The following is a 144,179-nucleotide window of genomic DNA, read 5'->3' on the forward strand; positions in this document are numbered from 1 at the left end:
TAATGCCATTCGCAGAGGAGAAATACTTAACATCTTAAAAGACATAATAAACAAAGACGAAATGCGAATTGTAAGATAATAATTCAAACAAAATTGGGCCGTAATTAAAATAAAAGGAGCGACAGAGAATCTAATATTCGAAAGCATTCCACAAGGAGACAGTTTGAGCCCACTGCACTACTATTCACAGTCTATCTTCTTCGCGGGCTTAGGAATAATAAATGGTAAAATATAAGATTTGACATCCCCTTGGGAATGATATTTTTCTCGAGGGACTATATATTTCCCGAAGCAAAGTTCTGAGATTTCACCTCTAAGCAGGTAATAACTGTATATTGTTGAAGCAAATTGGATATATAGCAAAACAATTTAATACCAAAATAAACTAGATTCTAGAATAGAATAGAGGGTCATTTTTCTACATAAATATATAGTCTAGATGAGAAAAAAGATAGACAGAAAAGGCACTCTACCTTCCTCCAAACACATGCATTCCGTGAGAGCTTCGGATATTAATATTTCGCCTTGCCCTCGTCAATTGCCTTCCAATGTATTCTGGCTGTAGCATACATATAAGTTAATATACTGATACGTTTCCACATTATTAAAAGACATATATTAAAAATTCCTCTAATATGTGGTAATGTATCCTCTTTGTATTTCTATCTTTCTTAGTGCTTCAAACATATTATCTTTGTCTTCTATTGAGTTAAATTCTTTCTGATATCCAGACACGTTATATTCGGTCCGTTCACTTCCATTGGCCTGTTCCATACAACGGCCTGACAGACACTAACCGTATGCAAACACATTCCATCCTATTTAAACATATCAACATGTGAGCAAATATGCTAATTAATAATTGTGCGTCACACAAAAGATCAAATGTCACAACTTCTATACAACCTATGCAAAGATGGAGTTGATTTTCATTGGATTTTTAGTATAATCTGAAAACTTTCTTCTGAAATCTGTCTTCTCGGTTGATACATTTCTAGTTGGTCTTTGATTCTATTGCCCATACATTCCAATAATTCTTTTATCTATATAGTTTCCTCTATTTTTCATAATTTGAGTGGGATTTGGTTGTGTTACACGATTTTGTTTGTATACACTAAACGCTGTTTGAAAAATGGCAGACGTTTCGCCGCATTCATGCCTATACCAATATTCACATCTGGTTATATTCATTAATATTTCTACCCGTTTTCCCACTCACCTTCTTCCAAATAATGCAGGGCTTTTCCGCGCCATCCAAAATCAGTGACACGCAATAAAGTAAAATGGTGCTCCTCCTCAGTTTAGGCTGAACTCAAGAATTCCTCCGCGTTTAAAACTATCACGTGTAGAAGAAAGCTAGTTGATACTTACCACCGATCACCCTTAATGCAGTAGACTAAACAACACCACGTATTGGTGTTAAATTAAGCAAGCGATATGTAGCGAGTAATAAAATTAATGTGGGAAAAATATAATATTAACAAATATTTCAAAAAATCAATTGTACATTTGTTATTTAAAGGTTTTGCATAGTAACTACAGCTGGATTGGAATAACCGAAAACAAACCATAAACAACACGATACAATTATTTAGAGGACTTTTATAAATGGGCTTTAAAGTAAACGATCATGTTTTGATGTTTATTATTGTTGTCAACATAAGTATGGTATTATTTACTCATGGTTCAAACCATTTTTATACACCCATATTCAAACTAAGTATGTATGTATATAAACATTATCAATATTATCATTTTACAAAGCGCCCTCAGTAGACAATAAAATTAGAAAGCTGTCACTTGGACCGAGAAAGTTTTCTTAAGTGTTCATTTGTGATCGAGAGGATATTCTAATAGTGTGGCCTACATAAAGTAACTTGGAACATGTCAATTAAATCGATTGCTATGCTACTTTTTGTGGCGTCTTTCGCTAGCGCGTCATCTCGTGGATCAAGTACGCACTCAGACTTTGGTGGTATGTGATATTCTTTTTTAATAGTGTTTATTTGTTACTACCGAATAATTTATTTAGAATAGAATTTATAAAGAAACAAAGAAAGAGATAAGATGTCAGGTAAGACCAAACAAGTGCTACTTGGTCATCTTGTTCAATTATGGAGTTGCCTACCGTACCTAGTATAGAAAGTTTGTTTTGGATTATCAGATTTCCATTCGTAAATAAGTATGTTAGTGATTGTCCCAATACAGTAATAATGCTGACGTTTTCATTGTAAAATACAGATAAATAAGTTCAATGGAGAATAAATAAATTAGAAAAAGAATATAGGTCTACACATATCATACAGTATATCATGTACGGTGTAAATTACCGGTACTTTATTAAGAAAAGTTACATTAATATGTTTATTAATAGGAAATGCCACGGTACAAACAAGCAATAAAAGTGAAGAGAGGAGGAAAGAGAATAATAGCAGATTGTATTCTTTTATGAAAGAAATCCTGAAAATATTTACATAAACCATTAATGTAAAAACACGAATGACAAACTACGTGGACTTATTTGTGTTTGATTTGAACACATAAATAAGACAGTTTCCTAATACCGAAGCTCTCCTATAATACCGGTACTATATTATTCTTAGGCAATTATAGGCTATCGTGAATTTAACGCATGTGCAGTATTTTACGTGAGTCAACAAAGTATCTTTAGCGTCCAACATTGTTACAGTAAGCATACCGCCGGTAGGCCTACAGATGCGGATATTACATATTTCAACAGCAAAGATTCTTGCCTCGATAATGTTTAAACCATGTTTCAGAAACTAGAGGTGATATGTACCTATTTCAGATAACGTGTGGACAGGACAGACATGATGCTTCCTTACATTACATTGGTTTGAAAGGGCCTTCGATTCGAAAAGGTTTTTCTTTTCAAAATTAGCTAAAGATGATTCTTTTAAAATTAATAATAATTAAGGACAGGTTTACTTAAATTTTAGTTATCACCAAGGCAATCTAACAACAGGACACTGAGCTCGCCTTGCCAAGACAGATCTTATTTCTGCGACAAATACCTACAGTACTGTTAAGGGGCGTGGAACATGTCGCAGCCACAGATAAACCATTTGATCTCCAGAGATCAGCACCCTGTTGTTAGATTCCACATTGTCGGAACTCTGTAAAATGTGTGTAGTCAGTTCCATGCATTACGCGCTATAAAATAGACTAAAAACTTAAACCTAAAACAGGCAGATTTGCTAATTAAGAACTTGATAAATCCTTAAATTACAATTTAGCGCTATAAAATAGACTGCTAAATAACGTAGGCCCAAAGCATTAAACAGGCAGTTCTAAATAACTTGAAAATACTAAATACACGTACTATAACGAAAGTGAAGGCCAAGAAGTTCACGTGATGATGTAAGGGATGTAATGACGCTAAATGTCACCGCATTTATTATTGTCGGACAAAATTCATTGTGATGACAACCAGTATTGAAAGTGTCTGATGGTTGGGCTTCTTTTGAGTTCATAGATATTTGTAACTTCTTTCCGAGATAGGTCTAATTTGTGTTTGATGTTTTGTGTTGGGTTTTTTCCAAGATGAGTTGGGGTTCTTCCGAGATGCGGTTAAGTTTCTATCCAAAATTGAAATGAGAAGTTTTCAAATTATAGTAATGCCAATGCACAACTTGTTTTAATATCAGAATGATGCATCAGATTTTATCGACACACAACAGGCCTACGTGCATACATACGAAAACAACTCATAAAATTGATACGCTAAAAAGTACCTACGGGCATATATCAATAGTGCATACAAAAAAAAACAACCGAAAGGGTATCCGTGGCATGATATGTAGTGGTACATATTGTAATACTACAAAATTAAATAAAGCAAGCTAGCGGTAGAAAATAATGTACCTCACAACCTCCCATCTGTCACCCCATTCCATTCGTCACCCTCTGCTCACCTTCTTAAAGGCCGTCAATAAAGGTATTTCATTTTAGTCAGGCCTATGTGTGGACAGAAACGTATTACCATTAATACACGTATGTGGACAGATCTGATAACGCTCAATTAGTAAGTAATTAGTCATTAATTTAATTGAATTATTATTGTCTTTAGTGACGTTGAATGCTTGTCAGACGTCTCCATATGTGACGTCACTTCCAGACCTTTTAAATATCAACTACAAATATCAGCTTATTAAGACATAACTCGTAAGCTAGGACGTGCAATGCAAGCAATTTGACCAATCACAAGGCACAATTCGGATCAAATGCTGCTTGTTATTGGTAAAATTATTTGCGCTGAGTATGTCCTGCATTGTGTCTTGTGGTGTTGCACGCATAAAACAGAATAATAGCGTAATCGTCCTAATGTTAACAATAAATGTTGGATATATTAGAGACTATTATTTCCTTTCATGAACTTTCACCACGCGTCTGCTGATCGGCTTATTCAATTTCCAGGTGGGGTTAATAACCTTACATAATGACGCCTACTAATATAAGTCAAGTTCAAAACTGAACACAACTCTTATTTTTCACAAATTTCATCGGGATGTACGATATTGTCCAGTAAAACTTTCTTGTTACAACGTGGTATATGTAAATACCACGTTCCACCGCTTTCCATGATGTACAACCTGGAGTGGACCACCAAAATAGGTTACAAGCTTGGGTCTGAAAATACTTTAATATGTCATTTAGTAAGTAATAAACTAGGCCTAGTACATAGTCCGATTTTGAGATCCAGGGTGTTTTAGCAAAAATTATCATTGTAACGAAATTAAATGTCATTTTGTTGGCACTTATTAGTTTAGCTATTAGTGTTTTTCTTCACTTTGTCGTTCTCATTTCCATGACATAAAATAACCACACAATCGTAAGAATCACCTTGGTTTTGCACATGACATTTTATCCGGAAATTAATAAAATTACATTGGCAAAAGACAACATGACCATAAACCTCAAGCGCTCTTGTGGTTCTATTTCAATTTCTTCCCTGATTCATTTAAACAAAATACTAGACAATCAGTACAGTAGTAAACTAAATATACTGTATATGCGATCAATAGCAATGTTGAAAGGAAAGTTCTGGATTTAACAAAAAACGTTATATAGACCAAACCAGAACCTAATGACATATATTATGGTTCCTCAAATGAGCATCTTTGCAAGCTAGTCTGCACTAGAAAAGTATTCACAAACCTCATAAAAATATTGTTCAAAATGTTTGCCAAAGTTTGTCAAAAACTCATGGTCTACACTAGTAAATTTAGGAAAACCTTTCTTTCTAAACTCAGAGTTTGCAACTACTCTCAAGCAAACTCTGAGATTTCCAAGACAAGATTTCCAAAGTGTACTAGACCAGTTGACAAACAAACTTTAACAAGTTTACAGAAGTCTACATAAGCACACTTTAGTTTGCAAACTTGAGCAAACTCTCGAGTTTTTTCCTAGTATAGACTAGGCTTAATGTACACTATGCTTAGATTTTTTTAATGTGAAAAATAGAAAATATTCTTCTATATTATTTACAGATAAATATGAAAACGCTGGTGAAATAAAGATGTCATTAAGAAGATGTTCACAGAGAAATCTAGGTTGTTCACACGGCTGTGCGCTGACGTCAAAAGGGTCAGTCTGCGTCTGTCCATACGGGTTCTCAATGAGTGTCGACAGAAGGACTTGCCTAGGTAAGTAAACAAGATCCATTTGGGGTTTGAGGTTCAGTAGTTGTGTACTGACGTCAAAGGGATCAGTCGTTGTCTGTCCATACGGGTTATCAATGAGTATCAACAAAAGGACTTTCCTAGGTATGTAAACAAGATCCCCTTGGGTTTTAGGTTCAGTAGTTGTGCACTGACGTCAAAGGGATCAGTCTTTGTCTGTCCATACGGGTTATCAATGAGTATCAACAGAAGGACTTTCCTAGGTAAGTAAACAAGATCCCTCTTGGGTTTGAGGTTCAGTAGTTGTGCACTGACGTCAAAGGGATCAGTCTGTGTCTGGCCATACGGGTTATCAATGAGTATCAACAAAAGGACTTGCCTAGGTATGTAAACAAGATCCTCTTGGGTTTGAGGTTAAGTAGTTGTGCACTGACGTCAAAGGGATCAGTCTGTGTCTGGCCATGAGGGTTCTCAATGAGTGTTAACAGGACTTGCCTAGGTAAGTAAACAAGATCCCTCTGGGGTTTGAGGTTCAGTAGTTGTGCACTGACGTCAAAGGGATCAGTCTGTGTCTGGCCATAAGGGTTCTCAATGAGTGTTAACAGGACTTGCCTAGGTAAGTAAACAAGACCTCTCTGGGGTTTGAGGTTCAGTCAAAAGTATCAGTCTGTGTCTGTCCATAAGGTTTCCGATGATTGCAAACATACTTGCCAAGCTAGGCAAGTAAACAAGATCTCTGGAGTCCGAGGTTCAGTAGTTGTGGACTGACGTCAAAGTGATCAGTATTTTTTCTATCCATACTAAGTGTTCTCTATGAGTGCCAACAGACGCACGCATTTTTCTTGATAAGTAAACACGATTCCTCTGAAGTCTGAGGTTCACTACATAGTCGCTCAACAAGCTCAATTCCCGCTATGACGCAACTCAAGGACGTATGCAAAATAGGTTTTACCAGGGACAACTCCCTGGTTTGATCAATCACAAGCAACATTTTGAATGAAATAACCAATATTGTTCGCTTTTACTTATACATTGGCACTTTCTATCAAATTGGGTTTTGTTGGCATTTTGGTTTTAAATGTTTTAACTTTAGTGTTCCTTCTCAAGTTGTGACCTTCTGGACAATGAATCCATTGTTTTACACTCCCTTTCTATCTTTTTCAATTATGTAGAAGTAAGCAAGACCTGTTTAGTGCCAACTGAAAGTTTTGTGCTTGGTTCTGAAGGCTCAGATCATAGCAAAGAGAAACAAAAGAGGCGATGCCGAAACAAAAAGAGGTGTAGAGCTACAACAGCAAGGCCAACACTATCACCAACAACGCAGCCACTACCAGTAACCATGCATAATGATGAACCTCAACCAGGGATACCTACAAACACTCCATCTCAGTCATATGGTATGAGAAATAAAGTTATTTAATAATTCATTTTCATAATTATACTTTACAATTACATATCATATATTGTTTATGGAAGATGCATACTTTATCTATAATTACCTATAAATCCCAAAGTTGTTCTACAAAATAAATAACATTCTCTTTAAATACACTGCAGATATATACTCAATAAATAAATAATAATATGAAATAATTAATAATTTGAAATTTAAACAAATTAAGAATTGTATTGTAATTGTATATATAACATATAATACAACAAACACTTAAAGATATATTGTCCCCCTAAAAAAATAAATGTCACATAATAGTTATTCACTCTCACAAAAAATTGGGTCTGAAAAAAATTTATTTACCTGAGAAAAATATAATTTAAAGCAAAAAATGGTCAAATTGTCTGGAAGACAATGAGTTTTTGGGTAATTTAACTGTTTATTTTGTCTTTTTATAGGTGAAATAATTATTTTCCCCCGTTTTTTTTTTGAAGTGAACAACTTCATTAAAACTGCAAAATGGCCTATTCAAAGTCCGATTTTAAAAATCTTTATTTTCATGATTTTGGGGGACAATACATCTTTAAATATGTAATACATAAACAATTAAAATAACAAATATCAAAACCAAAATTTGATAATGACATTAATTTATTATTATTAAACAACCCTCAACTATCAATATATGCACACTATGAATGAACTAAAACTAAACTCAAGTGGCAAACTCAAATCATCAACAACACAACACCACTCCCTAACCCTCACTCTCACTACATTTCTGCCAATGCAATGCAATAGATAAAACATTACGTTCATCACTCAATTTATCAAACCCTGGACACACTATTTTAAATCGTCCTCTGACTAATAAGTGTTGACAGATTCCCCATCTAAACAATTAGATTTAGTCTGCATTAAGTACTGAAATGTCGTCTTGAATAACTTATAACATACTTAAAAATATATTACACTAACTAGCATACAATATATTTCTATCCATCTTTGACATTTTTGGCTACTTATAACCAATTTTATATTAATCATATTTTTATCTAGAATGTGGAAGACCAGTTTTTGATCAAGTAGAAAAAATTCTAATGAAAAATAAACAATGGACGCCAGCCCTAGATACCATACAGAAAAGTTCACCCAATTTACAAGCAGCCAATGGTCATCTGGCAATTAAGGGGTCATCACCATGGATTGTTCAACTTTGGCACACTAAATTTGTACAAATGATATGTGCAGGAGTACTATTGAATCGTCACTGGGTACTAACCGCAGCTCATTGCATCCACACAACAAACGGAACCAAGCAGACATTGCGAGTACAACTTGGAGATCATGACTTGGAATTACCGGAGGTTGGTCAACGAACTTACAAGATTCGAGAGGTCATAGTTCATGAAAACTTCAATAATGACACTTTCGATAATGATATTGCACTTTTAAAGATAGAGGGCAGTATTGACTATTCAAATTTCATCATCCCTTGCTGTTTGCCAGAATTAAACGAACATGAACTAGAATTATTTAATTCTGGCGAATTTGGAAAGGTTGTCGGATGGGGAAAACTTTCGCAAAACGGACCGTACCCACGATATTTAAATGAGATTCAATTGCCAATTGTATCACAAAAAATTTGTAGGGAATCAACTTCGTATCCTGTAACAGATAATATGTTTTGTGCTGGAAATGGTCGGGCTGAAGGACCGGATGCGTGTACAGGGGACAGTGGTGCCCCATTAACTATAAATGACGGAAGTGCAGCATATCTTATAGGGATTGTAAGCTGGGGAGAAGGGTGCGGTAATGAGGGCAAATATGGGTTCTATACAAGAATAAGTAACTACTACAGTTGGTTACAGCAACATATGGGACCCTTATAGATGTAAATTCCAAAACACTTCAAATACATATTACTAAAACATTCATATTGTTTGCATTTAAACATATTTTAAACGGTTGTTCTAATATAATGTTAATAACTAGGTCTAAGTACTGTATGTTAGACCTTAACAAATAAGTTTGAAAAGCAGGAAGAACTTTTTTTGTTTCTTTAAAAAAAATGTTTATGTATAGAAATTCAGCATCTGCATTGTAATGAAAGCTGCCATCTTTTTTTTTCCCAAATTTATTAATCATATCAGTTATTGTAAAAATGACGTAGTGCTTCCACTGCGTAATTATAATTATATATTATATTATAATATTCAGTACACAAATAAATGTATGAAAATATTTTATCTTTGTGTATATTTACAGCTAATTTGCATAAATACACTAAAACTTACTACACCTCATCATACTAAAGATAACTAACCAATCCTTGGTGGCCGAGTGACGATGTTTTCTTGGTCAACAAATATTCGGACACGATTTGTAACAAAGTCTGCAGTTACTGCTGAATCAGCTGGTATAATATAAACCTGACGATGAAAAAAACAGTCAGTCATAAGAACAATGCATGGCGGATTATGATATCATTTTATTTCCTATGTTTAATAAACTGTAAAGATTGCAGTTACTGATTATTACTGATTTTCCTGTATGCTGTGTGTCCCTTGTAAATATCTACTGTACCACTAACCCACTGGATAATAATTCACTATATAAACTACAGTAATAGCTTAAATGTAATAGGCCTAAAATGATTTATTTAAAAATGTAAATGTATGAGCATAACCTTTTTCTCGCAGACTAACTGAGCTGAATTGCGCACAAGTGTGGGCTGTGTACACAACAGTACTCATGTCGTTTAAATTAAACAGCGCTTCAATACTGCAATTTGTCCAGGACAGAGGATGAGAGGGACCAGTACACTAGGGTAACAGGGGATGAGAGGGACCAGTACACTAGGGTAACAGGGGATAAGAGGGACCAGTACACTAGGGTAACAGGGGATGAGAGGGACAAGTACACTAGGGTAACAGGGGATGAGAGGGACCAGTACACTAGGGTAACAGAGGATGAGAGGGACAAGTACACTAGGGTAACAGGGGATGAGAGGGACCAGTACACTATGGTAACAGAGGATGAGAGGGAATAGTACACTAGGGTAACAGGGGATGAGAGGGACCAGTACACTAGGGTAACAGGGGATGAGAGGGACCAGTACACTAGGGTAACAGAGGATGAGAGGGACTAGTACACTAGGGTAACAGGGGATGAGAGGGACCAGTACACTAGGGTAACAGAGGATGAGAGGGACAAGTACACTAGGGTAACAGGGGATGAGAGGGACCAGTACACTATGGTAACAGAGGATGAGAGGGAATAGTACACTAGGGTAACAGGGGATGAGAGGGACCAGTACACTAGGGTAACAGGGGATAAGAGGGACCAGCACACAGGGTAACAACACCTACTCTTCCGAAAGATGCACAGGGTTCACGCGTTACAGTAACACATTATTGTGTACATTTATGATGTTGACAGAACGTAATTGTTTTATGAGAACTTTGATCCAAAATTTCCAACTATTTCATTCAAAATCTAAAAACGTCACAGGAATCAAACATTTTTTTTTATGGTTTGTGGTTACAATATAATACTAAACATATTTACAATTTGCTTATCTTTTTCCTATGAAATTAAGTTGCCAAATATTTGTTTTAAAAAATAGAATTTTGGGAATATGTCATTTAATTTTGATTGATTTATAATCTGTATTTTGGCATCTGCAATGGGCCTTTCTTCTACGTTGTAAAGTAAACTCACTCATGTTGATAAAAACAATTTATAATCAAAATGATTAGCCTATTATTTTTTCCCAATGAATAAAGAATACTAGCCCACAAAAGCATACTCTATATTTAGCAGATGTCTCCAATTGGAAAAAATTAAATATAGGCGTATCCAACTTGTATTTTTTTAGGAGATCTACTCCTTGACTCCAGCAGTTTTAGGAGTTTTTGCAAGCGACCAGTTGAATATGCATATTAGACTTTGAAGGAGGGCGCTATTATAAAAAATATCAGGTATAAGTATCTATAGTAAACAATTGTTGTATATTCGATTGAGACTTTTACCGTTGGGTACAGTTTTTCCGTTAAGTACTTATTTAACAGAGTATTTTGAGCGTTGAGATTGTTCTTAACGAAAAACCTTGCATTGTCAACGTTTTCTATTCAAATGACTTTCTGTTGAGCACAAATTTACAATTCAAATACAAAAAGTACTCAACGAATCTTTATGTTAACAACGAAAGTTCCCATTCGGAGCTTTCTAACATATGTCAATATGTATTATGAAAAATATGTCTGCAATACATTCTACGACTTTAGTAAAATAACGAATCTAGTAATAGAGCATCAATTTATGCTATATCTTGATATATTTTAGTATATCCAAAAAAAAGAATTGATGATAATCTCGCAATTATAGAGAAACTTAGAAGAAAGAAAAAAAAGAGAGCTACCTTTAAGTTTGGATAATCATTAAGTATTTGACTTCTTGCTACATCACCTGTCTGTGGGAAAAACATGCATTTTTTATTGTACTATAATAAAACACAAATTTATAACTTAAAGTTGCAATAATGTATAACGTAATTATTTTACCGTTCCATGAATACAAAGGATTTCCATATAATATCTGTGGAGGCCTTTTAAAATACGTAAGTAAGCCTCAGTATATTACTAATCTAATTGGTACTAATACAAGGTAGCAAATAGACAAATACTGTATGCAAAATATAAATTATAGTCTAGGTACACCTGACATTTTATGTACAGAATTATTAGAAAATCTTTATTTTTGTTTGTTTATCCAGTAGAACCTCTGTTATGCGGGGTTATATCAAAGTAGTAGGGTGTCCCCTGAATATACACGTTTCAAATACACACTTTTAGTAAATCACTACATATTGAGTTTCTGAGAATGCCATATTCCTTATAAAATATACAGTTCGTGGAATACCTCTCTGACAACAAGAATTTCTCAAACAAGTCTGTGATTACAACTGCTGTGATGAAAATATACATACCTCTCCAACTAATTCTGGCCATTCTGTTTGCCGACCTCCTCCACTACAACAACAGGAAGATATGTCTATATGTATCACAACAAGTAAGTACAAAACCAAAAGGCGTGTCTGTAACCTCATCATAAACACTCAGGTTGGTCGTCAATTACTTGAGTGAAAAATGCATTTGAATACGTAAAGAAACATCCAATGCTTACAACTTTGTCTTCACTGCTGATGCAAAGAAGAAAAAAACAATGTGTTACACAATCTGGTGTAGATACTTTCAGGCAAGAGTGAGCAAACGATTGAGCGAAATGGGAATGTGCGAGTCTTTCAACCATTACTAATTGTAACAATAAACAAACGTTCAGATTACCGAGCGATTAAATTACAAGACTTGTTCTCAATTATCATAACCAGTTTAATAGTTTTTTATTCATACAAGAAATAAAAATTTCAGGACTCGAAATTACAAACTTATTTTGTAATCATGTATGATTCCACCAAACTTTTGAGTTAAAATCATGATTGTGAGGCATTTGATGAATAGGCAAATTGCCTTAAAATGTCTCCGAGAAACTATTCTCATCATCAGAACAGAAAACAACGCCTACCACATCACGTGGAGAAAACCTTTTTAAACAAATCTATAACTTAGGCGTCACGCTTGCCATACAATTGTTTGTTGTCCATGTTTTTTTTATCATGCTAATTACTTCCCATTTACATACAACCTGTCCTATTGGTATATAAGTACTCTAGGCATTGTTTTTTGTTCTGATGATGAGAATAGTTTCTCAAATCATGTCAAGACATTTTAAGGCAGTTTGCCTATTTATCAAATGCCTCACAATCGTTATTTCATAATACTTTTACTATTTACTGTTAAGTTTATATTTGACTGCACCACACCACATTTAAGTGCCCCGTTCTAAAGGTGAAGTGTCTGAAATAAGTAAATAATTATAATACACCCCAACGATACAAGCTTAAAACATAACTTGTTTTTACCCAAGGTTAAGAGATAGTAGTTCTAAATATACCAAAATGTAAAATTATGAATACAATTTTATTGCAGATTTTACCTGGTGATGGTAAGGTATTTGAACTTGAATGTGCTATTTAATCTGGGAAAGGAGAACTACATGAATAAAATTAAATGAAATATGATTTCATACTTTGTTTCGAGGCAAATAAATATATAAGACTTTACAGTCTTTTAGTCTCGTTGGATATCATCTGAATAAACAGCATTCCATGAAAATTTAATTACTGAAAGCTAAACCACATCCAGGCAGAAGATAATTAATTGCTGTATTAAAGGATGAAGTAAGCCAGCATATGACGCAACCCACTGCACATGTGATATCAAGTTTGTTGTTATTGTTATTACAGCAGGGCTAGGGAAGAAACAAATTGTATAGGTTTGTGATGCTATGTAGTAAACTGATACCATCTGATACATTCAACACCAATTCAAGAATCAATTATTTTGTTACGTACACAACTGTTTATGAAAATAATTCTTGTTTTATTATTTAAAGAGTTTTACATTGCAACAAAACTCCAGAGCCACTCCAGAGTTTTCATCACGGGCATCAATATAGGCATTTGTTTGGTTGAAATTTAAAAAAACAAACAATTCCAGAAGTATGTCTAATGTCTTATAGCACATATTTTGAGGAAAATATTTCAGCATCATGGAGCAGTAGTATAAACAATTTACTGAAAACTCAACTATTCCCTGTGATCTATTTTTGATTTTTAATAATATATTAATATTAATATAGTGGTTTTTTTCATAAGGTTGTATACATTCATGTTTTATGCTAAAGCTACAAAACAATTTAGACAATAGGCCTATATGTTCTTTAGAATCAATATTTGTATAGAAGATGATGCTTTTATATTTATTTATTCATTTATTTGAACTACCCTATTTTATCAGTGGCAACCAACAACAATGCAATGTTTTTATTAATAGATACTGTTTTAGTTTCTTTTCCAGAATAATGGACGAACTTTGACCATGATCCACTCCATTAAAATAGCGAGTCCAAACAAGATCCACTCTAGTAAAATAGCAAATACAGTATTTGTCACCAAACAACTACAGACTCTTTCTATCAGAGAACAATTTTAAGTTAAGTCTGAATAAACAAGGTGATATATATTGTCAATATTTATTGAGGTTTGAAACATCCACTTACTGTCACCAGTACCTGTTAGTTTAGACTTCATGGTGAATGGATGTAGACGCCTAAAGCGATAACGTATCATTCCACATTACTGCTATCCAATCAGATTTTAAAGATGTATTGTCCCTTGAAACACAAAAAATGAAAGTCAAAATATTCTAAAATTAAATTGGCCATATCAAAGTAATATTAAAGTTATTCACTTTAAGTCGAAAATTCGAGCCAAAAACAATAACTTTACGTAATTAACAGGTAAATTAATTTGGTTACATTTCGTCAGGAAAATTGTCGCGAGCGAAAGTAAACAAAGATTTCAAACCATGAGTATGCATTATGCATGATTCTAATTAGGATTGTTTACAACTCGTCACGGTTGAGAAGGTGTTTTTACACAGATCGCGAGGAAGTTTTATGATTATGCATACAGAGTAGCCAAACAAGCGCGTTGCATTATGAGATATGTTTTGATCGAAAACTTTGACTTGAAGTCAAAGTTATTTTTTGAACGAAAAAGTCTGTATTTCTTCAGTTAAATGATTTTTTTTGCGACTAATTTTTGGTGAAAGTTAATAACTATTATGATACTTCAAAATGACCCGTTTTTTTTAAAATCTTTTTTTTTATATTTTTTTTAAATTAGTCAAAGGGACAATACATCTTTTACTTACCATAAAAAGGGCCTGTTCAGACATAACATGGAGTTATTCAATAGGTCTGAACCAGGAAAAGATTAGTGGAAGTCATCTCCTACGACACTGATCTTTCATACAAGATTATTGTACGACACTTACGATACGAAAGTTATGCATCAATGATTTTAACCGCCCACCAAAATCAAATTTACTCTTACTGTACATAGCAGATGTTATGTGACCTTGCTAGCAATAAGAAATGAATCTGAACATACCAAGAGTAGGCAGTTATTACAAAATTGTTCAGTCTAAAAGACGTTACCTGGACCTGAGGTTTATAGTCCTTATCCAAGTTGTTAACCATGAAGCGAGTGAGCCTCGAACCCTTGCCGATATTATGTATTAAGGTTCCTCTGTCTTAATCGCTCGGCCACTCACCTGCAAGTCTCCTCCAACCACAGCTTCCCTTTCTCCTACCTAATACATTTGGGTCACCAACCCGAAAGTTAAATAAAATTTAAATAAGCTTTTTTCAAACAGATTAACGATTATATTTGCCAATAGAATCGCATTCATGTGTGAGCATATAATTCAATTTGCACCCCAGCCTTTTTTTAAAATTTGGCAAAAAAATAAAACAAAAAGTCTGTTTTTGCAAAAACAAAACATTTATTCATGCCACATTTTTATTATTGCAATCATCAATTTATTTTTAAAGAATAATCTAAAGAATCACTGACAAATTAAGTGTATAAATTATAAATTCATAAAATAAAAATATAAGATTTAACAATTTAAAAAATGTATTATTAATTACAATTTGCAAAAGTTGGTTATGTGTAAACTACAAATAATATATAGTCTGCAACGTTTCAGACATAAATGTTATTTTTGGTTTACCCACAATTCACTTTCCTATGCAAAACTAAACAAAATGTATTATTACATAATATCTAATTCTTTGAAATTTCCATGTACTATATAATAAAATTAGCACCCATTATCACTCTATTCAAAATTATATCCTTGTTGGTTCAATTATAATTATATCAAAATTTATCTCCTCAAAATTACACAATTGTATATAATATCAATATATCTTATATTTCGTTATACTGTATGATCTAAAATAATCTAGTCTAGACTCTATTTGATAGTTCTGTCAAGAAAAATAATTCTTCCATGTACTTTTGTTTTTGATTGATTGATTTAACGGTCAAGATGTTCCTTGATTGTTTGGTTTAATATAGTTTATATAGTTATATAAATCTTTAGTGTGAAATAAGAATATTTATAAATTCTTAAGTTCGTAATTACAATTAATGCTAATTGCTGTTAATATCAGATGGACAAATGCTGTGCTTGTCCACAGAGTGTTGATCTTTAACCGGTTTTCGGTGGACGAACAACAACTTGATTATCATCAACGAAGATTCTCACACGATCTTCTCTAAAGTCCATTGTCATCATGTCGTCTTTGTTAAGAATGACAATCTATAGAATGAATAAATGAAATGTCATAACAAAATACAAAGAACCTGGCTAAAAAAAGGTTTGTTCTTGTTAATGACATAGAAATAATGAATGTTTGTTAGTTGAATTGTGAACATATTTCATGAGTTGGAATTTAACGAGAAGAAGCCGAGTTAAATGAGGTAGTCCAGACAAAATTGACAGACGGTTAGTAAATAACGTGGAGATAAAAAAGTTCTTGATTCATTAATTATTAATATTAAATCAATAATTATGTAAATCCAGATGTAGATAAATCACTTTTGTAATAGCATACTGTATATCAAAATGTGAATAAATGGTATGAAACAGCTTTTAAGTTACTACAGTATGCTAGAATTCTACTTCAATTTGACACCCTGACTGACTTTTTAGACCTAATAATTGATTTTTAAGAGAAAAACTGTTCAAAATGATTTGTAATACTGACCTTCAGCTCTGGGCGTTCCTTAGAAATAAACTTCTGAGCTTCCTCACCTTTCTGTGAAAATTAAATTTGATTGAAATGAATGAATCCAGATCAAATATCATACCATAGCTCTAACCCTAAACCCTAACCAAACATTTCAAAATCATAATCAACTTTTGGATGAATGTCGCACGCAAATTACAATATGCTGTCCTGAACATGGTTCTGCGTGCAATTGGAACACATAGTGTAACAAATGAACGTATGAATACAGACTGAGAACCTACTGTACGTTGGAAATAAAGAAATAGGCCGGTTGGGTAGCTGAATGGGTAGTGCCTGGGTTTTGCAATGTAATGCTTTAGCATTAGGGTAGGGTTCGAAACTCATTGTTGGTCTTTTTTTTCTTTTTTTTTTTACTCACCATCTTCTTTATTGACCATCATCTTTATTGACCATCATTTCTCACCATTTTCCTAAAGGGATGTTTTTTCTTTAGGTTACGAGGGCCTTAGGCCCGATCGGGTCAATAGGCATAGATATAGAATCTAGCTTGGATCTACGACTAGATGCATCCACTACCTTTTAAAAATATGGGGTGGGGGGAGACAAGCTCCTAAAATAGGCCTATCCTGTTTTTACGGTCTTTGTTATTTGGTTATTTTCAGATTTAAAATGTTTACAATGCCCAGCACAAGAATATTACAGTGCGTATAATAGAGGTTTAGACTATGGATGGTGGTGACTTATTGTTTAGAAAACCTACTAACTAGCTAGCTAGCCTATGATGCATGTTAAATTAAATAGGCCTGCCTATAAAACTACCATACCAATGATGAGGAAAAGCAAATCTATAGGCATCCAATACATACAATGTAAGGAAGCCTACACATGCTTAGCTTTCTACAAATTCCTAGACTAATCTTGGGTAACAACATTTGATTACCTTTCCGACAAGAGATGGCCATTCATTCGGCATATTTTCCGGCTTTATTTGAGTGTTCTCTGTCTCTAAACTAGGCTTATCCTCATAAGTTGTGATTGCAGCTCTTTTGCAACAGGTAACCGATGATGCGAGGAAGACTACACCTAAAACAACCACTAAAACCGATTTCATTGTGTGAATAGATGAATAGCTACCAGCAAGAGTATACAGTCAAGACAAAGCAAATAATGATGGAATTACTTACCAGCAAATATACACAAAATATGATAAGATAAGGAAATGAATAATACCGCAAACCCACTAATCACACCTGTTTACAGTGTAAAGGTCGATGTTGATGTGTTTTCTGCTCTTATTTATTACAGCACCCCCTCTATATTTATAAGCTGAAAGCAAGCAGCAGTTATAGTACTAGAGGCTGACGTTTTTGCTAATTTGTAAACTCAACTATAATTTATAGATACCAGCTGCTGGACCCAAAAAACTATGGGAAAAGAGAGTCAATGAGGGCTCCACGGTTGAACGATTTTGGATTCTCGCGCTTTGATTGGAATTTTCTCACTTGAAGCAAAGAATATAAATATCACTCTTTGCTTGAAGTCACGTTGTCTCAAGAGCGTATTCAGTTGCATGCCTTGAGGTCACAAACACACTGCACATTAAAGTTCAAAATTGACCTTATGATTAATTATTAAAAAGATGTCCTTTAATCCCAAAAATACATACAAATCAAAGATAGTTCTTTAATTATGAATCACGTGCCCATGAACACATTTTCTTTTTATAATAAAATAATGCTTTATTCAGAGACTTGCGATTTATACTAAACTAAAAACTAAAATTGATAAATATATCTAATAATATAATATAATAATATTAAAGCTCTCCCAATACCACGGGCACGTACCGCTGTGGACTCAACTGGTCTATGTCGATGATTCTGGTATTTTTCGATAATGGTAAACATGAATTTGGGACCTTTTGAACCTCAAGAAAAGTCAGCTGGTTTTCTGAGAATCCTGCACGTTGGACTAATAAGTGTCTACTCTGATGAATAAATCATTGGTTACAGCTTGCTACAACCTGTAATATTTATAATAAAACCAAAGTAAATGTTGCTATAAAATAACTAGCTCATCTGTCTTTTTATATGCTTTTATATGCTTTATTAAAAAGCACCAATTACTTTATTATTACGTTTGAAATACAAATGTTATATCATAATTTAAAGCAAAAAGAATGGTGGAACGTAATAGTAATACAAAGATCCATAAATTTTTATCCAGAGATGGAGCATGATGGAAAAATCACAATCGCATGTTACACACGTGGTCAAGCGCCCTCTATAGCAAAATTGCTCAGTCATCCATGACATGTAAACAAACAAAAAAGTCTTTTGGTCTTTTCGGGCCCTGGATCACGCCATACGACGGGGACTTGATAGGGCAAAAGGAATTTCACAGAAGATCTATTATATAATTTTCAATGGTTCCAATTTATCGGAAAACTCTAGCAAATATCGTAGTTAAAAGTTGGTTTAGGTTTCCAATTACGCATCGTCAATCTTGTGATTTTTTTCCTGTTTCTTGTAAGCTTTCTGCTGCAGCCAAAATGATGTCAAGTCATGTCAAAAAAGCGGTTGTATTTGATATGGGAGGTGTGATAGTAGAACAGCCACAAATTGGTCTTAAAAGATATACAGAAAGCCTAGGATTTCCAGGGTAACAGAATGGTTGTCACATTTTTACATAACACAAATTAACTTTTTTTTCTGGGAGCCTTGTCGTAAAGTTTTAAACTTATATAGGTTTCCTTCCACACATACTATGTTTTTATTACTATAATCAAACTTGTTAATAATAATTATTAATATTATGTATGTATGTATTTTTAATATATGTGTGGAGACTATTATTGAATAAACGAATAAACCAATACTAGTATATATACAAGCCATGGCCTGGTCATCCAAATGTTAGTCAAATGAATGGCATCTGATCTTCAAGTTCTGACACTATTTTTGTAAAATAGTACCCTGGTTTAGAAGGCATTTATAATTTGAAAATCGCTGTGTATTCGCCTTCATCCTTCATAGTAGTGTGAAGACTAGTGAAATCAAGGTTTAATAAAGTTTCAGGTTAAGCCCCATTTTCCACTAGGTCTCCAAATTTATTCATGCGAATTTAAAGTGTCAGTTTATTATGATAATCCTTGGCTAAAGACATAAAATACAAAATAAATAAATAAAATATGAGCATATGTGTCCATTTACTACAATTATAAGAAATGCACAACCAATCAGAGCTTCAAAATTTTCTCTGTCAGGTGCACCACAATTTTTCCCGCTCAAATATCTAATGCATTTACATTACTGCTAAAAACGGCCTGACATAATTTAATTTTCAGATTCTTTTTGGAGAGTGTTATGATTCGAGGACGTCCTGACAATTCTTTTTGCCGACTGGAAAGAGGCGAATTATCAACATCACAAGTAAGATACAGTAAAATTAAACAATAATATAATGTACCAGTGTACCAACTTCTGAGGAAAATAGTGCTACGCTACAGTATAAATAATAAACTAATTTACGTATGCAAGTTCCCCACAACCACAGTCGAGCAAAAGCCCCATGGCACACCTATATAACTGTTGATCGTGTTTCGATCACAGGGGTCAACTGTGTATCTAATGCCTTGTCTCCTATCACCTTAATTCTGTTGTCTTATTGGCACACATATAAAGAACTTTACATTAGATAAATAATAATAAGCCTGTAGCCAGAATGTTTACAGGGTGTTTTTTTTTCCACAAAAAATGAAAATATTATCATAAAACTAGGCTAGTTAAGCATATTTATCATTACCTTTTTCTGTTGGTTTTTCAGTTTGTTAAAACCTTCAAACCCCCTGGCTATGTGTGACCATTTGTATGTCACTTCTGTGACTTTATATGTTGCTTCCTTTTTTACAAAAAGTTTTTTAAGAAATTTGAGGATGAATGCCAAGAAGCAGCAAAGGCTGAAGGCCTCACAATTCCATCAAGTTTCTCAGCAGAATCAATGTGGAGGGAGATGATGGGTGCTAAACCGGTTCCCTCAATGTTAAAGGCAGTTGCAACTTTAAAACAAGCAGGTAACCATAGAAACACACAATTTTTGTTCAATATTGGAACCATTTATTTTTCTTTTTCTTTGTGAGTGTGCAACTGATGATAAAATTGGTTTTACACTAGTGTAGTACAGTATTGATTAATTATTTGATTTTAGCAAAATTAGTTCATGTGAACGGCGTGAGGGTCTAAATCCGCACCTCCAATTATCAATACTTAGCTACAGACAAGAGGAAAATTGTCCAGCTTTGGAGCTGATTCTGATTTTTGGTCCTGTTATAATCTAAAAAAAAAATTAAAATTTTACAAATATTGTGTTAAAATATACAGTATTAAAATATAAAATACAATATAAGCTAAAATTTGTGACTCAATTTGATTTTTTTTCTTGTCAGTGCAAACAATCTTGTTACCATCCATCTATTTTATAAAAAACAATTACTTTCTTCAATTATGTAAAATGTCTTGTTTTAAGGAATAAAAAGATTACTATTTTCATAATTGACAGATTGAAAGATGTCAAATAAATAAAATACTCCAAGTTTTATATAAAAAGATACTGACATATGGCACATGCCTTAATAATATTGTCGCCCATATTGAAGAGATTATCAAGTCATCAATTTTCTTGAAAATCAATAGCCACGGTCTGTTGGTATATAAGTACCTATTTGCAAAACAAATGCAGGATAATAAAAATGAAAATGATGTACTTTTTACTAATTAAAACGGTGGAAAATACAATGCAAAATCAACTGTACGGTATTTCTGGTTGATTTTTTTTGTTTTGTACAGTATGTTACTATTTATGGATGTACCATCTGAAATAAAATAAATGAATGAATTATGAATTACAGTATGGTAATAATAATAATAACATTTTGTTCGCATTAAAGATGTATTGTCCCCCAAAAACATAAAAAATGAAGATTAATTAAATCAGACTTTGAATATGTTATTTTGTAGTTTTAATAAAGTTAATCACAAAAAAAAAAAAAAAAAAGGAATTTGACCATTTTTTGCTTTAAATTACAGTTTTTTCAGTTAAAATACATTTTTTTTAATCCAATTTTTGGTCAAAGTGGATAACTTTTATGTTACATTAAAATGGCATATTCAACAAACAATTTTTTAACTTAATGTATTAATAGGTTTGAAGACATGTGTTCTTACAAATAACTTTATCGATGATATGGCAAGAAACTCCCATCATGCTCAGTTTATGGCAACGACACTAAGGAATTCGTTTGACGAAGTAATTGAATCATGCAGAGTTGGTCTTCGCAAACCAGACCCAGAGATCTTCAAACTTACGTGTGAAAAGTTGCAAGTGAAACCTTCCGAGGTACGAGATTTAGAATTTAGTAAATTTGTAAAAATTTTGTGCAGTACTTTCTTTTTGGCGCAAAAATGTTTGATGCCATTGTGGTTAATCTACAAGTCTAAAACCATAACATTTTAATTTAATATTTTAAATTATGTTTTAATTGATTAGGCTGTATTCCTTGATGATATTGGACAAAACTTGAAACCAGCAAAAGAACTTGGTTTTCACACAATACTGGTGCGTGATGTGGACAAAGCTTTAACTGAGTTAAAGGAAGCTACTGGGGTTGATGTATGTAAAAAAGGTTACAGATCAAAGTTCATTTAAGTATAATCATTAAAATTCAACATGCATTGGCGAGGCACACCTTACCGTTTTAATATTGCTTTTGTCTATCCTCGGCATTGTATATTTTTATATATATTTATATTCTCTTTTATATTTTTGTATATACTGTCGAAATGAAGGGAGAAAAACAATTCTGTGACTGTTATATGACACATAATGGGCAGTAATGTAAAATTAATTTGTTTCGATTGTACTTTCACATATTCATTCTGCCATTCGTCAAAGTGTTGGTGTTTTTTTTAGGACAACAACATTCTATTGCAGTGTAAATACATTTTTTATCCTATTCTTATGGTATACAGAACTGTACACACAAAATGTGACCCACCGACACAGTACTTGAAAGCAAAGAAACAATCATATGGGCAAAAGCCTCACTTTGTTTTACTTATTTATTCTTTCTCTATGATATATACACTTTCAATACTAGTATATAAAGTTGTACAGTTTCAAATTTACAATAAAAACAAATTATAAAAATCTAAAAGTAATTAAATATTAAAAGTATTAACATAAAAGGGTAAAGCGAACAAATTGTTGAGCCATTAGGCCAGTACTATGCCACACATGTACATTCATTTTACTTTAACATCATTATTGTCATCAGCCTGAATCACATTAAAAATGCTTACTACAAACTGTATCCAAATTTCTCTCTTTTTTTTAGGTTTTCATAGAGCCTAGGCCAATAGCTGTACAGCCAAATAAAGTGGTTCACTGCAATGCTCAGCTGAAAAAAGGCATTCGCATTCATTACGTCGATTATGGAACTGGCCCACCAGTGATCTTGTGCCATGGCTGGCCAGAAAGCTGGTATTCATGGCGATACCAGGTAAAAAGTACTTATATTATTGAATAAATGCATTAAACATTAAAACGATGTATTGGAATATTTTAAAACACACCTACACCAAAGTGTATATCCCTACTATTAATTACGTATCAGTATTTAGTTCTAATGGACAAAAAAAGGGATATTTAATTGTACTATTGCATGTACAGTTTTTTGTAAACATTTTGAATGAGCTGTGTCTACTCAGCTTCCAAAATTGAAGTACTACTTTTTTTAATGGCCTCTATAGCCTTCGACATTAGGGAGCAGTTTGATTTGCGATGACAGAGAACCAACGTAGGTCAGGTCAATCAATGTGTCATTGGTCATCGTCTGTCAAACCTGTATTGAGGTGAGGAGTGAGGAAATGTATCCAAATATTCCTGCATGGGCAGAATGTACTATAAACATGACGTACAAGTTTGGTTGTCAGTCTTTGAAAATCAAACTCTCCATTAAAGAAGGAGGCAGGGAGTTAATTAAATAAAGTTACTAGTACAGTAAATGTGTCATTTCGTTTAACCTTAGATACCAGCCCTAGGCCATGCAGGATACCGTGTGATAGCTTTGGACCAGAGAGGCTATGGAGACAGCAGTAATCCCCCTGGTAAGTTTCAGTTTATTTTTGGCTAATTTAGGCTTAGCTTCCTATTGAGATTTTAAAAATAAATGTAAATTTTATTTTTCAGAAATAGAGGCATACACTCAAGAAAATATTTGTAAAGTAAGTAAGTTTTGTAACAAAGTCGCATCACAAGCCCAAAATTGGAAGGACCGTGACGTACAAATCAAATCAAGGTTTCTTAACCTATTTTGCATTGTAATTTTCAAAATGTGATTTTTCTCCCAACTAAAGTATAATGTTATGCCATGTGTGCCAAACACTTTCTCTCTTTTTTAAAAAAAGAATATTAATATTAGAACCTCCAGTGGTAGATTCAAAATTTTGTGAGACCTAAAAATTAAGTACTGGACCTAATTTCCAAAAATTTGCTTAATCGTGAACTCAAGCACAATATTCAAACAGAAGGAATGTCAATGATTAAATGGTAGATGCTCTATGTGGTTGTTTTGGACCTATTGAGGGCCAGCACCATGAACATTAATGTGTTGTATACTGGAGCATGATACACAATTTAATAATAAACAACTGGTAAACTACCCTAATTGTATTATAGGATGTTGTAGAGCTAATGGACATGCTAGGCATCCCTCAAGCCACTGTAGTGGGACATGATTGGGGTGGTGCTGTAGTCTGGAACTTAGCCTTGATGTATCCAGAAAGAATAAGGTTGGCCATATTATAGTATTGCCTTATTACATACATACAAAGTAATATACTTTTTATTCACAGTAATGTACTTTCCATACACAGTTCCCCAACATTTTTACTGTAAACTTAAAAGGTGACACAGAAGTCAACTGTGTTGACTGATCACGTCAAGCAAACCTGTAGTGTCACGCGATCTATTGTTCTATTCTAAAATTGGAAACTATTTGAATGGTTTATGCATTGGCCTCTCAAAGTTAGGTGTGTTATAAAACAAATAATGAATGTAATGAAAGATGAACATATTGTATATAACCTTTCATCTTTCACCTCATGGAATATTTGTACCATTCCACTCATAAACATTTATTATTATTTGTATATTGCTGTACATTGCTAGTTAACTATAATGTTTGTTTAAAATGTTTGTTTAATTTGTAGAGCTGTTGCTGGATTAAACACACCGTTCTTTCCTGTAAATCCAAAGTCAAACCCTTGGCATACAATGCAAGAAAACCCAGGCCGGTTTGACTATCAGATGTATTTTCAAACACCAGTAAGTTACCTATCTACTCTCAATCCACTCTCAAACCCTTTTCACACCTGCAAAAAATAACACTTTCTCCTAAGATTTCACAAAGGAATGTGAAATGTGAAAAAACACACTGATGAGAGGCTTTTTGTTCAGAGATGTCCATAGTTGTTTATACTGCGCGTGCATGTATTGCCCTGTTATTAAACTGACCAATCATAGAGTAATCAAATAGCGCGCAACTATGCTTTCTTCAGATATTTCTCACATGTATGCATGTAATAAATCGGGAGACCAAACCTGGTTACAACTTGTTGCAAGAACAGGGTAATGTCATGGTCGTCTTTACACTTTAAATCCAGAGGTAAACGTAGATGCCAGTTATGGAACAATTAATTTCATAGCAGATATCACGGGTCAAGGATTTTAAAACAAGGGTGTCCTTACAAACTTTTCTTGTTGGTTAAAACCCTACAAAAAAACTGCTCAATCCTATCTGGAATACTGTACAGTACATTTGTAATGATTTGTTTAGCAATTAGCAACTTTATAAAAGTTAAATTTATGCACAAATTAAAAATATATATATTCATTTGATACCATAAAAGGTAGTTCAAACCAGGGAGTGTTCAAACCATATGACCATAAAAATCAAAATCACTGGTATTATGATTGGGGCTTAATCCAAGTACTTTAAATGCAAAGTTAACAATGGATTATAGAAATTTGTTTTTTAATTATTCACAATTCTGTTATTTTTGCTAGGGAGTTGCAGAAGCTGAACTTGAAGCCGATTTGGAACAGGCATTTAAGATTATGTTCCGATCGTCTGATCCTAAAGTAACTATCATATTACAATTATGTCATTTGATATTCTTATTATTAATTTACAAATATGAATTTAAATACTACAAAATAAGTTTGTTACCTCACCTTTTTATTTTTAAACTTGATATCTTTTTTGTTGCCGACAGGACCGTTTGAAGTCAACATCAAATATCAAGGTAACAACAAGTAATGTTCGTGAACGAGGCAAGTAAAGGTTTTACATACCATTACCCTTGATCTGTAACAGTAGTTTTTTTGGCCAGAAATTGCGCATTTGTAATTCCACTTTTTCCACAGCATTTTGGTGGTCTCTATGAGTCATTTTGGTGTTGCACAACAAGGATAGCCCACTAAGTCCTTAGACTTGTTTCCGGTGGGGTCTTTTTGGTGGTGAATTGGGCAGTAGACTGGGATCTCCTACCCTTTTGCAAGGGGGTGTACCTGCATTCCTTAACATGCACATGACCCATGTTGCACACAGGACCAACAGCTTAATGTCTCATCCGTAAGACAGTATGCTATTTACACATGTATTCCAACACACAAAGAGTGGCGATGGGATTCGAACTGTGGATGTAGACCAAAGGAAACATGGTATATTACACTGATGGCGCTATGTATACTTCACATTAAATCACCGATGTTCATTTACATACAGGTGGTTTTCTAGTTGGTTCTCCTGAAAATGTGCCCAGAAGCGTGATGCTCACTGAAGAGGATTTACAGTATTATGTCCAACAATATAAAAAGAGTGGTTTTAGGTAAAATATAATTAACACCATTTCTGGACCGAGCAGGAAAAAGAGTGTTGATGTTTACACCTCTAGCATTGAATGTGTAGAAAAATACTTACCAATACATACACTGGGCTTAGTGCATGTTCTCTATCAAAAGAAAGGTCATGCGTTAAAAATGTGTGTAGGACTAATTAGAAATTGTTTCCTAAATATGCCTATGAGTATATAACAAAAGGCAACTTACTAAAACAATGACAATGCTGTGGGTATCAGTGGCTGGATCTCAATGGAGATAAAGCAAAAAGCTAAAAGGTAAATCAATAAAACAGCCAGAAAGAAATGGCAGAGCTATCAGGTAACACTAACCCTTCCTCAATATAAGCTAACAAAATATACAACGCTGATAAAAAGTATTTTGAATACAAACACAATATTCTAATTTTATAGAGGACCTTTAAATTGGTATCGCAATGTTGAAGCCAATTGGAATTGGACCAAAAAAGCTGCTGGACGAAAGGTACAGTATTGTGTAATTTATATTTCATTTATTGAAAATATTTATTTGTTTCAACCTTTTGAATTCTGATAATACACTATTGTCTATAGATATATGCACCGTCTTTAATGATCACAGCGGGAAAAGATGTAGTGCTGACCCCAGAATCTAGCAACCATATGGAGAAATGGGTGAGTATTGCTTTGCTATTTTACATACAGTTTTGTTTTAATTTTTTATATGAATTTGTTTTTAAATAAATCATATTAATTGAAGTAAACCCAGATTTCTTTTGATATTTTCAATGTATTATTCTATTCCAGATTCCAAATTTGACCCGAGGTCATATTGAAGAATGTCAACACTGGACGCAAGTTGAAAGGTACAAAAAATTGTTTTGAAATTACCATAAATATATTGAAATTTGAAAAAAACATACTGTATACCACCAATAAAAAAACAATAAGCTTTCCTTGCTCATACCAAATTGATAGTTGAAGACACTATACCTGCAATTGTTGACATTTTCTTGTTGTACATTTGCATTCTAAGGTGAATGTTGATAAAAAGAGAAAAACAATGCACTACCCAAGTAGCTTGCGTTGAATGTTCTTCTGTAAAAAATTGTCACAATTCAGTTTTTCTGTGAAGATGATTTTAATAAAAATATACCATTATGAATGAATGAATTCTTCTCTCGTAGACGTCTCTGGGCCTAGCTTTGTAGGCCTAGCTGGTAAAGAGCGGTAACATACAATTGTATGCTAGCTATAGGCCAACCTAGCTTTGTAGGCCTGTCTCGTTGCTGAATTAATTGTCCATATAGTATTTATTTTTACATAAAATGTAGTGTGTGACGTTAAATTTAGGTCTAGTGTCCTTAATAAATATAACAAAAGAATTAAGAATATACAGTTATATAAGGTAAACCTTATCATAGAGTTGCAGATTTAAAAACACTATATCAAAGAAAAAAGTTGTAAAATATGTATTTCATTGACTGGCCCTATATGCACAAAAAGATGAATGATACTATATTAGATTATGGTTCTACATTTTACCAGTGATTTTAAGGAGGCAATATGTTATAACTAGGAGTTGTCTCTCTCAGTGTTTTGTATATGTTTGTCATAGTTGTTTTTGAAAGTGTTGATAGAGTTACTAAAAATGACATTGTTTATGTTTTTTTCACAGACCTAAAGAAGTGAATGAGATACTGATCAAATGGTTGAATGATGTCCATAAAGGTGGCAGCAATCAGTCCAATCTATGATAGTATGTAGGGGTAATCTAGGCCTACAAAAGGAAATCAATTGCTTATTATTGACATGGCTTTGGTTAGCCACATCATAGCCTAGACCTCTCACTACATTAGTTTTATCATGATCCAAAACAGATCAACTAATATACCTCAATAATATATATGCATATATTTTAAAATGCTAGGGATGCTAGGGACCATCAATTGGCAATATACAATAGTATACATAAACAAATGGAGTAAAAAGTATAATAAAATGTTAAAAAATGAGTTTTTCTCATAATAATAATGTTGTGTAGGAAATTAAAATAAAAATATTTTTATTAATAATTTTAAATAATAAATGATATAATCATGACATGGTACTGTAAGTAAAATAACTGGAATAAAATAAAGAGGATATGATGATCAGTTTGTGTATTTTTAAAAAACTTTTATTATATTCACCACATTAATTTTTTTTTTTAATGAATATAAATTTTTTTTTTTACAGAAAACACATACCAAAATAATAATAAAGATAAAGTTTTTTGAATGTTTAGGAGAAAAATAGAGTAAAACATCATCAATGGTTATGTAGTGATTATTTTGGCATGATTAACACATGGGTCATTGGTGAAGAGGGAGCCAGTGACCATATTCGCAATTCACACTAGGCGAAAACAACTTTTAAAATTCTCAGTGAGTGAAAGTGAATACCATATAATAATGGGAAATCTTCCTGGTTTTACATTTCTATTTATTATAAACTATAAATTTTAACATTATAATAACACATGACTTTTTTATATCGTTATCCCGGTAACTATTTTATTCTTTCGATTTATAATTACATGAATGAGTCCATGTGAAATTCCTATCTTCAAACATTAGGAAAAAGCCCTGTAGCAACACAACAAAGGATGACAGCACCCAAAGCAAAAACATTGTAGGGTATTGCAAACTGCGCAATGTTTGAAAATGAAGAACGGCAGAACTTACCTTCTCTCCTCTCTCCACAATTTATATTAATGCTTTTTGGAATAACTTACCCTCAGCCTCTAAAATTTAGAAATATGTATGTGTTGATGAATGATGAGATTCCTTCCTGTTCCTAGCGATTGTCATGAAGTGTATAAAACACTGGGTAAAAATATTATCCTTAGAAACTAAAGCAAGTGGAGCGAATTTACCAATGACAAGTGACAGTGTGTACAGTATAATCCATCGCTCTGTGATTGGTCAAATCACTTGTGTCGCAGTGGTAACCAAGCCTAACTTCGTACTTACACGGTTAATCTTGGTTGCCACTGGAGACACAACGCAAGCATGTTGACCAATGACAAGCGGCTGTTTGAATAATCTATCGCTTGTGACTGGTCAAATCACTAAAGCTTGGTTCCCACTAGGATGCAACACACACGAGTTGACCAATCACACACAACTGTGCTTGAGATTGATCACTTTGCGTTGCATCCTAGTGGGAACAAAGCTTTATGTTGTATTATGTCCTTGTGCTAGTGGGAACCAAGCTTTAACCGCAATATGCGTTCGCATTAAAGAGAACTGTTGTCCTAAATAAAAGCAAGGCAATCTAGATTGTCTTTAATAAAGTAACAGTCGAATAAAGATGGGATTCAGTTAGCTGGTGTGATAAGTTTAACTGGAAATAAGTTGGTCACTTATTAATGTCGACTTAATGGGTAATTAAGTCAATTAATTAAGTTAATAAACTATGTCTCTCTCTCTGTACTTTCACGGTTGAAGGTGATTTCCGGGAGTACTATTTTGCAATATATTGTTGAAATTCTTAAAATGCCTCTACGTTTAGAGGATTTTATATTGACTTGTTAATAATGGTTTTATATATATATATATATGCTATGACTTTATCCAAATACCCTCACTTGCACTGATGAAGGGCTAGTGTTGCCCGAAAGCTCTGCTAACTTTTCTGGCTGTTTACTTTATCGTTTTGATTTAGCTTTTCGCTTTTTTATTTGTATCTCCATTGAGATCCAGCCACTGATACCCACAGCATTGTCATTTTTTTCAGTAATTTGCCTTTGGATTTATATATATACAGAAATAAATGTTTATGAAAATTGAATTCATATTCAGAGTTCCTCGATATGTTTTAAACAGACTTGATAAATGGATGGAGAAATTACTCATTTGTCAAAGTTTTAATTCATTAAAAAATGTACATCTAGGTATTCTTTACACAGGGAGAATTGAATAGGAGAAATAACTTATTCATAATCATAGCATTTGTTGTTGAGTTGAAAAATATGCTTTATACTTGGAGCAGAAAGCAAGTAAATAGTAAAACACATACATTTCTTAAGATTGAATTTAAAATTGGAAAAAGTTCACGTATCTATCGATAGTTTATTGATACAGTATATAATAATAAGTAGGAAATATCACATATTTGTGTACCTCGCTCTGTACATCAATTTTCACATTTTCCTTAAACATCATAATTTTATTTACTATTTGATTTGGACATGATTTCCCATCTACAATTACTAAAGCAAAAGAACATAATAAACAGTGCACATGACATGACTACAACGATTATTTTGCAGGGGATTTGATTTAAGATTAGCTCCCTTGTTTTACAGCGATCACAGTATTAACATCCTAGAACATTTAGAACAAAATATAAGATAGAAATAATCCCCACAACAGAAATTACCTCTTTGCATCGTGAAAATGTCTATATAAGTCTACAATCATTTTCAACATCATATGTCACTGTATCTGTCATTTTATTTAACCTACCTATACAAACTGATATATTATTTTGAAAAGTATCCTTAGCTACAAAATTCCAATACCATTTTTTTCAGACAAGTTAAAATATTACAATATTCCTTATTTCTTTGAAAGCTTGTCATACGTCTGTCAATACATCATAAGGAATGACAATGGAAATATAAAATAAAATATCAATAATAAAACTTACAATCTCTTCTCAAAATTTTTTTTGTACTTTTTTGTTCTGAAAAAGAGATGTTTTTTCAGATAGTAATACAAAGTTATTTTCAACTCTCTGTTCAATATTAACAATAATACAAGTCCATTTTTAATATATTACGCTTCTATAACCGGTCAACCAGTTGCGTTAATTGGTCCTGAGCTGACATTGCCCCTAAATCTGGATCTCCTTGTTGGCCTAACGTTGGGTTTGCAGCAGGACTTTGTAACTGATTCAAGCCCGCAGCTTGTGCTATCATGCTCTGGTCAGTTTGCATGGCATCGGGGCCGACACCACCAGGGTGTGGCGAATGTGTTTGTGATGCGGGGTGGGGAGATTGCTGTGCAGAATGCGTCCTTGGCGAAGGCACCGGTTGAGATTGCGGCCTAGGTGGAGGATTCGGAGACCGCACCTGCCCCAGTGAATTTGCTGCGGTGGCCATTGTTTGGGGCGACCTGACTTGTTGCATAACTTGTTGGGGCGATCGACCCCCTATCATTGGTTGTTGATTTGGCACCATACCCTTTGTCTGATTTTGCATTTGCTGATTTTGTATCATTTGGATATGAAGATTATTGGCACCTTGCATGTTAACATTGTTACTTTGTTGCTGCTGCTGCTGCTGCTGTTGGTGCTGTAACTGTTGCTGCAACATGAGCAGTTGCTGCTGCTGTCGGTTGCGTCTTTGCTGCAGCTGTGCTTGGTTAAATTGATTCATTTGATTGCTTTGTTGAGCCTGCATCTGTTGTGCTTGCATTTGTTGCATCTGCGGTTGCATCTGTGGCTGCTGCATCTGCTGTGCCTGCATCTGGTTCTGTTGAGTTAACCTAGCCTGCAACAACCTCTGCTGCTGCTGTTGTTGCAACCACTGTTGTTGCCTCTGCTGCTGTTGCTGCTGCTGCTGTTGCACTTGTTGCTGTTGTACTTGTTGTTGTGGGAATTGTTGTTGACCTGGTTGTTGCTGTGGCATGTTTTGTTGCTGCTGTTGTTGCTGTTGTTGATTTTGCTGAGACCTCTTTATAAAAGCTGCCATAAGCAATGGATTGGATTTCAGGAGGGTCATCACTTGTTTTTGTTGTTGAGGTGATGAAGGTGATTTTAAAGTTTGAAGAAGTTGCTGCAAAAGTTGCGGTGAAAAACCGGGTCGTTGCTGAATACCAGCCCCTGGCATGTTAGGCTGCATTGCACCTCCTAGACGTACATTTGGTGAATTCTGAATAGCTTGCATGGTCTGCATACCAGCCATGTTTGGATTAGGCATGTGTTGCCAGTCCATTTGCATCATTGGATTCGGTGCAGCTTGGTTCTTCATTGCAAGCTGTTGCTGCATGGTAAACTGCATTGGTTGTTGCTGTTGCTGCTGCTGCTGTTGAGGAGGTGGTTGTTGTTGTGGAGTAGTCATCTGCGACATGTGACCACCAAGTTGATTTTGCATCGGCTTCCCCGTCGACCTCATTGCGTTGGGAAATCGCATAGAACCTCTAGCTGCTGCTTCCTGCACTTCGTGAGCGGCCCTGATTGCCCCAACTGGCGGAACCAGTTGGGGTTTCATACCAGGCTGCGGAGTCATGCTTGAGTGTTGCGACTGTTCTTGGTGAGTAATTGCAGGCGTTGGTTTTGATGCCACCTCTTGGCTGGATTGCATGCCACCTGGCGATGGTTTCGGAACCTGTGGTTGGCTAGACACGCCAGCAGGGGCGGTTTGTTGCTGCATAGCAGCCATACGACGGCGCAACATTTGCGCTTGCTCAAGTCTCTGTTGCAACTGTTGCTGCCGTAATTTGTGCTTAATATTCACACAGAATGGCACTGGGCATTTCTGCTCAGAACAATGTTTTGCATGGTAACAACACAGCGCAATAAGCTGTTTGCATATCGGACAGCCTCCATTCGTTTTCCTTTTGCAGCTTTTTGTGTGTTGCACAACTCGCTTCATTTTCTGGCAACTTGCCATGCGACAATTAGCGTCGCGACATTGGCAAGCATGAACCAATGATTGGATACATCGACGAATAGACTCTTTTCGTGCATCTTGTGGGTTTCGCATACCACCTTTTCCTCCATCCACATCAATTTCAAGACCCCATTTCTCCATTTTGTGTTCATGTCCAAGTCTTTGGTAACAAGGTACACACAGATCATAATCCTGTAAAAGAAATATAGTGTTTTAAGTAAAGTACTCACTACTGGCAATATTGATAAAAGAAATTCTTTTCAAAAAACATCAATCAATACATTTTCTTGCCAAAAACTTCAAACTGACATGACAATTGGAAAGGCAAAGAGAAGAGCACTAGACCCAAGGTGAAGTGGAGATAAACAAGAAAAAAGGGAAACAAGTTGGGAATCATGGATTTAGGCAGAAACAGTGGGAAGAAACCGGGAGAGATGGAGAGAATATGTAATGGCCATATGTGCCAATGGAGTCCTTCTGTATTCAGGATTGAAATATCACATAGTGATACATAAACTTGAAAACATATACCAATCTGTTAATGTTTTTACTCTGTTATGTCAAATTATAAACTTTAGTTTCGATAACGATGGAGCTATTTGGGTTGGATTATCATTACTATGCAATGACAAAACATCTGTAATATGTACTACATATTAATAACAATATATTACTAATGTAACAAATATCATACAGTAACCCCTCTGTTTGGACATAGGGGACATCTCTATTACTGGGACATCCCAATTCAGGAGACATCTCTATTACTGGGACACCCCAATTCAGGGGACATCTCTATTAAAAGGATACTCTATTCAGGCGACATCTCTATTAAGGGGACATCACTATTCAGGGGAAATCTCTATTAAGAGGGAATTTCTATTAAAGGGACATTTCTATTAAGGGGACAGGACACTTTCCTGTGAAATGAACATGGGGATATATATGTTTCAAAAGGTGTTTCCATAAAACAAAACTACTACTCACATCACAAACCAGACAATGATATCTTGTTTCCACATGATTTCTACAATCATTACAGGTATATACAAACTTCTCTTGTCCTTGATTGTGTAGCTCTACAAGCATCACCATTGTTGAGTTTTTAGCTCTCCGTAACGATGAGAATTCAAGGTGCTTTTCCCTAGCTAACGTTAAGAAAGCATCACGTCCGTCCATCAAATCACAACTGATATAGCTATCTGGATCTTGTATAGGCTCAGTGTTCTGGCAGGGATTATCACAGAGACGAATCACAAAGAAAACCTGCAGATTAAACATTTATAAGGTAATGTTTGTGTTTTAAATATCCAGACCATATGTATTGAGTTAGTAACAAGTGCTCTGATAGGTTATTAGTTAATTACCCTTCAACTCTCATATAAAAAACAACATCATACCCGCAAGTTCATCACATACTTCCAACTGAAGTCGTTGGCAACGTTTCAAATTTACTATCGTAAACACGTTATTAAAGGAAATGATGATAATATGTACATCCGTAGATACATAAGAAACAAGGTTACAAACTTAAAAATTATATCTTTATTTTTGTAAATGGTAGTGTTCACAAAATTCTGTTATTCGTTCAATATGACTTAAAATAGCAACAACAAAATTATTATACTGCAGTTCCTTTAATGACTGCCGTTGTATTTAATTTAAAGCCAAAAACAGATGTTTAATACATTGATGCGACTGCAATACCCTTTTGAGCATACACTATCCATGATTTTGGGTTTATTATCAAAATTATTCTACTGCAATTCCTTTAATGACTGCCGTTGTATTTAATTTTAAGCCCAAAACAGATGTTTGATGCAACTGCAATACCCTTTTGAGAATACACTACCCATGATTTTTGGTTTATTTAGGGACCATATCAAAATGATTCTACTGCAGTAAATACACTATTTTACTGCAACAATGTATGAATTTAGTTTGTTTCAATGATGTTTATGAGGAAGTGAACAGTATACAGTAGTAGTCACTGCAGTAGTGTAATTTTGAATTGAATCCAAAATGTGTATTTATTACTGATTTTGTTTTGGCAACTCATTTTGGCAAACCTATTTTTTATTTTAAATGATTTCAAAGTGTTTATAAATATACTATAATCAATTACAAGTTGTAATTTAATATATAGAACTCACACTTGTATCCTGGACTTTATGGAACAAAATATTTGTACAGAAATGTTTTTTTTATTGATGTGTATTGTATTTGATGAATAAATATATTGATTGATTGACTCTGTCTACACTATCAAGGTTTATGTGAAAAATGTGATGTGCCCATATGGACATATTTGAGCACATCACACTTTTTTTGTCAAACTAGTTTGATAGTGTAGACCAGGCTTAAGACTCAATCTCACCTCTTTATGCTTTTCCATAGTAGTGAAGAGTTTCTGAGACAGGTCACTTCCCTGGTTAGGAAAATTGCTCTTTTTGTTGTTCTTGGTCCTCGGATTGTTTTTGTTCTTCTTGGCTTTCTTCTGGTTCTTTTGATTCTTCTGGTTCTTCTTGTTCCCTGTTTGACTCTGCAATAATGACAACTTACAAATATATATTTCTAAATTATAGTAGTGAACCAAATTTAAACACATAATTTAAACAATTAAATTTAAATAACAGTAATAAAATAGCAGGGAACTTAAGAACACAAAAATGTTGGGCTTCAAAAATCCACCTTGTTGGCTGCCATATTGAATGGTTAATGGCTTTGAACGGCTGATCTGCAGCAGCCATATCTACACCTTTGACCTTTACAAGATTTTGAGAATATAAGATCATTTTTACCTCATCAACAGCCGCACTAGCAGCTGCTGCAGCCTCTGCTGCCTTCTGCCGCTCCTCCTCTTCTTGATCCAGCTCTTTGATGCTCTCTTCAAGGACATTTGGCCAGAAATCTCCTTCAAAGTATGGCAATTGGTTGGCATGTGTCAATCCATCATCTAATGCAGACTTTAAAATATCCTATATGCAACAAAGAAAAAGGTATGGTAAAATCTTATGGTAGCACTTCAGTTCTAATGTACACTTTTAACTTGTGTGCACTTTAAAGAACCCATTACATCTTTCAGGAATAGTAAAGGCTATAAGTCATTGTGAAATAATAAGCGTCACTTTTGGAGGGTTAAAGTTGTTCGTTTGTGTTGTTCACACCAGTACAAAATTCAGCCTGTTAGGTTGCCAGTCTAATCTCCTATATTTACAGTTTCATTGAAGTTCTAAAATAAGAACTTTTTAAATTACCTTGTAGTCAATGACCACTTTGTCTTGAATGGCTTTATCTAACATTTTCTTGTACCATTCTTGCAGCCTCTTGGGTTTTGGAATCTTCTGTTCCGTTGGATGGCAATGGAAGATGTAATCATCCCCTTCACTGGGTGGGCACGCCCAAATATGCGCCCATTCATACCTAACATATCAGTATCAATCAATAGTTATGTATAACACAAAATTAAGCAATGAATAAGATTACGCTTTTTGAGTTAAGCTCTGTCTACACTATCAAACTAGTTTGACAAAAAAAGTGTAATGTGCCCAAATATGGTAGTGATATGATGTCATGTCCATATGGGCACATCACATTTTTTTGTCACATAAAGTTTAATAGTGTAGACAGAGCTTTAAGTTTATATTGTAAAAGATAAAATTGTCTCTTAGGTTAACTATGGTGAGTTAAAAAATTATATTTAGGATTACATAAAATTTATAAAAATGTACTTAAAAAAAAACACCATAAAATTACCAATGAATGTTTATCGCAAATAACGTTCGCAATGCATGATGGGAAGGAATTTGGAGCAACAGCACCACCACCAGTATAATAAGTTGTTATTATACTGGTTGCACTGTTCCCAATTCCTTCCCATCATGTATCGCGAACGCTATTTGCGATAAACCTTTTTCTTTGCAATTAAATTGTTACACATGTGTGTTTTATGGCATATTGTGATGTTAATATGTTTAATTTAAATGCTTTGAATTCTACTTACCCTATACACTTAACATATTCCAGATAACCTATAAGGATTTCATGATATACTGCCGTTCTATAAGCACGAGGTTGGAAGAAATGTACACTATCTAAATAGGCAATATAAACTCTCCTGTAACATAAAAAATAACAATGATTATAGGTTAAGAAATGTACACTATCTAAGTAGGTAATATAAAATGCAACAAAAACATTCAATACACACACATGCACTGGAATAACACATTGGAATTTTAATTAATAATTTTAGCCCGTTTGTCTTGTATTATATATGTAAGCCTAGCCTACACTACATTTTTTCAAATTCTTTTTTGCATTTTGCAAGTGTAGACATCTACATACTTGATTTCTGCAGTTCGCCAAAGTTTGTCAACTGGTCTTTACACTAGCAGTCTTGGGAAAACTTTCTTTTACAGTTTGCAAACAAAAGTTCCCAAGTATAGACTATGCTAAAAATGTCCTCTAAATAGGGGTGTCCCAAAGGAGGGATTCTACTATAAATATATTTCAATGTGAATAAATTGTATTTATTTAATTAATGCCATATTTAATGAGAGTGGCCTATCCAGTCCCAATGAAAGAAATTATCATTAAGGGCCCTCGATAAAACAAATAAATTGAGACATATAAAATATTCAGAACAAAGTATATAAAATCTATACATTAAAAGTTAAAATTGTTAACATTGTTGATGGATAAAAATAAACTTATCTAGCAATAAATTGTTTGAGTTGAAGTTTAAAAGTTGAAAGTGAATATCAATGAGACATACCGACTGTTCGGTTGCGGACAGTCTGCACCATATTCTTGTACGTGCATTCCAAAGAAACACACGTCAACACCATCAATCTCTTCAAATGCAAACAATGCTTTGGCACGGTAAGGGAAATCTGTGGGAAACTCTCCTGTATCACAAAACCTGCAAATAACAACATATATCAATTAATCAATCATTCAACACATTGATTAGTAGCGACATATCTGGAATGAGACAAGGAACTGAATGAGTTTAATCATGGCCAGGTCAGGATGTAAACCACTAGGGAGAGTTGAAAATCACAGAAAGAAATAAATAAAACATTTTGTGTTTTGCTAAATTGAGTACAGATATGGATTATTAGTTATTAGTTTTCTTGTCATGTTGACAACTGCTTAGGTGGCCAATGCTTAAAGTAATTTTTACTTATTTTGATCTCCTTTCACACATTGTCTTTTTTTTTTCTAAAGTATATATATCTGTTCTTTTTTGTTCAATATGTGGAAAATAAATAATTGAAACAATGAAATCATCATAACTATAATAGGTTCAAGGCACTCATTGGCTATAATAGTACTGGTGGTAGCAAAAGGACTGAGTGCATCTTACAAAAAGAGTAGAGGGTTACCCTGGCCCATGTAAGCCCTGTCATCAATTACTTCATCAGGCTAATGACTCCACTAATTCAATCATAACCCTAAGATTTGCTTTCCCAGAGGATTAACTATCAAATAACTAACTGTATTACCATATTATTATATAATTAAATTTTATTTGCCAATTTAAAATAGAAATAGTATGAGTACATTTTCAACATTAAATTCTAAAACGTATATTAATAAAATTATTTCTTAAATAAAAAATATTTAAACATACTTGAGATATATTATTTTAAAACAATCAATATTTAAAAACAGACATGAAATACCACATGGGATACAAAATTTTAAAAGCAACATATAAGAACATAAAAAAATACTGTAAACATTACTTTATACTGGTTCCAATAATTAAAAAAAAATAAAAATGCTGACTTTACTATGTTTAATTGATTTCAATTAAAGATGTATTGTCCCTTTAAACACAAAAAAATGAAGGTCAAAATATTCTAAATTTAAATTGGCCATATCAAAGTAATATTAAAGTTATTCACTTTAAGTCGAAAATTCAACCAAAAGCAACAAGTTTACGTAATTAACAGGTAAATTAGTTGGACTACATTTCGTCTGGAAAATCGTCACGAGCGAAAGTAAACAAAGATTTCAAACCACGAGTACGCATTATGCATATGCTAATTAGGATTGTTTACAACTCGTCACGGTTGAGAAGGTATTTTCACACAGATTGCGAGGAAGTTTTATGATTATGCATACAGAGAGTAGCCAAACAAGCGCGTTTCATTATGGGATATGTTTTGATAGAAAACTTTGACTGGAAGTCAAAGTTATTTTTTTAACAAAAAAACGTCTGTATTTCAGTTAAATGATTTTTTTTTCGACAAATTTTTGGTGATAGTTAATAACTATTATGATACTTCAAAATGACCCACCTTTTTTCGAAATCTGTTATTTTTTATTTTTTTGGAATTAGTCAAAGGGACAATACATCTTTAAGATTATTCATCATTATACAACCTGATCGAGTAAGGAACAAAGGATCTTTTATATCTCTCGGTTCTACATCTGATAGATCCATACAGATCATTTATCTCGGAGCGCATTTTATGATAATTCCTATACAACCTCATTTACAGATTATTTTAAAGTTAAAACTACTTTGTAATACTTGCCTGGATTTCATTCCAGGTTTAATTTCAACCATCTTGTCGGAGCTTGACAATACTCTGATAGTAACTTCACCTGCTCCTGAACAGTGTGTCCGTAGATATTTATTAACCCTAGTTTCAAGATGTAAACCTAATTTTGTCGTTGCCAACTCTGTGAAGAAATGGAAAGAAATTTGTTAAATCAACAATGACAAATTCAAATCAGTTAATTTGTTTGTTGACAATTATTTTAAGCTATTGATGGAGACAATCATTGATATACAGATATTACTAGACATTTGTGAAGGCTCTAGATCTATCTTTTGTGTATTAGCAGTTATTTGGTTGGGTGCCTTGACATAGGTTTTAACAATGTCAAAAAGTCTGTTACAGGTTCTAGAAATTTAGCTAAAACCACAACATAGCTAGCTATTAATTAACATTTTTACCTTTTCTAACAAGGACAAAATATAAAAATAAAGTATTAACACACTGTTTATAAAATTTGTTTTCTGAGTATATAATTCTTAATAAAACGATTGACTTACTTTTGGCAACAAACTTGTGTTCTTTCTTTTTGACCGATTTTGCTTTTTTACAGTTTTCACACACAAAACTATTAATAAAGGAAAATTACAAAATTAACCACAGTTTCTGTAAATAGTATTAAAAAATATATATATTTTCAGTATTATAAGTATCAAATGACATAATATTGATATAAATAGAATGTTTGGCCAACTTTCTTGTAGGACGCCATTTTGTGGCCAACTTTTACGCAGGTTCAATTTTGTAAATAACTTTCTTGCAGGTGCCATTTGGGACAACTTCTTTGCAGGTGAAATTTTTGACCAACTTTCACGCAGGTGCCATTTTGTGGCCAACTTTTACGCAGGTTCCATTTTGTAACTAACTTTCTCGCAGGCGCCATTTGTGGCCAACTTTTACGCAGGTACCATTTTGTAACTAACTTTCTCGCAGGTACTACTTTGTGACCAACTTTCTAGCAGGTGCCATTTTGTGGCCAACTTTCTGGCAGGCGCCATTTTGTGGCCAACTTTCTAGCAAGTGCCTTTCTAACAAGTTGTGTAAATCAATTACTTACCCTTCAGGCCAGATTGTGTCATTGTGCAGCACACAGATTTGATGTACCATCCTTCCACACTCCATACATTCAACAAATCTAAAATTGAAAAACAGACAAATAATTAACAATCAAACAACAACAATGAAGAATTTGTTTTAATTTTTAAATTACAACAATGGTTCCATAACCTCAAAATGCAAATTTATAATCTGAAATATCTATCATTATATTAAAGATGTCCTGTCCCGCAAAAACATGAACATAAAAATTAACAAAATCAGACTTTGAATAGGTTATTTTGCAATTTTAATAAAAAATGTTTTCACTTATAAAATGACAAAATAAACTGTTACATTCAACCAAAAACCCATTGGCTGGCAGCCAATTTGACTATTTTTTGCTTTAAATTATTTTTTTCATGATTTTTCGATCCAATATGTGGTAAAAGTGGATAACTATTAAAATGGCATATTCAACAAAAGAATTATTTTTTTAGGACAATATGTTTTCTGTGATTTTTTCTTATTTCTATTTTTTATAAAATAATCTGTAATGCATTCATTTTCTCCGTTTCCTGTCTTTTGTATCTTTTAATCGTGAATAAATAACATCATGTATACTTACGGTTCAGGATCTAGGGCATCATTCTTCATTTTAACAAACTGGTCCTTCTTTATGCTCCTAAAACAAGTAGTGTTAAAAATTTAAATATTTATTGACATCCTTGCAATCAGGCAACTGGGCTGTCAAGTAAAGTATACTATGTTCAAGTTAGATGTGGCATGTAGACAAAAGGAACTGCAACAATGGACAATTGTAAAGCTCTGTCTACATGATCAAATTAGTTTAACAAAAAAAGTGATAACATGTCCAAATATGGTAGTGATATGACATTGCCATATATGGGCACATCAAAGTTTGATAGTGTAGATAGAGGGAAGTTTTATTCAATTGTTGTGAATACAAAATTGGGAGTAGGTGGGATTATTATAGGTTGCTACTGTCAAGGATCAAAGAGGTTATAATTCCCTAGGGAAATTATTTGTTTATATTGACTGGTCTGACGTCAACGGATTACACAAAAATCCAATGACATCGTTGGGTTTGAACAGGTCTTCAGATTCATAAGCTGAGCACTATTCAGCCAACAAGAACTGGCATGAAATAATCGTTAATATAACCTACAATTATGACCTCTGAGATCGGGAACAAACAGCATGAATTCAGATCGTGTCAGGCTTTTTTATCTGGATACTGCTAGCCTTCAGCATTCGTTTGTGAACATAGCCTCACATCACGTTGGTGGACATGTGCAATTGTTATTCCAGTTTTATTTGGGTAATTTCAAATGCTTAATTATTGTTGTGACATTTTTCATAAGCAGATACAATTCAAACAGAATCATATTTTTATTTATTCCTATTTAAGAAATAAGCTATAGCAGCGAAAATCCATGTACTATAATACAGAGATTTTTTTTTTAATGGGTAATCATCAACCATTCTATTTTTTGACATATATGGTGGTACGATACTGGCGTGACAACAAGGCAATACATGAGCTTACAGGTATGTAAAAATAAGTATATGCAATAGACGTTTTCAGAACTAATTGCCCATTTATTTAAATGTTAAAGTTATAATTTATGTCATATCAAAGGGTAGTAAAAACCTTTTAGGTTATGGGAACTCCAGTTTGTCTGCCCTCCTCTTGTATGTCATTTATATCTATATATTTTGTCATGTTGTGTATTTTGGAGGAAATAAATATATTATTATTATTAATACTTTAAGTCAAAGTTCACAAATAGACAGGAGACAAGAAGAAAAACTTACGTTTGTTGTAGTTGCGTTGGATCGTCCCCTAACGACACATGATCTGTTGCGATGTCAGCAAAGCACTTCTCACAGAAATGGTATCTGTCAGAGAGAATGCCAATACCAGATGAGCTAAGATTGATGAAGAATGTGAAGAAGCAACAGCACGATGATGATGGTAACAGCATCAGTCAACGAGGAAAGACACGTACGCGGTGGCGGACATGTGATAAAATGCGTAGCCCACATGCAAGGTGAGATATACACAAGCACGGAGAAATGAAGGAGAAAAAAAAACGGGAAAACGATGCAGTAACAGTGCGTTAACTATTATGGTTACTAACCAACAGAAATGACGTATGCATGCAATGGAGATGCTAGGCCTTTATAATGAGATGGGCTGGCAGACATTGTTATGGCAAACCCTCTCTTCAAATAAATTTGTTAATGATTTTAAATTTTAAAATAATCAAATTAATTTTAATAATTTAAATAAAAATGATCAATAGCAGTTTACAAAAAAAAGCAGAAAAAGCAAACAAAATTTTTTTAAAGATTAATAAAGAAAACAAAACATTAATTGTATGAATTGTGATTAATTAGAAATTTGAAATATTTTTGAAAATGTTAATTAGGTCGAGTGGTAGGCAAAAAAAAAACACTCCAATCCATAGTTAAATATATTAACAGCAAATAAAATGCATAAATTGTTTTGTTAGTAAAATATAGCCATACATGATAAAAGCCTGGCATTCCACAATATTTATAAAATAACAAGTTTTAATTTATGTAATACATTATTATAAAACTTCATTCTATTATTTCATAGTAATGAAAAGAACATAGTTGCCAAAAGTCCAGCAAAATAGTAAATGCAATACTGTACTGATTCAGATATATTCCCAGGGTTCACAAAATCAATCGAGAATCATTTTCATGCAAAATTAGGCATTTATTCCAAACAATGTTAGGACGTTAATAAATTTGGTATGTTCGTCCTCAAAATTACATAACGGAATAATTAATGGAATAAATACTATTTTTCAAAGTGACCAATGACCCTCTGGTTCCATGCCCACTGGTTCTTTGCCCACTGGTTCTCTGCCCTTTGGTTCCCTGCCCTGTGGTTCCCTACCCGGTGGTTCTATGCTCGGTGGTTCTATGCCCGGTGGTTCCCTACCCTGTGGTTCCCTGCCCTCTGGTTCCGTGCCCTCTGGTTCTCTGCCCACTGGTTCCCTGTCCCCTGGTACTCTGCCCTCTGGTTTCCTTCCCTACCCACTGGTTCCCAGTTTCCCTATGCGGATTATACCTGAATCAGTACACTAATGACAAAGCATATTAGGAAATGAAGCTATCTAGCTAAAAAGGCAGAAAACAACTAAACATAAAAACTAAAAATAATTCATAGTTTAGAAAGAAAACCATTAACATTAATTAAGAATTAAGAATTTTTCCAAGATTTTTCACATGACATGACTTCAATACACTACAACAATATTTACTGTACTAGTGGGTGGGAGTGAACTTAATTCAGTGGTTCTATGGTTACAATAACTAGTTATGGGTGGGAGTGAACTTAATTCAGTGGTTCTATGGTTACAATAACTAGTTATGGATAGGAGTGAACTTAATTCAGTGGTTCTATGGTTACAATAACTAGTTATGGGTGGGAATGAACTTAATTCAGTGGTTCTATGGTTACAATAACTAGTTATGGATGGGAGTGAACTTAATTCAGTGGTTCTATGGTTTCAATAACTAGTTATAGGTGGGAGTGAACTTAATTCAGTGGTTCTATGGTTACAATAACTAGTTATGGGTGAGAGTGAACTTAATTTAGTGGTTCTATGGTTACAATAACTAGTTATGGGTGGGAATGAACTTAATTCAGTGGTTCTATGGTTACAATAACTAGTTATGGATGGGAGTGAACTTAATTTAGTGGTTCTATGGTTACAATAACTAGTTATGGATGGGAGTGAACTTAATTTAGTGGTTCTATGGTTACAATAACTAGTTATGGGTGGGAGTGAACTTAATTCAGTGGTTCTATGGTTACAATAACTAGTTATGGGTGGGAGTGAACTTAATTCAGTGGTTCTATGGTTACAATAACTAGTTATGGGTGGGAGTGGACTTAATTCAGTGGTTCTATGCTTCTAAAATGATAATAGTTCCTTAACTTACCTATTTTGATATGTAAAATATGTTGCATCTCTGGAAATAGTGCAGAGTTGTTTTCCAAAGCAACAGAGTACTTGAGGATGGAAAACATGCTGTGGAGAGATTACAAAAATTAATAATAAATATTTACCAAGAATCGACGCCACATTAGTTTTATATTATTATTCTCTCAAAACTGTACTCTTTGAGAATTTGACTCAAACATAGACTTTTCCTAAGCTCAAATGGTTCCACAATCATTAACACCATCAAATCATCATTTTTGGTCATTTATATTTTCACTTGGTTTTAGCCTCGTGAAAATATAAATTTCATCTTTCACCTCATGAAATAATTTGTACCATTTCACTCATAAGCATTCATTATTTGTATAATATATACCATGATATTCTATTGTACAGAAGACAGTTCCATGAAAATAACCTTATGTAATATCAAAACTGTATTTTCTATTGCATTTGTGAGTATTTTCTATAAAGTTCTTTCAACACCGTACCTTAGTACCACAACAAAAGCCTAGCTTCTTCATGACTGGCGTAATCTCTTGCTCAAACACTTCTCCCAGCTTAGCACAGTACTTGTAAACTCTGGAGGTTTTACGGTTGTAAAGCCAAGCATTTTCGAACATTAGCCAAACATCATTTACATATTGCCATGGGTCCGTGTACTGTCCGGTGTCAAGCCTCCTCTTAATCGTTGATAGATCCATCGGACGCTTTACTATATCAAAATAGTCCTGGAGAAAAAATTATATTTATTTATTATCCTACTAGGAAAAAAATGCAATATTATTTGAATAAACTTTAATATAAAATAAATTTGGAAATTTACCGGAATCTGTAGAAACTTTGGATCAACAGGCTGTCGGAAGGGAAGCGATTCGGGATCTTGTCTAAATAACTTTTCTAACGTTGGCATCAACGCTTGTCGTAGTTCATCAGGTTTAAACTCTGCAGAAAAAATAAAGGGGAAAAAACCATCTTTATTTATAAATGCACAATATAGAACAGATATAGCTTCTTATACAAAAACCAAACAGTGAACACAACTTTTTTATAACATTATGTTATCTTGATCTACAGAAAATTGTTCCTTTTCCCATAAAATGACCATGTTTTAAATTGGATGTGTTAAAAGGTGAATAATTATAGCGTCCAATAATGTGCAAATAGCCCACAATGCAATTTTACCGAATACTGGCACAGACGTTAGAGAATTGACATTTACAATAGGTTTTATAGTTTCTACAAATCTCCATGCAGGTGAGAAAGGCTGAGTAAGGTTGACATCAATATTAAGCTATCATAAAATCAAAATGTTGAAGGCTATATAAAGTTGATATAAAATTCCCTACAATTAGAAATAAAATAGATATATTTTTGCATTAGTTATATCATATCAGACAATTTGTACAAACCTTTCTTGTTTCGTGGAGCTTTAGGTGTTGTAGACGTACCAGGCTCGACTTTCATCACAGCCTTAGTATCAACTGAGTTAACCTCTGGTGAAGCAGAGGTTGTCGCAGACGCTGCAGTAGCATTGCCCTTCCCACCCGTTGCTCCGCCACTATTAGCCTTCGAGGGGGCAGGCGTGTCGGTCTCCATTTTAACGCCCGTCATTGGCGGTGCAATACTCATGGTACAGTTATCCGACGTAGTGGTACCGGGTTCGGTTTTAATTTGAACGATATTGGCCTTGGAATCTTGTGACATGCTACTACTAAGGAACGGTTTATCACCGGTGTCGTTAGGAAGGTTTGCGTCAGCTACTGAAGGTGGGTTGCTCTTGCCTCGTGATATCCCTTCTGACTTGCCATCTGTTGATACTGTTGTCTCAGAGCCCTATACATTAAAACAACATTATTATCTGATCAATTCAAACTCTTTGTACTGTATTTGAATTTGTTTAGTGTGAAAGTTTTGTAACACAGCATGACATTATTCTTTAAGGTTTATTGTCCCCCAAAAACATGAAAATGAAGATTAATAAAATCAGACTTTAAATAGGCCATTTTGCAGTTTTAATAAGGTTATTCACTTCTGTAAAAATATTTCAAAAATGCAAAGGAAACGTTTAATTTTAAACAAAAACCATTGTCTGACAGAATTCTAGAGTTTTTTTTGTAGTGAAATTAGTATTTTGGATAGTTTCTACTTTTTACAAAGTGAAAACAAATTGTACAACCATCAAATTCGGAAAGTTATGATGGGTTCGTGAGCACTCTCATGCAATTTGAAAAGCTAAGCAGACATGCCATGAAAATTTAAATTGCATCTATTATCGCAGTTATTAGCGCTTGTGTGAAAAAGGTTTTTTTTCTCTGGGAAAACATTGTATTCGCAGTGAAAAACAGGCTTTACTTACAAATTAACCATAAACTTACAATATTATCAATGTTAACTCCGGATGAAAGTGCATTTGGCATCATTTTACCATCACTTTGCATGGAACTTTTACCACCTTTGTCTCCTACTCCTCCTCCACCTTTACTAGCACCAGCATTACCAAGTTGAGGAGGAGCAGATACAGATAATGCATTGTGGGATGAGCCCACACTACTTTGAGACATGGTTGGAGATGGTATAGGTTGATTAGGGAGGCTTTTGTTGCCTTGAATTGGCATCTGTCACAAAGAAAATATACAAATAATCAGATGCCTAAACACACAATAATGTACATTTATGATATAACACTCACAGTAACAGACTGGATTTATATAATAATAATAATAAGTAATTTTAATCTTTTAGCCCCTTTTTATCTAAAAACTTTGTTGTATTTTTTAGTTGTAGTGCTTTCTGTGTTGATGCTGGTGTCTTTTTAATTTTTACTGTTTTATTTTTCTAATTATGATATGCCAGTTTTCAAAACAAATTTCTGTAAATTTGTTAATGGACAAATAAATACTTTATGACTATGACTATATAATTTGGGACTTTTTGACAAGTAAAAACATATACAGTAGAACCTCCATTTTAAGTACGGTACGGGACCGAAAGGCGTACGTAAAACAAGGGATTCGTAAAATCCAGGTTGACCTTAAATTGACCCCAAAATACGTAGATCGTAGCTAAAAAGGCTGCCGTGTTTGCCTACAGCATGCAGATGGTCACTTGTTTAGTTAGGCCCTTTACTAGGCCTAGACTAATCTAGAAAAGTACAGTATATACAGACTGTGCGATTTAGTTTAAATAAAGTGTTATAAAATATCAATGTTCTTGTATTTTCTATCAATAAAAACAGTCGCTGCTGTAGGGGAATGCACATTAGTTCCTCACACAGCCATGGCTTTGTGCTTTGTTGTTGTTAAATTGCGCCCTCAATGTAAGAAAATGATGACGTCATCTGTCATTTTAAGCGTACGTAAAATCAAGGGAACGTAAAATTAGGGTACGTAAAACGAAGGTTCTACTGTATTTCTATTTTACAGGAAAGAATCCTCTTAATAGGGCAAAACAATATAGGCGTTAAACAGAGTAAAGCTCACCACTGGCTGACTGATGTTATTTTGAGTTGCTGTTTGGCTTGGTGATGTCATGGGGGGTTGCATCTGGGGTCTAGGTGGGGGCATTGACATTGGACTTGTGAGGCCTGGTTGTCCCATTTGAGGTATCTGTGGGAAGTTGGCAAACGGATTTGGATTTGCTTGAGTAGATGGCGGAGTGTTCATACGTGTTGGCGCCATCACACCAGGAACTCCAGGCGCTTGTCCAGGCAAAGCAGTTGGACCATCTGAAATTATGAAAAACACAAATTATATACTTTATGCAGTGGTTAAAAGTGAAAGCATTTTTATAATATACAAAAATTAAGCCATGTTGTGATAACAGTAACTCATGGACTGAGTTGAGTATTGAAAATAGTAAAATATGTATTTTTTTTCTCATAGATGCAAATAATATTCTAGACACTCACTGAGCATGGGCATTCTGTTCGAAAGCGTGTGCGAGGAAGAAAGCATTTTCGCCGTAGCTTGCATGGAAGGCACCTGAGATGGTGTAGGTTGAGGTGAGCCAGTGGCACTCTGGTCCTGTATTCGTTTCATTCGTTTTTCTTCTAATTCTTTTTGAATTTTATAGATTTTCTCAGCGAGAAGATGATAATATTCTTCCTGTTGGGATATAAATAGTAATGTTGTGATTTCAATTAAATTATACATACACTGAAAAAAACCCAACAAAATAATTATTTTGCTTGTAAAGACAAACTAAACAGTTACATTAACCAGAAACCAGGAAAAAAAAAATATGGGATATTAGGTAAATAACTTTTTCTGATCCAATTTTTGAATGTTTTAGAATTCTTATTCAGGGGGAAAATATATCTTTACTACATAAATTCCTCACAACTGTATTACAATAACACTTACCCTACTACTAGCTGTCTCGTACATATCTTTCTCCACCTTGCGTGCATATGCTACTAAATTTGCCATACGCCTATCTTTAACAGCTGCGGGATCAGGGGAGGGGAATATTGCTTGAACTCTGCAAAGTAGAAACGTTGATAATAAAACATTACCAGTTTATAGAAGTGTAACATTACTAAAAATCACAAATTTAATTTCCTTTAGAATGTAAATTGATCGAATGATCTGATGCAAGTTTTTTTAAAAGTTTTTTGATATAGTGTCACATATGTACCACATGTGACACCTGTATCATGGGCCATAAGCCTAACCTAAACACAATAAAGGGGTCACATGATAGATATGTGACACTGTATTATGGAATTTGCCTATGATACTGTTCCATATGTGAACATAAAGTACAGTAAATTAGCTGATTTTTGTATATTGTTTATAAAATTCTATATAAAACTTACAACTTATGAACCAGGTGATTACGGAGATCCTGGGTGACGTGGCTATGCCACGGCTGTGATTTCGCCGCTGCAATTGATGCAAGATTCGTTGAACCACCTAAAAGATCATCTGTAAATCAAACAAAATTAGTATAAAGACAAAGAATTTAGTTATTAAAAATTAATGAATGCAATAGTATAGTCATGTATAACATGAAAATTTCTTGGTGCGACACCTAAAAATAAATACGAGTCAACCCTCCCAATACAAACATTTCTTCTCCCCCTACCTTAAAATCAAACTTTTCTAAACTTAAAAAAGATTCTAAATTATTTGTTACCATTAAAACATGTTACAACACAAATAAATTTTTGGAGCAAGTCCAAGGGTGTTTGGTAATAGAGTGAATTATCATGAACACTTTTATAGCACACATTTCTATGACATTAATCACAATTCAGTCATAACATTGGTTGAAATAAGTGTTTAGATCACTGGGTAAATTCTTCCAAATTTTGGGCACAGCTATAAAATTGACTGAACTATAAAATCATAGGTTAAAATAACTTTTTAATAACTTACTTGAAGTCATGCCTGTGTTTCTCAATCCTAGTCGATCCAACGTCCTTGCAATATCTTGCGACAATGCTGGATTTGGGTTCATATGAGAAGCCAATGCCGACGGCGGTGGATTAGGTCCCATAGCAGGGTTACCTGCAGCCTGCTTTAACAACAGGGCAGCTATAAAACAAATAAATATATGTTAAACATAAAAACAAGTCAGCTATCTTTGTTAAGACACCTTCAATATGAGGATCATTGTAACAATAAATAAGTTTAAAAAAAGAGAAAATAATTGCAATAAATGCAATATTCTGTTTAACTGTTGTACTTCTGTACAACACATTCTCCACACATATAAAATCAAAATAATAATAATAAAACAAGTTTGATGACAAAAAGTGAAAAACTTTATACCAAGACTACCAGAAATAAATGAGGTATAGTTGGGCAGTAAAAGAGACAATATAATGCTATACTATAATAAGAATATAATAAAAAAAAAAAGAAGGGAAAGTAGAAATCGTAGGCTAACGATAAATTACGGAAAATCCTGTTATCAAGCTCTGTCTACATTATTAAACTATATGACAAAAAAATGTGATGTGCCCATATATGGACACGATGATGTCATATCACACTTTTTTATCAGACTAGTTTGATAGTGTTGACAGAGCTTTATACTTAAATATGAAAAAAAAGCATTAATGGTTTCATAATTTACACTGTTCTAGGAATTAGACTGTAAACATTAATGTACAATGCTGTGAACATTTAATGAAACACGTAATGTATCTGAATTCAAATTACCTTGAGTTCTTGATCTGTCAGAGGCGTTCTTTAAAGGCAAACATACAGGGCAGTCACTACGAGTACAATTCTTCCAATGAGAGATTATTTGACGAGATGATGCGCAGTGAGGTACTACAAAAGAGGAAAACAAGATTACTAATAGATGTGTTCTCATTCAAATAAGAAAATAGTTGTATAGCAATAAACAGGGTACTTAAGGTACACTACACTGTGTGTTTCCAAACCAAAATAAAAGCAAAATTGAGAATGTTTCTAGGTTTTAACTGTCTGTATATTAGAGTAATGTAAGGCAATTTTTTTAACTTTTTGATAATGAAAATCTAATTTAATTGCTTGTAAATAGATTTATTTTTACACTTGCATTCATATTTTTATATATTTATTTAATGTAATTTTGTTAACTTATTTGATGCACTGTTTGTCTTGTAATTGTTATATATTAATATGTAAAGCGCCTTTGAACATGATTATTCATGAAAAAGGCGCTATAGAAATGTGGTATTATTATTATTAAGTTGAGGCCAAAATATATATTTAGCGTGTGAACCAAACAAAACCAGACTCAGTAGTTCACACTGGACAAAGAAAGAACTATAGGTGTTGGCCCTATAACAAAATCTAATTAGGACAACAAAAAATATAATAAAATAATTAACTATATTTTAAAAATAAAATTGAGAAGACACCCTACTTATTATCTCATTTAGAAAAATGAGTTTTATACCTTAACAAAGTTAGAGAAATTAATTAACAATTATAATTAGGTTATACAGCAGAGTCAAGAGCATTAATGTCCATGTGTGTCATGCTTGAATGAACTTACCAATACAGATTTAAATTCAGTAGAAAATCAAACCGCCTTACAAGTTACAAACACAAAAACAAGGATGCAATTAATTAGCATTCAGACTCTTCTACTTCAAAGATACCAATACAATCAAAATCAAGACACAAGCTAAAGAGATCGACACCCATGGTTTCTTTGTTCTCAAAATTAGATATCCTGAAAAGATGTTGTTTTATAAAATTGCTTTGTGTGTATATAAGCAATTTTGTCAACGTTTTCTAATAATATATTTTTAATATATTTTGCAGTTTATAAATAATTAATTTGTACTCTCTTGGTTAACACTCAGCTTCTAGAATTTATACTTTAGGATAAAATTATTTATCAATTTTTTAACATTGATTTACCAACCTTTAATAATTATAATTACTGTATTTGAATTAGAAGAATTTTTTATTCTTGTTCTTTGAAATGAAAGAACTAACATCAATTATTTGATTTAGTGATTTTATATAAGCATAAGATTTAAAATTAAGGGTTATAAAAATCATCAGTCATTCTTGGTTCTTGATGTGATAATACCTATTATTGCAGCACAAACAAAGCTATACTGGGATTGGGCTGAATGTGAACCAGAATACTAAGGTAACCCCCCTACTCATAACAAAAGATGCCGTGGGTTCTTTACACTTACAGTGAAGAACTCTGAATAAAAAATGTTGAATATGCCATTTTGTACAACGTTATTAACTTCCACAAAAATAAAAAATGGATAAAAAATAAATCTAAACAGAAACTTTTTTTTCAATCCCATTTTTAAAAAATGAATGACAATTATATGACATTAAAATGGTCCATCCAACAAAGCATTTAAAAAAAAATAATATAAATTTATAATTGTTGATTTAAATTGAATAGAAACATGTCCTATTACAACATTCTATACATGATTTTTCCACATGTAAACAAAATATTTTTCTTGTAGGCCTAAGCTTAAACAACACTAGTTTGTATACTCACTTCAAGCAAATGCACATTGCTATTGATAAATAACAATTTGTTCTTAAAGAAAGTGCAGCAAAGAACTATGCATTTTCTACTTCAGCTATTTCTATTGTAACCTTCAATAACAACAAATCAAAGGCCTTGACCTTGTTGACCTACTTTTGCAAAATTATACAAATTCAAAACTAAATGTGACATACTCTACAATTTGTATTACTTTTATTAAGTAGCACAAAAAAAATGAATATATGCAATTCGTTGAACTTATTTCATAATTAATAATTATTTTTTTTATCATTTACGTAATTTCTGAATTAAATTTGTTTTAGTAGATGTTGTATCACTTTACAATGTATAGATGGAGAGATATTGAAATCAATTTAAATGTTTTAAATCAATTAAATCTATAAAGGGCAGAAAACAGTTGATTAAGAAAATTACTATTTTTAAATAACAGATACAAATTGGTAAATATCATGAATATTGGGATTACATCAAACATGAAAAAACAATATTTAATAGAATTAATAATAGGGCGTAAAACAAACATTTTAAATTTAAAGTTGTAAATAAGTATGCTAAAATTATTGCACTAAATTATTGACTAGAACAACAAGTCGGTTTATTATATTTCAAGGATAATGGTCTACACTATTTACCTGTACAGTTTTTGCCAGCTTGACAATGCGTCATGTGATTGAGTACATTTTTCATGGTCCGACAGTGTGGAAGTGAGCATTGTTTTAATTCACCGTTAGCCTGGCTTTCCCTCCGCTGACACTTGTGTGCATGTAAAAGGAGCACTAGCTGCTGTTGTATAAGTTTTCTTTTCTCAGGGTCGGCTGTTGGCGTTTGAGTTGCGTTTGGGCCCATTGCAGTTTGTGCAGTCTGAGGCATATTCTGCAAAACACACAGCAAGGATTTATAGCAAAATGATAATTTTATGATTTTGAAAATACTTTTATTGTCATCGCTAGTTACAGCACAATCAATCTTTCTTAACTGCTATCAGCCTGTCACTGTATAATACACTACAAATCATACACTATTCAATTTCAGCTAAATCATTTTCCTTCACAAGTAATCTGATCTACATATATCATCCAGTACAATAATGCTTGCTATAGTAACATGAATGATATAATATATTTTATGAATGTTTAATTTCATAGGATATAAAAAACAGTGATGAAAAATGTGCAGTAAAAATATATTGTAGTAAAAAAAAGTGTTAATTCTTAACATTATATTTACCAATGATCTAGTAAAGTTTTTTTTACCAAGATCCATATTCAATTTTATTTACCAACAACCTTGTTTTAAAGATTGCTAGTGCGTAAACAATTCTATGACATTTAAAAAAAAAATATTGACTAGCCAAAACGGACCAGTCAATTGGAGATAATAGGCTAGTCATGGATTTTACTGGATATTGGACTGGTACAGTACTCAATTAAACATGGAATATAAACTATATAATAACTTACCATTCCAACATTACCAACTGGGTTAAGATTAGCAGTCATATCATTGGTCATCCTTTGGGATGCCTGAAGATTCGACGCCATTCCACCGGCCATGCTGGCCGCTAGACTCGGCTGTGCCTGCATGTTGTTAGGCATCACGCCACCGAGACCGCTGTTAATACTATTACCCATGTTTGCTGTGGCCATGTTGCCGAAATTGCCAGTGATATTGCCTGGAATTCGATTGACCATTGTATTCCCGGCCATTCCTGCCATATTACCAGCAACATTGCCTGGCATGTTCCCAGCCATGTTCCCAGCCATAGCATTTGACAGTTGGTTCGGCATCATGGTGGAGGTGGTTATTGTACCGGCAAATGAGTACTGCTGTAGCATGTTCACTGCTGGTACATTAACGTTGGAAGTTGAGAAGTGAAATGGGTTATTTCCAGCCTGGCCCATTTGGCCCGTGTTAACTGGCATACCAACCTGTGATAATAAACAAATACAAAAATGAAATAGTGTATTGGCAATATTTTAAATGTAAAAATATTAAGAAAAAACAAGCCTTCTCTTTATAAATTAAAGCTGTATTGCTCCCCATAACATGAAAAATAAAGACGAATAAATCAAACTTTAAATAGTCCATTTATAATTTTAATCAGCTATTCACTTTTTCGGCAGAAAAAAAACCGCATCATAAATGGTTGTATTTAACACAAATCCTATTACAAGTTTTCCAGAAAGAGTTTTTAGCTGATAAGTTTCCCCCTTAAATTTTACAGTTTAGCCAGAGGCAAATAATTTTCAAATGTTTTGCCTTGAAAAAATAATAAATCTGACATTAAAAAAATGGCCTATTAAATAAAAAAAATGAATGTAAACTTTTTTTTTTCAGGAGGACAATATACTAGTAACTTAAATTTTTCCAAAATTCCTTATATTCTACAGTACAGATGAAGAAATTTGAAACCACAACTAAATTATTAAAAGGTAAAAAATATAAAATGTCATTGTCAATCAGCCCATTTTACATTAATGTAGGTTACAATACAACTATTACTTTTTGTATAAAATTGTAAATTGGTACTATAAAAAATGGTAAAAATATAAATAAAATTGAAAATCAATATTAATACTAAATTATGATATAATGGAATTATTGAAGATAATAAACAAAGAACAACTTGTTGCGTGTTTATCAGACACAAAGAAAAAGGAAATAACCAATTAATTGTCTTCAATGGTGTGCCTATAAAAAACACCAAGTGAATATGACCTGAATATTACATACTGTATCCCTTCTGTTTCTTTCTAAAATATGAAATACAATTTATTTATGAGACTGACCTTATGCACAAAATAAGGATAGTACTTTGAACTCTTTTTTAACACATTCTTTTTAAACAGTTAAGGATAGGTATATTTACAATAATTATTGAATTCATTATGTTTGATATAATTTATAAATAACTGTTAGTAGTACCGATAGTAGATTTGCTTAAAGCCCCCTTCCCTACGTTTTTTAGATCTAATTTAAGATCACAAACTATATTTAATGTAAAAATAATACTATATGGTCCTATTGCGATAACTTTTTTCGTCTTTAAACGGTTAAAAATGTGAAAAATAAGTCGATTCTAATAATTATAGCGGCCCGCTATAAATCCCAAAATGCATTGCGCACGGATTGATATTTTTGTTTTTCACCTGTAATTCGCCCACTTTTCGATCGATCGTGAGGCCAAAACAAATGGAAGACTCCTAACTTTTCAGCGAAAATACCGGGTTTTCCCCAATTTGTATCAACGGAGTCTGGCAAAAATAGAAAGACAATTAATGCAGCAACTATACAACGTCAGGCTAGGTATATAGCTAGCGTACGATGTTCGTACGTTACCGATGTTTACCAGCTATGCCTACAAAACTAAGCCTAGCTAGGCTAGGCCTAAGACCGTCCACGAGAGGTCGATCGCCGCGAGCTACTTAGGTAGTGCATTGTTTCTCACTTTTTATCATAATTTACCATAAAACGTACATTTAAGACAAGGAATGACATGGTTTGATGTTTTTAAAGTGATATATATGTATTATTTTCCAAAAAACGTCCAAAATTGCAGGGAAGGGGTCTTTAATAAATACATTTTGTATTGCATTAAATTATACAGTACCACTTTAACAAAAAAAAGGGTGTGGCATTAACAAAAAGGTTACAAAATAACTTTAAAAATTGCTTATCACTAGTAGTAGTACTAGTAGTTGACTAATTGGTGAATACAGTCTAAATAACAAATACACCTAGTCTTATTATACAGTACTACAGTACGTACTTACTGTATGTAAAGATACAGTTACTGTACAAGAATACTGGTACTGTATTATTAAAGTTAAAATATATACTGTAGACACTGTTTCTACTATACAGAGTGTATCTCCCATTTTATGGTTTAACCTTCATATTGTTATTACGGATGCCTATACAAAGTATTACTGTTAAATAATATACAATTTTATCAAGCTATTTATATTTCATTACTTGATTGATACTAGTGGAGAAGATCATAAGGTTTACATGTGGCTCTGGTGCAACATGACTACAAGGTAGTGTTAACTACACAGTACTACAGTATTGAAGGGATTTCCCCATTTCCTTGATTGGTTGGTCGATGTTGACCTTTGTCTATGGATTTACATAAACACACAATAGGCATGTTTTCATACAGCATGTGGATCGAGGGCAAGTAGCAAATGTCTAGTTTTTTAAACATAAATATTTGTTTTTAAATACCTACAGCACACTCAGCATCATTTTAAATTTCTGTAAAATATTAATTTATAATGCTTTACTATAGTAAACAGATATTTTGAAAGTTATCAGGGTTTTAAATTATTCAATTTTAACATTCATTTATAATAATTTTGTATTCATTTTGTTATTTAAAAAACAATACAAAATGCAAAAGAAGAATTACATTTACATTACAAATACAGTAAAAACATTCTTAATATTTAGATCCCTCAAGAATGCTAAAGTCAGTCAGTGCTTATGGATGAAGCTCAATTTTTTACTTTTGCTGTTACAGTAGTTATAAAAAGTTTCCTCAATTATCATTATAAAGTATATTATTATATTGATTGGCATCATTTCAAATTGACAACCTTCTATTAGTACAAGTACACTACTACTACTGTAGTAGTATAAAACAATAGTGTGATAACAATTTTGTAATTTAAATATAGTTACTCTTATGCACTTGTCAATTGTATGACCCACTATACGACCCCCGGGAGAGGTGCGTCATTGGTGCGTCATTTACAAATAATTACTGACGCAGGGGCACGTCAAAAAACCTAGATGGTACGTCAAATCAATGACCAATGGTGTGTCAATGTCCGTCACTTTACCACCCAAAATATCATAAAAAACATGGTCACAGTGCGTCAAAATGGGTGCATCATGGTCACCTAAAGGTAAGTCACATTATTGACGCATGGGTGCGTCATGGTATTCATAAGGTATGACGCACATCGGACAAATGACGCACCTCTCCCGGGGGTCGTATAGTGGGTCATACAATTGACAAGTGCATTAGTTTAGAACATTAAACATTAGTTTAGAACATGACAATTTTGACATAATTGTATTGTACATTTTCATGATCTAAAAATACAACTATCATAAAAAAAACTGTTAATGAATAGTAATGATCTTTCTTTATTGTAAACCATGCTTTATATGATAACACACATAGCAGAGTCTTCTTTAATGTTTCAAATATCCCAATTCTGTCCTATTTAAACTACAGTATATTCTGAAAACCTTATTTTCCCTATTGCTTGCAGTTTGGCCAAATGCTCATCCTATCAGTGGCCATGGTTCTTGAGAAATTTTAACATTCAATAATAACTGCGTATAGCACGAATAAGAATTGAATTAAATTGTACATACCTTTCCCATAGCTGCTGGATTGACCGCCACATTTTGCATGTTTCCCATAGCATGCTGTTGCTGCTGAGGAACAGATGACATTGAACTGGCTAAAATATTAGAGTTGTTTGGCAACATACCTCCAGTACTGACATTTGTATTTCTATTCATGTTCATAGTGTTACCCATGTTACTATACGGGCCGGGGCCATTCATCATTATCGGTTTCATCTTATTATTCATTAGGCTGCCTGGGCTCGCAACGGCAGCATTAGTTGTCGTTGCCGATACCATCGTGGTTGGCATGCTCGCATTCACCGCCATAGCCAGTTTATTTTTCTGCTGGCCAGTGTTGGGCAAACCGACACTGGGTGGTCGTGGTGAATTCATATTGTTAGGCATAGGACTATTTGCACTGTTCATATTTGGGCTAGCACTGACAGAGTGAGTCTGGTGCATTTGGGTTGGAGCTGGACTAGTACCAGATTTTGCATTCACATTGGAGTTAGAGGCATTAGAGGACACGCCTCCGCCAGTCCTTGCTGGAGATGCAAGCAGTTGGGAAAGTTGCTTGTTTTTCTTTAGTGTTTCTGACGCAGTGTCAGGTACTGATGTTTGAAGTGTTCCATTTGATTCATTTTCAACAACTCCACTAGGATTATTTGCAGTGCTATCTCCAACTCCACTTGTTTGTATTAAGTCGTCTTGTAGGTCATCCAGAAGACCAAAAAATTCTGGCGATAAAAAAAGAGCAAACAATCAAAAACAGTAGACAGTTAAAATAATGTCAGGTTTGGTTATTTACTCAGGTTAAATGAGGATCACTGGGCAGTTATTGCTAACTTTGGTGGGTAGGAACCAACTTACCCGGACCTGACAAATAACTAAGCCTGTGTTATGAAAAATTTCACCAAATAATTGGTTATTATTAGTTGAAATTAATCTAAATACTACGATTTCAAAACCACCTTAAAACACCACAATTTAACATAACGCCATTGTTACACTATGTATGCTACAGTATGTTTTTGTTCTGCTTTCTGTATTTTTGTTTTTTTTGTTTTAAGGGCCTAAGTAAAAGTGTCGGGAGCTTTCAAGATCTTCTCTTTACCGTATATTTAGCAGTCGGACACAAAATACACGGTACTGTCTCCCTAGCCACACTAATTACATTTACTCGTCTGTGACTATTCAGTATGATTTTCAACTGGCTCCTTCTCAACTTTGGTTGTGAGAAAACTGGGAAAATCAGGAATACCAATAAACTAGTCCTAAAAGTTCTATCCCAATACTGACGATGTGATCAGTGTTAAGTTTCATTGAGAATATCCTAGTAGGCAAGCTTGAGCGAGGGTTGGCGACAGATCCGGCGACAGTAGGGGAAGTTGATTCAAACCAGCAAGGGTGTCCCCCCAAATGCCTTCAGGCATGTTAACCTGATCACCCATTTAAATTTCAACAAAGCATGGGTGTGTGGGGATGGATTGTTTGGCACGGTAGTAAAATTCAATTTGCATACAAAGTAATGTAGGACTTCTATTGAAACTAAATTGTATTTAGTAATAGTATATTATCCATTTTTTCACTCACTTACAGTAGCTTATCATCCTCTAGGCCTATTCTATCAATCCCATGCTTTACACAATTCAACAACATGAATAACACAGAACGTAAATGTTATAATTTGAAAAACGACTCATCTCCTTTTTTATCGACATCTTTAATGTTCTAGGCCTACCAAAAATGAACAAAATATCTAGCTTTACAAATATAATATGCTTTATAAAATGGTAAATTTTACTAATAGTGTTAATATAACAGGTTAAAACGATACTTACCACTATTTTCACTAGGTGTTACCACTGATGACATCTTCGGCCGTTTGTTTGGTGGGCCGCCTTCCACCAAATGGTCGGCCATCATGAGTTTAGCCGAGCCGGTAAATAATATAATAAATTAGTACATATAATTCTATCTATAAAACAGCACTGCAAACATTATGCAGGCAGTATATAAGTTCAGATTCTATCGAACTTGTTGTCTCCAATGTTAACTAAGTCATCCTACTATCTTTGAATACAAACGGTCGTTCCGTATCCCTCACACAAACGCGCTTCACGAAAATACACTTGGCTCGCTCAGGTGCTTTCAGTTACATCATAACGATACATAAATTTCAAAAGTTAGCCTCTATCCACAACCAAAAGAATACATTTTAAGTTAAGACTCCTCAAAGTAATATCCGAGCAGTTTACATAGATAAATAAATATCTTTTTCGTCGAATATTCCTCCGAAAATCGTAGCAAAATGGCGGCTGTTGATGAAACTTTTCTACGCTTGTCACAGATCTAACAAGGGAAGCTTCCGAATATTCCCGAAAACGAAATATAATTTATTCATACTTCCTCTCGTCAACATTAGATCACGTGGTACATTTACTGACTGTCTATTGGTCTATGGCTTGTGCGAGCTCTGCTGATTGACAACCCACATTGAATCGGACTTTTTCGGAATTGCCCGTAAATGTTCGGTCGTAAATAAGAAGGCATGATGGGAAGCTTTAAATGTACCCACAGGCCATCGCGAAAACCCTTTAACCTTTGACACTCAGCTGATGATGAGAATCATGTAGATTTTTAATAAAAAAATATCTTAAAATTGGGTTATGATCCTATTTTAAATTATTTAAATGCAATGTAATCATTATAAATGCAGTTTTATATTATTTAACTTTATAAAAATAGTTGTTTTATTAGGTGGTACAACAAAATCACCATATAAATGTGTCACAGCCATCAAAATAATGGACCAAGAGAAGGATTGAGCTAGAGTGTGATGACACTTGATAGTTTTCAGGAAAATAGAAACAAAATTCTTGAAATGAATATAAAATGTGTTATATAAACTATATAAAAATGATGTATTTATCATATATTCCGAATATTTATGATGGATAAAATCAATCCACAGAGAGGTGCTATAGTAGGCCTACTATTTGTAGGCCTACTCTCCAGGACCGAGTCTTTTTTTTACGTGTGACTTTTTTACACTGTAAATAAAGTAACATTTGTAATTTTGGGTATTAGTATTTCGATATGAAAAATCTTGTTTATGTTAGCCACTTGATTTTGAAACTGAAATGTAGATAAATGTAGATTATTTTCACCACCATTGGCCAGTAATCCCTTGAGAGTGAACTTTCTTCCAATAGGAGAAGCTAAATATACCATGTTTAAAGCTTGTTTGTAGTAAGTTTTGATTATGGGATAGAAAACTCTTGTAAATTTTAAAGCAATGAGTTCATATTATTATTAATTCATGTTGATTTTTAGAAGGTTACACTTCAATTGAAGTTGGCTCCAGTAGAGTCAGGCCTACATTAACAAAATGGAGACATTGCAGATGGAAAATCAAACCTTTGATTGTAGCATCATTGACGATACCATGTGCCAAGGTTTGAAATGTAATATTAAGAAAAATAATACTCTATTAAAAATATGGGGTTTTTTTTGCAAGAGAGCAGTCGAAAGCATTGATTATGCCGGGAAACTGAAATTTAACTGACTTTGCCAAGTTGATCTATGATGGAGAGATGCGACTGTGTTTGAACTTCTTGTAGCAGCCGTTGGTTAGTCTGTCAATGCTTGTATAACAGAACCATTGTAACATGACGTTCCATGTCCTACACGTAGTTAAACACTTTGTTTAAATCTAAATAACATATTCAAGAAATTTAACCGACAGGAGTATGTGTGGGGGCTAAAATACTGCAGCTTGGTGGTTGCTGCTTGCCTTCCAATCCCAGTCCAGGGTTCAATCCTCTGACCTAATACCAGGGTTAACCCACAACTCTTTTAGCTCCACTCCCAAGCCTCAATGAGACTAGTTTATGCACGATAATTATAAAATAGTTTGTCCATCCTGTAATTGACGAGTTACTGATGGTTGTTATTGCCTTCCTATCCAAGGGTTCAATCGTGACCTAATGCCAGGGTTCAACCGTGACCTAATGCCAGGGTTGAATCGTGACCTAATGCAGGGTTGAATCGTGACCTAATGCCAGGGTTGAATCATGACCTAATGCCAGGGTTGTAACACAACTCTTTCAGCTCCACTTCCAAAGCCTCAAATGAGACTTTATAGTTTATATGCACAAAAATAAAATAGTTTATCCATCCTGTAATTGGCGAGTTACTATGCCAGTTGGATGCGTATAAAATTGAAATAAATTTTAAAAAAGTTGTGTAACATTTTACTGACGTAAGAAAACTGTGGTGTCCAATAAATATAAAAAAATAAATGTATTAATTATTTTGTTTAAATTGCTGGAAAATATATGCCTGGTTTTTCGTTTGAGGCTTATTTTCCAAAAATTGTTGTTTGAAAAAATATATATATATTTACCTGTTAATCCTACTCATCTCTACTTACCTAGCATTCTCCAGAAGGACAGTTGTAGCATAAGAACCAAAACTTCCAGACAGTCTCAACTATACTTTATTTCCTTTTTTGAAAACTTACATGGCTTTTTTCCCCATTTTGTGAGAAAGCAGGTTGGAATCAGAATGCTCTTTGACCCAAATTTATGCTTACATTAGAGTCCTGGGCCGTTTAGATCAGATGATCCATTATCGTGATTGGTCAAATTACCAACTTCATTTTCTCAAGTCATTGGTCGCATGGTGTTCTAAATTTGGGCCCAAAGCACTAGAGCATTTACATCTATTGCCAGCCCAGGGCCGCCCAAAATCGTAAGTAATGGCAATAACATAATTAGGACCTCAATAAGTTGGCCTTTTGGTAACTTTTTTTTTCAATTTTTGTAATTTATTATTAAACATACTTTTTTTAAAATTGAAGTTATTGCCAAAGACCCATTCAGATTTATGGTTTGGGCCGGAACTTAAATGTAAACACTACAAGTGCTTTTCAACTTATTTCCATTGTGAAAGCATACTTTGGAAATATAAAATAAATGTGCGGGAATAACCTTTGTCTTACAGCCTAACTGAGCTGAATTGTGAGCAGGTGTGAACGACACATACAAGAACTTTCTTCTCCCGTAAAGGTGTCGAATGCTGCCATCAAACGGCACTCATTCGTCTCTCCACAACAACAGGTGCAGAATGGACCAGTACACAGGGAAAACCCTACTCTTCCGAAAAATGAACTGGGATTCTTTAAAGTGCATACGAGTCAGATTTGTACACTGGACCTCCAGTTTTAAGTCCTTATGCAAAAAGATTTCCACCAGAACAATGGTCGAGGATCAATTTAGATCAGCACCCTAATTTTACATCATATGCAATACCAGTGCTTGGTGTACATAGCCGTGCCGGATGTAGCTAATTTGTCACAATGAATGATCATTGTCTGAAGTTTGGTTGCACTTTTGGGATCATGTCAAAATGATTATACTGCATTTACTGCAGTAACTACGTTTTTTTCACTACAATAACGTATGAACGGTGTATTATTCCCCCAGCCCCCTAAAAAAATGAATGAACCAGCTAAAAAGTAAACAAAATGTAGTCAGCTGTGTATACTACAGTCGAGTCATTTTGACATGGTCCCTTATAACAGTTAAATTTGTAGGGGATCATTTTCCAGTTTAAAGTTTTTTTCTCAAACCATCAAACCAAAAGTTGTAAGCTTACAGTTGATTTGCCTTAAATAACAAGCAAATTTCCGATAAACTATTTTCAGAAAATGTTTAAAAGAAAGAAACACCAAAGTTACTTTTTCGATTTAGTACAGCATACATTAACTGCATTTTATTAGTGTCCCATTCACACAGCTGTATTTCTAAAAACAAATGCAATTCCACACAATCATGACCAAATTTTTAGCACAATACAAATATTGTTTACACATACATTGAAATCGTGAAAATGATAGTGTATTATTATATAATGCTTTATATAGTTCATTTATACATTTGAAGTATCCCATAAAAACAAACGAGTTAAACAGATTAACATTATTATTAATTACAAACTCTTCTTAAATCTTAAAAAAGAAAGATATTAATGCATTACTTATTTTATACCAAATTGTGTCCTAGACTAGTTTACAATGATTTGTCTTATTAAACATCATTTAAATACTATAGGCACATAGTAATTGTTGTTGTCCCCTAATTAGGGGATGGCTGTAGTATTAAAAAATACCCCTTGTTACTTTCAGTGTCCCCTGAATAGGGGTGTCCCCAAAAATGGGGTTCTACTGTATTTCACAAAACTAACCAAAAACCCAAGTGGTGTTGGAAAATTAACATTCTAATAAATAAAATGTATAAAAGTTTTTAATATTATTTTAATGCAAACATATATGTTTATATTACCAATGAAATTAACAATTAAGATAAGAAACAAATATGATATTAAAATTAACTTCCTCATCAAAAATATGGCGTTATTAAACACAAGTAGATATGCAGTCACATACAGTATGTACAGTACTATACTTCTACATTGGTATAAAAACTTTGACCCACAAAATTTCAATAGTCTACACACACATCAAAAAACATATATGTAACATACTACAAATCGAAGGAAAATTGTTTTCTAGATTAAAGAATAACAATCAAAATCACAAACAGAAAAGTATATATTGTTTGACTATTCTTATAGATATAAAAAAAACAATTTCTATATTTCTTCACTTTCCAAAAACACATTTGAAGAACTATAGTAAATATTTAAATATAATGTAAATCAAGTAAAATAACATAAATATATGAATTTGAACAATTATATAAAAAGAAAGACAAAGAATATTAAAAGTTTAAGGTTTTATTAAATATGTATCACCATTCAAAATTATTAGTTATATCAAATTATATTTTACTGTGTAAATCTGTATCTTAATAAACAAAATGTTTACCAGTATATCAAATTCATGATGAATATTCATATCTAATGAATATTCATATCATGTTCAGTATTACTATTCAAGTAATAACATAAAAGTGTTTTAAAATGTATACAATATGTTTTTAATTGATATACAGTAGAAACTGTGATTTTCAGATCTACTGATGACATCAACGAAATGTTATGCTGTGTTCATCTGTCCAGTGAACAATTTTTAAGTACATAATTTCCGCAATTTTGTTCTTTTGGTGTACTGTATATGATTGAAAATAATTGTTACCAATTTGTGTTGCAACAGCCCATTACAGGTCCGCAATGGGTGAAAAAAAAAACAAACAAAATCGATTCTGCCAACGGACATTGTTCTGAACCACAAATAAAAAATGTGCAAGTTTTTAAAATAGTGCACTGGATGAACCAGCGAAACTAAACAAAATCTATCAATATCAGCTTCAGTCACTTGTATATTGTAGTGTATTTAGACTGTAATGTATTTAGACTGTAATGAATCTGTTTAGGTGTTTAAAAGTGGTATGAGGGTGGTGATAGAAGGAAGGAACCACCTATGTTCCAGTAGCCCACAAGTTCGGTTTACCATCATTAACAGGTGTGATAAGTATTAAAAGTAAATAAGTAAGTTGCTTAAATTACTGTACATTTTGATCTATACAATATTTAATACCAAATTGTTCATCCATGACCTAAATACCGTACTTAACAACTACCGTGCATGTTTAAATAATGACATCAGTAAAAATCCAAGGCGGTGTAAAAGGACGTAGGCATATATTTGACAGACTAACTTGATCATTTTTCTGCAAAAGTTGACCACATTATTTTCAAATTATACGAATATGAGAGTTTTCAATCAATCTGGTGGCCATTTAGAATGTGTAACATTTAGAATATGGAAGTAAATTGTCTTAAAGAATCTGATTGGGTGTAGTAAGACTGTGCAGTTGACATGTGCAGCACTGATCATATACTTACAATGGGGCACACAATCAGAAAAATGACTTACTAAATATGATTTTTCTCAGTGGAACCATAGAGGAAGAAAAGCGATCCTCTATGCTGGAATGCACACAAAGTGCATATGATTGTGCTCGCTGCCTGGATCAGTAGGGAGCCCTCGTGCACCAAGCTTGTTGTTGAAGTCCTTTCTTGGTTACGTTATGCGTTTCTTAAACATCTATATGAATTTATAGCATGTTGAAAGAATTTTTATAAAAATGAACATTAAGAAACTTGTTTGTAAACATGAAGTAAAAATCAAAATGGTGAAATATACCTATACCCGTTTCACACTGCATAAATTGTTACAACTTGTACCAACTTTTAACAACAAGTTGTGCAATATAATTATTTTGTTTTCATACATGCATTAAGTGAAGCTTGCAAAATCTCAGGAGAAAGTACAACTATTGTTGTGATATGTGATTAAGATAATCAGTTAAATACAAGTGAGCAGTAACTACTCGGAACATCTTGGAACAGGCATCTCATATCATTGGTGTTTTGCGATTTTGCACAGAACTTTCTTCACACTACGCAAACCTGGTTACAACTTGTTACAGGTTGTTAATTTTTGAAGATGTGAAAGGGATATAGTGTAAGATACAAATGTAAGTAGGTAGCTGACATAATCATAATGGCAATGGTTCAAACTGGAGACAATAGATTCAACTATCCATTAATCAGAAAATACTGTATAAGTAATAACAATTATTGTATGACAATTAAAATGAAAGCCCAATGTCACTAATTCATAATAAAAATCTGTATAAATTATTATACACATATTGTATTAAGCTCAACAAATAACAAAATTAAAGAGTATAGGGTAATTCCATATTCTAGGTTTGTTGAGAAAAAAACAAATGGAAGACAGAAAGTAAAACAAAAGGATTGCTACAATTATATTGTAATTCATTAACAAAATGTTTCCAAATTTAACTGAATTTTTCAAAATATACATATATGATTTTAAACACAAACTTATGTTTACTTATACTGTATGTGCAGGCTAGACAAATGTACGTAAAGAGAATCACCCTGTTTCACAACTTAGTATGACTACAATATTTTAACCTCCTGAACAATTTATTTTTCTTAATATATTGTGAAGTTCTTTAATGAACACATTAACTAATATAACCTGGTTAAAATCCAAGTATGATGCCCTAGAATTGAGAATTAAAAATGTTAACATTAACATAGTCTTAAGATAACACAAAAATTACAATTGATAATTTAGAAAAACTGGCTTAAAAATGATTAAGATACAAACATATTATGGTATAACAACAGGTACCGGATCAGGGAGAGGCTCTGCTTTTTTGCCTATAACAAAAAAGGTCCGCATCGGCGCTTGTTTGCCTTTTACCGTTACCTCACCCCTATACTTAAAGTCATACAAATGATTAAGTTTCTCCACAGTTTCCTCTGCAACTTGAATATGCTTGGCCACACCAGTCGAATCCATACGGCTGGCAATGTTTACTGCATCGCCCCAGATATCATAAAAGAGCTTTGTTGTTCCAATTACACCAGAGTTAATGCTGCCATGGTGGAAACCGATACGCAGAATAAACTCAAACGCTCCCATGGTCATGCTCAAGCTTTCGCTATTAAACGTTTCCACGCATTTCTGCATTTGCAAAGAAAAGTCCAGCAAGGTTTGAAGATGTTCGTACTTGAAAGTTCTTTCGTGTTCAGGTTTTGAAAAATGAAGTCCACACGCTGCCATGTACGTTGAGCCAATGGTCTTAATCTTTTCAACGTCTCTGAATTGTTCTTCTTCTAAAAGCGCATCAAAGTCGCCAATCATTTCATTCAGAATACGAATACATTCGATACCGTCTGCGAATATCTCAGAGTAAAACTCATTAAAGTTTATTATGCTGCCAAAAATGATTCCTACATTTTCATGGTTTTTAGAATATTTTGAAGAGGCTGTCTCCTTGAAGCTCTCGTACACAAACTTTGGAACAATATTGTGTAGTAATTCTTCAGCCTTGTTTTTCTGTTCTTGAATCTTACCCTTGTCTTCGGCCGCTTGTACTCCTCCGTAGAAATTTAACCGAAAGCTGATTTCAAACTGACGGTTCAAGAGCAATACAAGAAGAACGAGGAGTAGGACAACGAGAATTAATTCTGGCATGCTACTGGTGTTGTTGTTGTTGCCATCTGGCATACTGGTAGAGTTTGCAGACAAGTCAGGACCTTCAGTGAACGTACATTGATCAATGCTAGATATAATGATAAGAGTGGCGCCACTCAACAGAGCCATAATAGTCTTTGTCCAAGAACTTAATTGAATAAAGTTACAATAGTGCAGTAATGCAACCGTTGTTATAAAACAGTAGAACGGTTGCATCATCAGATCGTCCTTGTTGCATTGCACGTTAGAATAAACGGCAACGGATGGTAAACTAATTAACACTACTCCAAGAATATGGCGTGGATACCAACTATGAAAGAAACCGACAAGGCGGGACGAACATCGCGATCTTGCTTTTAAAAAGAACGCTTCCTGTAGAACAGTTATAAATACACACAGTTGTAGTATTGTTCCAATGGCAAATACAATTGCCCAATGCAGTTGCACGTCGAACACGAGGAAACACCCTATTGATGTGAATAAGTACACTAAAAAGCCTATGCCAACATCAAATAGTGTATTATATTTAGTTGTGGAGATTGTTTCACTTGAAAGACGCCTCGATGACGGTCGTTCTTGCGCTTCCATTTGCTGTTCGTCAATTACAGTGTCATCGTTCAGTTGTGCTCGTAGGTTCCGTGGTTTGAATTGATCACGATACAATCTTTCAACATCATGATCTTTAAAAATCAACATGCATCGATGAGTCGGCGCGGATTGTAGGTATTCTGCATTTACTTGCTTCATAAAACTAACCAGCCGCCGATCCTCAATCTCTTGCGCTTTTACCTTGGACTCTGTCGTCTTTTCTGAATTGCCTTCTTCGACATCTGCTGGTGATAGGCCACCGTTCTCAGAGTGGGTTGTGATCTGTAACAGAGGCTGGATATTTTGAAAAGGAAGAGAGAAAGAGAACACATGTAAGACAAGACACAACACAATGCCAGGCAAATTAACATGCAAATGACATGCAAAATGATTCATGATTCATGCAAATTAGATTTTAAAAGCTCCCAATCACCAAGAAGAAAATTTCCATTATTAAAATTTAAACCAATTGAAGTGCGACCAACATTTATTTTTTACATTTTTTAATTAAAATCTGCTCAAGTACGTAGCCAGGAGATTTTGAGGGTTCAAACTTTATTTATTCAATACTTTTAAATTTATAATGATTTCTTTTTATAAAGATGACGATTTATATGTATCTTACACTGAGAATATCATTTAAAATCAATGAAAAAAAATGTATTTGAAAAAAAAAAATGGTTTTAAATCTAATATTTAAAAAATTTAGTAAATTTAGGACCCTTTGGATCATGTCAAAATTACTTTACTGCAGTAACTACTTATATTTACTGCAATAATGTATGATTTTTAGTGTTTTAATATAAAAAAAAACTGCTAAATAATTATATAAAATATAAACAGCTTAAAGAGAACAAAACATAGCATAGTAAATGTGATGAGTTCTTTTACGTAAATTTAAAAACTTTTCTCAGCGCAAGATACAAGTATATATACTGTATATTCTCACGTATAAGCTTGCGTAAATCAGATATACTTATTTAATGCTAGGTTCCCAAGATTTATATGATTCACATGAGTCTGAAGTGACCAGAAATGACCATGTTTGTTAACAATAATGTTATTCTGGTTGCTATAATTCACCAAAATATTATTCACTTTCTCTTCCCGAATTGCTTAGTAATTATACATGTTAAGCCAACATGGATTATGAAATTAAATTTCAATAGAAATGGACATCACACGTGTAAGATGTATGACCTGTCCTTCCCCCATTTATTTTTCTAGTAGCATGTTATGTACTAATGCTTGGTTCCAACTAGGACACAACGCAAGGACGTAAGCGCAACGCAAGTAATTTGACCAATCACAAGCTATGGATAATTCGAACTGTCGTTTGTCATTGGTCAATTCGCTTATGTTGCGCTTGCATTTCGTCCTAGTAGGAACCAAAGGTTTAAGCATAATTTTATACCTAAGTATATATAGTAATATCTAATTCTGTAAGAAAAATGAATTATGAAACATGATAACAATATGTAATTACAAAGTATGACATCATGAAGAAGTTACTAAAATGGGTAAAGATAGTAAGAAGTATTCACAACAATAGTACGAGCTTCATCTATTGTTTTAAACTTTAAAATACAAAAAGAGAGTGAAGGAATAAGAGAGCGAAGGAATAAAGAACTTAAGTCCAATTACAACCAGAAACAAATATTATTTTTAAACTAATGTATTAATTTACTTTAAAGAAACATTTCAGAACATTGTATATACATTTTAGATACTACTATTATTATTATCTATCTAACTACTTTTTAGTGGAGGTTTTTATCTCTGTCAGTTATTTAAAATAAATTTAAATAAAATAAAAATAATTAATATCATAACATGTAAAACAAATATAAAAAATAATTCTTTCAAATTATTATTTTAAGAACAAGAAAATGAATACTATAGTAATAATATTAAAATACCAGGATTAGATGAATGGAAATTAATTGATTTCATTTTCACATACTTTGCTTTTGGTACTACATTAGCTTATTTAGTAATGTTTGTGTTCGGAGAAACAATAAGTATGGGGCATCCCACTAGCCTACAAACACAATTTTAAGCCTGTTTTCCACTAGCAAATTTTGTTCACACAAATGATAAGTGTCAGCTATGCTTGCAACGAATTCTGTGTTGTATTTGTATATGAGTATATTTTTATATTTTGTAAAATATACACAATTCAGTCTTGTGCTTCCATTATGGTTTATGTGCAATTTAAATTAAATATTTTCAATAGTGTTTTTTTTTCAAAATTTAGGGAGGTAGGGTAGGAGAGGGTGGACATTCACCTCTTGGTCTCAGACTGAAATAAATTACATTTAAAAACCACAAGTAATTCCAACTTCCTAAACAGAATATTTAGTGTCCTATTTATGTTCTGTCAGCAAATAGCGAAATAAAGTACAGGAAACTACCCCATACAAGATCAAGGTCAAATCTATAAATACAACTAAAAAAAGATTTGGAAAATAAAATAGAAAATATTCGTAAGAAATTATCCATGATTTTAATTAGATTATTCTATTTTTCAGACAAAGGAAATGTGGAATTTTTAATTCTGGAAAAACTGAACTGATTTAATGGGCTTCATTAAAATCGTCTAAAATTGAAAGAGAAATATCTTTCTATATTTAAATATGGTGATAGTGTATCTACTGAAATTGTCAAGTTTTAAATTTTAAAATGTGAATTAATAAATGTTGATTTTATTCGGATTTAAGGTTGCTGAATATCACAACGGTTCTTGATTTTTGTACATGAAATTATAAAAGGTTACTGCAATGTACTTTTATGTATTTTTGTGTGAATAACACTGACTTGGGATCAGTAATATATTCAAGCATGACTGTGTGCAACCAAGCATGACCATACACAGGCAAACGTTAATGTATGCATGAATATGGGTTTGTTTTGTTGTAGATCGTCTACAGATACTACTTTAAACACACCGATTGCTATATGATAATATGAATAAAAGTAAAAATTAGAAGATAACCCCCCAATTTACTTTTATAAGACTAACATTGTGGGAATTTTAATTTGTTTTGTTCTGGTTTATTGTAATAAAATGTGACAACATAAAAATGTAATGTTCCATGCCAATACAGGCTTGTAGTGGATATATTATTATATAGGAAGATCTACAGTTCAAATTTAAAAAATTTCTCCTTACTCTTTTAATCTAAATTAAGAATTTTTTTTTTCAGTGGCTAGACATTTTAAAGTTAAAATAAATTTATATAAAATAAATATATATTTATATCATAATATAAAATGTGGTTATTAGTGGTTAAATTGTATGAACATGTATATGATCATAGATGAATTATATCTCTAAATGATAAAATGTTTATGTTTTATCTAATTATGTGAAATGTGTGTTTTCCTCAAATTAGAATAAAATAATCTATAATGAAACTATTAATTTCCACTCACCAGATAAATATCAACCAAAGGGTCTATCAATTACGAAAAAATATAATGCATACTCCAAAAGAAACACCATTTATATTGTTGATGATGAAATATTTCTACATTTATTCTTGAATGTTAAACAAATAATGAATGTTTATGAGTGCAATGAAACAAATAATTTCATGAGGTGAAAGATGAAAATTAGTTATGTTTTCACTTTGCACACTACAGGTTGTATTGTATCACATGTGTAGTTGCTCACTATGTAACAAAAATGAATGCTCAAAACGAAATGAAAGTACTCGCATATAATGGCATTGTACTCTTGATGATGTAATTAAGAGTTCGATAGAATATTTATTGAATATCATGTGACCCACAAACAAATGACAACAATCTACTTAGGTTTGTTATGATGATGATTATGACATAATAAATATTGAATGCTAATGATAAATTAATAAATATCCAAATATTTAATCAACAATAATGACTTGACGTGGAGTGTGCAATTATAATACTTCCTAGATAAACAGAACAATAGTGTTTGATGGACTAATAGCTATTGTGGTCTATAAGTTTAACAATCACAACCTGATTGGTTAACCTTTATATTCATCTATAGCCATGATATTAGAGGGGGGAAATTCATGCAATCCCGGCAATAAAACAATAAACAAAAAAAAAGGAAAATATACAAAACATTAAACATACTGTACATCACATACATAGACATCGGATTAAATAACTAAATAACTAAAAAGTTAAAATCTAAAAATTAATGCAGCAAAAAAAGAGGATGGGAAGATGGGAATGGGGATGTATGTTTATCAACTATTATTAGGCATAAAATTGTTCATTTTTTAGTGTATATTGTACAAATACCAAAATTCAACGTGTCAACCAAATACTACAGAGAAAATTCATTCTTTTTCCGATTTTGTTTTGAAATGTAATTTGTTAATTTTTTTAAACCTAAATATGAAATCAGTCATGTTAAGAGTTTTCATTCAAACATACAACAGGTTAGATTTTAAGCTATAACAGACAAAGAAATTATTTTAATAAAAATTAATTTTTGAATTACCTAATCTCTAAATGCGATTGAATAATTTTGTATAAAAAAATTATGCATAATTATGATAATTGGCAAATATTCTTATTTTTATAATTAGATTTTATGATTAATAATAATTAGTAATTGATTGATTTCTTAATTTAAACATTAATTGTTTGTTTAAAAATACTTTTTCTATTCTTTTTTTATTAGTGAATTTATAATTATGGAAAATTACAGTACCATAAAAATTAATGAATAATAAATTGCAAATATTTTGTCTTCATTAATTTTTTCATTGATACTAAAAGTTAGAAAGATTCACTAGTTTACAATTAATTGAAATTAATTAGTTTGTTTAAAAGTACTAGAATTTATAATAATGAATTTATAGAAGCCATACACAAGAAAGAAAGAGAAGCCTATATTAAAACCTATAGAAGATAAAGTGAGATTAATTTGATGCTATTTAGATGAAATTTTCTTTTCTGTATGGGAAATACTTAAATAAACGGGAAGGTTTGTACCCTTTCCGTCGGCACCTTGCTCTCAGAATTCACCCTACATAATACAATTAATATACAGCTACGGTACACAAAGTGTACACAAATCTAGAAATATATGATATGTAGTACACAACTTTACCCCCTTAATTTGGTACAAATTTATCATAGCTTTAAGACACAATTTGGTACAAATTTATCATAGCTTTAAGACACAATTTGGTACAAATTTATCATAGCTTTACCCCAACTGTAAGTGGCATAATGAAGTACAGTAAAATATATTTTTTATAGTTGATATATGAACAAATACTGAATTTCGTTTATTCATTGAATTTAGACAGAAACTTATTGAGAAAGTAAATGACCATTAACCTGTAAATTCTAAGTGACTTGCACAATTTATTTGTAAAATCGTTTTTGTAATAAATCCTGGCATAAAAGGCAAAGAAGTTTGGTTGTCAAAAAGCAAATGCATTAAAGAATTTTAGCTCTTTTTATGCACTATAAACTACAAAATCTAAGCGTAATCGTAACTAATAGTGTAGTGTATTGTGACGTTAGTTTGTGTTACCTGTGCACTCTCTGGATTACTTTGAGCTTCTGGATGCGGCGGGTGAGCAGATTTGCGAGATAGCACTCGTGGCATCCATACTGGGCTACTTTTAGGAACTTGACTACTACTGACCTACAGTGTGTAAAAGAACATGCAGTAGTACAAGTAGTATTAGTATATTTTGTGTCCAAGCTTAGAACCATTAAACATAGCAATAGATATACAAGTTTAGTATTAGTAACCAAAGTTGTCAGTAAAAAGTTGTAGTATTAAAACATCTCCAGTGGGACTATTCAAGGGACGGGACTATTCAAGGGACGGGACTATTCAGGGGACGGGACTATTCAAGGGACACCCCTATTCAGATGACTGTATGACACCCCGATTAACGGGATACTTTAACTATGATGCAAACAAGGGGAAATATGTTTCACACTACAGGAAATCCATAAGCATTAAAATTAGTTTCGGCAGCAAGAGTTATATACCCCAACACCAAACATGTAACAGTATGGCTTAAGCCTTATAGATCAGCTTGCATGAGAATTACTCTTTTGCTATTTGAACCTGTTTGTTGTTTATTTTTATGGAATACCAAGGATAACAAATGAGGAATAGACTTGAAAAGTGAATTGGTTTTGTGCCTTCCGAGAAAATCCCCTTTAAGGCCCATTTACACTAGGACGATAACGATCGGCATGTCTTTTTTTTTACATAAAACAAAATAATTTAGAAAGGTTTTCGTTCTAGACCTAGAGCATAATCATTTATGCTGTCTTTGATAAAAACAATATTTTTTAAATTCCAATCAAATACGTCATGATAAATAAAAACAATAAAATCGTATTGTCACGATAGTATTGCTCTTACTTAAACCATGACGATTGTTATTCTGTAGTTTTAGAATGAAAAGTTTTTATATTTCTTTTGTTTTATGTATGAAAAATGCATATTTGTCTATTTATCTTTGATCATTATCGTCCTAGTGTAAATGGACCTTTAACATGCACATAGCTGTGGCGAATCCAGAAATGTTTTTGTAAGATGAGTGGGATGGGGGAAGATCTACTTTTTACATTTTATTTGTCGAACTTTAGGGGATGGTGCTTCCACCAATGCATAATAGTAGTAGTAGCAGTAGTAGTAGTATAGGTTGCAGTAAGAGTTAACATCCATAGCAATTATAATTGCAATAGTTATACAATGAATAGTAGCATTAATATTATTATCATTATTATTAGCAGTAACATTTCAAACAATAACATTTCACACAAAATACAACATATAAAATCGACACAAACACCATTAAAAAGTGGGGCAATGCATGAGAAAGTAACTCAATTGATTAATTTAATTTCATTTTTATGCCAATGTTGACAGATTTCTGTCAAAAACACCTGAAGGGGACAAGGGGGCGTTACAACCGGGCGTGACGACAGCAGACTTACGGTCAAAGATCACCCCGCAATGCTGACTACTTGTCACAGTATAAGGGTTGCTATCATTCTTTGACACCGACCTAATTTCAACGTTTTAAATTCTTCAATAGAAATTTATTTTGGAATCAGAAATAATTTATAATCTTGGCCAGTGTTTTTATGGAAGAAAAGTGCAGTAATTTAATTAGGTATAGGTTAGCATAAGTAGGAGTTTATTTAACATTAGTTTAAAAAAATTAAATTTAGTTTAGTTTAAGTTTAATTTAATTCTTGTTAGCAACATAATTGAACAGGGAAAAAACCCACAAGCATAAGCTTTTCAAACTAAATTGTACCCTTTTCACACCAACTTTGAAGGCCAATTCTTGTAAAAAAAAATCAAAATTGTGTGCGTGAGTCTGAATTGAAGTCAGCTCATTCTGAGTCTGAATTGAAGTCATCTCATTCTGAGTCTGAACTGAAGTCAGCTCATTTTGAGTCTGAATTGAAGTCAGCTCATTCTGAGTCTGAATTGAAGCCAGCTCATTCTGAGTCGGAATTGAAGCCAGCTCATTCTGAATCTGAACTTGAAGTCAGCTCATTCTGAGCTTGACTTGAAGTCAGCTAATTCTGAGTCTGAATTTGAAGTCAGCTCATTCTGAGTATGAACTTGAAGTCAGCTCATTCTGGGTATGAACTTGAGGTCAGCTCATTCTGAGTCTGAATTGAAGTCAGCTCATTCTGAGTCTGAATTGAAGTCAGCTCATTCTGAGTCTGAATTGAAGTCTGCTCATTCTGAGTTTGAATTGAAGCCAGCTCATTCTGAATCTGAACTTGAAGTCAGCTCATTCTGAGCTTGACTTGAAGTCAGCTCATTCTGAGTCTGAATTTGAAGTCAGCTCATTCTGAGTATGAACTTGAAGTCAGCTCATTCTGGGTATGAACTTGAGGTCAGCTCATTCTGAGTCTGAATTGAAGTCAGCTCATTCTGAGTCTGAATTGAAGTCAGCTCATTCTGAGTCTGAATTGAAGTCAGCTCATTCTGAGTCTGAACTGAAGTCAGCTCATTCTGAGTCTGAATTGAAGTCAGCTCATTCTGAGTCTGAATTGAAGTCAGCTCATTCTGAGTTTGACTTGAAGTCAGCTCATTCTGAGTCTGAATTGAAGTCCGCTCAATCTGAGCATGAATCGAAGTCAGCTCATTCTGAGTCTGAATTGAAGTCAGCTCATTCTGAGTCTGAATTGAAGTCAGCTCAATCCGAGTCTGAATTGAAGTCAGCTCAATCTGAGCATGAATGGAAGTTAGCTCATTCTGAGTCTGAATTGAAGTCTGCTCATTCTGAGTTTGAATTCAAGTCAGCCTTCAATTCTATACTGTACCTGTTGTAGAGTCGTATTTGGGGCAGGTGCTGTGTCACCACCATTTGAACTATTGCCATTTTCAGGTAGGCTTTCTGAGCCTGCAGTACTTTTCGGTGTGTGTGGTAGACCAACTGCACTACTTTTGTCCTTTTTCTTCTCAATGAAATGTGTTTTTATACCTGAAAAATATAAGAGGAAAATACTTTAAAGGATTTAAAAAAATTGTATTCACTTTTATTGTCATGAAAAATAAACAAGCAAAACTAGATAATTATCAATTTTTACTTTATCTGTTGGTATCGCTCAAGCTAACTGCATAGGGGTAGGAACCCTACATTACAATGTAGATTTTACCTATCATCATGATTGTAGTTATTTTTCATACAACATACTGTACAGTATCATTATAAAAACTTAAAACACTTAATCCAACAAGTTTTAGTTTAACTGATCAATTTTCTAAGCACACAGTGCTAATTCTAGATGAATTGATATGGATAATTATCCAATTAATTTAAATTGATTAACTAAACAAGACGATATATTGCATATAACTACATTTCATGTTTCATGAGCTTTTCACTTATTTTATAGATTTACTTTATTATGATTCTTTATCATAATGTTAAATATGTATCTGCTGCCCTCTGTTGGTAATACAAGTTCAATGTAGATAAAAATCACACAATGCTCTATTTCAACTTCCCTATCCTTTTCCACTCTAGTTCTTCCAAAAAATGAGAATTAAACTATAAATATCATTAATTATTCAATATTTGATGTTGCTATTCTATTTCACTGTACATAAATTCTATTTATATATTCCAAAAAATCACTTGATACCTGTCTTTGTTGAAGCAGTGAAAATGGATACATGTTTCCAAGCTGTTACCAAATAATTTTGTTCCCAAGATAAAATAATAACTGAAATATGTATATACAGGGGTTGATTTATAATATGAAATATTTGTCGATGTATTACACAATCTTTATCAATACTACGATTTTAGGGTTAGGGAAAATAGGATAAAGGTAAAGGTAGTACTTAATTATCGTCCTCAAACTGGAAATGGAGGAAATTTGGATTAGGCCCTCCACGGCAGCCATCAGCAGTGCAGCGCCTACCAGATTAGCACACCGGGAGACGATCACTTACTCTTTTCCAAGAGTGTACCAAGTTCTTTAATGTGCACAATATGTACACAGGACCAACGGCTTTACGTCACATCTGAAGGACGAGAAAATGCGAGTAAAGTATCTTGCCTAAGGATGCAATCAGTATGGTACAGATGTCACAGTGTTGTCACAGAAATTGCAAATACATGCATGGTGCATATATCAATTGACATTCATTTTGGCTCTTCAAAATGACCGTACAAGTGTATACATACGATTACAATTGCATTGAAGTGCATAACAAGTTATTCATTAATTTTCAAAAAGATTTAAAGCCTTGTTAATTGTTCCAAGCTCAACTGATCAAAATATCATATCTAGGGTCTGGGGTTTTTTTTTTTCAATCGAGCATTTAAAGATGTATTGTTCCCCCAAAAACATGAAAGATAAAGATTAATAAAATGAGACTTTGAATAGATTATTTTGTAGCTTTAATAAAGTTAATCATTTCTGTAGAAATTAATGTTTTCACTTATAAAATTAAAAAATAAAAGGTTAAATTCAACCAAAAACCCATTGGCTGGCAGCCAATTTGACTATTTTTTGCTTTAAATTACATTTTTTTAGGTAAATACTTTTTTTTTAGATCCAATTTTTGGTCAAAGTGGATGACTATTTGGTGACATTAAAATGGCATATTCAACAGAAAAATTGTTAAGAATTAATTTTTAAGGGGACAATACATCTTTAATAGCATGAACAAAATATCTGTAGCGCCCTCTATTTTTTATTTTAGATTTTTCCCAGTGCAGTAGTAGCTTGACTACATGTCATTAAATAAAATGACAAAACCTGTTTTTTTTTTTAATACATACTGTATTTGAGCAACATAACATTTTTTGTCAGGCCTAACTGTCATAACGACACAGTCTCCTAATAATTCAAGTCTGGATGAAATATATTAATCTGCATCCAATCAGTCTCTAATTTAAATTCTTAACTACTTGTTTTAAATTTCTTTGAGAGCACTAAAGTAATTACGATGAAGTCTTAAATAAACATCTCATTATTACAAGGCTTACGATTTGATTTGTCTGAAACTAATGTTGCTGTTTTTGTGTTTAACTAGGCCTAACTAGACAATTTACAGTCAGACAGAATCATCATGTGGGCAGGTGAAAAGGGATTTTTGGCCAGATGATTCTCTTTAACTAATTTGTACTTCCTAAACTGAATCCAATTCTCATTTTCAAGAAAAAGGGGAATTTTTCTAAATCTTGCGAACATATACGTAATGTAAATAAACTCAAATATTATTATCCAAATAAGTTTATGACTGTAGCTTACTAGAATTTGATTGGCTTGATGTGCAGCAAATATTGGATGGGAAATTTGTCATGGTATACTTGTTGTTGGTAGGGGGCGCTCCACAATATGGGGAGTTGCTCATAGCAACAACTAACAAGTGATTGTGAAACATTACAGAACGTATAAAAATTAATTTTGACTTCACCTATTGTTCAACATTTTCCCAAATGTGTTCACACACTCACACTAAGATGTTGACACCCAGAAACGTTAATCTTTGTCAAGGTATCTGACTCATTACTTCCTGAACACTATACTTATCAAATAAAGCACAAATTCATTTTCAAATGCCTTAGGGATCACCTCATCTGTCAGAAATTGAATGATATTTATAACAAAAAACCATGGAACAAGGAATAGCATTTCCCAGTAAATCCCTCCAAAAACCATCATTTAAAGCTGCATGATGGACAGTTTAATACTATTAAAGTATGTTACCTATCGATAAACATGAATTTAATAATTCAATATTTCATATCGACATTAACTTTGCAGAAAACTGCCACTAAGACTTGTCTAGAATAAGTAATTGTTTCAAGAAATGATGTCCTGTAATTTGTGATTAATATCTGAAATAGTATAAGCATCTTTTTAAGTATTTACAGTGTTCTTAAAAACAAAAGTTACACATAATTAATATATGGCCCTCTTTCTGCTGCCAAGAAAATAAGCTAAAATGTCCGGCCAACTAAAACGTAATAAAAGGGACAACCATATTTATAAAGACATTTCTAAAAAAATAAAGCGACTTTTATTATCAACCAAATAAATGAATGGCAATTTGCATAAAAAGGATGAAATTTACACGACCACCAAGAAGTATTGTTAGCAGAAACGGGGTACTAAAAAATACAGTATAAAAAATACCGTATTTTATACCGTATTTTTATACCGTATTTTGAGCAGTTGCAGCAGAAACAGGCCCAATGAGAGCTTTCAATTTGATACAAACTAGGTGCATTATATATTCTACTGTAATCATTTATTGGGTTCATTAGTGGACATTGGGTTTCTTAAACATATAATTTTAATGATTCTAGGTCCAAAAGATGACCAAGGACACAATTTGTGCAGGTTATAAGCGGTCAACCCATTAAGTCCAATTCACACAGACAAGCGGTGATGGTAAGCGGAAAACTGCGCAGCTTATTCCATGTAGAATCTGAATCTATCCTGAGCGGAATCTGTCCACCCGCTAAAGAGTTGTATTTAAATGGTCATAAGGAATAAAACTTAGATTCTATATCTTTATTATCGTTACTGCTCGTCTGTGTAAATTGGCCTTTATAAAGTAAACTAACATTAATAATATATTGGAATATTAAAATAAAAAGATACATACAGTTGGCTTATTCACAATTCATACACGGTTAGGGAAACACCTTTTAAACATTTTCTTATTAAAGTGAATACTTGGGGAAATCCTTAAATATTGATTGACAAAGTATTAAGGATTATGGGAAATATCTGTGCACCTAAGTACAATTGATGAATACAGCCACATAGCTCAGACTACCTTTTCATACAAACAGTTCAAAAGCCAGTTGTTGGCAACATGCATTATCAAACTCAGCTGACTAGGTTTCTTTATCAATATCATAATATCTATAGTCATTAATTAGGTTAAAAAGTCATGAGTTCCAAGTCATGCGTTAAAACCACAGCTTGTTTTAATCATCCAAGACACTCGAAAAAGCAAATGAATGCTTTCCTCTTTCTTAAAAAACTAAGCCACATGGGATGTTTGAGGCGTGTAAGCGAGAAGAAATACTGGGGTTGCAGCACACAATAATACATATATTTAACACTAATGCTCACTAGTCATTAACAATATTATCTTTTTTTTCAACATGCATACAACATAAAGCATATGACTCTCACAGGATGGAAAGAAACCCATACTCATATGAGGTAGTGATATTAATATATAGCCATGAAAAAAACTTGGTACTTTGACATGATTTGAACCCAAATCCTTAGAATTGGTAAACAAGCAATGGTGACACCAAACAAACAGTGCTACTACACTACCTTAAAAGAGATATTTTTATAATCGTTGTTAATTGCAACATATACACATATGGTATCAAATTGACAAGAGTTGTACTGGTTTAAACTACACTTTAAAAAAAAAACTCAAAGGAAGGGGTGGAGAACTGCCATGGAGCAATTATATATACACATGTTCTTTATGCCGGACACAGTAGTAGCAAAAGCTCTGAAGTTTAATACTGAAATAACATTGCATAATGAATAATATTAATGCTCTTTTATATTTGTGTTGGCAGAAACAAGGAAACAACAATATCATTGCGCCCTCTATAAACAAGTTCATACTGACAAAATTTACAAATGGACTCCCACATTTGGTTGACTTGGCTTTGGCTATATTGTCTCTAGTAATAAGAAAAACTTACAAAAAAAAATGTTTATGCTTGTTATTCAAAATTCATATCAATGGGCATTATTACTAATTAAGATTTAACAACTCTTTTACACATCCTTCATTCAAAATTTAAAACACATTTTTTAGCTGGTATAATATTCTTAAATTCAATAAAGTAAGAAAAGTTGATGATTCACAATGTTAATAGTACAAGAAGCATTGAAAGAAAAGAAAAATTAAATAAATATGTTTAGCAATCACCTTGAAGAGACGATTATAATAAATAAAATCAACTGAATGTCAAATCTTAATTGAATTCAATTCGAACTAATCAAATTATTATTATAAAAAAATCAGTATAGTGTAATTGCATGTCAGCCTTGAAAGAAGATGTTATTTTAGAACTCTGATAAACTATTTATATAACACTTTGTTTTATTAGCGCCTCACAAAGGAAACAATAATAACTTGCAATACATTTGAAACCAAAACTATAAGGCAAGGCTATAAATAGCTAATACAGATACCCTGGAGAATTGTAGACATTAATTCCTGCTTTACAACATTTCAACAATAAGCTGGATTCTAGGGCAGCCTCTGAGACGATCTATTGTTAAATACGTCAAACTAGTCAGATTGTTAAGTAGTATTATTAGCTTACTTAGGCTACCAAGTGTAAAGGTCTATCTATCACTATCATGTGATGTGCCCATATATGGACATGATGATGTCATATCACTACCATATTTGGGCACATCACGCTTTTTTTTGTCAGTTAGCTTGTCTGTACTACAGTTAGCTTGTCTGTACTACAGTTAACTTGTCTGCGCTGCAGTTAGCTTGTCTGCGCTACAGTTAGCTTGTCTGCGCTACAGTTAGCTTGTCTGCGCTACAGTTAGCTTGTCTGCGCTACAGTTAGCTTGTCTGCGCTACAGTTAGCTTGTCTGCGCTACAGTTAGCTTGTCTGCGCTACAGTTAGCTTGTCTGCGCTACAGTTAGCTTGTCTGCGCTACAGTTAGCTTGTCTGCGCTACAGTTAGCTTGTCTGCGCTACAGTTAGCTTGTCAGCGCTACAGTTAGCTTGTCTGCGCTACAGTTAGCTTGTCTGCACTACAGTTAGCTTGTCTGCACTAGTTAGCTTGTCTGCGCTACAGTTAGCTTGTCTGCGCTACAGTTAGCTTTTCTGCGCTACAGTTAGCTTTTCTGTTCTACAGTTAGCTTGTCTGTGCTACAGTTAGCTTGTCTGCGCTTCAGTTAGCTTGTCTACGCTACAGTTAGCTTTTCTGTTCTACAATTAGCCTGTCTGCGCTACAGTTAGCTTGTCTGCGCTACAGTTAGCTTTTCTGCGCTATAGTTAGCTTGTCTCCGCTACAGTTAGCTTGTCTGCGCTACAGTTAGCTTTTCTGCGCTATAGTTAGCTTGTCTCCGCTGCAGTTAGCTTGTCTGTGCTACAGTTAGCTTGTCTGCGCTATAGTTAGCTTTTCTGTGCTACAGTTAGCTTATCTGTGCTACAGTTAGCTTATCTGTACTACAGTTAGCTTGTCTGTGCTACAGTTAGCGTGTCTGTGCTACAGTTAGCTATGTTAGTTGTTGCCAAGTTTTAAATTTTGAATGAAGGGTATGTAGAAGAGTTTTTAAATCATAATTTGTTAATAACAATGGCCATTGATATGAATTTTGCATAAAGAACGTTTTTTCTCAATCTTTCTGCACATTGTGCACATGTTTCTGGGCATGAGCAGACTTGCCAGTGTTGTTTGTAGTTGCTTGGTGCGTAATGAAACAAAATACCATCCGCACTAGGTTTGACACTGATTTGTCGTGGGTTTCCCACAACTTTAGACCAAATCATAATTTTTTTTCTATTTGTGTAGTTTAGTATTTCCATACATCCAAAATTTATGTAGTAATTGTCGGTCTTTTGTAGAACTTGAGAAGCCTATAGTTAGCTTGTATTTAATTAAGTAAGCTTGTCATGCTATCAGTTGTATGAACAGGATATCACATTTATTTATCTGCTTTTTCATAGATTTAAACGTAAATATCACCATTTTCATTCCTTAGATACATATCTTTATTTGTGCCTAAAAAAAAGTTCCAACATTTTCATGGTGAAAATGTCACATTTATTTATGCTCTGTTATTTTTTTTTATAGATTGAAACCAGAAAATTAAGACTAACATGTAAACATATCACCACTGAAATCTTTATGCAGAAAATGCACAATAACAATGCTAAAATTACCACACATAAATTAAACAAGAGCTTTTCAACAGCTTACATATGTCTGAGCGGATAACCAACCGCTTATTTTTACAACAAACACGCCTATTAAATACTATTTTTAGCTTTAAATACACTATTTTTAGTTGACCATGGTCGTTTACTGTTTAGCATTTTAGTATTATTGGCAGAATAGAATAATAGGAGTATTAGTAATTACTAAACCACTTATTCATAATATCCAGGTAAAGAATCAAAATAGAACATAATTTATATTTATGCATGCTGTAAATAAAAAATTATCAAATTAACATACTCAGTACAACAAAAGCTTATGTGGATCTCATTTGAATTTATATCGTGATTATCTCGTGTTTAATATTTCAATTACGGTCTGAAAATAGATTTCTAATAAATTTTATTTAATCCCGTTTTTAATGCAATCGTGAGATAACTTTTCTATTTAAAAAATAATCTGGCTGTATTAAACTTTACTTGACTTTTAATTTTAGTATTAACTGACTGCTATCTTTATTATTTTTGGATTTGGCATAATTAATATAGTATACACTATGTACTGGTTAATATTTTATATACTTATTTAAATAGAATTAGAAGCCATATAAAAATGATCACTGTTTGATTAGTATACATCACAATTTTATTATGTTTGTTCATGTAAAGTTCAGTACATGCAGTATAAATGACTTATTGCGAGTTGAATGGCGAGAATATTTTCATGAAGTTAAAAGATTAACTGTTCTGGCGATATTGTACAATACCATTATAAGTTAGTTTCACTGTATAAGGAAATACACATCAAAAGCTTCTTTGGGACACCCCTATTCAAGAAACATCTCTATTAAGGGACACGTTCCTGTGTAATGGAGGAACAATTACATTTTTTAACATTACAGCCAGCCCTTATTCAGGGGCACGTATTGAGGGAACACTTCCCCTAAAAAATAACAGCACTATATGTCTTAAAACTAAGGCCAAACACTGGTGGGTCCAAATGATGTCCCCTTAATAGGGGTTCTGCTGTATACTATATAAACAAAGATTCAACAACAAACAACTTGTATTAAACTAGGTCACTCAAGGATTCACATTAATGTTTATCAAAATTTGAGAGAATGTAAAAATAGATCAGCATTTTGATTGATTTGATCGTTTAAAATCTGCAATTTAAATTTCATACTTGATGCAGTTTGTAGAGCAAATTAGAAACGAAAACTTAATCTATTGACGATGAAAGTCAATATTGTTATACTGTATATATTCAGATGCGGTGAAAGGATGCATTATATGCCAATCCAAATAAATATCGTATTTATTAAAATAAATGCGCCGCTTTGAATAAACGCCTCCCTCAAATAAATGCCCCGCTTTGAATAAACGCCTCCCTCAAAAAAACTTTTATTAATATTATACTATATATGTATCACATGCCATGTATTATTTGGATCCTTTTTCACTATTTGAGCTAATCACACTACTGGCATTACTTTGCACATTCATGTATCACTGCCACACTAAAAACCAACCTATAATAATAGACTTGTGTGCCGTCTGTAATAGATTTACTTTGGGGGGAAAATCAGAGAAATCAAGGAAAATGTGTATATACCAAAATATCAAACAAATATGGGACATCACTCTATCAGGTATTCTGATGCAAAGCTGTGGAATGATATCCCAGATGATTTAAAGGTTGTTAACACAAAAGAAATGAGAGAATAGTATTTGTTTAAAATAAATATTTTTGTGTTCAAAAGAGAATTATATATTTCAAGGAAAGTTTAAAAAAAATTGTTATGTATATTAAGTTTAGAAACTATTTATTCTTCAAAGTTATGACTATTTTTTATATATATAATATTATATATTATGTTTTATTCATGTTTACAATGTTTATTATACTACTATTTATATAAATAAAAGAAAGAAATTCAAGATAGAAATATCACTGCATACTATATTATTTTGACATCTTGCCCTAGATTCTTCAATATAAACAACATATTACCCCAAATCCAGTATAACATAGCCAGGATATATTTACATTATACAGTACTTAAACTATATAATCCTCAATAAATAAAAATATAATCTCCCTGAATAAGAAACTAAAGAAGGTATTATATGATTATGAAACATACAATCAAGGTCAGAGGTATATTCAGAACATATTCAATGTATATTTATAGAACTAAGAAACTAAAATTAGCTGGAGTTATCATTGAAAACTGAATTACAATTACTGCAATGTGTAAAGGGGTCTAGACCTTTATTTTATATTTTTTTAAATAGGTCTTTATTATATTACAAGTCTTTTATGTTGTTCTTTTATTCTACTATGAAGAGCCCTTAGCTGTTTATTTTATCAAGGAATGTTATTTGTTTAATTCTTCCAATTCATTTCTTCTTAGCAGTATATTTCTATAAATAACCTAATAATCTATTGCAGTCACAATCATCCTCATCATCTTCACCACCATCCTCCTTGTTTAGTTTCAGTTGGTTAATGTATACTTCAATATGTTTGACATGTTTAGGCCCCTTGGCATTACTGTCAATCACAAACACTTGTGATGGATAATATAAAGTAGTTCATTACAAGTCTACACCAAGCAAAAGCATTTAACGCGGTATAGTACTGTATACAAAAATAATAATAAAGATGAAATATAAGCAGTGGCACTATTGCTTAAATTTTCCGAAGGCCGAGATAAAATGTGTATGAATGAAGTGGGAGGAGTCACTTTTCTAGACCTAGGCTTGTTGCTTTCCACTAGAATGCGATGCATGAACATACACATAACTTAAGAAATCTGACATATCACTTGTGATTGGTCAAATGTCTTGCCCTGCGCATACATCTGTGCATTGCGTCCTTACGGAAACCGAGCGCAAGTACCTTCCACAGATTGAAAAACATAGTACACCATAAATATGATGTATTCAATCATGGTAAAATTCAGTGTATATATCTTATTCATGTATCCACCATTGACTTCAAAATTATCAAATTATTATTTTTTTAGTTCACTATCTGTACTGGCAGGTGAGGAGGCTGGACACTCAACATTTATTTAATATTCATTTATTGAATAAAGCACCATGCTTTCCCCCTTTCCTTTCCTGCATACCCCCCTCCCTCCCCCTCCCTATTACGACATCCCTGAAATTATCGTAATCATTATCATGCTTGTCTCACAGCATGGCCTGTAAACAAAAGCCTTTCACTTTAATAACAGAAAAATCAATAATGATTTACCTTCAATCACTGTCTTCAATTAATTAAATTTAATTTATTTCGATTTGATGACATGACAAGTAAATTCACACTTATGTTATTTTAAAGATTTGATAATTTTATTAAAGATAACACTTCTAATACATAATAAGTTTAAGTAGAATAAAAGCTTGAGTTACCTTGGATATACCTAGGTGGATCTCAGCCACTCACTCCAACTCTCCTAAATTCTGATTTTATAGTGCAAAAGATAGGACATTTTACCCTGTAAAATTGATCAATTTTGATTCAAAACGACCATACATCTAAACAAGGTTCAAATGCGAAAGTCTGTGAATACAGAACCAAAGGTCGTCACATTTACATAAAGTCGACCAAATTTGGTCTAACGACTTGATAAAAATTGACAAAACTAGCCAACGTATGGGAGTATTAAATCCATAGGCGTAGTGCTAGGTTGTTACAAAATCGAAAGCTTGCTACTAGCACTAACTTGTGCTTCACAGTGTTGCATTGGACATAACATTTAAAATGTAGCAAGAAAATTAGATGACTTTTTACTGTTAATTTAAGGGTCTGGCACGTTTTTCATACCTCAACATGGTGGTCCATAACCAGGGAGAGGATTCAGTTGTAACAGCTCACTTCTGTTACTGGTGAACTAATTACATTAGATTTCTAAGTGGTATAACTTTGTTATTTCATAGCACTTGCTTTCATACCTTTAGTTAGAAAGATATTTTTAGATATGAAAAATCAATAGCAATGTGATTGCAAAAGCATTAGCTAATTTGTGCATTCATAAATCTATTTATAATACTACTATTCGAGGAGGTATGGCAAAGTAGCCAGTTGTGTAACGGCTATGAGCACTCCCTGGCTAAACCCAGGGGCCCAGAGTTTATGGGGGAACCGGAGAAGTGCCAAGAGGAAAAAACAAGCATTCAAATATTAAAAAAGGCTAAAAACGTCCGAGGTCTCCAGCGTTGGAAGGCCACTTAGGATTCCTAAACCAGGGGCATCAGGCCTCTAAAAGTTATGCCACTGAAAGTAGCTACAAACTCAAGCCCTTTCTCACATGCATGCTGGAATAGATTTCATTTCATTTCATTTCATTTCAAAAGACATTTATTTTCCTCCATAGCAATACAGTACAAAATAATAAACAAAAATGGTAAGGAATATAAAAAATGAAATAGATGTTTGTTGGATAAAACAACAGAAAAGTGAATTTAAGAAAATTGGCTATGGAGGAAGGCATAATCCCGAGAAGATGAGGAAATCTTGTGCTGGGTATGCCTATGCAAATAAAATGGATAATTGAATACAGTGGCATAATGACTATGAGCGCTCACTGGCTAAACCCAGGGGCCCAGATCTTAAGGGGCTCAAGAGTATGAGCAGCCCAATGCAACTACCAAGTGTTGGAGGGCCCTTAGGAGTGCTAAATGTTTTCACCAGTGTTATGCCACTGTATAGATGCAGGTATAGATGCTTGCATTGTACCACAGTAACAGTTGCTCCTGTATATAACTATTCACATCACTTTGGTATTAACCAGTACCAACTTTCAGTGAGAGGGCTGCGGAATATCAGGCCAATAAATAGTCTTAAGGCTAACTGATGCCCGCATGATGATGCCTACATGACCATTTTTTTTACTGGTATGGCAAAGGCCAATTTACACAGATGTGCGGTAATGGTAAGCGGTAAACCGCGTGCTTGTACAATGTGGAATCTGTATCTATCCTGAGTGGGTTTCTGCTAACCCCCTGTCCGCTCCATGTTTTGTGTAAATTGTCAGAGTAATAAAAACAGAGTAATTACAGACACAATTTTTTTATTTATTTTATGCATTTCAATAAATTTAATTTCTTAATGTATTTAAATGACTTACATAAAGTGCTATTAAACAGAATAAGGACAATGTCTGTTGAGCCAGGTAAAGCCAGGCACATAATACACCATTATTAATATTATACCTATTTTTAGAACTGGCACACTATAAATAGATTGTATTAATAAATATGGGTTTTATTTCCTCAATAGAAAAAGTACTTCAAACATCCATATGTATCTTTATCAAAAGAAACATTGTTATTTTATATGACACATACCAAATGAAATTTACAAAAATTCCCTAACAAATTGTTTAAAATTGCATTTGGTTCTAAAACTTGTGAATGATTTATACATAAAATAAAATTATCTACAACATGTGATAAGCTCACAAAATAAATTTAAGGGTTCGTTATGCCATTAAATACATTTTTTAATGAAATAAATTCTCATGTATGTATGATAAAAATAAAGAACATAATTGAAGTTGTCTCTGCACGATCAGTGGCATCTTTTAAAAGAAGACCAAGGACCCTTCTCCAGGAATAAAGGGTCAAGCTATCAAGTATCAAGATAAATAGGACTTGGATAGTTCAGGGAAAAGAGAGTCATGTTGTCTCTCCTTCAAAAGCATAGAGTATGACGTTCAAACTGGCATGAAGGATGGATTTTCACAGGACCATTCAAATGGTTATTACGTAATCGCACTTCTGAAAGCAAAACCAGGGTAGAGAGAGTCATGTTGTCCCTCCTCTTTTGTATGTAAAATTGAGTATGAAATTTAAACTATTTTAGGTAGAACTAGATTTTCACGATTGTAATCCCAATTCTGAAAGCAGATACGTTTGGGGAAGAGAGACAATGCTGTCTCTTCTTTGTAGGCCTAGGCCTATGTAAATTGGGGAATAACTTTGGCAGCTGGTTGGCTGTACAGATGTACCATACAAGATGATTTTATTTTGCATCCTTTAACAAGTGGTGTCTGATTTGTATTTGCTTGGTGAGCCAAGAGCAGTCTTGCTATATTATTTTGCCATTGATGCTGTTAGTGTCAAATTGAATGCTCATTATTGTTGGTACTACCGTGTACTTACTTATATTTATTTATATCATGTATTTGTTCAAACTTTAATTCAATTAAACAATTGATTGATATTTTTAGAACTTGCACACTATAAATAGATTTAGAATTATAAAAATGAGATTTATTTCCTTAATAGAAAAAGTTCTTCAAACAAACAAGAATCTGAATGAAATGAATGAATAAAATGCATTGTTTTCATTATGGGTCATAGCCAAGAATGGATAATAATAGACATGTACTGTACAATTGTTTGATAAGAATTTCCACAAAAGAATTTGCTTTTTCTAGGCCTACAGAAACCGGATAATAAAACAATTTTAAACCATAAAGCTGTGTTATGAAAATAGAAACTGATATCTTGCAAAAATACATTATACTGTACTACATTGTATATGTGTGTATACAATGTGAGAGAATAAGGCACTACATAACACTGGACTTCAAGTCCTTATCACGAAGAGCCATCATGAACCTGCAGTGATGATTTTATGTCTCAGCTTCTCTTTCTTAAAAACTTTTCTACTCGAGAGTTGCTCCATAATGTCCTCTAGTAGTTTTTGGCCTCTGTTTTCATAACATCCATTCCACAGATGGTGTTTCATAAAATTAAAACTAACCTTACGGAGTATCTATATATTCCAATAATCTTGTGTTTTCTATTATTTTTGTAAATATTTTGCCCATCAAGTACTAAACTCACTACCATAACCTGCTTCCATGTTTTAAAATGTCCATATGTGAAATGTAAAACCATAGAGATATTAATACTATATCTCTATGGTAAAACAAGAAATGTAGTAAAGTATTTTTGAAACAAAAATTCAAGAAGCTATCTAAAAATAATAAAATAATGACAATTATTTCACCTGTTGTCAATAAATCATTTATGATTTTAGTTTAGATATAAAATTATATTTGAAATGATAAAATAATATAAATAATAATAAAAACGTTATAAATGTACACCAATAATTGCTCTATAAAATATATATTTTAAAATAATTAATATTTTTTATCATTTTCAATGATATTACTTAAATATCAAATAAAAGTCGTATGGTCTCATGATTGGTAAAGTAATTAGACCAGCTGTCTTCAGTAAGAATTTTATCTAATTTACGCAATAAATGGGAAATTTCTGTAGTAAGGTTTTACAACATCATGGAAACACTTACAAAAATTACCCTTTTACTTGATTGAAGCTGGCTTGTTTTAAGCTAAATATTTTCAATAAAATTGAAATAAAACAGACAGACAAATTTTCACAATGAATTTGGTTATTGCATTAATGTTTGTATAGTACTGTAGTATAGAACATCCGTCTCTCTCGACAGACAATGATGTGCACCTTGGAAGGACCTCAATGGCATTACCTGGGCACATGCTGCAAGCGTGGCTAAAGAAAATGGAGGAAGTATACGATTGACCACTGTTGACCTTCACTATTTTACCATCTTAATCATTTGACCACTGCATATTAGGTAATGTTAACGTTATACGTGATCACTCACAAACTTGCAGTTATTATACAAATTTTAATTTTATTTTGAAATAAATTGATATTCTATGTTAGGCTTAATGTCTACATTAAATAACAACATAACTATGTATCATGGATTTATAGATATAGTTATACAAATCAACAAGGGAATACAAGTTCATCTAGCAATGCACAGCCTTTTAATATACTCCGTTAATACAATTCTAAGCATGATCACTCCAGGGAAGTAACAATGGCCTGGACCTAGACGGAAGGACGTCAGGAGGCTTTTACGATGCTAAAAAATAAAATAATAAAGAGGCCTAGGGTACTTTTAATCTAAATATAATATAGTTCTTTGTACACACAATGCAATTGTTAGATAGATTCGATCATCAAAGATACAATAGAATTTATTCTATACATTGTGATGTATATGTAACACCATTAAAAAAATGACATCCATAATCGACAATAGAAATTTTATTTAAAAGGTTTTTTTTTTACGGTTGAACAGGTTAAAATGAACAAATATTTCATCTGCACATGGGCTGCTAGCTTATTGATCGACTAAATAAAATTATCATGTGAAACCATCATTAAGAATTACCATACTGAGCACAAGATAACAGAGATAGATTGATATCACAAAGTAATGACAATATCCAGTACCATCCAAAGGGTATATTTTGTCCTAGTTGACATGCCATACTTGGAGAGAATGAGTGACAGGGCATTTACAAAATATATTTGGTTCTCTGGGGATGCTTTTTCACTTAGGATACAACTATTTATTATGGATATAACTTTTAATATTGGATATCATATTATGCACAAATAACATGTGTTGCTGTCAAAAAATCAAAAGGTCCAGTAATCAATTTTAAGTACAAAGTATCATACATTCTAAGCAATGAAATATATGCAGTGGTACTCTAAGAACACACTATCTTGATACAAATAGGATTCAATATTTTTTTGAAATGTTATTCCCGATTATTTATATTTAAAATATTAAATTTTATCCTGATGACATGTACTTCCTGACCGGGGCTCGCTATAGCAGCGACTACTTCAAACTGATTAAAAAAAACTAATTAATCATACATTATTGCAGTAAAGAATGTACTTACTGCAGTAACTACAGTAGGATGATTTAGACATGGTGAACATCAGTCCAAATAAACTCATGCATAAACATAAAAAGTCCCAGTCTAGCTATCGGAATTATGTGTGCTTATTTGCATGATAATTGCAAAATTATTCTTTTCCAAGTAGGAAAAGAGAGCACATTTAGGCACATGTGTTCAAGGATTACCAATAGTAAATTAACTAATCACTGTCCTATCAGATAGGTGGTAATACCCCTGATACAGGGGCTATTTTGTAAACCAGTTCACCCTACTCGTCTCAAATGATGAACTGGGTTCATTAAAGTGCACACGAGTAAACTGTGTACACTGGACCTATATGATTTATAGTCATTATTATCCGAGAGACTTGTTCCACCAGAACTAGGAGTTAGTTGGCTTCGATCCCACGCCGATATTGTTGGCTCTTTAGGTATGGTAAACAGTGCCTCTGTCTTAACCACTTAGCCATTTGACAATAGACTCATTTGTATGTTGATACAAATGTTGGTTGGGATTTGGCTATGGAGGAGGCTGCCATAACACAGACTTACTTCTTTGTTGATTACAATATTCATTTATTATACAAGTATATACAAAACATTTTAAATTTCAAATATACTGTTGCATTTGTTTTTATATGATACAATGCTAAAATGTTTTTTTATTTCTCTGATCTGACACATGTCTGTTCTTCCTATTAGTAGAAGTAGTATAATCATCTGGAGAAATTTAAAATAATCGCTACTTTAAGACTTCTCAAATCTGACATTCTTACAACATTTATTATTGCTATTAAGCCATACTAGTGTCATACAATGGTGATGGGACAAAGTTTGAATTTATCTTTCTATCATACACACAAATATTGGTATATTCTTGTTATTTGATTGGTTAATTGATATATTCTTGTTATTTGATTGGTTAATTGATATATTCTTGTTATTTGATTGGTTAATTGATATATTCTTGTTATTTGATTGGTTAATTGATATATTCTTGTTATTTGATTGGTTAATTGATATATTCTTGTTATTTGATTGGTTAATTTAGCATCATTGGTTAGTTTGATCTATTCAACTACTGTAAAATGCTCTATTCAATGGTTCAATTCAATGTTTAGGTTGTTGTCAACAGTATTGGGATTTTAGTGCAATATGATAAGTATGTGTGAGGAGGGACAGGACACATGGATGTCTCCTAGGTCTTTTAAACATAGTTTTTTATAGAAATATGTTGGTAATTATTACCAACACCTAGAGAATAGCAAGTTGAAGCACCATTTCCCGGAAGAACCATCTTCCATAATTTGATACAATACAGGCAATGTACAGAAACATGTAGGGCACATTGAACCAGACATCCCAGAATGTCATTTCAAGATATCATTGCGATCTATTAATAACCAGAGAGATGACAGAACAGATGCTGATGCACATTATATTTTCAATTTCAAAATAGACATCTGTTTTCAACTTGTTCTATTCTTTCTATCATCGAGTGAAAAATGAAACATAATATTCATAATACTATAATGTCATGTTTATAGCGCGTGCTATATCATGCTATTTATAGAAACAAGCAGGAATGAAACTTCTATTCTATTAGTATGTTATTTTTCAAATTCAAATAATTCATGGATCATCCGAACTGTTGATCGTGATTGGTCAACTTAATTCCAAGTTAGAACCAAGCTTTAGAGTTAACATTAGAAATGAGAAATGTATATGTTTATATATTATCAGGGAAGTGTGACTTTACACTCTTCTCTGCTAATGCTAAAACTACAGTATCTTCATTTTTATTGAACATTAAAGATCTATAGTATAAAACATCATACATTACACTTAAAACATTATGAAACATTTATGTCATTTGGGATGTGATGTTATAATAAATTGGATCAATTTGATTCATTTAAATGACTAAATTTCTTTTACGCCTTTTAATTGATTTATTGTTAGCAAATAAATGTGAGTTTACAATTTATTTAAAGGAAAAAAATGCAAATACATAATGCTAATAATACTAATGTAGTACAATCACTCTCTGGGGATGGAATATTAAAGTTCAGTTAAAATCAGTTATATAAAGTTGTAAATTATTTAATGCTGACAAAACATTATGTGTCATTAAGTGTCAACACAATTTAAATTTATGGTTAATAAGATGATGGTCCTATCATCATTCACCTTGGTATTATCTATCAACTTGTTGCTACGGCAACTGGTATACCTCCCACACTATAATAATTTATGTTTGTATTGCGATACCAAAGCGCGACGTTTTCAAATATAATTCTAATTTGCTCGATAAACATACGATTCTCTCATGTTGAATTCACACCGCTATTCTAAAAATAGATAATCAGATACATAGATATATAATTGATGGAGGTGACAGCCATTACAATGTGTTATCAATTTGATATATATCCAGCCGTTAGATCTGCAAGACTATCTGTGTGTGATAAGTATTGCTATAATACAAACAATATCTAGCATTTAAAATTCTATCATATTTAAATTTGCTAAAATGCACATTGTATTTTTTTTTAAATAGCAACAAAATTCAATCAATTTATTTATACTAGCTATAGTTTCCATAAGTGCTTAAAAATGGCAACACCTCTAATAGTATTTTATTAAAATGTCAATTGATCTTAATTTATTCATGTTTATATTAATTTTTGTGCTTTTAAAAGGCTTTACAATATAAATAATGTAATTTAAATTTCATGAGATATATGAACTAATCAATTTAAAAGAACCTGGATTTCGAGACTGGTTTATACAGAAATGTACATTTACAGTAGAACCTTTCCTTTGGGACACCTCTATTAAGAGGACACCTCTATTAAGAGGCAATCTCTATTAAGAGGACACCTCTATTAAGAGGACACCTCTATTAAGAGGACACCTCTATTAAGAGGCAATCTCTATTAAGAGGACACCTCTATTAAGAGGACACCTCTATTAAGAGGTAATCTCTATTAAGAGGACATCTCTATTAAGGGGACACCTCTATTAGGGGGACACCTCTATTAAGGGGACACCTCTATTAACAGGACACTTTTATTTAGGGGACACCTATATTAAGGGGACACCTCTATTAAGAGGATACCTCTATTAAGGGGACACCTCTAATAAGAGGACACCTCCAATAAGGAAACACTCCATTAAGGGGACACCTCCATTAAATAGGGTCAAAATATAGGGTCAAGAGTGATGATATAATTTAAATATTATTACATTTTTGTGTCATAAATGTTTATAGAGAATTTATGATTACTGTTTTATGAAATTTGTTACGAATTTAGTAGGTTTATATTTTTATGCTTTAGTTGATTGTTGTTAAGATACAATATACTGTACCATATGAAAGATTACTTACATTCAAATATTTCAGTCTTAAAATTAAATTTCAAGAGATTTATTCAAGAGAGACATATTACATTATCAGTACCGACCTTCAACATTATCTTAAATGTAATATATTAAGTATTTGACGCAGGCAGAAAGCTGACGGAACAACTCACGACTAAGCAATGGGCTGACAAGCATATGATCTAAGAGCCTAGAGCAACAAGAGCCTGCAGTAGCGAGCTATACTGAATGCAGCCCTCATAAGTAAATGATCTGAAAGGCCTAAAGCATTTAAACATTCTATCACTTCTAAAACGATAAAAAAATACACTAGTAATACTCGCAACCTACATTTCATGTTAAAGTAAAAACTATAATCATTAACGGTGATCTATAAATACAGCTATTAAACTCTAATGTAATACTTTCTCAAAGACTTCAAACATTCATAGCCAATCAATATGCTGCTTTAAATTTATGGTAGATGCGAATCTATAAATAGCTTTTTGCGAGCAGAGAATTTTTTAGCAGGAGATACTTAACTTGCAATCTAACATCTAACTAAATGTTAAGACTGCCATGACCAACCTTTATAATAGTAATATAACTAAAGATAACATTTATTAGTATAAGATATTTTAAAAACTTGGCAAAGGCCACTGTCAAATTGTGCAATAAAAAGTGATATTTGACTTCATAAAATTCATTGACACTGACTGAATTATAATAGCCAGACATGAGTGAATTTACCATGTTGCACATGAGCCGGCCCGAAAATCTGTCAAAATGAGAAAATGCTGCCCCAACCAACATATAATTAAATTAACAGTTTAATACGCGTGCTTGGTCATGTTTTCATTCAGCTTGGAAAGTCTGTGTATTTTCAATTTTGTATTATAAGCTTTTTTTTTCAAACTATGCACAAGAAACATTTTGTAATATGTGAGAATTAACATTAAATTAGATTTTAAGACTTTTATTAAAGTCGATTGAAATTAAAAGTTGATTCTATTTTTGGCAATATCGCCTTCCAAACAACTGACCCTCACCATAAACCACTCTCCCACTCCACTTTATCAACACTCTGTTACATCATTTCACTTTCCTCTGACAGAGTATATAGGTCTAACAAGTATGACTCACAACAACTATGAAACATCCAAATTTGTGTGAAGCACTTTCTATCTACCCCTCCCTACTTTCTGTATATTATAATTTATTAGTACATTTTAAACAGCTTGTAAAAATGTAAAGATATATTACCTAAATTGCAGAGACAATAAATCAAACATATTTTTAGATTAATTCTTTCACAGGTCAAGAACCACACACAGTAAAACATGTTCATTTTTGTATTAATGAATAATAGCTTGTATTAAATCATAAAACAAAATTTGACCACTTAAATTAATACCATTACTAGGTTTGAAAAATGCATGATACCTAGCCATTTGACCTCAGCTAAGGTCACCTTACCTGACCTTATTTCCCTGTTACTATATTTAGAATGCTGACATTATCTGCAGGCTAGATATGCAAGATGAATAGTAGATACTAAGCAATGGCCACGCTCTCAACCTAATTGATACATGCACAAGCATAACAGGTAACGAGGATGAGACAGAATTTAAACAAGATGATAAATGTTTGCATGTAATAATATCTTCAAATAAGAATTTATTAATATCTATAAAAAAAATATTAAGTTTCATGAGACCATTACATTCAATATACAGGCAAGAAATGAATGCATATAAAATCACATACGAAAGAAATATGAATTTTAATACAAATTCTTAGTTTTAAAATAGCCATCCAGAATTGGTCGGGATTATAATTTCAATATTTTCAAATCACAACTATACAGTATGTACGGTTCAGGGACGATTCGGCCCTGAGACGATTCGGCCCGGGACTATTCGGCCCACTTTTGGTGGGACGATTCGGCCCACTTTTGGGCCGAAACATCCCACTTTGTGGGCCGAAACGTCTCACTTTAGACCAAATTCATATTCATTTTTTTTTTATTTATCAAGTTTTTAAAGGTGTTTAACAATCCGTATTTTATTGATATTGACAAAGTTGATATAATATATATAATAAATTACTAAAAAAACGTAATTTTATATTCAATTTATTACTTCGAAAACCTTGTTTATTTCGTGCATTCGCCAAGCGGCCAACAGAGGGCGTAACTTGTTTACATCGTTCGCGTGACTAAAAAATGATTATTTTCGACAATGTTTTCAAAATGTTTGCTTTATTGCATCTTTATCCCTAGTAGTGCTACCCCATAGTCTCTCTGAAAATAAAGTTTGGGGAAAAAAGCTTATTTTATGCTTATAAATGCTTATCAAAGCCGATAAATGTAAGTGTGCCGAATCGTCTCAGGGCCGAATCGTCCCGGGCCGAATAGTCCCGGGCCGAATCGTCCCGGGCCGAATCGTCTCAGGGCCGAATCGTCCCGTTACCGTATGTACTACTAAATACAGCAGAACCCTTCATTTTTTGACTATATATTATCACACCCCTTCCACTGTTAATATCACCACTCCCGCCTTATCATATTGTCCATTGCAATTATACTGACATACCAACACATTATACCATGTCTGAGTTGAATAGTTTAAACATGGAGAAATAAGTTATAAATTTATTTTTCCAAAGTTTAAAAAACATACGTAAAATAGCATAGCGTCGTCAATAATATGCCTTGTTAAACAATTTAACAATATTCTAGATAAAAGATTCATAATAAATTGCATTAGTTTCAGCTGACTAAGCACAACTACACATGAACAAACAATAGTCTTATTCACCTGGAAGAGTAACTTGGACAATTTATAGGCACAAATATACCCAAGCACTTTAATACTTTTTTTCTCTATTAAAGTATAAAATCCATTAATATTTCTATACCCAAATTTGCATAATATGCATCTTTCAATTGATAAAAGCGCTTTATAGAAAATGATCCCAATCAATGGATAACAATTTACTCTCTTTTGCACTGATTTTTTCCACAAGCAAGGATCAAATTGAAAGAAGACATGTATTTCAATGTACAGTCTTCTACGGTAATTGTGGGATAGCTGCCTGATCAAAGACCGCTCTTTTTACAACTATAGACCTTAATAAATTTAATATAGCACGCTGCTCGTTAGTATAAGTAAACTTTATTGTCAAATTGTAATAATTTGAAATTTGTTGTACTCATGGCAACAGTAAAATTTGCATAAAATACAGACAAATATTGAATGTATTTAATTACAAAACTGCTTTGTTAATGTTACCAAATTATAATGTAAGGTAAAGTTGATAGCAATGTAGATAATTAATTTGATATTATTACTAAAACTGAAACTAAGGTGACTGACTGGTTGATACATTTTAATAGATTCTATGACTGTAGTGTAACACATAATGTACACAGCTATAAATAGGGACTTTTAGATTGAGTGAACGTGCACACATTGTCACGTCCACATGGGTTGTAGTCGACTGGTACTCGTCGACAGATATGTGAACATTTAGGTTAAGTGGACATTTATGTTGACATTCCAGTAAACGTAATGACCGTGGGATCTGACCTTATATTCTCTATAGTAGCGCTCGTCCGTGGTGCTATAATCGATCGATACGATAAAACTTTATTGTCACAACGGCAAAAATATACAGTTATGCAATATGGGTCCTTACTGTAGGTACACTTGAGTTAGTATGAATATAACATAAATTACAAGACTAAAATAAACTAGAATTTAATTCGTCACTTTGACGAATTATAGGTGATCATTTTTATCATTTTACTGAAATTAATTTTTTTTTAAACATGCACGTACGTTAACATACGATCGGAAAATGTTGATGTATGCCATCCTATTATATGCTTATAGTGCTGAGTTGTGCCTATATGCCATATACAATATGTACAGTATATACTGTATATCTATATACAGTGTAGCATAGGTGAAATTACGGGACACACATGTTCTAATTTTTTGGCATGATGACGTTATCAAACTAAACTTTAAGATGACAATTTCGAAAGATAATTAATTGAGCAAAAAAATATAAGATTTGGAAAAAAATTTGGCACGTAGAAGCGCTGTGCGCGCTCTTTGAATTGTGTATAACTTTGACGAAAAATATGAAAAAACTACTTTTTCACTTCAACTGGCCATATGTTAACGTTACAACATCCGATAGGCTTAATTTTTATATGAATTAATATCTACATTTCATCAGCTTTCATAATAAATTATAATCATCAAGGTAACCTTCAATTCTGAAGAGCTGTAAGATATTCAAATTTACTGCGAAGGTGAAATTACACGGCCTACGTTATTCAAGTTTTTACGCGTGATGACGTCATTAAAATGAAGATAGTGTCAACTCATGATAAAGATAATTAATTAAGCAAGCACATACTGAAAGTTGTGCGAAATTCGAGCACACATAACCAAGATGCGCTCTGTTGAATGTGATAATCTACACAAAAAGATAACAAATCCTAATTTTTAAATTCAAGTGGCCATTTGATGACGTCAAAACATTTTGTACGTAAAATGTGTACATGAATTCATATCTACAACTCAATGGCTTCCAGAATAAGTTAAAAAAATCGGGGGTCATCTTGCATTCTGAAGAATTATTTTCATTTTAAAAAAGACCTATTTTTCACCATTTTCAGAACTTTTGTAAAATAAATGTGCGCATTTTGTCATTTTTAACGTGCTCATATAGCGTTATTTTAAGTCGGAACTGACTCAAATTTGGTGAATGTACTAAGGATGGTGAGTAGAATGAGATTTGTAAAAAAAATTCATATTTTTTACGCTTTTTAAGTATCGCGCGCGCAAAAACGCATTTTTGCGCAGTAATTTTTTGAAACACGCAAATGGCCTAATTCATGCTCTAAATTGATCAAAACTTAATTTTGAGCGTTTTAAATTTTTAACGCGCGATATCACGCGCATGAACCTACGTGCGCGTGCGTTTTTATTTGCTAATATTTTTACCCTTGATCTGAAGTTTACGTGTAGTGAATTTCATTAATATGTGATAATGAATTATGGAGATATGATTGATAATGTGATTTCGCAAAATGGCGTATAAATGTCGTCACGGATGAGTGATCACGCTGGAAAGCTTATTAGGATTAAGTTGTATTATTTGAAAGATATTCTGAAATTTTTGTAATCATTGACATTAAACTTTTTTAGATAATTGTTACACAAAATAGTGTACAGAAACAATAAAAAGAAAAAAAATAATAAAAAAAAAAATAATAATAAAGATTTTATACAATAACAATAGGTGATCATTTTATTCTAAATGATCACCTAATAATAAACAGAGAAATGTAACAGAAACATGAGTAATAAGCGGACTAGCGTTTGAAATCTCTATTATACAACCTGATAGAATGTGTTTCTAAATCTGTTTGTTTTGACTTTGGGGTGGAGTAATCTACCTGATCGGCAGGTACAAGGGTATCAAAGACAGGGTGAGTCTATGCTATAAGACAACTCTAGTAGCATTGAGGTACTGTTAATTTAATAAATAACTACAGTACAAGAAGTTAAGGACTAGTTTACAGTAGAAGATAAAGTTTTTTTCTCGTAGAAACAGGGCCTTAAAGATGATAAGATTATTTAATTTTACTCATAACTCCCCTATCAGACTGATAACGCATCACATAACAATCTCGTTCCCCGACAATAAATAATATTGGGAAACTTCCAAAACTCCCCTATTGTATTGATAATGTTATTATGAAACAACTTAACATAGTTAAATCCCATAACAGAGAGAAAAAATAAAGGCTTTGATATCTGATGAAATCAAATCTTAATCTCAGTTGATTAAAATTGTCTATGAATACTGTATTTGTAATGTATAAAGTTGTAAACTTTTGGGGGAAAATTTTGATTTTTTTAAATTTCAAGCATCTGTAAAGAGGGTAATCCTTCCAGTCACCCAGTAGGTTAACAAATATCCAGGGGCCTTGTTGATAATAAATTAAGAATACATTCAACAAATTACATAGAGTACAATATAAACAATAAACAACCCTCGCATAGTCTTAAGTGTATAAAAACATTGAATAATTACATTTTAATTTTAATAGAACTTTTGTTTAAAATTCAAATAACAAATGCGTTATTTATGGTAATACATTAATGTATCATTTTTACTTCTTATGCGCATAATATTCAATAATACAAATGCAAATGATATATTAAGTACGGTAGTTCTATAAATAGAACACTATTGGAATTACTTATAACAAAAATGAAATAACTACAGTATGTATAGCTCACTGTTTTATGTTGAAAAATGTATGTATAGCAGGATTCGTAGACTTTTTTTTAAAATGTATAAATAGAATAATTTTAATGAAATTTTCAAATGACATCCAATTTTTACATTTTTGATGTATTACGAATTACAGATATTTTTGATAGTGTAAGTAGTGTATACTACTTAATTTCAAATTTAAATACAACTTTAAGTACAGACGAATAAAGAATAAAAGACACCCCAATTTAAGGGACATCCCTATTTAAGGGACACCCCTATTTAAGGAACATCCCTATTTAAGGGACACCCCAATTTAAGGGACATCCCTATTTAAGAGACACCCCAATTTAAGGGACACCCCAATTTAAGGGACATCCCTATTTAAGGGACATCCCTATTTAAGGGACATCCCTATTTAAGGGACATCCCTATTTAAGGGACATCCCCATTTAAGGGACATCCCTATTTAAGGGACACCCCAATTTAAGGGACATCCCTATTTAAGGGACATCCCTATTTAAGGGACATCCCTATTTAAAGGACATCCCTAATTAAGGGACATCCCTAATTAAGGGACACCCCTATTTAAGGGACAACCCTATTATTCTTATTTTGAGACACGTTTTGGTCAGTATATCATGATCAGCAGTTATAACAATTAATCAATAAATTAACACATTAATTCCATATTGTAATGTGTACATTTGAAAATTGTTATTGATTTCATTTCTGAACTCAATTTACAATATGTCATCAACAAACATAATAAAATGCAAATAGTTGAATGTGTATATTAATAATATTATGTAGCAGTATCATTTACTAATGATTGATACCCTACAGTAGCATCAATCATAAACTAATTAATACTAGGTAATAATTAATAATTAACCAAACACACTACCAGTACTTATTAATGATTTTGATTGCTTATTATTAAACCGCAAAATTATAAACTATTATCGACTTTTGTCTTAATTTGGTCTTCCACTAAAAAATATTTTCAACATGTGGCTGTTTTTCTTTCAATTCAAGGGTATTTTTTGTTAAATTTAACCGTTTGTTTTGTCTTTTACAAGTGAAATCATTATTTTTTGTGCAAAATGGAATATTCAAAGTCTGATTTTATTATTATTCATTTTTCATGAGTTTGATTGGCTCCTTGGAAACTGAAAAAATATATAAGTGGGAAATAATGGGGAATTTTTGACATAGTGCAAGAATAAATGACCTTGAATAAAGACACCAGAAACGAAAAGTTCAAGTTACTGTAAATTATCAATATATTGATAATTATTGCAATGACTGATCATAAACGTTTCGTCCGCACCTAGCTTTCAAATACTAAATCACAAAAATGTAGAATGAACTCTGACGAAGAAGCTTCCAGTTTAAGAGACGAATGAAGTTATCGCAATGTTGACGTCAATAAACGTCACTCTTAAAACATTAAATTGGAAAGATTATATATCAAGTACTTCTCTGAAACCATGGTAAAAGTACTTTGTCAGTCATTTCAGTTGAAACATTATCAACAGTAGCATTAGTGCAATTTAAATCATGATAATACATTAGAAATATTGAGTATCATAATAATTATAATGCTCTTCTGACGCAAATATTTTAAACATCCTCAGCAAATACCAGTCAAAAATTTGAAATATTTGTTGTACAATTAAATATACACCAAAGTACTTTATACTACAGTACTTTTTGAAATGTTTAAAATCGTTTTTGCTCTATTTGTTTAAATGCATTGTATTTCTTTGACCTTTAGCACCCAAAAATCTGGCTCCATGTATACAGTAATAACCTTTTATTTATTTGTTTATTGATCAATCAGTAATCTAAATGGTAAACCCACTCAATGATAATAGTGCTACAGGGTTAAATTCAGTCAAAATTAAACAAATCTAATGAGGTTTAAAATGTCCCAAATTTCTATTAAAGATATATTGTCTTCTGAAAAAATAATTGTTTGAAATGCGAGGTTTAAAATGTCCCAAATTTGTATTAAAGATGTATTGTCCCCTGAAAAAAATAACTTTTTTAAATGTTTTTGTTGAATATGCCATTTTAATGTCACATAATACTTAATAGTAATATCCACTTTGACCAAAAATTGGATAACAAAAAAATTATTTACCTCAAAAAACTGTAATTTAAAGAAAGAAATAGTCAAATTGACTGGAAGTCAATGGGTTTTTGGTTGAATTTAACCATTTTATTTTGTCATTTTATAATGAGAAAACATTTATTTTTTTTAGGTTTTTTCCCTACTATGAAAGTAGTAAACTATAAAATGGCCTATTTCAAGTCCGATTTTATTAATCTTCATTTTCATGTTTTCGGGGGACAATACTGTACATCTTTAATTAAACTAGAAAGTTTAATCTTGGAACAACTGTGATCATGTCAGTGATTTTTTACATGCTATTTTTATTGGAATTTTTTGAGAAAATCACAAATAGTGAAAAAATCCATGCGGCTTCAAAATATGAGTGAGGGTACATAAAACTAGGATTCTACTATACCGGTACATTCACAGTAACGGTAATTGAAAGCTTTGGGGTGTGGTGCATAGGCAGTTATTTTTAGCATCTATGTGTCATCCCTTTTAACAATGAGCGATGGGGGTACAAATAAGGGCTGATACAAACTACAGATGCAAACGCTAGTCTTCAGGAAATTGGCCATAATCATCATACAGGTCTAAAAAGGACACAGAGGGTCGCGTGACGTGCATAAAGGTCAACTGGACATTTATGACCCTTTTTACACTCCAAATAAATATTGCATTATTATTTAATATTAATACGTTGCTGTATATTTTATTTATTTTTCAAGTTTATATTTTATAATGTACATATATATTTGTTAGCTCAATCCATATTTAAATACAGTAAATTGTCTTTCTAATCTTCTATACACAAATGTGGAAAATATCAAAGCTGGTTCTAAATTTAGCCTAAGTAATCGTTTAGCAATTCAATTTCAAAAGAGGAAATGAAGATGCGAGGCGAAAAGCAGATAATGACCTTTGTGGTCGAAAGACATAGAGCAAGAGCCTTCTTCTCGTTGTTTAATTAAGGCACTCTTTCAATAGACGACGAGTCTTTGAGTTTTGGGACCTGCATAATTGTAAAAACCTAAAAACTCAGTTAAGAACCGTTGACAATCAGTCTGCTCCAAGATCAATGCTTCCTGCTAACAGGTTCAAAGGTCACAGAAAACTCAATGAACCATGAATTATAATGCGCTTATTCAAAATATGCAACAGAATTGTCATATAGCATTAGACAATTCCATATTCAGATTAATTAAAGTTATTTAGAACAATTAAAGAAAGGGAAGTTCTTGTCTCTCTATACGCTAGTCATACGTTAAAATAATTCAGCATAGACCACTATTTTAATTTATTGAGACCTTATAAAAACATTTCTCACCTAATTAAAAGAAACCACAAAATAAAAATAAAACCTCAATTTAATTGAAATAAATGAAGACATCTGTGTCATCAATTAAGCCTATTTTAAATGTTTCTTCATCTAACCATTATTGGAGAGAAAAAGCTACGTAGTAGTAGTAGTCACATAAAACAAACAAAATTAGAAAATGTTTCATTTTAAAACTATACATGTAGGATGGATGATCATTTATGCTGTCTTTGATAACAAATATTTTCTTTTTATCTAATTAAAAGACGTCATGATCAAGAAGAACCATAAACATAATTTTATATGCATTTTTTGCTATACCGTTTGAATGTAATATGTATATATTAATTACGTGCCGCGCCTTTCCAGTTATATTCAAGAGGGCGGAAGCTATAGTTTAAACTCAAAGCGCATTTGGGAGAAGGGAGATGTATGCAGATAGTAGTCAAGACCTGTTCAATTTAAACAGTTTTGGTTGGTCCTATGTTAGATACAACGCACAAATACACAATATTAGTAAAGTAAAGTAAACTTCTAAAAGATATGTACTGCCGTTGGTTTGTGTATAAAGGGCCTACAATAATCTAAAATTCTGTGACTGGAGGGTAATTATAATAACATTAAAAGACATAAATATTATATAGTGTTTTATTGATGTACTACTACAATTTTATATTGAAAGTAAAACTAAATCGTAGACCTATATTAAAATACATGATTCCAAGTATTTCATAAGGAATGCAATGTTTTAATAATTTTGTTAAATATTAACTGTATTTTAAGTTGACAGACAAGTGGAGTACTTGAATGCTAACCACTTGTATACTTCAAAATATTGTCTGCTTCTCACGTAACATAGTACTGTTAAGTGCATCTAAAGTATCTTAATAAAGTTGATGGTATTGTGTCTTTAAAAGGCTTTTTAATTAAAATAGAGTGTACATTTACTTGTTCATTTTAGACATCAATCTATCAATATCAAAAATCTTATAAAATCAGATTATAAATTATTATTACCTAAATACATTTTATTAGAAAATTGTGGGCCACATGGCATGCAATAGTATGTACTATTTAATGATCATGTAATAGTACATTTTTTTCTTGTACAAAAAAAAATCTTCTTGTGTATGAAAACAAAATCTGCATGAAATCCAATAGCAGCACCGTTTGTTGTTCTGCGAACATACAGTAAGCAGCAACGCAACTTCACAACTACGGCAATGACAAGAATCTACTTAGATGCACCCTTAAATGAGTATCCCACAAACCACCTTGTTGGTTTATCTAGGTAAATCAGGAGTAATACCAATTTACTATAGTTCTGAGTTACTGTAGACATTTCATTGAATGCAAAATGATCTGTCTATGACTATTATACAGGGTTAAGACATTTTTGGAAAGGAACTCTGGTCAAACCTCACCCAACTGTTCATAAGAGTTGACCTAATTTATGTCTGAAGAGGTGCGAAAGGAAAAGGGAGGTTGGGGTAACAAATATGTGCTAAACATTCGGAAATATAAAGTACTAAAAATAATAAATCATGCTCGTATGCATATCCAATAACACCGACTAATTTCTGTAAATTTATATTTTAAAACATGGGATACCTTTATTTAAAAATCCTGAATCCACCTTGAGATTGCTCATTTTTAAAATGATTAACTAGTAAACTAGTAACATATTAGTAAAAGACTAAAACTATTCGAGTTGGCACAGGAGGATGTTTAGTATCTTGCGATAGGAAAGTTCCAAGTTAATTCCATCCATTGGTTTTACAGACGGCACACACACTTTAAATTTATATTGCAACAACTACATATACAGTAGGTGAAATTAGTTTGCCTCCGAACCTGTGTGTGAACGTTATTAAACTATAATTATTGATTATGGGTATCAAAAGATTTCATACAAAGCAATGCCTAAAATATGAAGTTAATCCAATCAATATTCTTTGATGCATTTCCAAGAAACACAGTCTATACCTGAAAACATAATTTATGTAGTTTTGTATTGTTTTTGTTTTAATGTGAATGAATTATGCATGCGAGCTAAAAATAGATACTGTAGTATACGCGGTGGAATGTCAATTTAAACATTGATCAGAACATTAGTTACTCTACGTAAAAAAGGGATCGTCTCAAAATATTATTCTGTAGAATCCGCATGGAAACAAATGTCATCTCAACAAAATACTGTAATGATGAATATGTAAATGAGATGAGTGTTATAAATGACACCTATTCTTAATGAATTGGCTGTCAGTGTCAATGTAGGGTAATTTATTGTATGGTTTATGATTTCTTTGTCTCAGATAAAGACTGTTTGTTGCTGAAACAAGATAAAATAAAATGTGTAAAAATGTAGTAAAAATATCAAGTACAGGTCTGTGGATGGATGTCCATCGATGGCAACCTTTGAAGAGTCTTCATTAAAATGTTAAGGCCTTCTGTTATTCCAACACAGCACTACAAATAAAACTAAAACCTCTTTGTAGGTACAGTAGGGTTTAGTTCCCACTTTTTGACACACCCTTTCTACACTTCTATACTAACTGTACTGTATATCGCAGCAGAACTTAAAAAGATGTAAATGTATCATCCGATTCATAACCGATACTTAACACAACTGTTTAGGGAAGCAGGAAAACGATTGACAAAAACTTTAGACAGTAGCTTTGTTGCTTGACTGAAAAAGAATTTTATCACGCCAGGTGTAAAAATAAATATGTCTTACCCAAGATTCCTTTATTGCGTGTGTCACCATTCCCATCAGTTAATTCATATTGACTCAGATCTTTGAGGTATTCAGCCGTCTTTGCCGATATGTGCACCATTCCCTTCTTTCCAGCGCCTTCCATCTGATTGGCTATTGACACGGAATCAGACCACACGTCGAATTTAAAACGTTTCTTGCCAATGATGCCGCAAAGAACCATGCCCGTGTGTATTCCGACTCGCATGTCGACATCCTCATTACGATCTTTACAGAATTCTTTAATCGCATCTATCATAGCTAGGCCCATCTCAACACAGCATTGGGCGTGATCATCGCGTCGTTCGGGGCAACCAGATACACAGTAATAACAATCACCAAGTGTGGCAATTTTTTCGCACCCATGCACTTCGCATAGTAGATCAAACCGTCCAAATAGATCATTTAACAAATCAACGAGAACGTCAGCAGTTTTCTTCCCAGCCATCCTCGTAAAACCAACAATATCTGCAAACAGAATGCTCACCGGCTCCATCGTCATCATAAAGAACTCGCTGAATGCTGTTTGTTTTTTATTCGGAGTTCCAACCTTCATAATTTCACCTGCCAGATATTTCGGCATTACAGAATGAATCATTTTTTCAGTGTTTAGTTTCTCTACCTCGAACTCATGCCGCCTTTGTGTCGCTTGAGTAATTTTCCAGAATGTGCTATGGCTACGAACTTGTGTCATAAAGAAAATGTGGAAGCCGATTAAATGAATACATAGGTGTAGAAAGATCTTGGTAAACAGTTCTTTTACAAATTGAGTCTGTGAGTAATCGCTACATTGGTACGAGTAATAGAAGAAGACAAACTCGTAAACCAACGAAAAAACAAACGCAATTGGCGCGCAAAAGTACAACGGCATGGGCAACACGGTGTACATCATCAGAATAATTTCTAAGCACATCGCGAACGTTGATATACTTCTTTTAATGAAGGCATAATCATCATTGATGCAATACGAGTCTATTCCGATAAATGTAACAATAGTTAAAACACATAATACCAGTGACATGATGACAGAAGACATTTGAACACAAGATTTGTAATGTTCTGTAAGTGAATACAACCAAAATGCTATTGCTATGAAACAAACAACAACACATATAGCAATCATAACTTCCCAGTTACTAATATCAGCTTGCATTGCCGCTGTATAAACCACCCAACTAATAGTCATTAAAATCGTATAAAGTAGGGCATATCGGAAACGCTTTTTTAACTCCGGAATCAACGACCGTTGATATTGGTCCTCAATTTCTTTCGAGTCAAAAGACGGATTTAGCCACCTTTGCGATGCCCGTTCAAATAGTCGGGGGCAGCGAAATATCGACGATGATCTTCCTTGAGATGACAAACCTTCACTAGTCGAGGCTTGTGATACTCTTTTCTTTTCTGAGATCACTTCAACATCGATCGCGTCGTCAGCAGTACCCTGCGATTGATACGAAACTTTCATATCCATCTCGGTAGCCATGTTATTTTATCTCTGGTAAACCTTACTATACAACAAAAACTAGGACCATAGCCCAAACTCAGTTCTGTAAAACACTAATTGACTAATCACAAAGCAGAACGTCACAGGTCGAATACTGATCATTCATTTTCTCAGTCCAAGTTCAAAGTTCTGAAAAAAACAAAAAATGATAAAAACATTAATTTGCATTAAATGCGGCGCCTACAGGTACCATATCAGAACACCAGGAGACGACCCCTACTCTTTTTTAATATAGTGTACATTAGTTTATGGGACAAGCTGTACAATGCAATGTAAACAACCATTTGTAAATTAATTCAAATAATTGATTCAATACTGTACACCATATTAATATTCATAAAATTAAACAAACCATTTGTTTTGGTAGTCGCTTTAAACCTACAGTAATAAGATGAAGATATTGAAAAGTAGAATACCCAATGGTATAGACAAAGCACCACACCCTCGAATCAATGGGATTATCTCCACAAGCTAACATCATCAACATTCAAAATTTCAGTTGAGATAAATTTCTGTTTCTATTGCTAATGTTGTAATGTAATGTTTAAATTATATTATATATTATCATAACCCTGCATGGTCAGTATGTTACATTTTTAAAACCTAATCCTTTGAGCCGTGTAAGCTGCCGAGGGAATATCCCAATGTATATTCTCTGAAATTTACATTAACCTTTATTTTACGATTATTTTTAATTACAGTACAAACGGCATAATTAAGAGGTTTACTGTATAAGGCTAATTACTTGCACTTGCGCTTCACCTTAAACCAAATGGAGGTCAAAGTGTCTTTTGAAATCAATTGAAAATATTAGATCATAACAAATCAATTGTGTACAATACATGATATCACAAAGCCAACTTTATCTAATTAAAAACTGCAACATGCATAGTATACTTTAATTACCTACTAAAGTATTCAGATCAATATATAGAACAGGGCAGGTCTATTTTTAGAACGAGACACGGAAGTATCTAATTAATTATATCTAATTTCAAAATAAAACGGTAATGAAGTAAAAATTCCCTGTCACAAATTTTTGGTAAGTTACCACTGACTTTAACTAATACTACCCTAGCCATTCTCGTCAGAATCATTGTGACTAGACAATATTGCATAGTGGAATAAATTAATATGTCGTGTATTTTGGAAAAAATTCAAAGAGTAGCCTACCAATAGTCAAATTTACTGTACTCCTTATTGACTGAGCACTTTATTTCAGATTAACAAATATAGGATTTTCTTCCAATCTGTACAGCTTTTAAAAATTGTAAACACTTTTTACAAATGGATTTGAAAAGATTTTTCTATTTAAATAGAAGAAAATTTATTATTATTATTATCATCTATATTATACTGTAATAGCACTAACATTTTCTCCTCCTACTGTAAACCGCAAGTTCAATACTACCGCTGTTCAGGCTGGGGCACCTTCTAATTCCCCATTATCCTATATTAGCCTATATTAGAACTCCAAACTTGTACAAAAAACTTGTTTTTTAAACTAATTTCTTTGCAATCCTTGGTCATTTCCCTGCTTGCTTTTTTTTTCATTCAATGTTACAGACAACTTGCAGTAGCACTGTATTTCATCATTGCTACAGTATATAATACAGTCGACTCTGCCTAAGTCGAATCTAATGGGACCGGTATAAAAATTCGAGTTATGCGAACTTCGACTTACAGATTTGTAAAAAAATGCTAGGCCTAGACCACTCACTAGCCACGCTATGGCTAGCTAGGCGTAGGCTAGAAGTAGACCCTGTCGCGATCGCGGCCCACACGATGAGCCTTCTTGAATTGAGTTTACTTAGCTAGCTAGGCCTAATAAATGCTCAGCCTCCTTTATCAATGACAAACTGAATTTTCTTTATGGTTTAAGCCGTAACAATAAGAAAACATACATTTTGGTTCTTATTCGAAATCGGTATCCATCTGTCTAGCACAAAATTGGTACCCACAAAACGCCGCTCAAGTTCTCAACGCCAAAAACAACAACTCGCAGATATAATATACTAGTGCGAGTTACAGGACGCCACCTATGTTATACGACCTGCTTGAGAGAACCGATATGGTCCCACATTATCACCTGTCGTTTGTTTATCGAATTACGTACGTTTCATCGGCTTTTTTAGCGCGTTGTTGCCGCGTTATTTTTTACTTCGACTTATACGATATAAATCACTAAAGAATGTGTGTATTCGGACCGCAAAAAGACGTCGACTTAGACGAATTTCGACTTAGAAAAATTCGACTTACAAATAAAAATTACACAGTAATGTATAGGAAAGAATTGGGACTTTCATAATCGAATCTAAAAGTCATTCCATGCATTTTACACGAGAGCATGGTGCAGAATGCTTGTTAGTTAGACTCACTACCTGTATAGTCTAGCACCAAATCATGTCATAAGTCGCTTTAACTTTGTGATACACAAAACTTAAATTGGTCTAATATTTCTTTGAAACGATGTTAGAAAATATTTGCATTCTGCAAATTGTGTTTTTTTTTCCATATTGAATATACAATTTAATTAAAAATAATCAATCATCTTTAATCTTTAAAAAAGCAGGATATTACAAAATTAATGAAACTTTAAATGTACTATGATAATACTAAAGAAAAGGTTGAATAAATTAACTTAGAAAATTAATGAATAAATGAATGGATGGATTATTATTATTATGTAAGATAAATACAGTAAGAATCTCTATTAAGGAGACACATCATTCACGACTCAATACATAATTAATATGGGTGTCCCCTGAATAGGGGTTGGCTATGGTTTAAACACATTTTTCTTCACAAGAAAGGGCCTGTTTCTGCTGCATCCTCAAAATACGGTATAAAAATATATGTATATTTTATACCGTATTTTGAGTACCTCTTGGGGGTTAAATTTCATCTTTTTTACCCAACCTGCCTTTCGATCCCCCAAAATGGGGCAAGTTATTTCTTCCTAGCCCGAATTAGAATTTGTCATCATTGGCGATGTTGTAGCCTCTGCTTTCAAAGTCTCTTTTTGTTTTTGTATTGACTTGGTTCAACGACAAGTCCGCACCCCGTATTCTCTTTAATATTTGCTAAATTATCTTTCTACTGTAAATCTGGCTGTCCTGTCTGTTCCCTGTTATTTTTCCAGAAATATTTGTTTCCCCAACAGATTATTCGCAAATGTTGTGATGTTGTTTCTTACTTTCGTTGATAGATAGACTATCATGTGTAAAAAGCTTACAGAAAATCAAAAAATATAAATACAGTATTTTTTATTGGCAGCAGAAAAGGGTGCACAAGAAAATAAAGTATAAATATCATATTTTATCCACAAATTTGGAGACAAAATATACCATTTCTGCTGCCAAAAATATACCGTAACTATTTATTTGGCAGTAGAAACAGACCCAAAGTGCCCTTTATGTCCCCTGAATGGGGGTTTCCCAAAGGAGTATGATGGTGGCAGTAATGAATCACGTTATTATACATTGTTGACTTAATGGATATAAAAACATCAGATTACCTTTGCTACAAAACACTATGCCATGTACAGCCAACACAAGAACATTAAGTAGCCAATAAGGACCACAATATCGATATCATTAAGGGAAAGCTCTTAAATATATTTTAAGATCCGAAAACAAATTATCACCATGGAGCTACAAAATTACTGTATAACTCCATGCTATTACTACTATTAGCTATTACATTCATGGTAAAGGAGTGATGATTTCTATGGTAACAATGTCCACTATTAATCAAATAATTCATTCAATTTCTATTAAGCTCATTGACCATAGGTAAATAATAACAGGCTTAAAGGAAATTGAGTAAAGAGGCTTAAGGACTATCCACTGCAAACATGTTGCAAAGAACCAAGAGGAGAGCAAACATAAGACTGGCCGTGCAAAGACTGACCGTGCAAAGACTGACCGTGCATAATAAATGCTCTTGACTACTAATGCTCTAGTCTTGCAATTTAGCAAAGTACTTTTTAAAATCTGAACTATACAGTTACTAATTGTATTAGTACAAATATAAACCACTTTAAAGGCATCAAGACCTAAATAAAGGTTGGTTTGTCATCAAAAATTTGGGTGGAAACAAATATTTGTATGTACAATATTTTATTTTAAAAACAGCACAGGTATGGATATTGTCATCCATCTATAAAGCAGTATTAAGTTTGGAAAAATAAATTATCGCTGTTACTATACAAGTAAGTCTAAATTTATTTTTCCAAACTGAAAAATACAGCCCAACTGCATTATATTGGTGGTTTTAAACAAATTATCTTTTAAACAAGAACTAATGTTTATTATATGGTGTGTATTTCTTTTTTAACTGAATTTCCGTAGGATAGTACTAAAATTCTGTAGAGCAACATGACAGTGTTGACACACCTTTAGGTGAAAAGTTCAACTATAATAATACTACAATATGCAGCTAAAGTTGCCAACTGACATCTCAACAATAAACAAATAAAAATAGCCAAAATTAATAATTTATTGTTATTTTAATTTTAAATAACTGTATTGTTGTTGCTCACTGGAAAATGTTATTATTCAATGAGATCTACAGTAGGTAGAGAAATAAAATTACAGAAACCAAAAATGGCGTTGGTAGTCTACGAATGACTGCCGCTTGGAACAATCCGCTACCGCACCCTTTAGTGGGAATATGGCAACATACCACCGTCATCAATTCCTGCGGAAAGGTAATGTACTGTACGTATCCAGGTACTGTATAAAGCTAGCCACAATATTGTTTGCATTTAAACATAAAAATACACCAACTAACATCTGATATTAAGGTAAAGGTATTTCTATTGCTTAGTCTGATGTCACAATCTGAAACACATCAGAGTTACTCTACAATGAAATTTATCAGAGTGTTCGGAGGTACTGTACAATCAGGGAGGTATACCTCCCTGGTACAATAAAGCAATATTGCCTTGGAGGTAAGGACAAGAAGGTATTGTAACTATAAGCGAAATCACATGATCACTTGTTGTACAGTAACTCAAATGATTTGGATCAGCTTTACTTTGTTCTACTATATGCAGGCTTGAGCATGTGCAGATAATGCAAGTTACACAAAATAAAAATGTACACATTCCTCTATACATCACATCAACAACATACCTAATTTGTTGAATTTAATGTCATGAAAACGGTCGAAACTTAAAAAATGCAGATTGGAAAGTTCAAATTAAAGTCATGAATCAAAAGGTTTCTGTATAATTAACACAATGAAAACTACATTTAAACAATTTTTTTAACACATTACATAATTTTTTTTCAAAATAAATTAGTTTGACATATTAAAATCATTTTAGTAAATCGTTTCTAATCTAATGCGATTTATTTTACTATATTTAATACTCCTTCTAGACAAAAAAAAGCCAACAGTATCATTGTAAATCAATAACACATAAATCAATTTGTGATATTTGCTAAGAAAATGAATGTAGTGTATAAAAAAATGCTATTGTTGGCTTTTGCTTGAAAACGTTGTTTCGCAATCACTTATGATCAGATGAACGGTATTCACAAATTATCAAGTTTTATCAAGTTAGGAATACATTTTAAATTATTTTGGTTGAAAAATGTAAAGAGAGGAAAGTGTAACTGTAATACAATAGAATAGATTTTTCATTTAATATCAATAAACCAATTTCTTACAATAAATCCTGGTGGCCACTGACTATGCTCTCTAAAGACTTGTTCACTGAAAATTTACCAAAAGGAGATCAGCAACTTGTACTAAAAACTGAATATTTATAAGGTATAACAATGTTGCCCAATCTTGACCGACTAAAAAATTAACGTCAGCATTTAAACTACAGTAATTATTGCCAGCATAAATTTTTGCTAATTTTGATGGCTGAATCTAGTCAGTTTCTTGTTTCTTTCTTTTTCAGAATTTGCAAAATTGTAATTTTATTTTAGCAATATTACATACCGTATTTATTTTCAATAAATGCCTCACATCAATGTATAAACGCTCTCCTCCATAAAATAGAACATCGTTAAACCTTTCCCTTGAATAAATGCACATTTTTTCCATGAATAAAAACACTACCAAACAAAAACCTGAGTCATTAATTTGTGTATGTATGTAATGTACTGTATGTTGTTATAAAAAAGGGAAACATACAGTATTGTAATGACCGACCCCGTTTTTCATTTGATGCCATGCTTAGGCAAATAATACATGGTACAAGTATATTCACTTCAAGGTGTGGTTTGAAGGCTTTACTAACGAAATTGGTATTTATTGAATGTTCTATTTTTTATCTTGGAGGAGAAGCTAGTTCTACAGTAATATTGGTTTGTCCAGGTAACATCTAGGGACGAAATAGTTTAAATTAATAGTCTAATTTAAAACAAAACAAAATCATTAGACTGAGAAATATTTAAGTGGCAACTGACGAAAGCATTGACGACAATGATGTTGATTCATTATGGTTACAATTACATTGAGCGAAATAGCGAAACTCTTCTACACTAATAACCATTACTAAAATCGTGACCTCCGGCTCATTGACCTGTGACCTTTAAAATGATTACTAAAGATATTATAAAATCATTCACTTTACTGTATAATAATCCAGAATCTATTCGTCTTCTACATAGTGGAATCTACATAAAATGATCATTTTTTTCATTATTGACAATTAATGTAATGTATGTAGTATCCTTGGACTCATGATTAAATCAAACGTATCTTCCACAGTGCAGTACAAATTAATAAAATAATAAAATCTGAGCGAATGAAAACAATTCTCGAGCAGTAAAATATCTTATGATTCTTTTGTTCACAATACAGTATTTCTATAATTAATATAAATTTACCAACAATAAATATTTCCCAGGGTCACAGTAATTCTTGCGGCCAGATTTTATTTTGATTAAAGTGTAGTTTTATTTGTGGTATTTTTATAGTAATTTTTAAATCTAAAGTATTTAATTTAAATGAATTATATAATTTTTTATTTTTTTTTATTACTTGTTGTGTTCTGTTTGTGTTAAGGTAAATAGTAAACCTTTCACAAGTTAACTGAAAAGGTTGAATATAAAATAATTGCAATATTTAGTAAATTGTATTAGTTAAGTGATAATAAAAGCATTACAGCAGTGTTATACTCAAATGAGATCTGAATGTTGGCATGACACAGGCTGTAGTAAACCTTTATTTTTGGTCCCTAATATCATATCATATGCGAACTGTCCCATTGATAGGCGGGGGTGTTCCACTAAAAAAATATTTTCGTATTTGTCCTCCACTTTGCCAGTTAAGATCAATTTACAGTAAGTAACAGTAAGTGGAAAAGCATGTAGTTGTCTGTATCTATCCTCCAGCATGACGTACAATTTATGATTAAATATTATTGATCAAGGTATATATTTAATAAACAACAAATAATCTCTTCTGATCTTTTTGTGGTAATGATCATCACTTTTCAGACTACAAGGGATATTGGCAAATAATGTCAAGGCCTCTACAGTGGCTATTGTCATTCTCGTACAATGACATTTAAAGTACATACACAATAACCTTGTTTTACAATACATTTTTAACACCAATTGATTTCATTTTTTACAGTCAGTATCGTAAACTTAACAATAGATTTTTTCTGGATATAGTATGTGGTGAATACAAGAACACAATAGTAAATAAAAATAAATAAATGAAATAAAGAGAAAAACATTTTAAATTCGGTTTTTACCAGTTCAGTTTGTTTTTGGAGAATACTGATGTCTGTATCCTTGCAAATTCATGCACGGTCTTTGCATGCTCGCATAATATTACCACTATCAGACATCAGTATTATTATTATCAGACTATAACATAAAATACCTACTGCAAGCGGTTAAGCCTAGGCTAGGCTGTTTAAAGTATAAACAAAAATAAATATGATAAAGATTACACGGTACTAGCTCAGCTGTGGTATAGGCTTGGCCTGAGCTACAGTAACCTAGCTAGGCCTAACAATAACACAAGGCCGACCAGGCAGGGAAACACACAAATTGATTTGGATTAAAACAAAAAATGACTCTTTGTATTAAATACTGTCTCTTACACTAGCTAGGTACGTATGCATGCCACCTACACTTCTCCCAATCTGGTGAATCAAGTTTGCATTGCAAAACACCATACAATAAAATGGTCTTACTTCTAAACTTACCTATAGCTTACTAAGCTGAGCCTCGGTCTTCCATGTAACGATCACTGCTGGAATGGGTTACAAACTGGTTTCAGAGGGCATGAAAACAGTAACATAAAGTCCGTGTGTGTACCGTGTATCCAGTTGTATTTGAGCACCGGTGATAAGTATATCGGCTTACTCAATGTCAAGCTGTTCGTTTCGTTACGATGGTTTACTCCCTCTGCCGTGTGTTCATAACCATAATATTTTAAGCAATTTTGAAGCTCATAACTATATTTCAAATTGTTTGATCATTAATTTAACTTAGTTATTATCAATATTATTATAAAAACTGAATTCAATTTTATAAACAACTTTATTTGTAGATAATCACATCAATGAATATTTCAGACAGAGGGGGCGAATTCATTAGTCTCAATTGTTGTTTGATTTAATAACTTGAGGGCTCTCTAAATTCTAAAATTATTGAAAACTATAAATAAAAATGACAAGCTATAATACGGTTATTGTGCATTCTACTATAATATACACAGGAATTAAAAGATCACGTACCAAAGTAGCTATGTTTGGTATACTTTATTTTGTTGTAAAATAAAAATTACACAGTTACTAATATATGAAATGTGAGATGTTGTTAGTTACAAAGATGCTAATTGTGACGTTTTAGCACATGAGGGGGTTGATTGAATAAATTGTGTGTAGGCCTAAATTTGCTCAATATTTATTATTTTATAATAGAATAAAAAAGTAAAATCATAGACGTGTTGAGGAGTATGTTGGTTACATTATATAACTGTCATCGTCTCCGTCTCTGATAAAACATAGGACCTCATTTCATCACGTCGAAAAGTTGTCCTATCTTCTTCATCATAGAACATCGAAGTCGTCACAACCATTCAGTACAGCAGTTTTGTAACGGGCGACAAACATGTAATTTCACTCTTCCCTGATTAATATCAATCAAAAGCAGTTCATGGTACGGTATTTTAGCTGTCAAATGGTGACGTCTTGATAACCCGTACTAAAAATTGTTGAAATCTTCACAGTACTTAGGCCTACATTAGTAAATCATCATTTGTCTCCGATCCTCTTCGCACCTGCCATGCACCACTGCATCACATATATGTCACTTGCCCAACATCTGAGTCAACCAACCGATTGTTTCTTGGACCGCACCGCATTGTGGTCAACAAATAAATAAATAAATAAACAAGGGGTGGATACAGGATATAACCTACTTTTTTTTAGTCTACTATCAAATTCTAACGCCGTGAAATGATCGGAAGTTGACCAGATGCGCTCGTAAACAATTGGAACGATCTAAATTACTCAAAAAGTCACAACTTCCAGGGGAACCAGTGATCCTTGCCGAAACCATCGTACCTCTATATATTATTATTACACGCGCGCTTTTATTCAATAAAATCATTCGTCATAATGTTTGACATCGCACTACAATTTGACATCATCTCAGTTTCCAATTCTCATCACCGTCAGTTTTCAGTAGTGAGTCTACATTCGGAACATAGATCGTCGTTCTCCTTGGTCACCGTCCATTACGGTATAACTTGTACAAACTATCACAGACACATCACTATCTCCACCAGTTGTCGGTGTTGTATAGTAAACATTGAAAATTCGTCTTCTTCCTCCAAACCATTACATACTATAACCGCTACTCATTGTGGCTTTCCAATTGTATTTGATTAATCAATTAATTACCCGATTTTTCTCACCATTAGTTAATTTCCACCAACAGTTTTCAGTCATCTTCAAGATCGCGTTGTAATCTTCTCAACCATTACATAACCGTCATCATTATGGCCATCGATCGCCTTGCACGATGTTCTCACCATTTTAGTTCACCTGGAGGTAACCTCCACATACCTTTTCACCAGTTTTCAATATCGTGCTGACTTTATCATCGTATTATCAGAGAGTAGTATACACTTGATTCAGTCATCATTATTACTGTGTCTCGCATGTGTCAAGTCAAAGATGCATTCTCATCGTTGACTTCAGCATTCTCATCAGTTTCCAGTGGTCTTCAACATCGTGTTGTCATCATCCTCTTAGCCATACTCATACCGTCATTATTGTCACTGTGTCTCGTGTCTTCTGATCGCATCTGTTCGATGAATTCTAATCGTTGACTTCAGCTACCAGTTTCCAGTGGTCTTCAAAATCGTGCTGCCATCATTCTCTCACAACCATATACCGTCATCATTGTCAGTGTCCCGTGTCTTCCGATCGCATTTGTCCGATGAATTCTCATCGTTAACTTCAGTATTCTCACTAGTTTCCAGTGGTCTTCAAGATCGTATTGTCATCCTCCTCTCACAGCCATACTCATACCGTCATTATTGTCACTGTGTCCCGTGTCTTCCGATCGCATTTGTTCGATGAATTCTCATCGTTGACTTCAGCATTCTCATCAGTTTCCAGTGATCTTCAACATCGTGTTGTCATCCTCCTCTCACAGCCATACTCATAACCGTCATCATTGCCACTGTGTCTCGTGTCTTCTGATCGCATTTGTCCGATGAATTCTCATCGTTGACTTCAGCATTCTCACCAGTTTCCAGTGATCTTCAAGATCGTGTTGTCATCCTCCTCTCACAGCCATACATATAACCGTCATCATTGCCACTGTGTCTCGTGTCTTCCGAATCCCATTTGTCCGATGAATTCTCATCGTTGACTTCAGCATATCATCAGTTTCCAGTGGTCTTCAACATCGTGTTGTCATCATTCTCTCACAGCCATACTCATACCGTCATCATTGCCACTGTGTCTCGTGTCTTCCGATCGCATTTTGTCCGATGAATTCTCATCGTTGACTTCAGCATATCATCAGTTTCCAGTGGTCTTCAACATCGTGTTGTCATCATTCTCTCACAGTCATACTCATACCGTCATCATTGCCACTGTGTCTCGTGTCTTCCGATCGCATTTGTTCGATGAATTCTCATCGTTGACTTCAGCATTCTCATCAGTTTCCAGTGCAGTGGTCTTCAACATCGTGTTGTCATCATCCTCTCACAGCCAATACAACCGTCTTCTTTGTCACTGTGTCTTCCGATCGCATCTGTCCGATAAATTATCATCGTTGACTTCAGCATTCTCAGTTTCCACTAGTGGTCTTCAACATCGTGCTGTCATCATCCTCTTTTACAGCCATTACATTGCATATTGTCATCATCCTCACTGACATTACATAACCGTTATCATTGTGGCAGTTTTCCTATCGGATTGTCCGATGTTTCTCTCACCGTCGAACTTCCAATATCGCGCCAAGAACATCATGTCGTCTTCGTAACTTCTCAGATACAGAACATCATTGGCCACCTCAATAAAATGTCTTACATATCCTTACAAACAAACACGTCATACATAGCATATCACATTCACCCTCTCCAATCACAGACATTAAAACATAATAACGACGCAAGAAGACGAATTTATAAGAAGACATAAGACAGAACATCATTCGCAAAAACTTTATTTAGGTATAGGACGTATACGTCTTCAACGTTTAGGTCAGAACATCAAGCAATCCAATAAAATCTGTCACAATCTAACATGCGGTTTTCATACAACTTAAGAAGACATACATATCGTACATTTATCTGAAGCTATTATTTGATGCGGTTAGACATCGTCCACATGTATTATTTAAATATGTACAATCATCAGTATTTTACACAACACATTTATACAAGACCATTTTGAAAATCATTATCGACAGCAGCATTCCATCGAGTTCATTTAAAAAGAAAATGTTGGTATATACACAGTATTCATAGAGTAAACATTAAGAGAATTATTTACTAATTATAAACATCATTCATTAAAATAATGAGATCATAGTCATACTCAAACATTGACAACAGGACATAATCATGAGTTATACACATGGCATCGGATATAACCCCGCCTTTGGTAAAACCATAAGCCCATCACCAAATATAAAGTTATTTTTATATAAATGACACCCCACACTCTATGCACTAGGTAATCGGATACAAGCCCTCCCTGTGACATAAGCTTACCACAAAACACAGGTATAATGTCATTATTAATGAAATGATATACAGTATAGGCCTATTATGTGGTCATTATAGACCTACAGTATCTAACCACATAGTTTTTACTATAAAGAGGAACACCTGGGGGAATATACCGAGTCAATATGGTATTCCAAAAGTAAAATAATAATACCAACAAATGTACCAAAACCAAAGAAATAATAGACCAGACAACTAAAAACAAAATATTTAAAAAGTAACTTTTCCTGCATCAAAATAAATTACAATCATATCTTATCATTATAGTGTATTTTTATATAAACAATTACCTCTAAAACTCTAATAGAAGAATTCTTTAAAAAATAAAGTTAAAATCATTCTTTTTACCCGTTGCATTGACTAGTTTATTAATAGGTATGTTTTACTTTTGATATAGCTTAAGTATTGCAAAAATTAAAACAAATATACATAAATAATTAGTATAGTCACCAATACTGCCATGACCATTAGAAAATGTGCAGATAAAATATTTTTAAATTCTCCATATCACCATTTCCCACAAAACTTTAAAATTGAAATTTAATCAACCTAAATTATTGATCTGATGATACCATGTGTATTAACATTGATTGACCACACAATAAACAAACATTTTAAAGGCATTGTCCATTTATATTTTTGAATATACGGTATATTTTATATTATATATTATTTTTGGTGTTTCTTATTTTTTGTATTTGTACAATGCAAGGCATTTTAAACCTATGTTTGTATTCTGTGTACAGTGTAAGCTATGTATTATTGTAGGATGAATAGGCCTACATGCTTTAAATATTGTGAATCTTGAATTCCTTTATCACATATGTAGCATTTTATAAGTAGTTGATTGCAAATTCACTTTAAAAATGTATTTTATTGTATAGCTCTCATGGACCATGTAACAACATTCTACTGTAGCTATACTGCAGTAAACAGCATTGTTTGAATGAAAGAATGCATGATCTTGGATTCAATGTTTCAGTGTTGTATGGTATGATAGTTACTGCAATCCACAGTGTGTATAATTATTACCTCAAAAAAGTTTGCTAAATAATTGCATAAATTTATTAAGAGTAATCAAATGTAATTACTGCAGTAACTACAGTAAATAATGTTGACATGGTTCCTAATACAAAGACACATTTGTATTAATAATGTGATGTTGTTATGACAATGTTATGAATTGTCTAAAAGTTTTAACTTTATCCTTTAAAAAGGATTATATATTAAATCTCAAATGGTATAGAGCAGCACAGAAACAAGTGTGGACAGATCATAAAGTAATTAGAATATTAAAAAGATTCATTTTTAAAAGAAAATTAGTAAAATATCAAACTATACAAACTTTTAAAATGTTAAAAAAGCTATAATTATTTATAATCAAAGAATAAAATACAGAACAAAATTAAAATTATACTATAGTCATATTTGTAGGCACAATAGTGAATAATAAAAAAGAACATTTATATCACACACTGTTATGGTAACAAGATTAAACTTATACAAATGATTATAATAAGCAATTATAAGTTAAATCAAAAGCAGCCAAATAGTAGAAATAACCTTAAATTAAACGAATTTGTCAATATTGTTCAACATTGGTAGTAGAAATAAAAACACATTACCAATGCAAAGCTTACTACAGCAAGGATGAATTAGGGCATTGGCCAAAAGTCACAAACCTTCAAATATATCAGGTTTTTTTGTCGTTCATGTTAAGATTATTGAATAACCTCATAATTAACCCCTACCGAATGTGTGAACATCTTCATTGTTGCACAATCATTCACATTTAGCAACATTATACAATTTGGCCTTCCGGCAAAACATACACATTGCCAGCCAACAAAAAGTAATATGTGTTTACATTATAATCAACTATAGTACACTGTAAGGTTGGTACGTATATATAGCAACATTTTCATATGCCAAATGTCAATTTAATAGACACAAGAATCATCGCTTGATTGACTTTTATATCTCATCAGATTTCTCTTGTATTCATATTGTAGTACAGTAACCTCTTGGTAAATTTATTTATTAGCCAATCCTCTGTACTGTGTCTATAATTTGTCAGTATCAGGCTAATTCTTGAATACAGTGTCACATATGTATCACATGTGATGCCTGTACAATAAGCCATACACCTAACCGTAACACAATACAGGAGCCACATTTGTTACACCTGCATAACAGAATTTTCCTATGATACAATACAGTCAATCAGGTGAAATTATAGATTATACAAGAATTCTTAAAACCAAAGCAGATGTACAGTATATGTTACTGTACATGACATTGCAGAGCTTACAATAATTGTTTAAAGCGCTATATAAGATTCTGGTATTATCAAAATAAAATTTTAAAATTTTATACATATTTGTGAATAATTTACAAATGGCATTTACAATGTTAGTTTTGATTTAATTTATTTACTTGTTACACCTCTTATTATCACTCTCCCATCCAAAATATTCTTTCCAGCAGGAGGAACTGGGACAACATCGGACAAGCCTTAACCCAAATGGAATACGGAAATCTTCTTTATTGGTGTCCTGATTAATTAATTATTAACACCTATTAAGACTTAAAAGGTTTCAAACTGTTGAAACTTTCTGAAATCTTTCAACTGTTTTAAGGATGTTCCCTGGCACATCAGAATTCCTTATAAGGGATATTAGAATTCCTGTGCAACATTATAGCACCACTCTTCAACCTGAATCATAAAATCTATTGAATTTATACGCACATTAGTAAACTGTGTTTTCTTGCTGGGTAATAAATCTGTGTCACAAAGGTGTCACTCTATTCAAATTGATATTGTCACTCAGTATAGTAACTCTACGTCTTTCATGTACATCCATAAGGTTTTATAAGCGAGGAAATTGTGTTCATCTATAGATTATTACTGATCACACTCTTAGTTTCATGGTGGGAGTGTGTTCGACTACTAATCAACTGAATAGCGCCCTCTATAGAGGTGATAGATCATATTGCACTGAATCATCTGAATGAATGACGATACATTTATAAGTACACAACTGGTTCTATAAAACTTTATGGACAATACGTATTGGGCCAGCCAACTCAGATTTAAAACATTATTAAACTCATTGAAAAAATGCTGGTAAAGAAGTCCAGTAAGTTTGAGACGACATCATTCCGATACTCCAGTCACTTGCCACACTATAAGATGACTTCGTTCAGATCTTGTCTGTTTGTTCTGCATATCGCCAAGGTTACTGGCTCCTGTCTCCTCATCTTCATCATCCCCTGAAAATATTAAAATAAAATTATTGAATATTGAGTGTGTATAATGGTTTTCAGTTTAACTGAAAACTGAGGAAATTCAAATAGGATAGGCTGTAGTGTCTCCGCGGCCAAATTTCAAGTGCCATATTGTTTTAATGGGCCTGTCTCACACTTTCAGCACTGTAGATGTGTTATAAAACAAAAAATAAATGTTTTGTAAAACACCACTGATTTTGGATATTTTTCGGCTACGTACACAGAATTCAAAACACCAGGACTGTAAATGAACATGCCGAATGTAATTAAGAGCCATTGTCTGTAAGAATCAAAGAAATATCAAAAATAGTGGCAGACTCAAAAAAATGGATTTCTTTCAAATTTTGCACATGGCTATATATGTGTTGAGAGAAATCAAATATGAAGTATTTTTTATTTTACACATATATTTCCATGGCAACGGCCAAATTTGTGTTTTTGACAATTTTGTCCTTTTTTTAAGGTTTTTTAAATTGGATATTGGTACTACTTTGATGAACGATATTTTTGTTTTGTTCATTTAATTATAAAAAATAATTAGTGTATGCATAATAACAATGCATTGTGTACCTGTTTCCAATTTTTTTTTATTTTTTTTATTTCATACTTTGGGAGATACCATTTATTTAAAAAGGGGTGTTTTTCACTTTTTTTTAATTGTTAAATGCAACTAAACTTTACTTCACCATAACGCCCAAAGTGGTGTTTTTTTTTAGCTGATTTATTACAAATAGGTAGATCTAATGTTTAATAAGTGATTTCAAAAATAAAATACTGGGGTATTTTAAAAATCTACAAGCAGTGGTGCGAGAAACATAGGCATTTTTATAAAAAAAAAACATGGTATATTAGTAAAAACATTTTATTTTCTTTGCTTATCTGATTTGAAACTCATTGGTCAGAAAAATTCTTAATGTTTTATATAGTTCTAGTTGTGTTGTGAGAAAAAAAACAATATTTTTAATTATAGATTCTGTAATTCCCAGTTTTAATGTCATTTTATAGGTTTATCCTCTGGAAATTTGAATAAATTATCATATCGTTGTGAATTTTAATCTTTGTAACAGATTACTCCTCTCTTATTTTGAAGCTCCTCTTTATTTGTTTTACTTCTTTTATTTGCTAACCTAAACAGATCCCACATGCCCATCCACCACCACTTCCGACTACAACCACCCCCCCCCCCCCCCCATTACCCCGACAATAACCACAAAAAGATAAACTGCAACACTTTGGTCGATCATCCACTATAGAGTGTCAAATTCATGCATTCAAGCACCACCCACACTGCCGCTACCATCGCCCCAACCAATAGACCGATTCAAACTCCTCCATCCCACCCCTCCCCCTTTCTCTAAGCCCCCACCCACCCCAAGTTAAAAATTGCAATGCAAAAGATAGGACATAAAGTTAAGTTTTTAGACCCTCGTCTCCAACCCCCTAACTATTTAAAACTCCTGGATCTACCACTTTCCCCTCCCCAAAATTGAACCAATCAAAAGTCAATGATATACTCAGATATGTTAATGCTACATAACAAATATTGAAGCCCTGATGTGAAATTTCATTTCATTTAAGGTCAGCATGTAAAATATCACACTTTATATTAAATATTGGTTTTAAATTCTATATTTTTTTACTGTGATGGTTGGATTCAGTAGTAATTATTAATTAATAATTATCTGACAATTGTTTAATTTCCCTTAGTTATGCATAGCAACAGTTACTATGGTAACTAAAATTGAGATATTCTTTAGATTTTTCATACTTATCTTATACAAATTTAAATTTGTAGATTATTAGCAGGCATGCCTTATTAGCATTTTCAAATTACCATTTCACAAGGTCATATTCGTAAGGACTTTTTTCTGTGATTATTTTCATTCATGAAAACCCCATATTTTATTTACAGCGGCCACCTCCCGTAAGCGGCCACCTCCCTTAACGAACGCACTTTGAAAAGCCTGTTTGTTCTTTCTATCTAATTAGTGCATTTGGTACCTACCGTAAGCGGCCACCTCCCGTAAGCAGCTGCGGGCACCTTTTTATACTAAAAATGAGATTTTTTGTATGATAAATGACCTCCCGTAAGCGGCCACCCGAAAAATGTGATACTTATTGCATGGACCTATGAATTAGAGGTCCATGTTTATTGTATTTCTTTATATATTAGCTTTATTTCGAAGTGGTTTTAAAAACATTACTGTGAAGAGATGAGAAAACTACACAGATTTTGACCGACCATTTTTCATATGTTAAAAGCTTTTAAAATTTGTCTGAAAATGCTGAAAAAACTAAACCACCTGATTATAAATAATAATACAATTAGCTGGAAAATTGAGAGGCTCGATTCGTTAAGAATATCGTTCATAGCCATAATACGTGATTTTGGCCCTTTATCGGCAGACCACTTTTCCAGGTCCCGAGGGTGGCCACTCACGGGAGGTTCAACTGTATTTTAAAAAACAATCATCCTTAGTTACGCATAGAAACAGGTTCTAAGATAACATAAATAATACATTTTGACATAATTTGACCCAACAAATGACCCTTTCACAAGATCAGACATTTTCTGGGATTCAGTAGATAGGTAAATTTGGAGAGAAAGTAGTAGCTATGTAATCAATTTTTTGTACATTAATTATGTAAAAATATTATTATTAAAAATATTGTACTTAGTTACGTATATAAACAGTTGCTACAATACACTGTAGGTAAAATGTTGATGTCATTTGACCTTAATATGTAAAATGTAAATTATGAAAAAACCCATATTTTAAAAATATTTTCGCATAGAAACAGTTACTATGGTAAAATGTTGACCTCATTTGACCTCAAAATGAATGAATTTACAAGGTCAAGTTTGTCATCACTTTAAGATTATTAGAATGCAGTAGAAGTAAAATTAAAAAAAATTACAAATGCAATCAATTCTTTGTATTCATAAAAACACCATTTATTTTTTTTTTTTTTTTCAATTACTTTCCTTAGTTACACATAGAAATGGTTGCTAAGGTAACAATATAGGTAAAAAATGAAAATTGTTGAGAATTTTTATGAACTATCTTGTAAATTTTGATCAAACATTAATAGTTGTAGTAAAGTGGAGACCTGTCCTGTTTTGCATTCTGACCCCTTTTGACCTCAAATGACCAATTTACAAGGTCAGATTTTTTGGGAGGTCTTTCTGTATCTCTTTACACAAAATAGATGTAAACATTTATAAAAACCTTGACGCAATTATTTCAAAGTTTAACATTATTTTCCATCAACTAAATATTTCAATGCAAAATACTGTTTTTCTGGCAATTAATTGAAATAAACCTGGCAACACATTCTCTTATTTTATCTAAACTATTCGTATGACTTTAGTAGCATTATGACAAGCCACATATCATTTTATTATTGGATTAGCCATATTTAAATTGTGTTTCATGTGTTTTGTTTGTTGATATTTTGTTTGTATTTTTTTGTATTTTCCGTATTTTCCTGGCAACACAAAACCTATGTACAAAATTTACCCCAGTGTTTTTTTCGTGATTATTGTTGACAAACCTATTGACTATCAAATTACAAAACCTCATTGATATAAAAACACCACTTTGGAAGTTATAGGTACGTTTATGATGTATACTTTTATAAAAAAAATATTTTTTAAAAACACCCCTTTTTAAAATAATGGTATCAACCAAACTCCATTTTGTAAATTTTTTTTTTCTACATCTAATGGAAGTCAATACATGTTGTTTACACTGCTATAAACAAAAACTGTATACTGTAAGTATTTTTGGTTAAAATAAGTATACAAGTTTGTACTTTTTTACTATAGAAAATCTGTAAAAAATGGCAAAAACATCAAAATTTGAATAATTGACCGTTGTCATGGCAACGGCGGCTAAAAATTAAAATGAATGTTGTAGATATGCTTTTTATTGAAATGTCTATTCATGGTAAAAATTTGAGAGAAATCCATTTTTTTACATCTGCCACCAAATCTTTGATTTTTACAGACAATGGCTCTTAAATAGTGTCTTATCAACTTTACAATGACATTGCCAAGAAATTAATCTATTTTTCTGAGACATCCTTTTCAAAGTCCAAATTCATTTCCTTTAAAGAAGCATTAAATGGTATTTTTTCATAGTTCAGTTGACTCAAGTATCTATTTTCAGCAAAAAATTTCAAAAATAGAAACAGAAATTTGAGGATCTATAAGTTTTAATGTACTGGCGAGGACTGTGAATAAGATGCTAATTTTGTACGCACATTAAATCGTAAATGTAAAATTAGCTTTATAAAGTTGTTGATATCAGAAAAGGAAATATACAGACATTCTACAGATGTCATCAATTCTATAAATATGTCTTGAGGCATATTTGAAAAGTACTGAGCATGGTTCAATAATTGCTTGAAAACTGGTTCTATCGGCAAATATGGGTGGTTACATTTGTAGAAATTCATGTTCGTCCGGCTCACTTTACATGCCTGAATAACCGTTAAGTTTTTAAACTTATTTTTTTCCGGTCAAATTAAATTTTCACAAGGTTAAATTTGAAAAAGTGTACTGGTATTGGGGAAAACTAGATCAGCTATAAAGAGTTTAAACCTAGTTCTACCAGTAGAAAAAACAATTGATCCCAACAGTGAAAAATTTGAGTTTATAAAGTATTTCCAAATCCATAGAGGGCACTATTAAAAAGGCACTATAAAAAACATCAACATTGGACATCAGCATCTATATTTTTAAGCATCTTGTAAGGGTGTGTGGCGCAGTTTATCGGACGTTGGATTACTGATCGCGAGATCGGGAGTACAATGCTTGTTCCATTGCTTGTATCCTTAGGCAAGACACTTTGCTTCTCTCCACCCAGGTGTACAAAAGGGTACCTGGTAAAGCAACCTGCGCTGAGGCTGAATTATGTCTTCATTTGTGTTTGATCCAAAAATGGCCAGGGTAATAATGTGCTTTAAGCACTATATAAGAATGGCATACTATAATAAAATAATGGGTATAGGCTCTTTCAAAAGTGTGGCATATGCCAGTGTGCTGGGAGACTGGAGATCACTCAAGTTAAAGAATGAGAGAAACAATGCAAAGCTTCTTGTTGGATTTTACCTTGTCTAAAATCAATGTAGCCTTCTCCTCCACTGAGTACCAAGATATTTTTACTAGACTGCTCATCTGCTGTTAATGGAACACCACTTGATGACGTTGATCTAACATTACTTGCAATTCCTGTAATCATTAAACAGTTTATTATCAATTACTATTTCTTAATATAGAATGTGTTTCCAGTTTCCAGTGATTGTAAGTTGTAAAGGCCAAAATAGTCTGAATGTAACATTCACTTTTAGGAAAACGCAATCAATAATAGTAGAAAAATAGAGCATATTGAAAGTAAAACACAATAGAAAATTGATAAAATATGTTCAATCAGTGTGTGTTTGTTTCATTTCATTTGAATATATCTATTTTAAAACACAATATAATATGCATTATTAACAACTAAATGGTAGAAAATGTATGCTAATTTACCTACTTTATACTGTTTAGTTTGTATTAAGCCAAATAGCTGTCTAGAACCTAGATCTAGACTAATAACTGTCTACAACAACATTTTAAAGGAATTATATCATCACATCACAAATAGCGTTAAATCATTAATAAGGATTAAACTCAATATTAGACTAGGCAGTGCTGTTTTCTTTGTTAAAAAAATAAGAATAGTAAAGCAATAAGTTGTTACTATTCTAGCCCAATTTAAAAATAGAATGTTGCAGGTATCTAAACATCCCAGGTGTCTAATATACATATTATTTGTAAATAACCAGCTAGCAAAAAGTGATGAATGGCCTTAACGGCAAAGGGCAAATATAGTATAGTAGCGGTATTGGGCCAGGTGCCAATTTGTCAGGCAACTAGTCTTGTGGCTCAGGTAGCTCAGGTGCCCTATGTGACACAAAATAATCAAGTGACTGAATGTTGATAATATGTTACTACAAAATGTTTTATTTGAAATATAATAATTAAATATTTGAAAAATCTATTTAAAAAATGCAATAACGTAACATAGATTTTCAAAATGAATTTATCAGGTTGTTATGGGTCACTTTGGATGATGTGGAAATAGAATGAAGGCACTGCTTCAGCATGTTAACAAACAGTTGATTAGTTCTATCTAGATTCACAGCAAACATTTCAAACAGTTAATGAAATGATGATCACACAGTGTTTCTACTAAAATGAATATGAGTTTGTGATGATGACCTATTATTAGTGGTTCCCAAACTTAGTGAATAAGATGGTTCCTCTGGTAAGGAATAATTGCGGATGTGATGGTCAATGGTATGTCTACTGTAGAAAGATGCTCCAAGTGAAGTGACATCAGATCAGAATCCAGATGGTGTTGGATATAATAGATAGATTCCATTAAACCAGATATTCCAGAGATTACCTAATCCCTCCCATGTACTAAAGTATTCATGTATTCAGTTGAATACATTGGTAAATGGGCCATGTTTCCGCAGCCAAAACAAAAAAATCGGTTAATTTTTTACCCAAAAAAGTACACATTATCAGTCATTACCAAACAACCAGATGCCCAATCACACCGCAACAATTTGTCCTTCAGGTCAAAAGTTAAAAATTATTGGATTTATCTGATAATTTTAATGAGATAATTATCGGTTAATTTTTCTCAAGTGGAATCAGTCAAACTCTGTTCCACAGGCAGTTTATCGGTTAATTTTTATAGGCTAGTTTTATAGGTTAATTATCGGTTAGATTTTGGCTGCTGAAACACGGGCCCAGACACTTCTGGGACTTTACAAAGTTTCCCCTTAACAAGGGTGTCCTTCGAATAGGGGTTGACTGTATGTTAAAAAATTCATATGTTAACTCCTTGTTCTATAGGAGGTAGGGGTAGCCCAACAGAAGGGTTTTACTGTATAATGAAATAACATAGAGCTTCAATTTCTCCGCTTTATGATGTACAGTAAATGACCATAAATTATATGCAAACATGTACAATATAATAGAAATAAACTATTACAGTACTTAACATGGTTGATAATTTATGCTATGTTGATTTTATGAGCGAGATGATAATGATTAATCATAAAATTTCACACGAAAAATGACAAATGTAAGTGAAGAACAGAAGAATTTAAAAAATTGCATAAATAAATATAAACATAGTATAAAAATATATAAACAATTCATCAAGTTATCTATTTTTAGCTACATTATTTGATTGTTATTCTATAATTGTGGATAATTCAAATGATATTTTAAGTCGGTAAATTGCCAAACAATCTATTATAAGAATATAAGTCAGAAGACGGTGTCACCTGATAGTAATTCATGATATCACTTAATACATTATAGATAATAAAATACATAAAAGTTAAAAAAATACATATTATTTAGAAACACACAAACATAATAGTGTATATAGAAGGAAGGATTGCAGTAAAGTATATAAAATTAGTCTTAAAAAGGTACTTTGCCATTCATCTTGAGATACACGGTATTCTTAAGATCAGAGAAAGCTAGGATATGATTCGATTTTTTATGTAAAAAAAACTTATATTAAATACTTCAAGTTCAAAATGTGCAAGAATGTACATAAATCTGTTCCTAAAGTCCAGCTAAAATCCCAATATATATATATTGTTCATGCTTATTCTCTAACGTGATGACCAAAAGTACCCAGTTTACTACAATACAGTACAGCCTTTTTGCAAGCATAAAGAATTATATCTACACAAACACAATCTTGCTTTATGTTTCCTTAAAAGAGTACATAAAAGGTTTCCTTTACATCTGTACAGTATATACTGTATACTCTTCAGTTTGTAAAAGTAATCTTGAAAAGAAGCCAATCTGGAAAAGAAGCCAATCTGGAAAAGAAGCCAATCTCGAAAAGAAGCCCATCTCAAAAGTCCATGGGTTTTTCAAAGTTTTTTTTTACGGTATAATTGCTTGTATATAGTACAGTAGATGAACTACTACAGCATCATTTCTGCCAACCCTCAGACTATGACAAATACAGAAAGAAACAGTGCATGCGCAATGCCCATTTTGCTCTAGGCCTAGGCCTGTTCAGTCCGTAGAACATCAATATCAACCCTTATTACAATACTACTCTATACTACACCCAAATCACACCAACCTTCAAGCATTAATAGTAACAGCAGGCTACATTCAGATACATTCATAATACCAATAATTGTAGCTTTAAAGTTAATATATTATACTGTCAATAGAAAAACTAGAGTGTTCAAAATTTGATTGGTAATGAGGGACATCCTAGATCCTGTTTTTAAAATTTCAGTTGGTGTGTAGAAAATTAATAGGCCTACCATAATTGTAAGTAAGATTAGAAATCAGAACAAAGTATGTATAAACATTATATGAAATTTATAAACATTATATAGATCATTTCAAATGATCAGAATGTGTGGTGGTGGACATTAAAGTTTATTATATAAAATATGAGGTGATCAGACATGTGGGAAATTTTTGGTTCACCTTTATGCGCGAGTCAAGAATATATGATACTCAGAGACTACTCATTTCAGAGTCAATTTGGATTTCTGGGATACTATACAGAAACCAATTAGGTTGAATAGTGTGTTCTACTCTAGTTTTTCTATATAACTATGTAATTAGTACACGTTAATGAAGAAGAATGGTAGATGAAGTCTAGTAAGATAAGTCTCTACTTTTACCTCCTTTCAGGTTTCTCCACACGCTCATGCCGTAACTTATCACACCCTTTTCTATAACTTTAGGATATGAATGAATAGTATTTGAAATATATTAGTATTGTTCTGTCCACCTGTGTTAGTGAAATTAGCATATTAGTCATGTGTACAACCTAAAAAATGGGCTTCGCTTTATTTAGCATCTTTTATATACTTCAGGTTCTTTAAATAACACCAGAATGCAAATCAAGGGTGTAAATAAATTGGCAACAAAATAAGTAGGTACTGTACTCTGTATTTGAAAAGAGAGGGAGAGAGAGGGAGATGGGTGGTGGGAGTTTAAGGGAATGTTCTGAGTTTGGCAATGAAAGCTTTCCAAAGTTTGCTAGTGTAAACAAACTACAGCAAACTTATTTCGCAGAAGTTATTCAGCAAACTTTCTTGATATAATACAGTATATCAATATCATCTCATATATCAACTACAAAAGCTAAGCCACCATATCATTTTGATGAATGTTATGCACTAACACTAATCATACACCTGTAGTACTAAAATATGCAAATTCTAATATAAAAATATACCATCATTGACACACATTTATATAAAAATACATCATTGTAACCTACAGTACATATTTGCATACACTGACAAAACAGTATCCTCATCGACAATATAACAACAAAAAAGAAATTTCAAAATTTAATTGAGGTGCATAGTGAACAATGGGTTATGTCACTAACAAGATTTCCTGGGTCATCAGTCTAAAACTGTATGGAAAATTATAGAGAAATTGTTAAAACAGTAAACATAGAAAAGAAGACATTTTACAATACAAAAAAAACAGTAAAGCTTCAACTACCAATACTACTGTTACTAAACCTGATATTTTGTTTAAATTGATTTAAACAAAATTCAAGTTTACTATCAATTCACATTAAATAAAATCTCTAATATACTGTCTAGTTGTTATTTGAGGGCATAATGTATAGACTGTTTATAGACCAATACCAATATTTTAATTATTATCATTTTATAACTTTCAGTTATATATGAAAATGCAGTTTTCAGAATGAAAAATTAAAAGCATGAATATGTGTGAAAGTGGAATAGATTGTGAAAATGTTTAGAGCACTGAATTTGATTTCTATCGATTAAGTCAATCCTGAAAGGCAGGATTTTAAGCGTGATTATTTGCAAAACAATGAAATTATTATTGTAGATTAATGTAGCTCGTTATGCTATGGTTGTTCACTTCAGCTATGATGACGTTGAAATTGAAGCAAAATCTATTTGCAGACCAATCGGAAGCAGTAAGGCCATCAGTACATTTTTTGGTAATGTACCACATGGTTGATATCGCACATTCAGTGTTAGATTAGTGTGCGAGTTGATTTCAAAATGGTCTGGCCATTCTCAATTTACTTCCGACGGGCGTGATTTGTGATTGGAAATTTAAAGCAAGAAAAAAGATGTTTAAAGAAGCAAAAATTGTTTAGCTACCATCAACCAATGTGTTAGGAGGTTATGGGTAAGCATAATATTTGCATCAACTTACTTTTATTACTCAAAATACCAGGGTAATATCCCTGAGCTAATGAAATAGAAAAAAAATGAAAAAGAAAAGCAAAGAAGTATATATTGAATGCATTCTAATATAACATATTTGTAAGATATGAATTAAGAGCCTTATTGTTACATGGTATGGGTTAAATTATTCATGATATAGCATTCAATGTTCCCATAGACAAAGATGATACACCCAAGATTGTTGCCTGTGGTCTACACTAGCAAACATTACTTTACAAACTGAAGCAAACTCTGAGTTTGGCAAGGAAAGTTTTCCAAAGTTTGCTAGTGTAAACAATTACAGCAAACTGTAGACACTTATTTTGCAGAAGTTATTCAGCAAACTTGATGCATTCATTTTCTGAGTTTTGTGAACACAGGGAAACAAATAACAGTCTATGCATTGACCTATAGGGTCTATGCATGGACCTATAGGGTCTAGGCATGGACCTATAGGGTCTATGCATGGACCTATAGGGTCTAGGCATGGACCTATAGGGTCTATGCATAGTGAAATTATCAGCAGCACCACCTCATAGTTTGCTCATGTGGAAATTATATTATGAAATGATTTTAATAGCAAGGTATTTATTAAGAATGAAACAGGAACAATTAAATGTCTCTATATACTTCACATGCCATGATGTTAACATTTACACATGAATTGATAGATATGTTCAGTATTTAGTTCAATTTCAAAGAATGAATGAATTTCAGAATAACAGTAGAGTAGTTACTAAATTAAAAGGGTTTTATGCAATAAGTAGCTTTTAGCAAAGGATATTTTACAGTCAACTTTCCCAAATCTGGACACAATTGGGCTGGCTGAAATAAAGTGTTTCCTAGTAGTAGGGTGTCACCTGAATAGGGGGTCCCAAAGGAGGGGTTCAACTGTATTAAGATATAACACTAGTATAATGTTAAATTGAATGTAGTCATCTAGCAATCACAATTCAATTACTAGTAGTATTGATACCTCACAACCATTCAATTTGAAAACACAAGAGAAAAATGATAACTATGTAGCACAAACAGTTTAAACATGCATATATGTGACCACCTCACTAGATGTGCTATAGCATATGCTTATTAGATAGAAAGTTGTATCTCCTAGTTACATAGCCTAATGATTTATATAGCCTTATGTTATTTATTTATGGCATGTGGTACCACATGCCATAACAAATAACAAAAGAAGGCATGAGTAGTTGAGAACCAGCTAAGCAAAGCATGACACACAGAGACATCCCATTCAGGCTTAGTTATTTAACCAGGTAAGTTGTATTCATGGGGACATTAACTTTGGTGGGCTCACAGACAAAATTAAATATCAGGAGGATTTTTGAAAGCAAACTATAGAGTGTGCTATAAGCTATAATACTTTGAAAATTACATCAAACTACTGTAATTAGGGCGCTATTAAAAAATATTGGCATCTATAATAGTAAACATGGGTAATTCATGGTGAACCAAAGGTGGAAAATGTCGAAAATATTGTATTTTAGAGGAGAGTGGGACATGAAATAAAATATCTGGAGATTTACGTCATTATCGGGACATTTGTTTATGTTTATCGAAAATATCGGAAGAAATTATATTTTAGTAGGAGATTAAACAAATGAAAGACTCCCACCATTATCGGGACAGTTGGGAGGTCTGGCCTCATAGCATTACTACATTAGATGAAATTATTCAAAGCTGAATTGATTTTCATGGCAAATATGAAGTTTGTGTTTGAGTTTCTTCACAGAGTACAAAACCTTCAGTAGTCTGCAGCAATTTCTTGTAAAACACTCGTGATATTAAACAATGTTTTTACCTTTGAAAACCAACCATTTCTACATACCTGGAACGGCAACAAAGAACTTAACAGCATCACGGTGTCCGTGGAAGGAGAGCTGCGCCTGGGTGATGCTACAGTAAGGAATCATGCTGCCTGGTCTCACACTATCGCTGTTACTGTCTGCGTACACACGGATCACGCCACCTGGGCGCACCCCTGTATTACTAGCTGTTGATTTTGTTGCTAAAAATGTTTAAAGTACATAATTATTTACTTTTTAGCACATGGTTGGCTAGTGCTTGCTGAAGTCTTGTTTTAAATAACACTGCTGTAACGTATGGTTATTGCACATGACGTTAGCACAGTGGTACTAACAAAATAATGGTTTAGAACATATTTGGCAAACTCTCCAAATGCATTGTCTTGAGAAAGTAGAATGCAAACTACAGTAAACTCCCCCAAACGAATTGGCCCAAATTTCTGGTTTTTTAGTTCTCAACCAAAATATTTCTGGTTTGGAAGAGTTGATTTTTTGTTAAAATAAACCTGTCTACACTAACTAAACAATGGGGAATAAAAAATGTTTGGGTATTTGGGCATGTGCATTTTGCTCTGGCTATAAAGCACTTAAGTAGCCTGTAGGGTATATTATAGTATAAAATAATACGAATAAACTTACCTTCTGATAGAGGTATTGATATAATGACACCATTTCCAGTACCAACCCACAATCTATTGCAAGCAATCCGTAAGGCGGTGATACGTACAAATGAGAAACCTAGCTTTCCAGTACCTGTAAACAAAGTGTAATTAAAAACATACATTAAAGTACAGTAAAAACCTTCAAATTACTCAATTTTATGAATTCTCAATTTTACAAATGCAATTTTATGACGTCAAACCATAATCCCAAATGGAACAGTCCACTTGTACATAAATAACACCATGCGATGTGCTCAAGGAGGACATTAGGCCGAATGGCTTCATTGCTCTATACAACAAAACATGAAGTAGAAACAAACAGACATTTGGGACAACATACGTTCGGGCCCAGCTTTTAAGGCCTAGATCATTTATGGTGGGAAGATTATTTAGTGGGTTATAGGCTCAGTTTATTTAGGAGTAAGCCTAAGTTCAGTTTGTATACTGGTCCATCTCAACGCTTATCATTATGGACAGACTATGTAGCACTGTTTGTTGGCTGCACAAAGACACTTTATGTGTATCGTCCACACCTGTGCGCAATTCAGTCCAATTATGCTGTAAGGAAGACAAGAGTTATTTGCCAACATTTACATCAAAGTGAACTGGTCTTACCTAACATTTTACTGACGTATGGTTCAATATCAACATCTTGAAGGTGCTCACATGTGTGTGCATGGTAAAGTCGTAGTGTACTATCCAATCGTATTGAGATCCATACACCATCACCTTGCCAAGCTATTTGCCGAACTTGACTTTCCTTACGTGGATGGGCGTCGAAGGATTTCTATTTAAAAAAAGTAATAGAATAAAGAGAGAAAATCACAGTCTATCTTGGCGAACAGTTTTCTTGTGTATAGTTTACTGTGGAGTCCAAATTATTTAAGGCTTAAAATATGAAATTGACAGGTCAAAATATGCTGTTAGGAGCTCAATAGGGAAAACTATATAAGGAAGTAAGTAAGTAAATATATAATATATATAAAAATGGGCTTGTAGGTTTTGATATAAGGGTCATACACCATCTGTATTACTATTGATATCCCCAGTGGTGCAACGGCTATGAGAGCTAACTGGCTAAATACAGGGCCCTAAAGGAAACAACATGCATTAAAATATGTCGAAAAAGGCTAAAAACAGCCAAGGCCTCTAGCGTTGTAGGGCCACTTAGGGTGCCTAAGAGAGGGGCCTCTGCGTTACGCCACTGGATATCCCAGTATATTGATACCTTAATGGGTTATTTTGCACAAAATCATCAAAAGTAGGAGATGACACATAAAAAACTTTGTTTCTTGTTGAATATATCTTCCGCATCAACATGGATAAAAACAATTTAGATAACTTCAATTTTCAATGTGGTCAAAATTTTACTTACCTCAATTTTCAATGTGAGTGGATTAATGATGTGAATTTTGTTGCGTACTCCGCACCATACTCTATCGTAAACCACCATAAGGCAGCGAATAGAATGATTTGGTTTGCTTAAGTCTAGCAGATGGTAGTTACTTAGATCCCATTGTCCATCTGAAATAACAATTTCATTTATTTCAAGATATATTGCCCCTTGACATTTATTTAAAAATGTTGTTGTTGAATATGCCATTTTAATGTTTTAAATTATTATCACTCTGATCAAAAATTGGATCTGAAAAAATTATTTACCTGAAAAAAGTGTAATTTATAGGAAAATATAGCCAAAATGACTGTCAGACAATGGGGTTTTGGTTAAAATTAACCATTTAATTTGTCTTTTTAAAAGTGAAATTATTATTTTTTTTTTCATTTTTTTATATTAAAACTTCAAAATGGTCTATGCAAAATCTAGGAAAGAATACCAAACTAGAAAGTTGTATGTAAATGAAAAGATTACACCTAACAAAAAAACTGTATATGGCCCAAGCTGGCAAACCCAATTTGATCCAAAATAGGGTAGGCATTTTTTGTAACTGATAATAAACATTATTAGTTTAAATTGCATGCATGAGTGAATTTTTTTAGTAGCCTAGTAATATTTTTTCCTAGGAGTACTGAATTAAATACTGTAGTGCTGAGAGTGCTTTCTGATGAACACATTAAATGTCTTGGTTACCTGCAGATCTGTGGAATACTGCTATAGTTCCATCTGCTATTGCAACAAATACACGACCTTTAACATATCTGAAAGACCAAAGAGATATTAGTACAAATACAACATTTCCTAACAATAGGTGTTTTTAAAATGATGACGGAAATGTTTTAATTCACAATTTATCAAATTAGTTCCTCCTATTTTTAGTCATAATCTAGGATAGCTAAGGCCAGCCTAGCTTACATTATTACACCACCATTTCACAGATGTTCTCTACACAGGCCACTGAGATGCACTTTCTCATAAAGTTACACATGTTGTGCTATATTGGTTTAGTTATATGTTGGTATAATATATGCAATTATGTGATGTAAACAACGTTGGGGAAAAATATTTTTAAAAACTACATACACAATGGACAAAATAGAATCTTTAAGTTTGAGTGTGTGTAGACATCTCCTCCACTGTGATACTGCAGAGTGTACATACAGACTGAAAAATGCAGAAAATGGTATTATTACTCTAAGCATCACACATTTATACTGTAAGCTTATGATTGAAAAACTCTTATCCAAGCTCAGATTTATGTAATACAATTTCATAATAAATATATTATATGTTGGAAAATAATCATATTCAATCATCTGTGAAAGAGTCGAATTGCATTGCATTATCCCAGCCAACAACCAGATTACTATGAAACTGCAGTGTAGTTCAGGTCTAGTCTGAATATTATATTAAATGAATGAATGAGGCTGTCGTCAATGTCAACCTTACAAATAGGTCAAGACACAACTTTGCGCTGCCTTAACACTTTGACTGCCAAACACGAGGATCTTCGTGTTTGGAAACACAACGCTTGACTGCCAAACACGAAGATCTTCGTGTTTGGAAACACAACGCTTGACTGCCAAACACGAAGATCTTCGTGTTTCGCGTTTTTTTACGAAATCCGGTAGATAGGGTAATTATTGGTATATACTATAAATATGGACACTATATTCGGTCTGGAGCGTCAATATTTTACTATTTGAAAGTAACTAATCTGGTTACGAACGACTGTCAAAATGGTACCTGTCGAAATAACATACACTGCGCATCACAGTAGCGCGTAGAGCGATGGCTTGGCGCATTGTGTATCGGTCGCGCGCTAGCTATGCCGCCGAAGCATTACAAAGGTTTTTGTGGATTGGCATGTTTGTTTGTTATCTGAATAAAAAATAACGGAGTCATTTTCAATATGAAGTCTTTAATTTTATTATTGTATGTATACTCTAATTGTTTTGGTGTTTCACTCTAAGTGACCGAGTTTCACGTAACAAACTTGTTTAGAAATGGTATGGATATTATCATCAGTTTACTAGGTTACCTAGTAGTACTAGGCTAGCCTAGGCCTAGTCGTAAAACGGTTCCGGACCAACTTTAGGCCTGGTTAACTAGGCCTGGTGTCTTTACTATGTGGATTTTGGCGAAACATTGATGTAAGATTTATGATTTATAAAATGTAACACATTTTTCGATAGTGATAACTTGTTTTTATAGGCCTATCGGTGCCATGTAAGTAACTTTTTCGTTGTTTGTTGATCTCATCTTGATATTGTGATGTCTTGCACAAAATCGCGAATATCTCGACTTTCTTGCGCGAAACTACGAAAAACTAAAAAAGTTGGTTACTTTTATTTTACTATTACGATTTACATATTTCGATTTGAAAATCGTTCTTGGTACCATTATAAGCTAAAATCTTTATGATTATTTTAGTCGAAATCACATATAAATCAGATCACATACATAGTTTCAATCAGCTTTAATAAAAACATCGAATTGTGCTAAAAACGCTGGCGGTGGCAATTTCTAACTGGAAAAACCTCTGGCAGTCAAAGTGTTAAGGGAGTATGTTTCCATACGCTTTTGATCCAAAAAAAAAAGATTATTATTTTTATTAAAGCTTTCGACCATGATTGTAAATTAGTATTTTCTATATTGACGGTGCCAATGGTCAATATTTTGTGAGGTGGCTTTCAGTAAGGTCAACCATGCTCTTTAATATTGTCTTATTATCAGCTCATGGAACGAGATGCACAGTTAACCATGGTGATAGCAGATAGTAAATTACATGAAGTTGACAGTGCCAAAGCTTACACAGTGATGCAGTTTTGGCCATACTCCTGCAAGTGTGCCAGAACCAGGATTTCTTTTATTTAATTAAACTCACCATCCGTTCTGACCTCCCAGCCACATTGTTGGTTTCACACTACTCATCTTCTCAGCCTCCACATACATGAAGTCATTCTCCATTTGTACTACAGACAAACCGTCCTTGAGCAGATCACTGGCATCCTGAGAGGCACTTCTTGCTCTCTTGGCAGCTTCACTCTGTAGTGAGCTCACACCAAGAGGATCTGGTTGTACATCTGACAATGCAAGATATAAATTTATTTGCCAAATATTAAATAGAAAACTATTGTAATATCATAATGATATTTGGTAACAATGTTATGTTACTACAATCAAGTTTTCACTCTTTACTCAACACTCTAATTTTATTTTATTTCTTATTTTTATTTATTTGGGTGACCAACTTGATTGAGCTTTGCTCTTTTAGGTTACCTTCATTCACTTTACCTTGTATTGATATTAAAATTATTAATATCATTGGTGTTCGATAAATAAATGAAATGAAATATGAAATGTATCATTTAACTTTGATATATTGGTGAAAAACTTTGATTTGATTTTCATAAATATTAGACCAATAAGGCAATAAGTGGGTACAGCACCAAATAATAAAACAAAGACGGTTTGTAATTTGAATATTAATCTATGATTATTTAGAAAAAATACCATGTATTTACATGATTGACTAAATCTAAAAAGTGTGTAAATAAGAAAATAATTAAAGAAATCGAGAGGTCATAAAAATACACTGAATAGTTGTGACATTCCATTCTTTCTTTTTTCATCTATAAATATAACAGAAAGTAAAGACATATTCCTTTACCACTCTCACTATCTGAATCACTATCATTGGCATTTTGCGATAGAATCTTCTTCTCTGACACTACTCCTTCCATGCCGATCTGAGATGATGCCGGTGCACTGACAACAGCCTGCCGTAACACTTCCTCTGCATCTTTTGATGATGTGATGTTGGTACTCAGGTTAGCTTCGCCGACCTCTGCCTTGAACTCATGACTTGCAATACTCACTTGATCAGCTAATATTCAAATGAGATATAAATGTTAAAATTCAGTCAAAAGAAAAAACATTGTATCATCTAATCACCAACATACTA

General features: G+C 32.8%; 6 protein-coding genes across 18 annotated transcripts in view; 2 read left to right on the plus strand and 4 right to left on the minus strand.

The window, feature by feature from the left end:
- The first annotated feature begins 1,843 nt into the window (after positions 1-1,843).
- Positions 1,844-9,263, plus strand: LOC144842671 (vitamin K-dependent protein C-like). Of its 3 annotated transcripts, XM_078699189.1 has the most exons (4): positions 1,844-1,972; positions 5,511-5,666; positions 6,815-7,039; positions 8,095-9,263. In XM_078699189.1, exons 1-4 carry the CDS (start codon positions 1,885-1,887, stop codon positions 8,925-8,927), a joined length of 1,302 nt encoding a protein of 433 aa, XP_078555315.1. In that variant the 5' UTR covers positions 1,844-1,884; the 3' UTR covers positions 8,928-9,263. The 3 variants fall into 3 exon arrangements, with proteins under 3 accessions (XP_078555315.1, XP_078555317.1, XP_078555316.1); XM_078699191.1 differs by lacking the exons at positions 1,844-1,972; positions 5,511-5,666 and adding an exon at positions 5,863-5,905 and having other exon boundaries at positions 8,095-9,259; XM_078699190.1 differs by lacking the exons at positions 1,844-1,972; positions 5,511-5,666 and adding an exon at positions 5,983-6,025 and having other exon boundaries at positions 8,095-9,259.
- Positions 9,264-9,303: 40 nt separating this feature from the next.
- Positions 9,304-18,061, minus strand: LOC144842709 (uncharacterized). Of its 3 annotated transcripts, none has more exons than XM_078699246.1 (4): positions 17,949-18,044; positions 12,026-12,235; positions 11,459-11,509; positions 9,304-9,467 (listed from the first exon to the last, which is right to left on the minus strand). In XM_078699246.1, exons 2-4 carry the CDS (start codon positions 12,146-12,148, stop codon positions 9,357-9,359), a joined length of 285 nt encoding a protein of 94 aa, XP_078555372.1. In that variant the 5' UTR covers positions 12,149-12,235; positions 17,949-18,044; the 3' UTR covers positions 9,304-9,356. The 3 variants fall into 3 exon arrangements, with proteins under 3 accessions (XP_078555372.1, XP_078555373.1, XP_078555371.1); XM_078699247.1 differs by lacking the exons at positions 9,304-9,467; positions 11,459-11,509; positions 12,026-12,235 and adding exons at positions 15,493-16,331; positions 16,780-16,830; positions 17,705-17,859 and having other exon boundaries at positions 17,949-18,061; XM_078699245.1 differs by lacking the exons at positions 9,304-9,467; positions 11,459-11,509; positions 12,026-12,235; positions 17,949-18,044 and adding exons at positions 15,494-16,331; positions 16,780-16,830; positions 17,705-17,933.
- Positions 18,062-19,110: 1,049 nt separating this feature from the next.
- Positions 19,111-28,834, plus strand: LOC144842653 (bifunctional epoxide hydrolase 2-like). The gene is made up of 17 exons (XM_078699150.1): positions 19,111-19,425; positions 20,111-20,195; positions 20,680-20,836; positions 21,965-22,158; positions 22,309-22,431; positions 23,156-23,320; positions 23,849-23,927; positions 24,010-24,044; positions 24,499-24,611; positions 25,032-25,146; positions 25,888-25,962; positions 26,097-26,154; positions 26,609-26,711; positions 27,135-27,204; positions 27,294-27,374; positions 27,507-27,565; positions 28,378-28,834. Exons 1-17 carry the CDS (start codon positions 19,190-19,192, stop codon positions 28,454-28,456), a joined length of 1,827 nt encoding a protein of 608 aa, XP_078555276.1. The 5' UTR covers positions 19,111-19,189; the 3' UTR covers positions 28,457-28,834.
- Positions 28,835-30,594: 1,760 nt separating this feature from the next.
- On the minus strand, positions 30,595-60,674 carry LOC144842613 (histone lysine acetyltransferase CREBBP-like). Of its 2 annotated transcripts, none has more exons than XM_078699069.1 (27): positions 60,178-60,674; positions 58,361-59,073; positions 54,433-54,900; positions 53,605-53,845; positions 51,151-51,264; positions 50,362-50,520; positions 49,800-49,908; positions 49,345-49,462; positions 48,891-49,086; positions 48,463-48,707; positions 47,359-47,598; positions 46,393-46,816; positions 45,807-45,925; positions 45,472-45,711; positions 44,979-45,067; positions 42,810-42,893; positions 41,599-41,655; positions 40,993-41,070; positions 40,436-40,503; positions 39,912-40,059; positions 38,138-38,284; positions 37,364-37,477; positions 36,618-36,783; positions 36,162-36,338; positions 35,738-35,902; positions 34,348-34,626; positions 30,595-33,552 (listed from the first exon to the last, which is right to left on the minus strand). In XM_078699069.1, the coding sequence occupies exons 1-27, from the start codon at positions 60,260-60,262 to the stop codon at positions 31,531-31,533; spliced, it is 7,065 nt and encodes a 2,354-aa protein (XP_078555195.1). In that variant the 5' UTR covers positions 60,263-60,674; the 3' UTR covers positions 30,595-31,530. The 2 variants fall into 2 exon arrangements, with proteins under 2 accessions (XP_078555195.1, XP_078555194.1); XM_078699068.1 differs by having other exon boundaries at positions 42,810-42,923.
- A 3,411-nt stretch (positions 60,675-64,085) lies between these two features.
- On the minus strand, positions 64,086-118,881 carry LOC144842626 (adenylate cyclase type 9-like). Of its 3 annotated transcripts, XM_078699096.1 has the most exons (5): positions 118,717-118,881; positions 109,010-110,660; positions 77,298-77,458; positions 74,518-74,631; positions 64,086-69,263 (listed from the first exon to the last, which is right to left on the minus strand). In XM_078699096.1, the coding sequence occupies exons 2-5, from the start codon at positions 110,508-110,510 to the stop codon at positions 67,512-67,514; spliced, it is 3,528 nt and encodes a 1,175-aa protein (XP_078555222.1). In that variant the 5' UTR covers positions 110,511-110,660; positions 118,717-118,881; the 3' UTR covers positions 64,086-67,511. The 3 variants fall into 3 exon arrangements, with proteins under 3 accessions (XP_078555222.1, XP_078555224.1, XP_078555223.1); XM_078699098.1 differs by lacking the exon at positions 74,518-74,631 and having other exon boundaries at positions 64,086-69,251; positions 118,717-118,880; XM_078699097.1 differs by lacking the exon at positions 74,518-74,631 and having other exon boundaries at positions 118,717-118,880.
- Positions 118,882-122,183: 3,302 nt separating this feature from the next.
- Positions 122,184-144,179, minus strand: part of LOC144842623 (C-Jun-amino-terminal kinase-interacting protein 4-like) — a 64,805-nt gene continuing 42,809 nt past the window's right edge. For 5 of the 6 annotated variants that reach the window (XM_078699086.1, XM_078699088.1, XM_078699085.1 and 2 more), the window contains 11 exons: positions 143,886-144,101; positions 143,100-143,298; positions 141,296-141,376; positions 140,906-140,973; positions 140,192-140,340; positions 139,432-139,603; positions 138,794-138,907; positions 138,178-138,357; positions 134,787-134,843; positions 131,170-131,289; positions 122,184-126,038 (listed from right to left, as the gene is read on the minus strand). In XM_078699086.1, the coding sequence (XP_078555212.1) occupies positions 125,923-126,038; positions 131,170-131,289; positions 134,787-134,843; positions 138,178-138,357; positions 138,794-138,907; positions 139,432-139,603; positions 140,192-140,340; positions 140,906-140,973; positions 141,296-141,376; positions 143,100-143,298; positions 143,886-144,101 (1,472 nt within the window). In that variant the 3' untranslated portion in view covers positions 122,184-125,922. The remainder of the gene's footprint in view (positions 126,039-131,169; positions 131,290-134,786; positions 134,844-138,177; positions 138,358-138,793; positions 138,908-139,431; positions 139,604-140,191; positions 140,341-140,905; positions 140,974-141,295; positions 141,377-143,099; positions 143,299-143,885; positions 144,102-144,179) is intronic. The other variant, XM_078699089.1, reaches the window with a different exon arrangement.

Source organism: Antedon bifida, chromosome 5, assembly GCF_963402885.1.
Source record: "Antedon bifida chromosome 5, ecAntBifi1.1, whole genome shotgun sequence".
Lineage (NCBI taxonomy): Eukaryota > Metazoa > Echinodermata > Crinoidea > Comatulida > Antedonidae > Antedon > Antedon bifida.

What these genes read in the sequence shown, in the direction of transcription:
- LOC144842671 (XM_078699189.1), top strand. Translation starts at nt 1,885, where the DNA reads ATGTCAATTAAATCGATTGCTATGCTACTTTTTGTGGCGTCTTTCGCT. An exon ending in AAGTACGCACTCAGACTTTG is followed by an intron (nt 1,973 to 5,510) that starts GTGGTATGTGAT and finishes TATTATTTACAG; the next exon opens with ATAAATATGAAAACGCTGGT. An exon ending in CACTCCATCTCAGTCATATG is followed by an intron (nt 7,040 to 8,094) that starts GTATGAGAAATA and finishes ATTTTTATCTAG; the next exon opens with AATGTGGAAGACCAGTTTTT.
- LOC144842709 (XM_078699245.1), bottom strand. Translation starts at nt 17,875, where the DNA reads ATGAAATCGGTTTTAGTGGTTGTTTTAGGTGTAGTCTTCCTCGCATCA. An exon ending in GGCCATCTCTTGTCGGAAAG is followed by an intron (nt 16,831 to 17,704) that starts GTAATCAAATGT and finishes TAATTTTCACAG; the next exon opens with AAAGGTGAGGAAGCTCAGAA. An exon ending in AGGAACGCCCAGAGCTGAAG is followed by an intron (nt 16,332 to 16,779) that starts GTCAGTATTACA and finishes TTCATTCTATAG; the next exon opens with ATTGTCATTCTTAACAAAGA.
- LOC144842653 (XM_078699150.1), top strand. Translation starts at nt 19,190, where the DNA reads ATGGTTCCAATTTATCGGAAAACTCTAGCAAATATCGTAGTTAAAAGT. An exon ending in ATGTATCCAGAAAGAATAAG is followed by an intron (nt 24,612 to 25,031) that starts GTTGGCCATATT and finishes TTTAATTTGTAG; the next exon opens with AGCTGTTGCTGGATTAAACA. An exon ending in AAAAAGCTGCTGGACGAAAG is followed by an intron (nt 27,205 to 27,293) that starts GTACAGTATTGT and finishes TATTGTCTATAG; the next exon opens with ATATATGCACCGTCTTTAAT.
- LOC144842613 (XM_078699068.1), bottom strand. Translation starts at nt 60,262, where the DNA reads ATGATGGCCGACCATTTGGTGGAAGGCGGCCCACCAAACAAACGGCCG. An exon ending in CAGTTGGTAATGTTGGAATG is followed by an intron (nt 53,846 to 54,432) that starts GTAAGTTATTAT and finishes TGTGTTTTGCAG; the next exon opens with AATATGCCTCAGACTGCACA. An exon ending in TATTTTACATATCAAAATAG is followed by an intron (nt 42,924 to 44,978) that starts GTAAGTTAAGGA and finishes CATCAATCTTAG; the next exon opens with CTCATCTGGTATTGGCATTC.
- LOC144842626 (XM_078699096.1), bottom strand. Translation starts at nt 110,510, where the DNA reads ATGGCTACCGAGATGGATATGAAAGTTTCGTATCAATCGCAGGGTACT. An exon ending in ACGCAATAAAGGAATCTTGG is followed by an intron (nt 77,459 to 109,009) that starts GTAAGACATATT and finishes TATATTTTTCAG; the next exon opens with GTATAAAAACACATTTCATT. An exon ending in GTAATCCAGAGAGTGCACAG is followed by an intron (nt 69,264 to 74,517) that starts GTAACACAAACT and finishes CAAAATATCCAG; the next exon opens with CCTCTGTTACAGATCACAAC.